At 40.0% G+C, this 144,179-nt stretch overlaps 1 protein-coding gene across 1 annotated transcript; it reads right to left on the bottom strand.

Annotated features, from left to right (window-relative positions):
• Positions 1-74,396: 74,396 nt before the first annotated feature.
• On the bottom strand, positions 74,397-143,125 carry calcrla (calcitonin receptor-like a). The gene is made up of 13 exons (XM_036577560.1): positions 142,986-143,125; positions 98,188-98,271; positions 95,194-95,347; positions 91,251-91,364; positions 88,912-89,024; positions 86,597-86,688; positions 86,371-86,497; positions 86,104-86,257; positions 85,139-85,199; positions 84,047-84,113; positions 83,426-83,644; positions 80,002-80,043; positions 74,397-77,431 (listed from the first exon to the last, which is right to left on the bottom strand). The coding sequence occupies exons 2-13, from the start codon at positions 98,251-98,253 to the stop codon at positions 77,213-77,215; spliced, it is 1,428 nt and encodes a 475-aa protein (XP_036433453.1). The 5' UTR covers positions 98,254-98,271; positions 142,986-143,125; the 3' UTR covers positions 74,397-77,212.
• Positions 143,126-144,179: the final 1,054 nt, after the last annotated feature.

Raw genomic sequence — 144,179 nt, 5'->3', positions numbered from 1 at the left:
AATGCATTATAAGTAGTGTCGATAACATGTTATACTGTCAGTGCCAAAGAAGTCAGTCCCAGCTTGGAGAGCGTAAAGTAAAGACAAATACCAAGCTAACGGTGGTGTACATTACCTTTCCCACATTGGGTAAAACACTGATGGCAGCACTAGTTTAAACTCTGACATTTGAAGCCTGTAATGAGCTTTATTGTGTGCGTTTTAGTGTTTCAGTAAATCCTTCAGTAAATACTTCAACTTGAAGCCTCACTCTTAACACTGGAGGAGGCTTTAGTACAGTACGCTTCACTTTAAATACGACTTATGAGCTCTTATAATTTGTTATGATCAGTACTTATAATGTATTATGTTAACAATTCATAATGCATAATAAGCATGGCTATAACGTGTAATGCATTTTTATAAATATTTATAGCCATGTTTATAAAGCCTTATGAATGCATTATAACACGTTATGAATGTGTTTATAGATGCTTACAAAGGTGACATTCATAGAAAGTGTTACCCAAACAATTGATTCCACCGGATTAGTGGACATGGAAACAGAACAGAAGATGGTTTATTAAGGAGACGTGCATCTCACACAGATCAGCAAGTTCAGTGAGTGCTGGAGTGTCAGGTTTAGATTTTTGGTTTTGGGATGAGGTTAAGGTTAAAGAGAGTGAGGTTTAGGTTTTGGGTTTAATGTTTGGATTAGAGTGAGAATTAGGTGTAGTTTTTTGGCTGAGGTTAAGGATAGAGAGAGAGTTAGATTTAGGTTTTAAGTTTAAGGTTTGCATTACAGTGAGTTAGGTTTTGGTTTTGGGTTTAAGGTTTGGGTTAGAATGACAGTTTAGGTTTAGGTGTTGGTTACAAGCTTAGGTTAGATTGAGAGTGGATTTGGGTTTAAGATTTGAGTTAGAGTGAGAGTTAGGTTTAGGTTTTGATTATAAGATTGGGTTAGATTGAGAGTGGATTTGGGTTTAAGATTTGGGTTAGAGTGAGAGTTTAGTTTAGGTTTTGTCTTGAGGTTAGGGTTAGAATAAGAGTTAGCGAGGATTTAAGTTTAGGTTTAGGTTTTGGGTTTAAGGTTTGGATTAGAATGAGAATTAGGTTTAGGTTTTGGGTTGGGGTAAAGTTAGAAAGAGAGTTAGGTTTAGGTTCTGAGGTTTTGGTAAGCCAGAGATTTACATGTATGTTTAGGTTTTGGCTTGAGGTTAAGGTCAGAGTGGGGGTTAGCTTTAGGTTTAAGGTTAAGGTTAGAGTGAGAGTTGTGTGTAGGTTTTGGCTTGAGGTTGGCTTGAGAGTGAGAGTCAGATTTAGGTTTTGGGTTTAAGGTTTGGGTTAGAGTGAAAATTAGATTAGGGTTTGGGTTTAAGGTTTGGATTAGAGTGAGAGTTAAGTTTGGGTATTGGCTTAGGGTTAGGGTTGGAGTGATGTTTAAGATTTGGGTATAAGGTTTGGGTTGGAGTGAGAATTAGGTTTAAGTTTTGGGTACAGATTAAAGTTAGAGTTTAGGTTTTGAGTTTAAACTTAAGGTTAGAGTGAGAGTTAGATTTATGTTTTAAGTTTTGGTTACAGGTTAGAGTGAGAGTTACATTTAGGTTTTGGGTTTCAGTTTTGGGTACAGGTTAGAGTGAGAGTTAAGTTTAAGTTTTGGGTTTAAGGTTAGGGTTAGAGTGAGAGTTAGGTTTAGGTGTTGGGTTGAGGTTTTGGTGATTTGGTAAGTGTTAAATTGGTTTCTGTGCAAGATATGAGGCCAAATCTAGCCCTTTATTGACCAGTAATTATGAATATGGTCAGTTTCTACTTCATGGAAATACAAAGTTGAATTATGACCTGATGTTGGACAGCTGGAATCAAGACAAAGGCAAATGTTCTAAACTCTGTCTGATCAAATGGTACATTATTATTTTAATGTGAAAAGTGTGCTGAATTTGATTCCTGTCAGAGCTAAAAGTGGTAATAAAGTATGCTTTCTGGCTGAGGAGTGGCTACAGTGGATTAAAATGTCTAAAACCCAACTGTTCTAGAGGTACAGCGGTAATGGCTGCATCTTTTAAAATTAATGCTGAAAGCTTTGTGACTTGTTTTTCTTTGCTTTCTACCCAGCTGATCTCAGCATGTTCAGCTGGAACTTTTGTGTTTTGATGGTGCAAGTATGTCAGCGGGAGGCTATGAGAGAGGGCTTAGCTTAGGCAATGTACCAGACCCTCCGACCCCCCCACAGCGAGACACACATTCATTACGATGAATCATCTCGCAACATTCGAAAAGATAAAAAAAATAAAATAAATGAATAAATAATTAAATAAACCCAGTAATGAACTGAAGTTCTGAAATAAATGAGAACTTTTATGCCTTGTATTTTCACACTGTGATCTACCTTTATATTCAATACCAATCTGTACTCATTTGCATTTTCCCCTGCATTTACAGAGGACTTCTACCAATTTTTCAACACTTTTACATAATTCATTTGCTGAGATGTAAACAAAGTCATTCAGAGTGGTTTGATGTGAAGTGGTTCATTGAAGAGACTCAGATTTCTTTACAGTGGTGGTGATAGGAACCAGGGGTCGCCATGTCTACAACACAAATATAGCTGATTTATTTACTATACATAAAGACCTGTGAACATACATGACTTTTGGTTATAAATATAATATTTATAACGGTAAAATACTGTTTAATTGGAAAAAATCAACCTTCCAAATATTGATGTTTTGTGGTGTAGATTTATGGTAGTGATGTAATGTTGGTAGAAGTGAAGGTAGGATAAATGGATAAACAGTGAAATCAGTCACTTTACTCAATAAAGATACAATCATATAAGAGCATGATACATTTGTTTTCCCCTCAGAAGTTTTCAAGCCTGGTAGACCTTCAGCATAATGTGTGTGTAGCGTCATTTTGTGTGTAACTAGTATTTCATTTGGCCATGAATTGAAGAAGCTGAGTTTTTTTAAGCTTCAATTTAGTTTTATTCTGTGTCATTCTCATGAATTTGCAGAGTTTACTTCACTGTATTTTGCTATGTAGTTTGCACACAGAAAAAGGCCTATTCTGTGTTCTCTGGGAAACACTGCAGCAGCCTGTGTGAAAGCTCTGACCTGTTAACATGAGCGCCAAAATGAAGAACAACAAGTTCCAAGTCACTAGAGGCTACCAGCACCGCTGCACACTGCCAGAGAGAGTGAGTGACACTCTGAATGAATTTGTTTACAACTTATTGAATTACTTATGTAGACATTTTGATAAAATCAGCAGAATTTCCTGTAATATGTGTGCTCAGTTTTGCTTTTTAAAAGAAAAAAGACTCTTACTACTCTATTCTTTATCATCTACTTTTATATTTATTTAACATTATATCATGCTACAGACCATATAGCTATGAATCTACAATTAGACTTTTATTGTCTAGGTCAGAGGTTGGCAATATGTAGCTCCGGAGCCGCATGCAGCTCTTCTACTGCCCTGTTGTGGCTCCACAGCAGAATTAGATTTGTAGGTAAAAATAAAATAATCCTCCTTTACAGTAAAATAAAGCTCTGCTGATCGTTCAACACAGTTTAACAATAAATGGTCTGAAACGCTGGAGTTAATGTAGAACTGCTAATTCACACTTTAACCCTGAAGGTTGGCACCTAGACTGCTGCTCACCATAGCAACGACAACAATCTGATCTAGCTAGTAGCTAACGAAACGGCAAAGAGAGATTTAAGATGAACATCGATAATTTGCCACTCCAGCTGGTTTCCTGATACGTTTAATCTGCAACGAGAAACTGTCAAACACTAAAAAGTCGTGAGGCTGAAGTTATCTTGTCTTTTTCCAGCTTCTCGTTTGAATTTTCCCATTCCACCCTAAATAGTGCAGCAGTTCTGGTGCCTCAGACACCATTTAAGGTGGAGCGGATAAATTCGAACAAGCAGCTGGCGAATGAGAAGCAACTTCAGCCTCGTAAAAAGTTGAGACATTTTACAAGAAACTGTTCTACTTTTGTGAAAAAGTTTCCTGCTGGAGATGCGAGAAAAGCAGCTATAGCTGAGCTAAAGCTTAAAGCAGAGCAAAGTAAGTCTGCGTTTTCATTTATATTATATTTTTATCCTGTACTAGTACTACTGAGACATATTTACAGCCAATATGGTAAAATGGACATAAAATGTTGTGGCTCCCAGGGTGGTTTGATTTTTGCTGAATGGACGAATTGGCTCTTCTCAACATTTGGGTTGCAACCCCTGGTCTAGATGAAAATTCTCAGGGTTCTTCATATTGTTTCAGCTTCTATTTTGCACTTTTTTCTAAGTCACTCTGAAAAAGAAGGTCAGCTAAATTAATAAATGTAAACAAAGACACACTTGTGAAAACTGATTTGATCCTGAGAAATAAACAGTGCATCTACATTAACTTCTAAATGCATAGATATGAACGTATCTGCACAGAAACTAGTTCAATCTATTTTAGTCTGTTTGCTCAAATTCATTCTCTGGAATAGCATCTGAAATACATGTTTGTGTGGTAAGGGTGAAAATGGAAAGGTATATTTAGCGCTGGTTTATGGAGGACACCGAGGTTAATGACCTTTCTGAGGTGTGTGTTCTCCGAGTGTACGGCGAAGTGTTAGCGGTCATGGCCCGAGTTTCCTCTGCTGCAGGCGGAGAAAGCTCTGGTATGCGGCCTTCTGTCTTCAACCTTGCTCTGGCACCATTGTGTGCCTGTCTCACTATGGCAACATTCTCCATCCTACAGGAAAAAGCATAGCAAGGGTTCATTCAGCACATGTTGAAAGGTCTGAAGTAGCTTTGACTGGAAACTCAGACGTTCATAAGCTCGCTGTCAACAACTCCCGGTATTTTATTTCAGGGTTTTTCTTAGTAAAGATAGCAGCCAAACCGAAGGTCTAGAGCAGTGTTTTGCAGCCCTGGTCCTGGAGGCCCACTGCCCTGCGCTCTTGAGTGTTTCCCCTGCTCCTCACACAACTGATCCAACAGATCAGCCCATTAACAGTCCATTATTAAGTTAAAGTGGGTGTGTAAAAGCCAGAAAAGTGTTAAAATGTGCAGGGCAGTGGGCCTCCAGGACCAGGGTTGAGAAATACTTGTCTAGAAGGTCCGGTTCTTACTAATGGGGGACTTGGACGGCCTTATAGGCCTTCAGAGAAGGCCTCATGATTTCTGGCAACTAAAAAAATACATGTCTGTAATTTTTAGCTCATTTTTCTTTAATAGAATCATCATGTCTTTTTATTTAAGTTCTGAATTTATTATATTAATACTCTAATTTCACTGTCAACTTTTGATTGCAAACAAAAGTGTCTAGATCTTGAGTCATCCAGAGGAAAATGATCCAATCAGGATTTGTTCCCTATGGTATCTATGTAGATACAGCCAAGCAAACTGCTCTCCCATTCAAAGGCTGGACTGAACATGTTAGATTAACAATCAGCATAACTAGGAACTGTGGAATCAACCAATCATGCTTTGGTGGGACCAAGTTTATTATAAAGAAACATCACCCTAGGCCTTCTGGATGTTCTAGATACATCCCTGACTGTGAATAAGCACCATAGTCTAACCAGGCTTCAGTCAGTTGTTAGCAATGGAAAACAGCAGCAGCTCTATGTCGGAGCTCTTTACTGAAAGAATCACTGTAAAACTGCTACAAATAGGTGAAATATATTTAAATCTGTTTATCTATTTTCAAATATGTTTAAATATATTTAAATGAATGTCTTTTACCAGCTTCAGCATACAGTGCTGTGAAAAAGTATTCATCCCCTTTCCAATTTCTTCTAATTTGGCATATTTGTGACGCTTGTTTCTGATCACAAAACTACTTTTAATATTACACAAAGGTAACCCAAGTAAACACAAAGGGCTGTTTTTAAATTATGATTTTATTTATTGAAGGCAAAATACTGTTCAGCTCCACCTGGCCGTATGTGAAAAAGTAATTGCACCCTTAGCTACTAAATCAACCGGTTAAACAAATTCAGTTGACTGTTGGGTTCAATTTCACTAACCACACCCATGATTACTGCCAGGCCTGTTGAATCTAAACCTCACTTAAATAGAACCTGTCTGGCAATGTGAAGCAGCTAGAAGGTCTCAAAAAGCAGCACATGATGCCATGTTCTGAAGAAATTCAAATACAGGTGGGTCATTCTACAGAAATGTCCATTTTTGTGTCCCTAACATTTACAGATATAATACACTTCAAAAACATGTTTTATACTTTAAATAAATAAAAATTTATTTATACTTTAAAATAAAACAATATGTTGTTTTAACAGTTGCACCTTCTTGAGCCTCAATTTAGCAATATTGTTTTTTAAATCAATTACATAGAATTCCAAGCACCATAGAAGTGATTGTCCCCACAGTCATGTGTAAAGGCTGAGGCCATATTTTGAGGAAAAAAACATGATTTTCTGCAATTTTAACTACAATAATCTATAAATGATTATGGAATATGTGAATTAACTGACATAAAGAAAACAAATGGCAAATAAATATTATAAAACATATAATGAAAGATCCCAGGAGTTGTGTCACTGGAGTTACAGTGTAACAAAAAATCTCTTATTTTGAAATAAAAGTCACACTGATGACATCACTTGACTTCCTTTTACCTGTTTTCTGAGGATCTATGAAGAGAAGCACATGGTGAGTCCACTGTGTCTTTTCAGTTATCAGAGATTTTCTCATTTAGCTCATGATTTCATATGAAGCTTTTACTGAAGTCACTGGTGTGACCGACTTTATTCTTAGGTAACTGTGCAAAAATAGAAAACAAATGGATTAAATTACATATTTTAGTGGATATTTAATGATTGACAACATTAAAAATGTCTCTGGTGTTACCCTTATTATGTGCAACACCAATGAGGATCACTAACACCAGTGACTCCTATGGAGAGATAGAAAACTGGACGTTTCTGTAAAATGACCCAGGTGCACATAAACATCGAGATGAAACACAGGTACTTGAAGCTTGTATATGACATTCCTTGCTCTATTTGACACTTGTAACAGACATTAACATATATTTTATCTAGTATGTTATCAGCTTCACAGTGACTCTTTCAGTAAAGAGTTCTTGTCATCAACTCCATTCCATTTTTAAGCACTGACTGAAACCTGGTAAGACTATGACTTGTATTCACAGTCAATAATGTGTCTAGGACTTCCAAAAGGTCTGGAGTGACGTTCTTCTCATTACATTTGTCCCACTCATTGAAAAACACGCCCTGATTGGTTCATTTGTATCAGTTCCTAACTATGACAGTTGTAAGTCTAACATATAAGGCCTTCAGTTCAGCTCCTGAAGTCCTAACCAATGGGAGAGCTCGTTTGGCTGTGTGATACCGCAGTGGGAAAAAAAATTGAATGACAGTTTTTTATTGGGCACCTTAAAATTTTAACCCTTTTTTCCTAATCAAACCTTAACAATGAAATGAGAGAGTTACGTCATCAGCTACAAAACTAGCACAATTCAAACACCTCAAGAATGACGATTCTATTAAATAAAAATGAACTTCAAATTAAAGCCCTGTATTTTTTTACTTCCCAGATATCATTAGGCCTTCACTGAAGCAGCGAGGGGGCTTTAACTGTAGTTTTGCTAATAGGAGCTCAAGCTGTTGGAAGGAATGAACGTATTGAGGAGATATAAAAGGATAATGACAGCTTTGTCACAGACATTGAGCAGAGCAAATTACAGAAGATATAATTATTCCTCCTCCAGCAGCTCAGATGTAGACCGAGAGCTTCTACCTGATTACTGAACCTAACCACTGCAATTACTGCCTAAAGAGCCAATGAGCTTTTTTTTTTTTTGCACAGGCAATTTCACCTATGCAAAGCAACTGATGCCTTTGATAGGTCTGCATTCATTTCTCATTTGTCAGGAACCATGTAAACAAATGAATTAATCTCTCTGTTTACCTCCTAAAACAAAGAAGCATTTTCTGAATTTGCATTTGCATTTGTGAGCTTGAGCTCTTCAGAACGTGATGATTGATTTTCAGGGTTTTTTTTAAGTAGCACTCTGCCAAGGACAAACAAATCTGTTTCCTCTCTGAATATTAAACTAGGCAACGTTCAGTACTTCAGCCTTGATCTGTTGTAGGTCACTGTATAAGCACAGCAAATCAGAGCGCAGGCATCTCGCTGAAGTCACCCAGGAGCTGCTCTCCAAAAAGGAAGTGGAATCATATATATATATGGAACATGAGAACAAAGGTGAGAAGAGAATTGCGTGACCCTTTCGGTTCTCGTCCTCCTGCTGCGTGAGAGAGAGCCAGATATCACCATGGTGATGAGAGGATGTCAGAACAGAGGAGCTCTGGTTCAGCTTCTGAACATTAAGCCCAGCTTTATCTTTGTTGCCACTTATTTATTTACTTTTGGATTTTTACCCAATTTTCCACCCCTATTTAGTCATTTCCAGTTCCACCTGTTAGGTATCCCCCCAATCACATGATGCTACTAAGCTGGGAGGGTGAAGGAAAGCACTGCTTCCTCTGAGACACATAACACAACGCCACTAACACGTCATTGGAGAGCTCAGCACACACAGAGGAGAATGCTAACTGCTAATGCTGTTAGATCAGATAACAGACGCCTGCCTTGGCTAGAATCACACTGTATAATGAGTGGGGATGGAGGATCGTGGCTGTAGCATCGCCAGGGGTCAAACTCGAGATCTCATTATTAACTGTTTATGCTTGTAAAATACCAACATTTCTCACAACAAATGATCAAATGTATTGTGACGTCTGGCGAAGAAGGAGACACAGAACACGTAGCACTCTTTTATTGATCCAGCACAGTGGAGCACTGCCGTCCAGCACTAACCCCAACACGAAACAGAGGCTGGGGGTGACGCAGGGGGATAGTAGACACACACAGACTCACACACACACCCCGCCGTCCCCAGAGCAATTTAAAGGGGAACTCCACCGATTTTGTAAAATGACTTAATCATTCAATGGTTTAGATGTAAAGGAATTCATTCAATGCTTTGGTGTGAAATGTGCCTTTCTAGAGAAATTTACAGAGCTAAAATTGTTCACCATTATAGTATTAGGAACCAGACATCATCGTGTCTACACTACAAATAGCACCGTTTTATTTGCTATCCTAAACGACCAGTGAACTTACATGTGTCTTTTTATATTAAGGTTTTATATGTCACACTGATAATGGTAAGAAAGTGCTAAACCCGAAAAATATGCTTTCTTTGGCATTATTTTGTAGCCCTGCATGTACCTCTCCACCCTGCACGCCTTGTGTGTTGTTTGGATAGGTGGTGTTGCGTCGCAATGTCAGAAAAACTCATAGCTTATGTGATCAACTTATTACTTGCTGCACTAGATCACAACTTGCTGGTTAGTTGTTCACAGTGGTGGCATTTTCGGTTGCCATTACAAGCACCAGAAATCCTGAAGTAACTTACTTATTGACACCATTAATGTCTGTTCGCCCTGGGTTGTTCTGCTTCGGTGCCGATGGGTTCTCTCTCTCTCTCTCTCTCTCTCTCTCTCTCTCTTCAAGCCGCTGCAACTCATCCGTGTTTTCTGGATCAGATCGATATGGCTCTACGACATTTTCGTAACAGACCTCCTCAAAGTCCTCTGCTTACTCTGCCATCTTCCAAAATAGGTAAGAAGACTGCAAAATTGAACTGTAAACAAAAGCTGTTGCAGCGTTAGCTGTGTTGAATGGCTGTAGGCTAATAACATCAAAAGCACATTAGCTTGTGTGCATTGATCTCAGTTGAGAATGCAGTTTTGAGAGGAAACATGAAAGTAAACCTGAAGTAATAGTTTATACTAAAATACATTTTAAGCCAAAACTTTATAACTAAACTACCACAAAACAATGTCTCAGGTATTAAGCAATGCATTCATAACCATTTTGTGTAATAACTGAACAGTATGTAGCTTTTAGAGCCATTAAATGCTTCGGACGTCTGGTTCCTAGTACTTTAATGGTAAACCATTTTGACTCTGTAAACTTCTCTAAAAAAACTCAACTCAGTATCAGCTATTTACAATAAAAAGCCTCTCTCACTGGGTGTCTGGCACTTTCCCAGAAGGTTCTGCGCATCCATGGCCAAACGAACCAATAGTAGTACAGTATTAATGAATGAATGTATGAATATATAATGTGTTTTTATGTGTTGTATGAACAAACTGCTATCAGGTTGTCATAGCAGTCTGGAGTCATATTGCTTGCATGCTTATTTACATAATATGGTTATATGGTTTGGCCTACATAGTGAAATAACTTTACATTCAATTTATGTTCTGTATGATAAGGTTTCAGTCAACTTCTACAACTACAAACATATAGCAAAAATGTAAAGGATGTTGTCTTCACATCAATGGTCACCAACCTTCCTTCTGGACATCGATTTTCCTGCAGAGTTCAGTTTCAACCAGCATCCAATATGCTGCGCAAAGCCACCCCCACGCCCTCCATTAATACTAATTTATACAATCCAGTGAATTAACCAGCTAATTGATTGGTGTGGTAGGTAGTAGTTGGAACCACATTCAGCAGGGAAGTACACTGTTAGAAATAAAGGTTCAGTGCAGGTACATTTTTCATTCATTAAGGTACAAACAATTTAAATGTTCCCTCAAAGGTACAACAGTGGTTTTAGGGTCCAGTTGTGAACCTTAAATAAGTTTTTCCAAGTGAAAAACTTTTCTTAACTTAATGTTTCAAAACAGAACAGTAAAATAAAAAGCCTGGAGACGAGATGGGGTGTGTGGAGTCAGTACAGCTTAGAAAATATCATTTCAGTGGATTATGGTACAGTTATGTTCCCTGACTAAAGGTACTGAGATGTAGCCTTGAGGGAACCACACCAGTGACAAGAGGGGTCCTGCCCCAGTGACTCTTTAGTCACCTTTTTCTCTGAGAGTATAGGTAGGATCTCCAGGACCAGCATTAGCGATCACTGATTTACTGATTTTCAGTGAGAAATAATCACACAAAATATTAGAAGAAACACTGTAAGGTGTTCCCACCACGGGAGACCTCCCAGAGTAAATGTCTGATTTTCTGCTTTACCGAACCCGTAATTGCTTATTCCGTATTAGAAGATGCCTCATTAGCCAGTCACACCGGTGGGCCTCATAAATGCCTTCGTCCAGCAGGCAGCAATGCTGGGTTGCTGCGGTGCTGGTTTGCTGACTTCATCCCTCATCAGAAAAATGACTGATGTCTTTGTTGTCTATTACTTTGGTGCGATTGTTCTTAAGTCTCAGCCCTTGATCTGCCTCTGTGTCACGAGCAGTTGGACTCTCTCATTATTGACCAGCGTGAACGTTTACGCCGCTCTTTCTCCTCAAACATCTGCACCCCAGAGTGAGCATCCATGATGCCTATGCTTCTTATTTTAGCGAATTAAATCTTATGCATATTATAACATGGGTTACTTTGGCTTGTTTTGTATAGAGAAAACAAATCGTGAATCATGGGGATTCGTTTAAAATGTGCTGAAACGGCTGGGTCATGTTTGAAGGGCCTCGCATTAATTGCCTCTTCGTTATGTAACTGTTGCATAGCAGATGGCAAACAGTTTGCCATCTCGCTCAACTTTTTGTTATGCAATTCACAAACTGTTTGCTTTCCGCTGTGAGCTGTGAGTCAGTACATATGTGCATGGCAATGTTCCTATAGTAGTGTTTAAGTACAAACATTTCATTCATACGTCTGTGTGTGTGGCAATGCTTTCGGTGAGACGGTCTATATTTATATATATATATATATGTATATATATATATATATTTATATATTTATATATATATATATATATATATATATATATATATATATATCAGTTTATTGCAAACCATTGGGGAACAGTTGATGAACAGAAACATTGTTAGATCTGTGAAGAAAAACCCCAAACAACAGTCAGGGCCTTGTTAAAAACCTCCACAGGGCAGAGATGAAAGTATCACAATCCACCGTTGGGAAAAGATTCTGAGAGTGGAAATATAGTCATAGCACAAAATGCAAACCACTCAGTAGCCATAAGAGTCAAAAGGCCAGATTAGAATTCACAAAGTTACACCCTACAGTATTAATGAATAAATGTTTGAACTTATAATGTCTTTTTTTGTGTTGTATAAACAAACTGCCATAAGGTTGTCATAGCAGTCTGGAGTTATTTGCTTACTTGTTTATCTAATATAATTAAATGGTTAGGCCTACATAGTAAATTCATTTGGAATTTAATTTTTTATATGTATCATAAAGTTTCAGTCAGCTTCAACAACTGACAAAACTGTGGCGTATGCCAACACCACCACCCCCCCCCAACCCCAGCCTAACAGTAATACATGTAAACCAGTGAATTACCCAGATAATTAATTAATTAGGAGTTTATAAAGAAGTACAAAGATGAGCCACAAATGTTCTGGAACAGTTTTATAGATTGATGAGACCAGAATTAACCTCTGTCAAAGTAATGGAGAGGCCAAAGTGAGGAGACAGAAAACACACAAGCTCATTGGTCAAACATGGTGGAGGTAGTGTCTTGGCACACATGGCTTCTTGTGGAACAGACTCACAGATCTGTATTGATGATGTTACTCAAGTTGGTATCAGCAGAATACATTCAGTGTCACCATCTTGATGAGATTATTGCAAAAAACTATATTAAGAGTATTTTTATTTACTTTCACTATCTGCTCCTATACTTTTGCTCATCTAAAAATTGGGTTATTTGCCAGCAAAGGTGTCATACACTAGGTTGTATAACACATCTAGATGTAAATATCGGGAAATAAAAGCTGAAATTCTGATCTGTCGTCTCATATTAATCTTTTGATCTCAAACTCAAATGTCTTCAGTGTATAGCAAAAACAAAATAATTGGCCTTGCTGTTCTAATACTTTCAGAGGTGACTGGTGGAGAGGGTGGTGGATCATTCTCAGCACTGCAGTGACATTGACGTGGTGGTGGTGTGTTAGTGTGTGTTGCGCTGGTCTGAGTGGATCAGACACAGCAGTGCTGCTGGAGTTTTTAAACACATCAGTGTCACTGCTGGACTGAGAATAGTCCACCAACCAAAAATATCCAGCCAACAGCGTCCTGTGGGCAGCGTCCTGTGACCACTGATGAAAGACTAGAGGATGACCAACACAAACTGTGCAGCAGCAGATGAGCTATCGTCTCTGACTTTACATCTACAAGGTGGACTGACAAGGTAGGAGTGTGTAATAGAGTGGACAGTGAGTGGACACAGTGTTTAAAAACACCAGCAGCACTGCTGTGTCTAATCCACTCAGACCAGCACAACACACACTAACACACCACCACCACGTCAGTATTACTGCAGTGCTGAGAATGATCCACCACCCAAATAGTACCTGCTCTGTGAGGGTCCATGGGGGTCCTGACCACTGAAGAACAGGGTAAAAGGGGGCTAACAAAGTATGCAGAGAAACAGATGGACTACAGTCTGTAACTGTAGAACTACAAAGTGCACCTATAGAGTAATGGTCATAATGTTATGCCTGATCGGTGTGTGTGTGTGTATATATATATATATATATATATATATATATATATATATATGCAAAAAATGACCAACCTTCATTTATTTAATTTCCACTCAAAATACATTTTATTCATTTTCATCAGGAAAACAACTTAAATTTAACAGAAAATCACAGAGAAACCTCAACAATGAAATATAATTTTTCATTTTTTATAATTTTTAAATTTTTCATTTTACATTTTTTCATTTTCTGCTTTTCACGATCAAAGTAATCCTAAACACATTCAGCAATGTTAAGGTGTGGACTCTGGGATTGCATTTTCTTTCTTTTTTTGTCTATTTTCAGCTGGCTTTGTTTGGGTCCACTTGTCCCATTTCAGGGAAGGGTCACTGCAAATCTTATAATGAAACAGTTCTATCCTGCAGGTCATCTTCCCTTCCAGGATGACGATTCCTCCATCCAAAGGCACAGGGGTCATTTGATTTGATGAACATTATGTAAATCGTATTAAAGGGCCTTCACAGCCCCAGATTTCAACCAGTTAGTGCTCTTCACCATCAACAAAACACCAACTGAGGAAATATCTTTTGGAAGAACGTGTTCATCCCTCCAGTACAGTTTCAGAGACTTGTCAAATCTATGTCAAGACGCATTGAAGCTGTTCTGATGTCTCATGGAGGCCCAACACCTTAATACGACTCTTTCTGTTGTTTTTTTCTTTTAAATTGTCACTTGTCTGTATATGGATGGGATGGAAAATGAAGTCCTTCTTGACCTTTCTTGTTTTTTAAGCTCTGATTAATCAGTGTCTGGCTTTTGGAAGGAACACTTGTGAGAAGCTTCCCCAGCAGTGAGGAAAGGCAGCTTTCAGTCCTCTTAGTCTGTCAGCCCTGCCGCAGCCGTTCTGCTTTGACAGCGTCTCCGTCTCTCCATTAACAATGCTGTTTGTTTGCTGATCTTCAAAGTTAGGAAAAGGCCCCTTTAGATGAAGCTGCTGACAGACGGTGTTTGGGGAGTCAGGAAAAGCCTCAACATTTCCTCCTCTTCTTCAGTTTCCTGGCTTTTTTCGACAATGTCCTCAGCACAGTGTGTGCATTGCCCTGGGCTGGGGGTGGGGGATGAGTGCCATTACGCTGCCCACACAAGGGAAACCACTAAGAGAACTGTTTGTCTCCTCATGTTTCTGTGTTTACCTCAGAGACGTGATGTTCATGCTGATTGTTGGTGGGTGGTGCAGCTTCCCGATTTCGTAACGTCCCGTTGTTCGCTCCTCCACACTGACGCCCAGGTAAAAGCGTGGGGCTCCACTTATGGCCAGAAGCGGCACTTCTGTGGAGCAGTGGAGAGGTTTATTTAGGTCATGTGTCTAAAGGCTTCTGTCTGCAGCCTGTCTGACCGCCGCTGGACACTTAGCCCGGCCTGACAGCAGATGCTGTCACTGCTGTGGATCTAGGCCACTCTTCCAAGCATAACTCACAGTAGTCTGAGCTTTGAATCTGCTTGATATCTTATAGTAAAACAGTGTGGATTTTTGTGAGGCTACATGGCTGCTTCAGTTATTTGTACTGATTTTTTCACTTCTATTGTTTGTATCTTTTAGAAGTCACTTCTATTTCTGGTACAAAAGCATTTTGTAATATTATATTAATTATTTATTATTTGTAGCTCTTTAAAACACTATTTGAATTTGATGAAAAGTTATTGTTGTTAGCAGTTTTGCTTTGTGGTTTTCTTTGTGGAAAGAATAACAATGTTTACATTTTTGCAGTGTTTGTCGTTTGTTAACATCAAAACATTAAAAAAGGTCTGATAAGCTGCTGATAAGGAACGGAAAGTGAATGCAGGGTGGTGACACTACAGGAACTACATGTGCATGAAACATTCATGGCATATTCATTAACAGTACAGTCACATTTCAATACAATTACATAATCATTTTGAAACATTCATTAAGTACATTCATTTATCAGTACAGAGCATGTAATGTAGTGGACTGAAACACATTCACAGTGTACACACAATAGAACACTACAGGGAGGGTGTTGTTGCACATAACATCATGGCTGTGATTCATTCGTAGGCATGAGCTGAAGGTGACTGTGGTAGATCATCACAGCCTTGATGTTATTCATGGTTACAGATGACCTTGAGTGATCTATTGCTTTTATACAACAAAGAAAAAAGTAAATTAAATTGATTTGATGATTGATTTGGCATTGTATCAAAAGTGCTTTAACACTGGAAAATCCCTTCCAAAAAAGTAGTACCCTTTTGGCGTCACACAGCGCCAAACTGTCGCAATATCAGGTTCAGTCCAGCTTTTTCAGCATTTCCCAGTTTGACTTGAATGTATATATATAAGAAGCCAGATGATGGTCCCTCTCCTCTTTAGCCTGGTGGACATAACGTCCATGATTTCCAAACAGAATATCAGATTTTGATTTGTGTGACCACAGGACACTTTTCCACTTTACCTCAGTCAATCTTAAATGATCTCGGGCCCAGAGAAGGCGGCAGCGTTTCTGGATTCTGTTTATATATATTTTTTTTCTTTGCATGGTGGAGTTTAACTTGTATTTGTGTATGCAGTGATGATCTGCGTTCACAGGTTTTCAGAAGTGTTCCTGAGCCTTTTCAGTGATTTCCACTACAGAATCGTGTCTGTTTTTAATGATATTATGTACAGTCGGTGATGACATCCCCAAGTTCTTTGCTACTGTATCTTGAGTTGTTGCACTGTTTTCCTGCACAGTCTTTCACAGAGTGGTGAACCCATCCCCCATCTTTACCTCTGAAAGACTCAGCTTTTCTGCTCTTTTTATACCCAGTCATGTTACTGACCTGTTGCCAGTTACTCAAATTAGTTTAGATGTTCCACCAGGTGTTTTTTAGCATTACACAACTTTATCAGTGTTTGCTGCCCTCTCCCAATTTTTTTATTAAATGCGTTGCTGGCACCAAATTCAAAATGGTCATATGTTTAGCAAAAAACAATACGTTTCAACATCCGATGTGCTGTCGTTGTACTATTTTCAAATAAATATAGGGTCTAAATAATTTGCACATCATTGCGTTTTGTTTTTATTTATAGTTTGCACAGCGTCCCAACTTGTAGAAATGATCTAATGTAACCATTTTCATTTTTCTACCGCTTTTGTAAGTCTTGAAAAGGAGCAGTAACGGATATAATGTGGACATCTTTTAAATGCCATGAACTCAACATTGTGTATGTTTCCTGAAAAGGTGGAATGTGCATATTTTTTATGATGATATATGACACTATGGGTTTTACACTATGTTGTTTACACTATGAGCATCATTGATTATGTTTTGATGCATATGTTATATGCTTGTTACTCATTAACGAACGTATGTAATGAATCTATGTAAATGATTATGTCATTGTAAGGTTACTGCACCATTCAAGAACATGTCATGAATACTTCGTGTGTTTGTAGTTCCTGAAAATTCCTGCCTGTGATTCATTACATAACTTGACACATTACAAAAGCAGCACGTAGCACGTAAAAAAAAGCATGTAGTTAGTCAAATATTTATGCAATCATGTCTAAATAATATAGCAAAACAGGGTTAAATTTGCATGTGCTCCTTCCACAGCAGCGTTTTTACAGACCTGAGCTCAGTCTGAGTCATTATACTCTGTAAAACATGGCATATGTTCTACTTTTGTGGGTTATATTTCACTGTGTTCCCAGAGTGGATGCACCTGTATGGATGCAGTAGCCAAGAGGAAGTGTGGTGAGAATGGAGTCAGTGATGATGCCAGCATCAGGTTTTACTGTCAAACACTGACTATTTCCTGCACAGAGACTGCTAAATTAAGCCAGGCCTGTTGTGAGTGCACCTGCATGTTTCAGTTGTGAGAAAAAAAGAAATAAATAAAGAGGAAAATAGTACAACTGGAAAATGATAAGTCAGTCACGGAAAAATAACTGCGTTTCCAAAGAGCTCTGCAGAACAGACATCACTGTGCTATAGCAGACTGTTTGTTTAGACCATCTCTCTGGGAATCACGCTCTCGGAGAGAACTGCCCTGTTCTAAAATCTAGAACCAACATCTATGCCTGAGCTCTGTGCATTGAAGAACAAAGCTGGCAAGCGTTGAAAATGAGGGAATTATTCACCCAGAAATGCTGATACGGCTAACAATGAATGACAGCCAATGGGGGCTAGTTAATACACTCAAATTTGCATATTGCTAATCATATTTATTCCTTGTTAGCAATGTTACAAGTGTTCTATAAGTGAAACTAAATAGGTTTTTCCACTGACTGACTAAAAAGGCTAAAAAACAGTCCAGATTTCTCATTTGGGCAAGACTACATTGGAAGCATACACTAAAAGCCAGTTTGGCCTCTTTAGCTCTTACATAACGTTTGAGTCAAATTTGACCCATTTTGGCTTTTAAAGAAAATGAGACCACAATAAGCAATTTTAATCATGATTTGATTATCTGTCCTAAAGTGACCCAAAACTGACAACAGTGGGAAAATTGTGCATAAAGTCAAGGACCACCCCTCATTTATGTCTGTAGTGGCCATTAAGGATGAATTATTAATTTTTCTGGAGATATTTCTGAGGGGTTTAGATATAAGACAATAAGAAAGGAGAAAGTCAAAGGAAGAAGTGATTACAAGAAAAGGAAAAAGAAGAAAACATGAAAAAAGAATAAATGTTGCAAATCAAACAAAGAAGCTGCTGGTGTTCTCAGAACAATGGACTGACCACCTCAGTGTCAACATCACTGAATGTGTTTGGATCATGAGCAACACGAAAAATGAAAAAACAGCTTCTAAGACTGAACTTGAGGTGTGGCTGCAAACTGAAAATGAGTCTCCTGAAAAGAATGGAAGCTGTAATAAAGGTAATGTTTAACATGTAACATGTTTAGTTGTTAATAATAATAATAATAATTTTTATTAATATAGCACTTTTCATGCCAGTGGCATAAGTATTAATTTAGAATCATATAAGAAAATGAAACAGATCAGATTTAAAGAAGACAGTTTTAATTAAATGCTAAATTAAAGAGATTCGTTTTTAGATGCTTCTTAAAAGTGAGCACTGAGCTTGACTGTCCAGTAAAAGGTGAACTGAGCTCCACAGTTTAGAAGCAGAATAACTGAATGAGTCTCTCCATGTTTTTTTACTGAAGGTGTTTACAGAAGGTCAGTATCTGCAGATCTAAGATTACGTGCTGGAATATAAACAGACAGACACTCTGTGATGTAAGCGGTGCCTTAATGTCTTTTAGAGCGTTAAAAACTAGTAGCAGAACTTTAAAATCTATCCTGAACGATACAGGCAGCCAGTGCAGTTCTTCTAAAACAGGAGTGATCTGACCTCTCTGTGTTGTTTTTTTTAGGATGCTGCTGTATTTTGTTAAAGTTGTAAAGGATGTATTGTTTTCTTAGGAAGTCCAGTAAGAAGATCATTACAGTGATCAACTCTGCTGTAACAAATGCGTGACCAAGTTTCTCTACGTCACTCTGAGAGAGAAAAGGCTGAACTTTAGTGATATTTCTCAGATGATAAAAAGCTACTTTAGTGACTGTGTTTACATGCAGATAAAACAGAGCTCAGAGTCTAAGATCACACCCAGGTTTCCTTCTTCAGGCTTGGTATATGAAACTAAAGAACCAAGTTTTTTGTACCAACGATCAGGGTTCTTTTTGTGATTTAATTGTAGAAAAGTTTGCGACATCCACGGAAAAATATCTGACACACAGCTGGTCAGTCTGTCTACAGAGTCTTCATCATCAGAAGGAATGGAAATGTATAACTGGGTGTCGTCAGCAATCATTATGTCATTATGAGTGAAAATAAAATAAATCATGGGTTGTCTCTGATGTTTGCACTGCTCTGTCTGTTCCTGGAAGAATGTTGTTTTGTTCCAGTATATATTTGTATCTGGTTGGAAGGACAAAGTTCTTCTTGATCTTGATATTAATATTTGAGCAATATGGATGCTGGACATCTGAAGCTTATTAATGCATTAATGCACTGAAGCATTGAACAGAATGAGATTTATAAGGGCTAAAGGATGGCTAACAAACGGATCATCAGCAGATGGACTACGGTCTAAAACTGTACACCAGCAAGAGGGCGGTTTCAAATAAAGTGACCAGGTCACTGTACAAAAGGGTGACAGGGTACGACTGATGTGATCATAATCATTACATTTGCACTAATTATTTAGCCTGATGAAGAAATAAACAAAGCTGTTGTTAACTGCAGCTCCCCTCCGCAACGCTCCATGAACAAAACAATCAGATTTCTCCTCCTCTGTTCTCATTAGAGCAAATTACGGCCCCTCATTATGAGCAGTGTAATTGTCCCCTCTCCTTGATAACATTCACCGCCCTGCTGAAGCTGCACATTCTAGAAATAGAGCTGGCAGCCTAATGAAGCTTGTACTACTCCTTTAGTCATCTCTGTTTCTTCCTCTCTTCCATTCTCTCTCTCTCTCTCTCTCTCTCTCTCGCTCGCTCTCTCTCTCTCTCTGCCATTTTCAACACAAACGTTGAGCTGTCAGTGCTCATTTGCAGACGGTGTCACAGCAGGGTTTCCATTATCCTCAGATACTGTGTCATGATCTCTTTGCTGTTGTGTGCTGAGTTCTATTTCTGCACCAAATATCAAAGATCAGCAACTTTTAATTTAAATAATCAGTGTTGAGACTTTTATTATGACACACTCAAAATGCATTTAATTTCTCACTTATAAACTGATGAATATATAACCAAAAACATAATGTATGTATGTAAAACATATATATATATATATATATACACACTGCTCAAAAAAATAAAGGGAACACTCAAATAACACATCCTAGATCTGAATGAATGAAATATTCTCATTGAATACATTGTTCTGTACAAAGTTGAATGTGCTGAGAACAAAATCACACAAAAATCATCAATGGAAATCAAATTTATTAACCAATGGAGGTCTGGATTTGGAGTCACACACAAAATTAAAGTGGAAAAACACACTACAGGCTGATCCAACTTTGATGTAATGTCCTTAAAACAAGTCAAAATGAGGCTCAGTATTGTGTGTGGCCTCCATGTGCCTGTATGACCTCCCTACAACGCCTGGGCATGCTCCTGATGAGGTGGCGGATGGTCTCCTGAGGGATCTCCTCCCAGACCTGGACTAAAGCATCCGCCAACTCCTGGACAGTCTGTGGTGCAACGTGACGTTGGTGGATGGAGCGAGACATGATGTCCCAGATGTGCTCAATCGGATTCAGGTCTGGGGAACGGGCGGGCCAGTCCATAGCTTCAATGCCTTCATCTTGTGCAGGAACTGCTGACACACTCCAGCCACATGAGGTCTAGCATTGTCCTGCGTTAGGAGGAACCCAGGGCCAACCGCACCAGCATATGGTCTCACAAGGGGTCTGAGGATCTCATCTCGGTACCTAATGGCAGTCAGGCTACCTCTGGCGAGCACTGACTCCCCACACCATTACTGACCCACTGCCAAACTGGTCATGCTGAAGGATGTTGCAGGCAGCAGATCGCTCTCCACAGCGTCTCCAGACTCTGTCACGTCTGTCACATGTGCTCAGTGTGAACCTGCTTTCATCTGTGAAGAGCACAGGGCGCCAGTGGCGAATTTGCCAATCCTGGTGTTCTCTAGCAAATGCCAAGCGTCCTGCACGGTGCTGGGCTGTGAGCACAACCCCCATCTGTAGACGTCGGGCCCTCATACCATCCTCATGGAGTCGGTTTCTAACCGTTTGTGCAGACACATGCACATTTGTGGCCTGCTGGAGATCATTTTGCAGGGTTCTGGCAGTGCTCCTCCTGTTCCTCCTTGCACAAAGGCGGAGGTAGCGGTCCTGCTGCTGGGTTGTTGCCCTCCTACGGCCTCCTCCACGTCTCCTGGTGTACTGGCCTGTCTCCTGGTAGCGCCTCCAGGCTCTGGACACTACGCTGACAGACACAGCAAACCTTCTTGCCACAGCTCGCATTGATGTGCCATCCTGGATGAGCTGCACTACCTGAGCCACTTGTGTGGGTTGTAGAGTCCGTCTCATGCTACCACGAGTGTGAAAGCACCACCAACATTCAAAAGTGACCAAAACATCAGCCAGAAAGCATAGGTACTGAGAAGTGGTCTGTGGTCCGCACCTGCAGAACCACTCCTTTATTGAGTGTGTCTTGCTAATCGCCAATGATTTCCACCTGTTGTCTATTCCATTTGCACAACAGCATGTGAAATTGATTGTCAATCAGTGTTGCTTCCTAAGTGGACAGTTTGATTTCACAGAAGTTTGATTTACTTGGAGTTATATTGTGTTGTTTAAGTGTTCCCTTTATTTTTTTGAGCAGTGTATATATATATATATATATATATATATATATATATATATATATATATATATGGCTCGCATTGCCATGTCGTGGACATGCTGGAGGCATGCTGTGTCCACTCACTGTCCACTCTATTAGACACTCCTACCTTGTCAGTCCACCTTGTAGATGTAAAGTCAGAGACGATAGCTCATCTGCTGCTGCACAGTTTGTGTTGGTCATCCTCTAGTCCTTCATCAGTGGTCACAGGACGCTGCCCACTGGACGCTGTTGGCTGGATGTTTTTGGTTGGTGGACTATTCTCAGTCCAGCAGTGACACTGAGGTGTTTAAAAACTCCAGCAGCACTGCTGGGTCTGATCCACTCAGACCAGCGCAACACACACTAAAACACACTGACCACCACGTCAGTGTTACTGCAGTGCTGAGAATGATCCACCACCCAAATAGTACCTGCTCTGTGAGGGTCCATGGGGGTCCTGACCACTGAAGAACAGGGTAAAAGGGGGCTAACAAAGTATGCAGAGATACAGATGGACTACAGTCTGTAACTGTAGAACTACAAAGTAAAAGTATGTAAAAGTTTGGTTTATTTTCTAAGTGAAAATAAGTCACATCCTCTACAGAGAACATCTTAAATATGAGATTTTACTGCAAATTTTAGTGATAATTTTCTATTAATTTGTTTAACAAAAAACCTAAACTATAAAATTATTATTTTGACTTTATTTGACTTTTTATTCATATACAAATTAAATTGATGAAAAGAATGACAGATAAACTCAGTTTCTGGTCTGTGATAGTGGAGCTTTGAGTCAACAATAATAATAATAATTATTAAAATTTATTATTATTATTATTATTATTATTATTATTATTATTATCAGTAGTAGTAGTAGTAGTAGTAATAGTAGCAGTAGAAGCAGTAGCAGTAGTAGTAGCAGTAGCAGTAGTAGTAGCAGTAGTAGCAGTAGCAGTAGCAGCAGCAGTAGTAGCAGTAGTAGTAGCAGTAGCAGCAGCAGTAGTAGTAGCAGTAGCAGTAGTAGTAGCAGTAGTAGCAGTAGAAGCAGTAGCAGTAGTAGTAGCAGTAGCAGTAGTAGTAGCAGTAGCAGTAGTAGCAGTAGAAGCAGTAGCAGTAGTAGTAGCAGTAGCAGTAGTAGCAGTAGTAGTAGCAGTAGTAGCAGTAGAAGCAGTAGCAGTAGTAGTAGCAGTAGCAGTAGTAGCAGCAGTAGTAGTAGCAGTAGCAGTAGTAGCAGCAGCAATAGTAGTAGCAGCAGCAGTAGTAGTAGCAGCAGCAGTAGTAGCAGTAGAAGCAGTAGCAGTAGTAGTAGCAGTAGCAGTAGTAGTAGCAGCAGTAGTAGTAGTAGCATTCCTATTATTATTTTCATACTATAAACGATTTTAGGCTATTATTCTTCAACTTTACTGATATTAATGTTTTGCTTTGAGGTAAACATGTTTGCTAGGAGAAGTCAGTGTTACTTCATCTCTCCCACATTTGAATGTAATCTTATGAGGAATCATTCTTCAGAGAAATTGTTAGAAGAAAACATGACCTGATGACTGGTCAACTTTTCATTTTTCCATTGTTGACTTTCCCCTTGACACATTCTTTTATTCTCCTGGCTTGTATACATTTCTGTTTGGTAACTGACCCTGGTCAGTAACTGAGCTCAGCTCAGCAGCAGTGTTTAAAGTTTGACACATGCAGTGCCAGTTCTCCAGTTCCCTCACTCCCCTGAGAGCTGCACCACACATACTTTGTGCAAGGCTAATCTGTACCCATGACATCTCTGCTGCCTCTGCTGAGGTTGTTGTTTTCTGCACTTATCTGACCTGAAAACGCTTTGCACTTTCTTTCTGCAGATTTCACTGTGGGTGGTACCGTCTCTGGACCGCATAAGCTGGTATGAGTGGTCTGCAGAGGTCTTCCTCAAATACACTGAAAAAGGAAGTGAGCAAGCAAGCAAAGGTTGAAATGCACATTCCCTGGCCAAGGCATCGTAAAGCATAACACAAACTGACATTTTAAGAAAAGGAGGGCAGTGAGTGGTCTTTTCCCAGCAAACACAGACAGATTAATTGCACCATGTGCAGGAAGTTTCCACGCTCTTCCCCTCTGCCCCTCTGGGATGCTCCATTGCAGTCATTTTTTTTTTCCCTCCAGCATGTGTTCTCCACCAGGAGAGGCAGAGGACGAGGCTGGAGACCGCTGCTTAGGATCGTATGCATTCCACTGGGCAGATGTTTGGTAAAACCGTGCAGTCCTCTGTGCCTGACTGTTGTACATGACATCTCTGATGGTGCCTCAATTATTCTCCCTGATGAGGCATTTTAGGCAATAGTTTGGAAAAGACTCAAATATGTAATTTTCCCAGCATTCATTTCTGAAAAACCTGAAATCTCACTGGATCCAGACTTTGCACAACAACATCGTTGTAGTTATGAAAACATTTAAAATGTTGAAATGTATTTATTGAGTCTCAAATTATGATTTCATTTACACTTCATAACAACAGTACAGTGCAATTTTTAATTTTTTTCCTGAAAATATAGGTTATGTTATGTACTTTATTGGTCCTACAAGGTAAGTCATTTTGCTCCCTAACTATGCCCAATCCAGGTGCAACACAGCGTCACCAGTATGACCTGGGGCAATGGGGAGGTTAGCCCAAGGGCACAACCAGGTATACCTGGTCAGTCATATGATTTAAACCCACAAGTCTGGTTGATAGCTCAACTCTCTTACTGCCAGGCTATCAGCCAAAGACCCGTGTGCACTCTGTTGCACTATCATGTTAGAGTTGCTGCTTGGTGACTTTGGTTTCCATGGCTACAGCATTAACATAGATTTATTACCAGTTACCATAGCTGTTCTTACAGCTGTCAATCTGTCTCTTCTTTCTGCAGGCCCCCTAGTGGCTGTTCCCCTGGCATAATGGAAATTCAGATAAGACCACCAGATTCCCCATAACTCTGTTACCAGATTAACTAGGACATTTTTGTCTCTGTGTGTGAAATGTTGTGACTGTGTTGAGCTGCTAGTGAGCAATGAGGGATGATAGGGGAGGGTGAGAAACCCCTACTGGGAAAAGTATTCGGACTACTCCACAAAGATGGCTGTGCAGAGCTAAAACAGACAACGGCATTAAAAATCTTGATGTTAAAAAATCGTATGCAACTGTCAAGCCTAGATCTCCCAAATGATTCTTATTATGGACATATTCTGAGAAGAAGCAATTCATTGAAAAGAAGACCTACTGGGAAGAGTTGAAGGTAAGAGAAGATGAGGATGACCAGCTGTAGGATGGATGGACACAATCAGAAAAATCATGAACATTCAGAAGACTAAAGACCCAAACAGAAGACAGGATATTCTGGAGAAGCACTAGCCATGTGTTGAAATGGACTTAACGGCACCCAATAATAATAATAATAATAATAATAATAATAATAATAATACTACAACTGCCACAACGAAAATAGCATTTGAACACAATGAGAAACACATTCATAATTGTTGCCATTCTCATATATGAGCATGAAAATTCAGATATGCCATCAACATTGAAGAAAATATGCTTAGTTCAACTGAGGGACCTCTAAAACAGGCAGAAACTGCATTTTACGGCTATTGTGAAAAAGGGTTAAACTCTCTGTTGTTCCCTCCTAGCGCTGGTGGTACTGTGTGACTGGGGGAGTCCTAACTAGTGGGTGAAATTGGATATGACTAAATTGGGGAGAAAATTACTCATGGCTGCTACTACTCTCATTATCTCTCATCATAGCTCTGTGATGTAAACTTGACTCCAACATAAACAGTAACTGAGAAACTCCTGATGTTTCCTCTTCTTTCCTGTCTGTCCTCCAAACTCACTGAAGTGGAGAGATGTGCTGATTTTTTGTTCACTTCGCCCCTTTTTGTGTAGAAGTTCACAGCCAAATAGCCATTCATCTTCCAAAGTGCAGTGGCCTTTCCACCCGGTTTTTGGCATTTCATTTGGGCCCCTGCCCATCCTTCCTACTTTTTCGTTTCAGAGCAGACGTTTGCGCTGTATTAGGCTGGAGCACCCAACAAAACGTATTTCTCAGTTCTGGTTTGCATGGCAGGATAGCGACATTCAAGTTGGTCCGTTTTGACAGTTATTGCACATTATTTGTCATTTAGATTTAATCATTTAATGTAAACTAGCCAACCTCTTCAGACGAAGAGTATAGCTCAACCCATGGCCTCTTGAATCATTGCCAAATTCTCTGACTGCTGGTTGACCCTCGTCTGATCAGAATAGAACTAAGGTTCTAGGCCTGGGAATTTATGCACTGCTCATTGTTTGTCTAACACAGCTGACTCCTCTCATAGCATTCTTAGCTATTAGCAGACAAGTTGAGTCAGTGAGTGCATTTACACGCACTCAATTATCATAATTGGATTTCTGCAGTTATTGGATTATTCAAATAGTCATGTAAACAGCGCGCTCTGATTTCTTAGATCGGAGTAAGAAAATTAAGAAATCTGATAAAGAGAGCTGGATTTTAGCTCAGTAATCAGATTTCTCAGTGCATGTAAACTCTTATTCTGATTTCTTGCACATTTCTCAGGCTGCGCATGTTCAAAAACAGAATGCGGTGCTTGAAATAAGCAAACTGCATAATGCAAGATCAGCTCCATGCAACTACATGCTTGACAAATTGAAGGATTTAAATATTCTTCATCTTCTAGATGGTGTATGTTCATATTTTCAGGTAAAGTGGCACGATGTTTAAAAAAAAGCTGTAGCATGTTTGAGTTTTACATTACGTTTATGTCACGTTGTCTTCTGTGAGTTTATTGGCTTGTTGCAAAGCAGAAATCTGATTACTGCCTGATTTATGTAGACCTGGAGTTTCCCATTATCTAATTACTCAAGTGTATGTAAACACATTGATCGTATTACTGACAAAATCTGATTTTCTTGCAGTTATTGGATTATTAAGTGCATGAAAACAGACTTAGTGTTAGATGATCAGTTTCCAGTCAGGGGAAACTATGTTCTGGATATTTTGTGAGGAGAAACGTCACTCTAGGCCATCTGGAAGTCCATCATGTCCACCATGTCACTGATTGCTAGTGTGAGTGAGAGTATGACCAAAGCATTTCATTTGTTATGAATTAAAAACAGTGGCGGCAGCTCTATGCCAGAACTCTTTGCTGAAAGAGTCACTGTTAAACTGCTACAAGGCAAAATATATGTTAATATCTGTTCAAAGCTTCAAATAAAACGTGTGGAATTTCTTTACAAACATCAAACGTGCGTTTAATCTAGAATTAGGCCCAAAAATGCTCCTGTGAAATCCCATCAGCTTGGTGTTAACATCCCTCAGGGTTGCCAGCAGAAATTAGTAGGGGTGCAACAACTAATCAACATGGATAACGTCAATAATAATATCGTTGGCAATGAATCTTGTTATCGATTAGTTGGCTTGATAATGGTTGCGCATCCCATTTACATCTGCTTTTCCCAAAAAAAATCTGCTTTTCAGCTGGTTATGTTCAGTTTAGCACAGGGATGGGGATTCCTGCAGAGTTTGGTGACTTTCCTGCTCAGGCACCCCTGATTCAACTGTGCTTAGCAGATAGAATCAGCAACACTGGCTGAAGGGATGGGCTGCATTTTGAAACTTCTGGTCTAAAGGAGTGTTACTCAACCCTGGTCTTGGAGGCCCACTGCCCTGCACATTTTAGGGCTTTTCCTGCTTTAGCACAGCCACTTTTATTCAGTAATGAGCAGATTAGTTGGATCAGGGAAAGCACTGAAAACGCAGGACAGAGGGAATCCAGGACCAGGGTTGAAAAGCTGGTCTAAACTGCTCAGCTAAACTATACAGTCATCAGGGCTGCTTGTGTGCACTGTTAGAAATAAAGGTTCTGTGCAGGTACATTTTTTGTTCACCAAGGTTCAAACAATGTAAATATTCCCTCAAAGGTAGAACAGTGGTTTTAAGATCCAGTTGTGAACCTTAAATACGTTTTTCCAGGTGAAAAGTTTGTATTTCATAACAGAATGTTTTAAATCAGAACAGTAAAATAAAAGCCTGGAGACGAGACGGGGTGTGTGGAGTCAGTACAGCTTAGAGAATATAATTTCAATGGATTATGGTTCAGTTATGACTGAAGGTACTGAGATGTACCCTTGAGGGTCCCACCCCAGTGACAAGAGGGGCACTGCCCCAGAGACAGTTTAGTACCTTTATTCCTGAGAATGTGCATATAAACTAAAAAGAGATTTTTTATTTTCAGAATCTCAGCGTGGAGCCAAACTGTCACTGGGGTGGGGTGGTACCCCTCTTGTCACTGAGGTGGTACCCCTCTTGTCACCCAGCTTTAGTTAGGGAACAGAATTGTACCATATAATGTTGCTGTTATATTATATGCTGTATTGACAGTACTGTGTTGACACACTTTGCCTCCAGGCTTTTTATTTTATTGTTCTGTTTTAAATCATTAGGTTATGAAGAGGTACATATGGACTATGTACCTTTCCCTCAGACACACGTATTTAATGTACACAGCTGGACCTTAAAATCATTGTTGTACCTTTGAGGATACATTTACATTGTTTGTATCCCGATGAAAGAAAAATGTACTGCACCTTTTTCAGATTGTTTAGACAAACAAACAGATAAAAACACACATTTGAAAAAACTGAATGGATATTGCTGTTTTATGTGTGATGAGCTGTTTATGTCTCTGAATCTGACACAGCTGATGACTGGACTGTTTGATCTGTAATATCAAATTTCATTACATGATGTTATCAACCACACAGAGGCCATTTAATTTACTTTTGCTTTATTGTTTTTGTTTTTAATTTGTTGAATGAAAACACTTTTGCCAGATTAATATCTACAGGTTGTAATTTCCCAACTGATCGATTAATCAGTCATAATAAACCAACTAATCAATCATGAAAACAGTTGTTTGTTGCAGCCCTAGAAACAGCAATACTGTAGAGGTGCTTTTTGACCTACACTCTCAAAAAGATGGTTCTTCAAGGGTTCTTTAGTAACGAAATTGGTTCTATACAGAAACATTAACACTCAAAGAACCCTTTGCATGAGTAAATTGTTCTTTGCATCAAACTGATGAAAAATGTGCATACATGTGCTGTAGACAGTTCTTTATAGAACCTTTTAGAGTAGAGTTCTTTATGGCACCAAAAAAGGTTTTTCTATTGTTGCAGTCTTGACATTGTAACAATAGAAGAACCCTTCTGGGTGCTATATAGAACCATTTTCAAAAGGGTTTTATATGGAACCATCTACAGCACATTCCATCAATCTGAATAACATGTTATGATGCAAACAACCCTTTAATCATGCAAAGGGTTCTTTGATTGTTCATGGTTCTATATAGAACCATTTTCTTTACTAAAAAAAAGTCTTTGAAGGGTTCTTAAGAGTGTAGCTCTTAACCACCACTGCAAAACCATGCATCTTCTTCTTTTTCTACAGCATTCGATCACAGCAGCTGGTCCTTCACAACATCAAGTCTTGTTAAATTAACTTACTTTAAAAGTTAATAACAGTTTTGACTCCTACTGTAAAGTTACCATTTGGCAATGATTAGATTAGCACAGCGACAAGGAGAAATCAGACGTATCGTCACTATTGTTGAGTCATTCGACCTAAAAAATATTGATAACACTAAATAAAAGCAAATGTTCTCAGCATTACCTCCTATTAGCCAGGTGACCTTTTGACCACGGAAGTGCGATTAGAGTCAATTCAAATAATGTGAGATCAGCTCCAAGCAGGGTTTAAGGCTTGTTTGTTAGCACCGCATGGCTAAACCGCTCCTCTGATTTACGCACCAACAGTGCCGCTCTGCCTCATCTGCTGTATGTTCACCGTAACGTCTTGCAGATGTCCCACTGACAGGCAGGAAGTGGTGCACTCTGTCTGCCTCTTCTCATACCTTTCACACATCCAGGGAGAACAATAACAGGAAGTGGGGAAGATGAAATTGTGCTCGTAGTGGACTCGTTTCTGTACAGACAGGCATTTTTAGAGTGAGCAAGCACTCTTCTTGAGCTCAAGTGGAAGGAAAGCAGTTGCATGGCCCTGGTCTTTAATTGACTGTGATGATAGTCGACCAGATGGTTGGGGATTCGGGTTTTTCCAGATGTTTCAGGTTAGCGGGTGCATGTTGTGTTGTATTAGCTGACTTGTCTGAGACTAGCAATACTTAATCAGTACTTAAATATTTCACATACTGGTCATGTCAGGTCATTACGTATGCGTGCGCGTGTGTGCGCGTTACGTTGTAAGTACGCTGATGCAGTATGGCTGCTGCTTCACAGCGGTTTTTCATTTGTTTTGTTTTGTATTGTTTTTGCGTATGTTTGAGGAGTTTGCCATCATTATAGCATCAAGATAGCAGCCACGAGTGATTTTCCACCTGTGGCTCAGAGGTTTCTTGGGCTGGCTGCTTGGATAAGGCTATATCACAGCTATAATGCAGTCTGGACCGGCCACTTGAGTGACACTGTATTGTGGCTACAAGGTTCTCTTGACTGGAGACCTGATCGACACTACATTGCAGCTACGTGGCCGCTGGATTGGCTGCTTGGATGACGCTGCACTGGAGCTGTGGGGCTGCCTGGACCGGTTGTGTTCGACTGCGTGAGCAGCGCTATGCCGCGGCTAGGAGGCCTATCGGACCGGCTGCCTAAGCAATGCTACATCGCAGATATGTGGCTGCCTGGGCCGGACACTTGGGTGATGCTGCACAGCAGCTATGAGGCTGGCTGGACTGGAAAATGCTCCTCCTTCATGGCTAAGGACATTTTCGGTCTTTGAGGCTTCCTAGGCTTCCTGTGTGACGCAACATAGTTGTGGAGTGAGACTTTCGCCACGGCTAAGGACTTTTTTCGGGGTAGCTCAGTGACTCTATACTGTGGTCATTGTAATCCCCCCTCGTTAGCCTTCAGAAATGTAGAGTTGTATGTCTGTAGGTTTGTGTGTGTTCTGTGTTTTATTTATTGTTGACCATGTTTTTTGTTATTTTCTGATCTTTTTGTAAAGCGTCCTTGGGTTTCAGAAAGGCGCTATATAAATTGAACTATTATTATTATTATTATTATTATTATTAATGTATATTTTACACTAGCTTTTAGTCATTTGCAGACAGTCTTTTACTGGTAGCTTTTATTGGCCAACAGTTGGACTGAAGTTACTTTAGAGCCTTGTTTTGTTTTTCGGAGATGTTGTTGACAGGTTGTAATTGCTCCCTTGACATTTCCTGTGTATTTCAAACATGTTAAGAGGAGTTACTGTGGACGTGTTTCCTCCAGAAAACACCACCCAGTGTTTTGAGTTCAATGACATGCGTTTAGCCTGAGAGGCATGCCAGAAACATTGTTTTAAAATGACTAATAGCGGCTCAGTCTGGGAAGGGAAATGTGCCCAGTGATTAGACATCTAACACAGCCAATGATTGTAATTAATATCATAAGTCTAGCATATAATTTCACAGCTCATTCCAATAATACTAGGATTACTGTCACATGCTGTAGACCTACCACTGAAAAACTCTTGCTTCAAGCTCCTGAGTTTCCAAGACTGAACCTGCTGACCTCAGATGATGTAATGGGAGGACTGAGAATTTATGGTCCCATGAATCAGTGCTGTTTGACGAGTCTGACACAGAGCACTTCCTGTCGAACCACCCAACTGCCAGTCGTCTACTGTATGCTCTTTGCAGGGCTGCTCCTGAGCACTCATCTCCCTCCAGAAATGATGGAGTGATTACACTTTTGTACTTCAGAGTGTTTGAGGTCCAGCCTCAGATTGTGAGGCACTTTCAGACGTCCACTACTCTCACCAGCTCTCAAGAGGGTCCTTGCTGCCATCTCAAAGGGCATTTAGAGGTTCATAATGGTCAAAGGAAGTTTTTACCAGCAGCCACTCAAAACCTTGATTAGACCGAAAGGAGGGAGTTTACAAAACTGTAGATGTCAAGTAGTTTCATGTCCCAAGCTGCAAATCCCTAAGGAGAAAATCTACTGGCATTGCAGAGATCACTTTATTTACTTAATTTCCAGTCGAAACGGCCATTAAGTACAAGTTATGCACTTTAAGTTAAAAAAAAATACATTCAAGAATGATTAAAATCTAGGGAGAAAATGGGGCTCCTAACAACCACCTGGAAGACCTGGTAGACACCAAACCTGCCCCCATCAGATAAACAGCACTTAAAGCTTTTGTCTCTGAGAGAGAGGAGAAAATCAAGCTGCTTCAGATCTGAAAACATCCACAGGTGTTTCTGTCCATCCTTCCACTGTGAGAAGACGACTCAGCGCTGTGGGTCTGAAAGGATGTGTAGCTGTTCAAGAAGAACCTCACTGAGAAAAGGAGACGGACACATCAAACAAAGAAGCTGAACAATGGACTGACCACCACAGAGTCCAGACCTCAACATCACTGAATGTGTTTGGAAGTAATTTCAGATAAGCAGAAAATGAAACCAACATCTAAGGCTGAACTTCAGAGATGTCGAAAAATATCTCTGTAGATTTCATTGATACTAAATACTGAATAATTAGATTAAGTTGTTTGGGCTTCTGTGTAATTGTCTGTTAAATATACAGTACTTGCATTATGTATGTTAGCTTATCTTACTTTGAGACAAGAGTGATCCGGTAGTTGCCTAGGTGTAGCTTGGCCGTAATCAAGTTTAATTAAAGATCTATTCAAATTGGATTAGTTTCGCACGAGGAGGTTGAGTAATGTATCTTTTCCTGTTGTTTCTCAGTGATCTTATTCCTGTCTGAATCCGCCACATTAGTCATTTTTACAAACTGTGCGCTCCTGCGTCAGAAAGATACAGTGACTTTTACCTGCTATAAAATGAACTGTAGAAACAATCACAGGTTACATTAATCTGTGTGAATTGCCTCTCAGTAAAAATGCTATTTATTTTGTGGAAAAGGAGTTTGGAAGCACTCAGAGAAGCATTTACTCTGTGTTCTCTCTGGCTCAAATCAGGCTGAAATGACTGTCCTACTTCAAGTATATGACTCAACATTAAAACATATTAAAAGTCAGGTGATGTTGACTATTGGCTGTAAATTCCCAAGCTAATAACAAATGTAGTTATGTTATAACTGAAGTTTGGGGGGAGGAACATGCCTGAAACCCCTCCCTCTTCCAATCTAACACCCTATAAATTCTATATCTATGTCTTGGCCTTCCGTTCCTGTGACAAAGTGTTCGCAATCCCCACTGCCACCCCATCTCCTTCATGTTCCTGAGGTCCTACATCAGTGCTAGTACAGCTATGAGGGGCATCTGGCCTTATAGCTGCCCAGAACTCCAGCCCAAGTTCTTAGAGTTCTCCCCCTTCCCTCAATCAGTCTTCCCTCATACTACCACCACCATGTTGAAAGCATGGTCTGAACTCACAAATACCAATAACACACTGCATTTAGTCAGGACAGCAAGATAGGGTAAACAAAATAAGGGCTAAACATATTAAAGCAGTGTGCAAATCAGGCAGCCATGGTAATTTATACAGAGATTTCCTGTAATAATCAATCATAAACATTACAGACGTCCTGTAGTAAAATTGCTTTGGCCCATGGAAACGAACCACCTCCAAATAGTACATATATTAGCCACCTGGCAGACAAACTGCTAGGGTGCCAGTCTTTTCCAAATCTATGTTTAAAAGTGTCTGAGGGGATTAGTCCACTCTATTTATAAACATACTGCACCCAGGAGTACCTTCTGCACTTGTGTTACATATATATGATGCACATACTAACTTAAGGGGGCTTTAATAGGAGGTCATAGAGAAAGGAAATAGAGCTGGGAGCAGGATTGACCAGGACTAGCGCTTATGAATGCATAATACTCCCTGCATTTTTTGTCTTTCATACTGTTCAACAGTACTTGGTCATCTTTGTGTTAGCACCAGCTTTTACTGTTCTTTAGCAGCATGCTAGCAGCGATCACACTCATACTCAGCGAGACCCCGTTGGCGTGGGAGCTGTGCTAACGTTAGCGCGCCGGGAAGGAGCTCAGTTCTCTTACGCATCCTATCTGCGTCATAGCCTAATGGAAATTATGTGATACTTGAGTAGGCTTGCCAAGTGCATGATCATTAATAATCCTCATAACATGGTTTTATGATCCCTGCATGCCACTGTGAAGGAAGTCGCAGACACAGGCTCGGTGATTAATTGCACATTGTCCCCTGTCAGCAGGTAAAGGTTCTGCGATGTGTGCTCATCAACCAGTGAAAGGAAAACCAGGCAACCAAATTGTGATGGACACAATTACAGTGCAACCATAGCTGGCATCTCCCTGCACTGGGTCTTTGGAGACTCTTTGGCCGCATTATTCCACAGTGAATTGTGGGAGAGCAGCATAAGGAGTCAAGATGGCCTAATTACGTATGCTGGGAAGCACTGGGGACTCATACGCGAATCGGGTCCAAGTGTAAACCGTCGTTTGCTAATTTTATTTGATGTGTTTGGCAGGATCAGTTATGCATGATGAAACCTGAAAATGCTGCAGGATGCAGTTTGCAAGCACTATTTTATTTGATTTCTGCCTTGCTGACCTTCCGCTTCAGGGAGCCAAGTGGTCTTTGGCAGCCACTGAAGTGAGAGCATGTGAGGTATTCTGCTCTCAGAGATGAAACTGCAGAGGTGATATTATAGTTTTTCTCAGTTGCTTTTGCTCAGAATTGAATTTCTCAAAATGGCTTGTCCAACCTCCACATCATCTAGTCACTTCTACACACCATAAAAGCCATTTCTCATTTCATTTTGAACAAATAGCAAAAGCTTTGGCCGAATCATGCAACCGATTTTGTACAATTATCTGCTGTTTCCTACATTATCAATTACTTTTGTCATGTCTATCAAAATGTATTATATTTGTTCTCTGTTGAAAAGTTCTGCACACGTAAAAGGGTTCTTCTATTGTTATAATGTCAAGCTTGTAATAATAGAAGAAGCCTTTTTGGTGCCATATAGAACCCTTTTCAAAAAGGTTCTATATAGAACTATGTACAACACATTCTCTATCAATCTGAAGAGCCATTTAACAATGCAAAGAACTTTTTCATCATGCAAAGGGTTCTTTGAGCGTCTGTGGTACCCCCAAAACATCCTAGCATTAGTTCACTGTATGCCTTTACATTCAAAAGTGCTAAACCAGTTGTCATAACCTGTGAAGCATATTTTATACACTTCTATTAGTGTTTTTTGGTAAATATCTCCTGAACTGATGATCAGCTCTCAGGTGAATCATGAGTTTCACTGATGAAGGGGAGTGTGTGAAGATTTAGATTAACCAACGATCAACCAGTTCTTTAAAATAGCTCAGAGATGCATCTCATGAACCCTCAATTGGCAAACATAAACTGACAGAGCACAACACAGTGTTACAACTTCTGACAATGGAGGAACGACAAGAAAATGACCAGCCAGAAAGAATAAGAGGTGTAAGGATGTGTGGTGGAAGGGTAAGGAGGCAAAACAGAGGAAGAGGTAGAGGAGGCCAAGGACGTGGCCACATTCCCGATGAAATAAGGTATCTATCATGGCCTTACAATGGCCAAGGCTAGTCAAAGCGGGTGAAGCCGAATGTTGGGAGAACAACTGTTTCTTCAAATCATTCAAACGTTTAAGAGAACAGGTGAAAACATTTGATGTAACTGTATCTTGTCCAGAATTAAGATACGTGCCATTCATAAAACTCATTTTGTATCTTCTGGGTTATAGAGTATAACGGAACTAGAATCAAGTGAACCACCTCATGAATTCATATACCTGGATGAGGATGGCTGTGGTTGAAATATCATCGGCCACAGAGCTACTGTTGATGTGCCAGGCCAACACTATGTGTGCAGCTGTTTCAGAGTATGTTGTGCTATCTTGTGCTTACATTATATGGCCATACAACACACAACATCTCCTCACCTTCTTAGACACACTCTACAGAGACCTCAGCCCCGATGATGAGAGGGGTCTGAATGGAGAGGGTTTACCAAAATATGTGGTATTTTGGGATAATGTGTGTTTCCATCACTCAAACACAATCAAGCAATGGTTTGTGACCCACTACAGGTTGCTGATGGAATTTCCCCCATCCTATTCCCCATTGCTTAACCCAATTGAGGAGTTTTGCTCTGCGTGGAGGTGGAAGGTTTATGATTGCCAGCCACATACTCGACTGACCCTGCTGGCTGCCATGGAGCCAGACACCTGCAGAGGCTGGATAAGACATTCCAAAAGATTCTTTCGTCGCTGCATTGCAAGAGAAAATATCCGTTGTGATGCGAATGAGAATTTGTGGCCCGGCAGAGAGGAACATCAGGAAGTGTAGAAAGACTGCTCTGCAATTCCCTATACAGTGCTGCATGTACAGTTCTGCCCAGAGGGTATTTCCTGTGTTTGCATTTCTGATTTTGTACTTTTTTCCTTTGTGCTATGGAGTGTTGTGAAACAGTCTAGTCTTTGTGTCTGTAGCGCCTTGACAGGGTCTGTCCACAAATTACAGTACAAACAGTAAAAGCATGAATGTGGATGCTGTCCAGTCTCCTGCAGTCTCCCACAAACAGTAATGAGTAGCTTTGAACTGTTGAGACTGACATGTGCCCACAGAAAAAGTGCAGCTTCAATCACTGTCATCAAAATCTTAGCCTTCAAAAATACTTACAGGGTATACTGATATATTGACAACATCTTGTTTGTAATCAATGATTCAGGGATTCATTCTAATGACACTGACATTTTCATTGACATACATACTTTGGTACATGAACTAAGGATTTTGAGCAAGTTACAGGCTATTTTCGCTGGTAATCCATTGTGTGGAACTGTTTGAATGAATTGTTCATGATGATTTGAGAAATGCACCAAAGCTATTGAGAAAAATTGTAAACTCTCTGCACAGTCAAGAGCACACTGTATTCCACAATGGCGTGGAATAGTTCTTACCCTGCCTTGATTGGGTGGCCACTGCTCGCCAGCCTTCTGGCCAGTTTGACCACCATGGAGCTTCTCGCTGTACAACGCTGTGCAAACCTCACCTGCATGAACTGACCCTTCTGATGATGCTGCTGCTGCATAAACTCAAACTATCTAATTAACCATTGCTCCACCTGTTTTTCCTGTTTTGTATTCTAATATTGTACACTAACGCTGTTTGCTATCCGGTGTCGACCAGAGGAGGATGGGTTCCGTTTTGGAGTCTCGGTTCCTCTCAAGGTTTCTTCCTCTTGCTCTTAGGGAGTTTTTCGTTGCCACTGTCTCCACTGGCGACGCTCATGGGGGCTCAAACCCAGATTTTTCTGTAAAGCAGCTTTGTGACAACACTAGTTGTAAAAAGCACTATATAAATAAACTTTGACTTCACATTGTTGATTCCTTCTAATGATGTAATGCAATTCCACTATTTATCCGTATCTGTTTAGTCCTCCAAATATCTGTATCTGTAACTGCAATCAGATTTGAACTGAAAGTGGGCGTGGCCTGAACCATAGTCCAATAAGTCAAATGCCCATATTATTTTCGGGTACAACTATCATTTAATAACAGTGAGGAACTATGAATATATTAATGTACATTGAACATATTAATATATAGATGAATATGTTTATTTTCTGAAGATATGCTGCCATGTGCACAGCTCAAAATCTGTGTGGGCCATATGATGGGAAATGATAGTGAGACATTAATTTTTTTAAATCATATTTTCACTAAGTGTATGATGAATATGTACCCACCCCCCACATATGAGCAAACCAGGTTTATAGTCCATCTTGAGGTCTCTTATGTAACTTGGTGTGGATCTAAACATGTTTTCTCCTACTGATCAAAAGAACAAATAAAGTAAAAAAGTCAGCACTTGTGGACATTATAATGCTTTTATAATGTGCTTATTAAGCCTTGACAAGCCAGCAGTTAGTCAGTAGCTGCCTGTTTATTATTACATTATTAAGTAATAATTGGGGTGAATTCAGCATTTTTCAGAGCACTTTTATTTGTGTATAACACATCAACATTTAGTGTCCATCATTATGCCTTTATTAAGCCTCATCAAACCAATAACTACAAATGAACTGGCTGCCCATTACTGCATTATTAATCAGGAACGAGGTTCAGTTAAGCATTTTCAAGAACACTCACAATGCTTTTATTGAGACATAGTCCACAAGCGGTCCACCAAGACCACAAGTGGTTCATTCTAGTTATTGCTGAATGATGTGGCAATAATCAGCCAATTCATTATGGACTACTGGATTGTTAAAGCTTGTACCTTGCACAAGTAACTGTAGCTTGTACAAGGACCATGTAATGACAGAGTTTTTAGTAAAGTTTTTCGTCTTAAGCTCAACAATAAAGAGCTGTTCTGAACGTGTGCTGTTTTTGTATTTTGTGCTCTCCAGGCTAAAGCCCTATTCATCCCTGCTAACACTGACACAGGCATCAAGTGGTTTGGCAGGCCTGCGGTGATTCATCCTCATCACGATTCAACACGCAGCCTGCTGCTGGATAACATGAGCAGGGATATGTGTGGGTCCCTGATTCAATCTCCCCTACACACACACACACACACACACACATCCGAACGCACACACATCGAACACCTACCTATGGGATGGAGATAAAATTTTAATGTCTCCATTCATAGGTTAAAGAGGAATGTGACTCTGTGAAGACAAACCGTTTGCAGTGTATCCACATGTGAGTGGCTGCAGGTGTGGTTTATATATGTGTTGTGCAAAGTTACATCTATCTATGAATTAATCGTTAGATGTTTAGAAAATAGCATCACTTCCTTTGAAATACTGAAGAACACACATTTTCTGATGTATCTACTTTATATTTTACCACTTCATGAGCTCCTACTATCTTATATGTCCACTATATGGTGCACAATTACAGATGGTAGTCTATCTGTTGCTGTAGTCTGTCAGCCCCCTTCTACTCATTATTGGTCAGTTTCTGACCACAGGTCTTGTGCTGTCTAGATATTATTTGGGTGGTGGACCATACTCAGCATAGCAGTGACACTGACATGGTAGCGGTGCGGTAGTTTGTGTTGCTGGTACAGGTGTCCATGTGTGTCACTCATATATTATATAACTGTATCACGGTTATGCTACATAACTAACCTGACTAATTTAGCAACTAATGTTTGCCATTTTTTCCAGATTCTGTAGAAATGACCAGTATAAACCCACCCGCCACTTTGTTGGGAACTAATACTAGGTAGGCCCATGCTTCTCTGAATTCTCCATGGCAAGAATTTAACAAAGTGCTGGAACCTTCCATAGAGATTCTGGTCCATGTTGACATGATTGCATGAAGTAATTTGTTAGCTGTACATTCATGCTGCGGATCTCCTGCTCTACCACATCTTAAAGTTGCTCTGTTGCATTCAGATCTGCTAAGTGAGGAAGTCATTGAACTTGTCATATTCATGTTTGAGACAAAGCTGGAAGCAACAATTAGAAATGGGTAATTGGGGTAACTGACTAGGATTAGGGTTCCCAATGTGTTCCCCATTCCCCACATCATTACACCACCACCACCAGCTTGAACTGTTGACACAAGGTAGGTTGGGACCATGGATTCACACTGTTTATGACAAAATGGCTGACCACGGCTGCAATTAGCTAAGAGGACTGATGTCTGGATTTCAGTAGCCGTGGAAGGTTTGTTTTTGTTTATCCATATACCTCCAACCGTGAAATTCAATGTGGTAACAGTATCAGCATTTTAATGTGTTGCCTATTGTAAGAATGAGATTATCAATTGCATTCCTATACAATTCAGTCAATAGTGATACAATTGAATTTCCCTTGACCACAAAGCAGCTGTGGTTTGCCCCTAGATTACTCAGAAATTTTATGATTTTTTTTATAAATATATACCCTTTTTTCAATTTGATGCTGGCAACATATTTCAAAAAAGCTCGGACTGGGGCAACAAAAGAATGCTAAATTTGTGTAATGCTAAAAAAACAGCTGGTGGAACATTTCATGACTAATTAGGTCAGTTGGAAACAGGTCAGTAACATGATTGTGGTACGGGATGGCAGGGAGGCGGACCCAAGTACAGAGAGCATGAACTTACTGAGGTGATTGAGTGTGAGTTGGGTCCGAGGAGTTAACGCTGAGCCACAGGGAAGCACAGGCGAATACATGAAAAACACCTCAATGAATGGGAAATAAAAAACGTCAGGAATAGGCAAACAAAGGGGGCGCTGAAAGCAGCGCTCAAACAAAGGCTGAACTAGAAAAGTGAAATAAAAGATAATCAGAAAACAAAAAACACTTCCTCTGTGATTATGAGAAGAAGGCAGACTTTATGTTTCACCTGTTTGCTCTTTGTGGAGCAAACACCTTCTGTATGGCTTGGAGCCGTTTCTTGTTTAAGCCTTTTTTTTGGCTTTTAAGTAGTTTTGGGGCAATTTCTCTCTTGTTTTCCCAGCCCTATTTTATTTTATTTTCTTTTCTTTTCTTTTCTTTTCCTTTAATTTAAATACGCACCTGGGCTAAGTACCATACCGGTCACCCCTCTACAAAGGTGTGACAAAGGGCTGTTGTTTGCCACAGCCTTAAGTAGATGAGTCCACAGGTGTTCCAGGTTGGGCCTAATCAGCCTGAGGACTTCTGGGAATTGGAGTTCCCTAAACTTGTGGCGCCTCGCCACCGTCGCCCTCTGCTGGCTGGGCCCTTACAGATTGGGTATAAAAAGAGCATCCCAGAGAGGGTGAGTCTTTGAGAAATAAAGATGACGAGGGGCTCACCACGCTGTGAAAGTCTGTGCAGGCAAATAATATTTCTCAACTTAAAATAGCAAAAATCTTGAGGATATCATCATCTACAGTACATAAGATCATTAAAGTATTAAGAGAATCCGGAGAAATCTGTGTATGCAAGAGACAAGGCTGACAATACTGGCTAGCCATGATTTTGAGGCATTCAGGCGGCACTACATTAAAAAAACAGACATGATTCTGTAGTGGAAATGGCTGCATGGGCTCAGGAACACTTCTGTTTGTGAGCACAGTTCATCACTGCATCCACAAATGCAAGTTAAAAGTCTACAATGCAAAGAATAAACCAAATATAAACAGGATCCAAAAACGTCACTTTTTTCTCTGGGCCCAAGCTCATTTAAGATGGACTGAGGCGAAGTGGAAAAGCGTCCCGTGGTCCAACAAATAAAATTTGAATTTTTTTTGGAAATCGTGGATGCTGTCCCCCGAGTTAAATGAACATATGGGCTATGAGGTGGGGGGGTTTCTAAAAAAGTGGCAATTAAATGTATATTCTTCAATGCATCCAATATCGTACATGTATTTTGTTAGAAGGGACAATAAGATCTCAAGAAGAAAACCCATTAGTACTGCGCCTGGCCTTTCAACTAGCCTCTTCTCCTTAGCCCCCACTTTCACATGCACTCTTGAAGACAAATGAACAGCCACAGGCACAATAAATATTGGTGCAGTCCAGAAGCATGGCCATGTCCCCGGAGCGCAGATTCATTCATAATAAGGTACTTTCTGACCAATGGGCGCATTTTGTTTATGTGAATGTATCTTGCATTCTGACCGCATTGTATAGACAGCTGTGCACTTTGCTCATCCCTGTACCCCGGGGAGCGCGGCAGGAGTAACGTGAGTTCATGAGTCTCCTCCCAGACAACATAATTAAAGCTTATGTATTAATTTCCTTTGATTTGTTTAGCAGATACTCACCAAATATAGTCTGTGGGTCCCTTTTGATGTAATATTTGTATGTTGTTATTGCAACAAGATTTCTTATGGGAAATTTGTCTGTATGAGAGGGAGTTGGATCTTGATGTGAACCCTATTCCCTCGTACACTGTTATACATGATAAGAGTAAAACATCCAAATATAGCCAAAACTGATCAGCCAAGACATATTAGGCGTCTAAAGTTCGCTTCTTTAGTTTTGCTGAACGGACAATACCGTGCAAAATTCCTTCATTTATTGAATTATTGTTTGTAAATTGGTCTATATATATATATTCTATCCCCTGTATACCCTGCTTCTCATTTATCTACCTCTAACTCACTAAATTCATATATGTAAATGTACAACTGTACATATCATACCTTCTATTTCATAACCAATATTACAGTTACATTGGGAATCGTGCAATACTGGTGTGTATTAAGAGTCTAATACATACATACATACATACACATATATATATATATATACATACATACACACACACATATATATATATATATATATATATATAAATATATATATATATATATATATATGTAAGCTTTGGAACTTAAGCACTGAAGTCTGTTTGTGTGTGCATCATTTAAAGAGAACAAATAGTCATGAACCCACACCAGCAGGAGCTAACCAATACACCTGCTTGCAGTTACATCTTTTATATTTAATACATGATTTCATTAAAAATGATCGTGAAAGATGAGAATGTTAAAAAAGGGCATGGAAAGCACAGAAAGTAAGTCTAAGTATGCATGTATGTATGTTTTCTTTCAACACAAAAGCATTATGCTAATAATTTTTAGACATAGTCCTGGTTTAGTCTTGTTGTCATTCATCCACTGAAGGCACTCGTTTTGTAGAACTTGCTTACACTACGAGTCATTGACCTAAATAACTCACATAGGTACCCTTAAGGGAAGCATTTTCCTCGGCCTTTATGTTTTATTTTACTAAAAAGTTTCCTCAGTTCACCATACATTTGGGCAGGGTCAGTGTGGGGTCTCTGAGTGTCTCAATCATTAGCAGCAAGGGAGAGAAGTTCCTTGTCGTTAGCTTTTGTACAATCACAGGAAGATCATGCCGAGCGCAGGCTTTTCTCACTGTTGCCTGACCTGCACTGAAACTTCCTTTTGCTGATAGCGGTGCGCCCCTGCAGCCTCTGTTTGGAGCTTGTCTCATTAGGCTTCTGGCTCGGCCACAGCCAAACACAGGGTTTCTGCAGCCTTGCCTGTGACTAATCTCCCCCAACTGCCTCTCCGCACGTTCCATTAGTGGACGGATGGCGTTGAGGATTGTTTGGTCTCAGCCAAGCTGAGGAGAAGGAGGAGACGTGCCTATATGATCAATTAGGTGGAAACAGATGATGCTAAGTGTTTCTTTCTTAAGGCCTGAAGAAATAATAAATTCTTGTAGCCCTGCACGTTTATCACAGCACATTAAGAGCGTCACTCACACGAATAATGAGGCGTTTTCAGAGCTCCGTTTCAAAAGTCATTTACTCCGTGGAAAGATGAGCTCCCTGAGACCCTCAACAGCCCTTGAATGAACTTGACTAACTGTCAAATTCTCAGTAATAAAAGGAACCCCACATGGATCTTGTTTTTTTTTTTGCTCCAGCACCCAGAGCCTTGTAGTTGCGAGGATACGGGAGATGGGATTGCAAAATTGGAACAAAAATAAATATTTCAAATGCTGTCAAGTTGGTAATGTCCTAACATTTTACAGCTATGCAGTGTCTCCTTTTTTGCATCAAGACTAATAAACCTAAGTTTCCCTCTTTTCCTTTAGGTAGGCATACATGTATTTATGTATTTAGCTTGTACCAGAGGGCCATTATTACCTCCTGGAAGGCTGTTGACAGGTTTAGTTTCGAGCTGTCAAAGATGCCATGCTGGAACTCGAGCTATTTTTAAGGACATTTACAGTGGAGTGTCAGGTTCCGCCTGTATCCATATCCCCAACAGTTGTTTTTACTACACCATAAGTATGGGGGGAGCTCAGGTTACACACACCCCACGCTATGTCCTACCTTTATCCCCCCGTTCACTCTTCCTGTTTGGGCCTCCGAGCATGATGCACCTGTCTTCACGCAGGGTCAGACACTTTCAGTCATCACTGAGTCCACTGGCTGACGCACGTTAGCTTCTGCAGTGGAATAGAAGCTGCATGCACCATAATGCATGGGCGCATAACTGTTGCTGCATCTGATTCATTCTCGCCAAACTGCAGGAAAGTCATTTGAGGAGTTTGAAGGATGTCACTGACGCTCACTTTAGCCCACTTTTTGCAGGTTTAGACAAAAATCTTGTCACTTTGAGTTGCCTGACTAGCCATTAACCCCATGAAACCAAACGCCTCACCAGCAATGGAGCTACTAGGCTAATTTAGCTTACAAGTAATGGTATCTTATAGCCCACCAGTTAGCATTGTGTAAACTAAATGGGGAAAATAATGTAACAATTTCCCTAAACTACTGCTTTAAAGTCTCAATTCCAATCAAATATTGCACATCAGTTGAGATTTACCTGTCTGGAAGAACAAATTCTGTTAATTTGGATGCAGGTAATGTTATGGAGCTTTTATGGAGCACAAGCATGGCTGAAAGTTTGTTCCTTGCAGTTCTGTATATGCATAACTGAACAACAATTTCAGTGGTCTGCCAAATAGTGCACCCCAAAAACGTTGTCAGGGTGTTCCCTGAGGCATTGCAGGAGCATTGGGCTGCTTTCCCTACAGCTGTAAATCCACATATGTGGGGGCCAGAGGGGAAGGCTGGCTCCACTCTCAGATATCAGCACCTGTCTCAGCTCTGTTCCCCTCATGGCCTCACACACAGGGGGCAGCGGAGAAGTGACCGTCGTTTCCCAGAACGCAGAGGTCAAGCGTCCCATTGCAGCATGTCCTCTATGTGTGTGTGTTGTGTTTATGTTCCTCAGGGATACAACTGACCTGCCAAACAGAGAAGGAAACTATACCATCACCATGACCCCCCTCTCCCACCCCCTTTAATCACAGTTTGACCATGATGCTTAAATGTAATTAATTACATAATGAGTTACTTAGTTTGTTACACAGTTAAGAATATTTGGTTACACATTCTACAAAGTCTGTATTCATACAGTACTAAGAATGCATGTATAACTTTTTGTATCTTGCTAAAAGTGTTCTGTAAACATGTTTATAAACTCTAAAAGTGCTTGTTAAGGTTCTAATTAATTCTTTGGTGACTTATAAACATGCAATATCACAAATGTCAGTATTTATTATAATAACTTTGAAATGGATAATGACCCAAGCATAATTATAAAGCACCTTTACATATGAACAATTATAAAACCTTTATAAACATTAAAAATGCCATGATGTTTTTTAGGAATGTAAATGTCTATTATAGGTGCTTTATAAAGATGTACAGGTCATTATCCATATGAAAGGCATATATCGTAATGGACATTGACACTTGTGTTACAAAATGTTTATAAGCCATCAAAGAATTAATTATAGTACATTATTATAGCCTTATGAGGCATTATTAGAGTTTATAAGTATGCTACAAGGCATTGCTACCAACTTACAAAGAGTCTATGTACATTAATGACAATTTGTGAAAATAGGCTTCATAGAAATTGTGGCCAAACATTTCCATTCAAGGTAGATTCTATATTTACATTAGGTGAATCTGCATTTATGTTCATTGTCATGTCAAATAATGAGCACATTACCATGCATGTAATGATTTGATAACTGCAGAAAATCAGATTTTGTCAGTAATTTGCATTTATATGCACTTGAGTAATCAGATAATGGGAAAACGGATAAGCGGATTTCTGCTTTGCAACCAGCCAATAAACTCACAGAAGAAGGTGCAACATAAATGTAGTGTACACTGAATCACTTTGCTGGACAGTATGAATATATCATGTAGAAGATGAAGAATATTAGTCATTTCATCAAGCATGTAGTTAGTTTCAGTATAGTTTTGTTGCCATCTCGTAGTTGCTGTGTTAAATGCTGCCTACTGTTTTAACGCATGCAGAATGAAAAAAAATGAAAGAAATCAGAGTAAGTGTACACATGCACTGAGAAACTTGATTACGGAGCTAAAATCCAGCTCTCTTTATTGGATTTCATAATTGGACTTGTAGGCCTCAAAACAGTCTCAGCAATTGAAGCATGCTGTTTACATGACCACTTGGATAATCAGATGACTGCAGAAATCCAGTTATGATTGGATTATTAAGTAATTACTCAGTGAAAACATGGCATAAATCAGGGATGAATTATGGTCTCAGAAGACCCCTGGGCACAAGCATCTTTCTTCACTTACTTTTTCTGTCTTTGATTTACTCTTGCACACACTGCTAGTCCAACATTTCTGATACATTATCAGTTCAGCTCTGCATGTTAAAAATGATCAGAAATCAACACACAGAGTCTCTGACTGGGCACTAAACACTAATAATTTTCAGAAATGCCTTATTGAGCTCTGCTACATTACATTGACATAACTATGCTGTAAACATGTCAATGCAGATGTTATATGCTATCATGAGTTGTGATGACAGATTTTGTTCAGTAATATAACAGTGTCATTTTACCATTGCTGGTAATTGTCATAACTGATGTCATGAAGTTTGATGTCATCACAGCTTATGTCACATGATCATTTTGCTGTGTACTCTAGTAAGCTGTCATGACATCAAACACTTAGACATCTGCCATGACAATTAACAGTAACAGTAACATCACACTGTATTACACCTTGTCCAGCAAGCAATGTGAGTGAGTGACAATGACAGAAACAAAACACTCCCAAAATAATCAGTGTAGGTCAGAGGTAGGGTTAGCAGCGGAATGCGATGCACCCTATTCCTATTTTTGACACGTTACATTGTGGTAGCTTTAACAGCAACTTTTGATCAGATTTAAATCATAATAATATGTTTCCTTTTCTACTAACAAACACAAACATGGTGTGGAAATTTAGAGTCGGCACTTTCAACAGAATTTCTCAGTTTATTTCAATGAACTACAAGTGAGAAATTATTCAAATGAAATTACACCAAGCTTTTGTTATCTCTTCTGTATGCGTACATTTGAAGTTGTTGGTGTGACGTTTCCTTTCATAAAGTGATCGGGTTCATTTCCCATAAATCAGGCCAAAAGATGGACGCTAAATTTGGTCATCCCTTCTCAGCACTGATGGAAAATATGGGTATCACAAATAAACGGTCTCCAGACATCAGTCTAATTTCATCCTTCGGTACGTCATGCTAACTTGTTCATGTCTGGCTGCATCACGCCATCTCGATCCACGCCAAGCATGTTGGGAATCTCTGCATAATCTCTAAGCTGCTTGCTTAAGCTGTCCGCAAAAGCTCTACTGTGTATAAAATGTTTATCTGTAGTAGGATGCAAAACAAGCCTTAGCGGGGAGGAATCGAATCGTGATCCCATTACAGATTAGCCATGCTTGAAAAGAGCTTAAACAAGGACTTACAAAGTGCACAACTTTTAAGGCGATAAGCTCATGTAGATGAGATGCGCTTCTCAGTCCTAGCTCTGAGGAGGAAAAGCACTGCACAGAACGGATTTGTGTTTTCTCTGCTCTGCCACACTCCAAATTGCTGATTATTAGCGTCAAGTGCTGAAAACATGGCAAAAGTGACTTGTAGCAATTAGAAGTGAGGCTTCCAACTTTAGCTCTTACAAATCGACAGAGCTGCATTTTTTTCTTTACCCTAAGTTACCCTAACCCCACCCCTCACTCACTGAGAGAACAAACATTTCACTTAAATTTTAATCTGTAATTTTGAATGACTTCAGTAATAATATAGTGTAATCTTTAAAAAAAGGTATTTTTGATAACTTGATTTGAAACTTACCTACTTTCTGTATTTGTATACCATTTTGTATTTTTGGCCTCCAGCCCACTACAAACATTACACTTTGGCCCACAAGTTTGGGCACCCCTGCTATAGACAAAGCAATTTTTGTTTCATAAAAAACTGGCATTGGGGTCTTTTTTTAAAGAAGCTTTTGTGAAACTGAGTTATAGTGTAACGGTTCTAAATAGAGTAAAAGTTTTTTTTTTCCTAGAAACTTATATCCAAGCTAAGAACCCTTCACATTTTCATACAGTTTACGATTCAAACAGTTGAATGAGAGTAAAATATGTAACATGGATGTGCTGATGTAACACATTCTAATCATGTGCACATCAGTTTATTTAAAAAGTACCGTTTTTCCAGCGTATAAAACTGGTCAAGAAGCTCTTACTGAGAAAAGGAAATCACACAACGAAGCTGCTGGTGTTTTTAGAACAATAGACTGACCGCCCCAGAGTCCAGACCTCAACATCACTGATTATTTGGATTATAAGAAGCAGAAAATGCAAGACCAACTTCTAAGACTGAACTTTGGAGGTGTGGAAAAATATCAAGCCAAGTCAAGTCAAAGTTTATTCATATAGTGCTTTTTATAATAGGTGTTGTCACAAAGCAGCTTTACAGAAAAAATTCCGGCCAAGCCCCCATGAGCGTCGCCAATGGCGACAGTGGCAAGGAAAAACTCCCTAAGAGTAAGAGGAAGAAACCTCGAGAGGAACCAAGACTCAAAAGAGGAACCCCATCCTCCTCTGGCCAACACCAGGTAGCAAACAAATATCCCTGCAGATTTCTGTGAGAAACTGAAAGTGAGTCTCCTGAAAAGAATGGAAGCTGTAATAAAGGGAAAGAGTGGACACTGGATACTGAACTTAGTGGGCATTATGACTAGAATTAAATACATAAAGACCGGCCTCTGACTTTTGCACAGTACTGTATATTTCTTCACATGCAATATAAGTCAATATACAGCCTTATGTGAAAGTTTTGGCACCCCTGGTCAAATTACATTTTATTTATTTTGTGACAACAAGCTTCATTTACATTTATGGCATTTGGCAGATGCTCTTATCCAGAGCAACTTACAATTGGATCATTTTACACAGGTAGGCGAAAGGTAGTGTTAGGAGTCTTGCCCAAGGACTATAGTGTAGCGTAGGGTGCTTGCACAGACAGGGATTGAACCCCAGTCTACAGGGCAGAAGGCAGAGCTGTTACCCACTACACTATCAACCACAAGTTAACACGCCCTCTACAGTAAACATAGTTGTGCACATTTTAGTACATAGTTCCAATTTATTTGTGTACAACACAGAATGTGGCATGTCACATTTTATACACTATAATCAACAAATATTTAGAAATTAGTATTGTTATGCTATTAAGAAAAATGCCACATTATGTCTGCTCCCTGTAGAGTATTTGTTTATGCATTTATTTACTTATTGTCGCTTAGAAAATGAACACACAATTTGACCAGGGGTGCCTGGATGTTTGCATAAGACTGTTTGTATTAACACTGAAATTCCAGTGCAGTTGGAGAGACAGAAGTTAAATCATTTTGGAAAACTTGCTTGTGTCTAATTTTGGAAGCTCTTGCCCTGATAAGAAAACTGCTATGCAGTGTCCAACTGACAGATATATGTTGTGGTTTTAAACTGTAGAACAGTTTTATATGTAAATATGAGTACAAATCATATAGACAGAAACTGCTTACAATATCTTACCACCATATCAAAAGTCCCCCATTTCCGTACCCCCCCCCCGGGTCATTCTGTCTGGGAACAGCGCAATTGTTGTTCCAACAATTTAAATCACTTGTTTACTCTGCTGATAAGCAAGATTTACTAAAAAACACAGACCCCCGTCCGGAACAGTCAGAGTCCCACTGAAAGCCCCTCTGGCACTCGGGGTACCCTCCTGGTAATTGTTGTTGTTGCTCCAAGACCCTCCCTTCTCCTCATTTCCTTAGCCATCATGGACGGGGCTGATGAGATAGGAAAAACATGCAGCTTTGGCGCCTTTGCATCCTGTCCAGTCTCTCTGGACCTGGGGGTCAAGGCCCAGTCGCATTCGTCGTGAGATCAAACACACTGCCCTGAACTGTGTCTTTAAACCTTACATGTTTTCTGACCTTTTCGGGTTTTTAATGGCTAGCCTTCGCCAAGTGTCCAGCAACATCAGCACCCACCACCCTGACCGCCAACCCTTCCAGTGGCTTCTGCTGAGTCAGTACATTTTAACATCAGAACTGTGTTGAAACTGAAAGTGACACTGATACATAGCTCTGTTTGACCCCAACCCACCCCTCCCTCCAGGCTCGGTAGGGTGTGCATGCTGTAGACCTTATGTTTTCAGACCAGGCCTTAGGATCCCATGGCTTTCCCACATTTGTGACCTCTTCCAGTTCCCAGCAGACCTCTGGCAGATTACCAAAGTCTGTAGAAGTCCAATGCTCATGTTGAGCATTAGGCTACATTCGCATTAGCATCGGTGGGTAGAGTAGCCTAAACCCACACTCAAGTAAAAGTGTTGTTCCTCCAATTAAATAATGACTCAAGCAGAAGGAAAAGTAGCCTAACCAAAAACAGCTTGTGTAGGAGTAAAAGATACCAGGTCAAAAATGCTGAGCTCCTTACACAACTGCAGTGGAACCTACACATCCGGCTAAAGTTTGTTTGACTCTATTCTTCTCTTTGTGATCCAAAATAAAATGCTAAAGCAAAAGAATTGCAGATTTGAGCTTTGACAGTCTCAGCACATCAGTCATCAGCAGAACAGAATGAAACTAAACCCAACCCCCAGAATGCATGAATGAACGTGAATGGCTAAAATGTAACTGAGTAGAAAGATCACTTCTCTCACAAATGTGTTTAACCTGCTTGTGGGCCATAGGGCCACGGGTGGTTATGAGCCTGACGGATCTAGCTAAAATCCACAAAATCAATTTAATGTAACATGACACAACTGAGTTCCCTCCCAAAGGATGTGGGTTACACCACATTTAGTAAGCATGGAAAGAAGTAGTCACATAGCTAACAAACAGCAGAACCGATGACTAACATTACCGCACACAAGACGACATGCAACACCCAAAACATTAAAACTTCAGTTTAAACGAAGGTACACAGCTCTGCTCTCTCTCTGACAGCCACTCATCATCTTACTACACTCTAAAAAAGGATATAGTAACTGAATGTGACTGGGGCAGTTCCCGTCTTGTCACTGGGGTGGGACCCTCAAGGGTACATCTCAGTACCTTTAGTCAGGGAACATAATTGCATCATAATCCATTGAAATTTTCTAAGTTGTACTGACTCCACACACCCCGTCTCGTCTCCAAGCTTTTTATTTAATTGTTCCGTTTTAAATCAATATGCTACAGATATGAACTTTTCACCTGGGAAAAAAAAACATATTTAAGGTTCACAATTGAATTCTTCACCAGGGTATATTTTGGTTTGTCCATCTGAATTTACATGACCAAATCATAAGGCAAATTATTCAGTAACTGAATGTAATCAATGTAAAGTTTTATTTTATTTATTTTTTTTCAGATTAACAGAACATGTGTTTTATGATCGCATACATACATACATACATACATCATCTAAACTGCTTATCCTTCTGGGTCGCGGTGGGGTGCTGGAGCCTATCCCAGCTGTCAATGGGCGGAAGGCAGGATACACCCTGGACAGGTCGCCAGTCCATCGCAGTGTTTTATGATCACACAAAGCTTAAAAAAATGCAAAAATCTTTGTAATTTTTATAAAAAATCATTTCTATAAAAAATAATTTTAAAATAAATTTCTGGAAAAATGGGTCGACTTTCAGTAGACAAAAAAAAACTGAGTTCAGCTTCTTTTATTATAAGGGTTTAAAACTACATTACTCATCTATTTGACTGGAAAGAAGACAGTTACAACTCTCATATGACCCCCACCTTTTGAATGTAGCTTATGAAATATGAAAGTTATGAAGAATATGACGAAGTGCGTTTTGGAACCACCGGTGGTCTCAAGGAGTTTGAAAGGTTACAACCACTGTCGTACCTCTGAGGACATATTTACGTTGTTTGCACCTCAATGAATGAAAAATGTACCTGCACAGAACCTTTATTTCTAACAGTGTAGCGTTAACAACAATCAAGGACTAGATTACAGAAAGTCATAGTAAATCATGTGGTTTGAAATTTACTCAGAGAAGGCTATCAGTCTATCGTGTGGTAGAGTGTATTCAGTACAGCCCTTAAGATCCCTAAAACAACCCACATCTACTGTAAGCTGTAGTCTATAGTGTGATCGTGTTATAACTCAGAGCAAAATGATCCCATTTTCTGATTAAAACACTACAGATTAGCTTACTGTTCTCTCTTTTGTCTCCTTTTCTTGGCTAAACAGTGTTTAATAACTTCCTTAAAAGTGCCTTTTTTTAAATTTCACCCTTGAACCACATCAGTTGCCGAGGAAGACAGCAGTCAGTTTAATGCTAATGCATCTTGGCTACAGGGGCAAATTGGTAGGCTAGCTGATGTTGATGCCTCAGATGGTAATGAACTAAAAATCCACTTATTTTGGGAGTCTTTTTTATCAAGTCTTGAGGTCATAACGATCGCATTGCAAGAGACTGCAAAATACCAATAACGTTAGCATTAGCTACCTATCTAGCTAGTGTCACCTTTCTTTACAAACTGATAAGTCTGAAAATAGTGATCATCACATGAACATACCACTATTATTTATACTTAGGGAATTTATGATCATGCAGTAGTTATTGCTGACTGTGTTCTATCCTGTAAGAAAGTTAAATAAATAAATAAATAATAAAATTAGTAAAATAAATAAGTAAAAAAGTCAGAGAGTTGTCTCATATTCTGTTTTATTTTTTTAATAAAGGTTATATGTATTTGTCTCAAGCCAAGTAATAAAAAAAGATTCACAGTCAGATTGCTGTGACGTAAACATGTGATGAACCAACTGTAAAAAATAATTAATATTAATTAATATTATCCCAACTTGTGCAACAATTCCTACATCTCTTCCCTGGTCCATGGATCTGATATTTGACAGATATTTGACTCAGATACATCTGGATCTGACATTTGACTGATACATATCAAATATACCATGTGACCATAACAAAATTATGTAATTGTTTATTTGTTTTATATTATCTAAATTTAAATGATAAGGTTTGTAATGTGAATCTGGCCATTATGTAGTCTGGTGGGGGGGTGGTTGGGGGGGGGGTCTTGAGGAACTGATGCTGCAGAAACTTGGTTGGTTGATCTGTGTGCGCATATCCCCTTCACTGATTGATTACAGGGCTGTTTCCCTGGCACCACTGGACTGCAGGAACATGACTTATCAAAGAGGGCAGCAGCAGTGGACTTTCTCATGATGTCATGTGTTTTACTTGGCCATATGTCACGATGTTAATGATTACCCTGCAACAGTGGAAAATTCTGTCGCTCATCAGTGACTCCAAAATCAGATTCAGGATCGCATTTATTGGCCAAGTATTTTGACATTTTTGACACAAGGTATTTGGTTCCAGCCTCTCTAGTATACAATATACAGACAATGTCTGGTTCCTCTCAAGGTTTCTTCCTCCTGTTGAGGGAGATTTTCCTTGCCGCTGTCGCCAAGGCTTGCTCACTCAGGGCGTGGACCCGGATTCTCTGTAAAGCTGCTTTGTGACAACATCTGCTGTAAAAGGCTCTATATAAATAAATTTGACTTGACTTGACTGCATATAATTTACAGACAATACACAATATACACATACATACATCTAAACCGCTTATCCTTCTGGGTTACGGTGGGGTGCTGGAGCCTATCCCAGCTGTCATTGGGCGGAAGGCAGGATACACCCGGGACAGGTCGCCAGTCCATCGCAGGGCAGACAGACAGACATACACATTCACACACACACACACACACACCTAGGGGCAATTTTAGCATGTCCAATTGGCCTGACTGCATGTTTTTGGACTGTGGGAGGAAACCGGAGTACCCGGAGGAAACCCACGCAGACACGGGGAGAACATGCAAACTCCTCAATATACACAGTATACAAGTAATATGTGGATTGTATAAGGACAAGCAATATACCAACAATGTATTCATTACTTACAGACAAGTCACAATATACAGTATATACACAGTGTATACAGAATTCTAGCAATATGCAGATTGTATAAGGCCAGGAAATATACAATGTACATATTATTTACAGACAAAACACAATATACAACCAACATATAGATTATACAGGGACAGGCAATATACATAAGTGTGTGTGGTAGTGCAAACAACAGGAGTGTACATCATGTATGGGAATGAAATCGTGGAGCACAACAGTATGGATAGAGTGTAATAACTATCTGGAGAAAACAGGAGTAGCTATGGCCCAGCAGATGATATTACTGGTCAGCTGTTTGTGAGAGTGATGACCTAAGAAAAGAAAACTCTCCTTTGTCTGGTAGGCTTTGTGTAAAGGGTTCTGTCGCGTCTGCTGGAGGGGAGGGGTTGAAAGAGGTTGTGTCCAGGATTCGAGGAATCTGTAAATGATTTTTCCTGCCATTTTTCTGGTTCTTGAAGATGACAAGCCCTGGAGGGTGGGCAGGGGAGCACCAGTGATTTTTTCAACTGTGTTTACTGTTCGTTGCAATCTGTTCCTGTTCTGTTTTGTGGCTGCTCCAAACCAGGCCGTGATGGATGTGCACGGGACGGATTTGATGACTGGAGTGTAGAACTGGCTCAAAGGCTCCTGTAGCAGGCCCATGTTTCTCATTTGCCACAGGAAGTATATCCTCTGCTGGGCTTTTCTGAGGATGGAGTTGATGTTAGTCTCCCACTTCAGGTCTTGGGAAGTAGTAGTTTCCAGAAACTTGAAGGTCTGACACTGGTCGACGGTTGACATGGGATGTTGGTGAGGGGAACCAGTGCTCCTAATGTCCACAGTTATCTCTAGAGTATTGAGCATATTCGGATCCAAGTGGTTCTGACTGCACCAGAGCACCAGCCATTCAACCACCTGTCCATATGCAGACTCATTACCATCCTGGATGAGTCCAGTGATCGTGGTGTTGTCTGCAAAGTTCAGGAGTTTAACGGATGGGTCCTTAGAGGTGCAGTCATTGGTGTAGAGGGAGAAGAGCAGTGGGGAGCGTGCACATCCTTGACAAGACTGTCTGTATACCAGTAGCCGCACCTGCTGTCTCCTGCCTGTGAGGAAGCTGGAGATCCACTGACAGATAGTGGCAGATACAGTGAGCCAGAAGAGTTTGGAGAGGATTTCCGGGATGATGGTGTTGAAAGCTGAGCTGAAGTCCATAAACAGGATCCTTGCATATGTCCTTGGGCAGTCAAAGTATTGCAGGTATAGTGCGGTCCCATGGTGACTGCATCATCCACTGACTTGTTTTCCTGGTAGGCAAACATGCAGGGGGTCCAGCAGGTGTCCTGTGAGATTCTTCAGGTGGGCCAACACCAGTTGTCCAAAGGACTTCATGACCTCAGATGTCAGAGCAATGGGCCTGAAGTCATTCGCTCCTGTGATGGATGGTTTCCTGGGAAGCGGGATGATGGTGGTGCATTGGAAGCAGGAGGGGACTTCACACATCTGTTAATTATCTGAGTGAAGATTGGAGCCAGTTGATCAGCACAGGCTGTAAGAAAGGAGGTGGAAACACCTTCTGGACCAGGTGCTTTCCTGGTCTTCTGTCTCTGGAAGAGCCACCTCACATCCACTTCACATATCTTAAGGGCAGCCTGAGTGTTGAGGGGGCGGGTAGGGGGATTGCCAGTGGTGTGATGGGGGCTGATGTCTTTGAGCTAGAGTGACTGAGGGGTGTGAATTAGTCCCTCTCAAACCTGCAATAGTCATTCAGGTCATCAGCCAGGTCTTGCCTCAGCAGGGGGGATGGTCTTCTGTAATGTGTGATGTCTTGAAGGCCTCATCACACTGATACAGGGTCATTGGCTGAAAACCTTTTTTTAGCTTTTCACTGTAGCTTATTTTAACCACTCTGATATCCTTTGTGAGTGAGCTTCTGGTCTGTTAGTGCTGTCTCTACTTCTGTAGGCATCAGCCTTTGCCTGATAAAGCTGCAACAGCGTTGCAGTTCCTGTTTTGTCTCTCTGGTTCATTCATTCACTGGTTTTATTACAGGTGTAGCAGATTTTAGTTTCTGCATGTAGGATGTAATAAGACGGACCAAGTAGTGATCAAAGTTGCCTGGAGAACAGAGCAATATGTGTCTTTAAGAATGGTTTAGCAGTGATCCAGTGTGTTATTATCCCTGGTAGGACAATTAATATGCTGCCTATGTTTTGGTAGTGTTATGGGACGGCAGGGAGGCAGACCCAAGTGCAGAAGGGAAAGTCTGTGAGAAAGGGTCTTAAATGAATTTATTGAGGCAATGGAGTGTGAATTTGGTGATTGTGCACGTTGGAGTTGAGGTGACCCAGAGCCAGGCTCAAACCACCAATGTACTGATAAGGGGTCCAAGGAGTTACCCCTGCGCCACCGGGAGACACAGGCGAGAACGGGAAAAACACCTCAACGAACGGGAAACGAAAAAGGTGGGAAAAAGGCAAACAAAGGGGCTGCTGAAAGCAGCGCTCAAACAAAGGCTGAACTAGAAAAGTGAAATAAAAGATAATCAGAAAACAAAAATGACTTCCTCTGTGATTATGAGAAGAAGGCAGACTTTATGTTTCACCTGTTTGCTCTTTGTGGAGCAAACACCTTCTGTATGGCTTGGAGCCGTTTCTTGTTTAAGCCTCCTTTTTTGGGCTTTTAAGTAGTTTTGGGGCAATTTCTCTCTTTTGTTTTTTCCAGCCCTCTTTCCTTTCCTTTTCTCTTTCTTTTCCTTTCTGTTTAAATACCCACCTGGGCTAAGTACCATACTGGTCACCCCTCTACAAAGGTGTGACAAAGGGCTGCTGTTTGCCACAGCCTTAAGTAGATGAGTCCACAGGTGTGCCAGGTTGGGCCTAATCAGCCAAAGGATTTCTGGGAATTGGAGTTCCCTGAACTTATGGCACCTCATTGCCGACACCCTCTGCTGGCGGCTGGCAGTGCAGGCTGGGCCCTTACAAGTAGTTCATGCTTTTTTTGCTCTGTTAAATGTAAGAATATGACTGTCAGGGCTTCCAAGCACTGTTTATGATGTAGCTCATACTGTGGTCCCCTTTTCAGTCCTGTGTCATAGGAAGTGTGTTGTTAAACCATATTAGCCCTATAAAAATAACCCATATTATATCTATGTTTGATTTCCTGCCATTTGTTGGTAAATTTGAAAACAAAGTGTTTGCACTGGGGTTCTTCTAGTTCTTCCAGTGCCCATCTATGGTTTCCAAGCATGCTTCATGAATGTAGCTCATATGGTGTTTTCCTTTTTGTTAATGTCCCATGTGCTTTAATATTGTGCTCATTTGATTACTATGGAAGTCTTATATGTGGTAAGCAAAGTAGTATTTTTAGGCAAGCAAAATTGGTAAGTTTTGGGACGAAGTGTTGGCTTTTTAGTGCCTGTCTATGGTTTAACTTCTTTTCCTAGTAGCATTTCTTTGCTCAGCCATTTCAACTCCAAATGGATATGAAGAAGCTCCTCCGCGAAGGAGAGAAATGGAGTGATCTTTATGACCCTTCCAGTAAATATTACATGGTTGTCAACAGAAGGATACACTGTGGAGAGAAACTGTCAAAATACTGGACCTTATAGGTAAACAAACACTATTTGTGTTGTCACTGATTGATACAACCGAGCCACCCAACACAGCTAGAACTCTCACCTATTTTATTTTAGTTGAAGTTTACATTTGTATTTGAGATGTGGACTTGATGTTTTCAGTGCAGACATTTTGAAGGCTTTGCAACACAATACTACATTTGAGAGCTCACTTGTTTTAGGACAAATGTTTTGTTATCCATCCATCTGCCTGTCTGTCTGTTAAGCTGCTTGTCCTGCTGGGTCACAGAGGTGCTGGAGCCTATTCCAGCGTTCATCGGCAGAAGGCAGGAAACAGGTTACCCATCCATCACACTGACATGCACATTCACACCTAGGGGCAATTAGCATCTCCAATTGGCCTGACTGCATGTCTTCAGACTTTGGGAAGAAACCCAGGCAAGCACAGGGATAACATGCAAACTCCACAGAGAAAGGATCCTGGTTGCCTGGCTGGGGAATCAAACCCAGGCCCTTTTTCGCTGTGAGGAGACTATTATGGTTGTAGAATCTTATTATATTGACAACTTTAAAATGTTAGGTTTGGATTTGTTTCAGTGCTTCTGCAACCCATCTTACTCCAATGCTCTTAAAGTTCTGCCTACAGAATTCACTTCTAGCCATAATGTAGCACAACTACCTAACCAAAGCCTTGAGCAGGCTATCAATATCACAGCCAGTCATTTTGAATTAGTGTTGGAACTGAACTGTGATGCAGCTAATTTATGATGTAGCTCATGAGGTCTTTCTCTTTTGACTCATGCATCATATGGTTTAATATTATGGCTTTAAAACCTTATTATCGTCTTACATGTGACTGTTTGCCATGAGTTTTTCATTTTTTACCAAGAAACATGTTGCCATTGGGTTTCTTCTAGCTCCTATTTTAGCCCTTAAGATCTGCCTGCAGAGTCTCCAGTCCTAATGTAGCACACATGATCCAGTTAATCAAGAACTTCAGCAGGATCTCAATATCAGTATTGTTAGCTTTTAATTGGTGCTGGAAATAAACTCTGCTGGGTAGTGAATCTGCAGGAGCACGTGTTGTTCTAGCAAGTTCTTCTTGAAAGCTCCACTCCAGCCATCACTTCATGCTGCTGTGAAGCATGTTCATTCGAATTTGAAGCTAAGTGCAGGTGACTGTGTGCCCCAGGCTTCCACGGTTCACTAATACATCACCCATCACTGTGTCCGGCCTGTTATTTAGGTCATTAGGAGCATGAGCAATCTGGCTGCAAGGACATTCAACATACATGCATTCCCACTTTTGATGAGATGGGACCAAACAAATGGAATTTGGTTGAAAAGAATGAGCCCATTTAAAAACGTGAGACGTTAAATTGAATACGTCTGTGATGTGAAAGGATGCAAACGTCTTCTTTGTCTTTCCAGCTGGCTCTTGAATTAAATATCATCTAATGTGTTTGCAAGTGGCGTAGGAGGGCGGCTGAGCCCTACTTTTTTTGTCCTGAAACCTACAAGAGAATCATTTCAAATTCCCTCAGTCAGCTTGAGGGAGTGCGGTGCAGGCGAGCATGGCTAATGTGGCAGCAGCATGGAAGAGCTCTAATTGGGGTGAGCACTGTGCGCAGTGGATTGTAGCAAAACACACACAGCAAACATAGGAAGCTGAGTTATTTTGTGTGTTTGTCTGATTTCTTCAGATTATGTCAACTTCGGCGTGATCCCGTCTGTATGTGAAACACATGAAGGCTTTTGAGTGGTCATTTGAGTTTTTGTTTGTAAACAGTGGTGGACAGGCTCGTGCTCAGTTAGACCCATGGGAGGCTTGAGATCCTGTCCTTTTACCCTCAGACTGCACAAGTGGTTTTATATAGAACCATGACTGCTCAAGAAACCCTTTGACTAAAGGGTTCTTTGCATCATGAAAGGGTTCTTCAGATTGAATGTGTTGTAGATGGTTCTAAATAGAACCTTTTGAAAAGAGTTCTACATAGCAGCAAAAGGGGTTCTTCTATTGTTACAAGCTTGACATTGTAACAACAGTACTAACATTTTTGGTGCTATAGAGAACCTTTTTAAAAAAGGTTCTATACAGAACCACCCACAGCACTTTCTCCATTAACGTGAAGAATCCCTTTGATCAAGCAAAGGTTTCTATGAGTGTTCGTGGTTCTACATAGAACCATTTTCTTTACCCTTGAAAAACCATCTTTTTTAAGAAGGTACCATGCTACTGGGGGGGGTGTCGGGGTGTAGGGGGTGTCGGGGTGTAGACAGTGTGTGGGGGGGGGGGGTTATTTATGCAGCTTTTGTGCCTTGTCCTGTGTTATTCCATAATCAAAAATAATCAAACGTTCAGTTTGCGATGGACTGGCGACCTGTCCAGGGTGTATCCTGCTTGTTAAGCTTCTCTAGAAGAGGGCGTTTCACACCAAACCACTCTGAGTGACTTTGTTCACATCTGAACTATTTCACTGTGCAGAAATGTGAAATCTTGGTGGAATTCCCCTTTGAAAAGACAGTGGTTTATTGGTGGGATTTCCAATGCTGTACTGATGCAGGGGAAGAAGATCATGACCCCAAGCCTGACCTCTAGCTCCGAACGAAGTCAAGCCGTTTGGAACTCACTGATAACGGATCTTGAACAAAGTCAGAAGTAAAATATAATCATTATACCTGCTGACCAAGAGGGCACTTGTACAGTCTGAGGGCAAAAGCAGAGGGGCTTCAGACCCCTAACCCCTCACATGCATTGTGTAGTAGCAGTGTCAAAGGGGAATTCCACCAATGTTCCAAAATTTCTGAACATATACATCTTTAAAATGTAAACAAAGTCATTCAGAGTGGTTTGATGTGAAACGCTCCATTCAAGAGAAACATACTGAGCCAGAGTTGTTCGCAGTGGTGGTGATGGTGGTGGAACCAGACGTCTGAAGAGTTTAATGCCTTAAAAAGCTAAATTACCAGAAACTTATTATACAAAGTGTTAACAGATATATTGCAAGATGACTGAAACAATGTTTTATAATAATTTTGTGACAAGCTTTTGACCAAAAACATACTTTTTCTGTTCTTTTGTGGCGGAGGGTGTTGCATGTTAAAATAGCACCAAATGAAAAGTTTTTTTTTTTTCAGATTTACTGCTGTTTTTCCAACATCAAAGATATCACCACCCCTGGTTCCTATCACCACCACCACTGTAAAGAAATCTGACTCAGCAATTTTCTCTACAATGAAGCATTTCCCATCAAATTACTCTGAATAACTTTGTCTACACCTTAACAACTGAATGATGCAGAATTTTTTGAAAAATTGGTTGAATTCCCCTGTAAGATACCACATAAATATGTTAACTGAGCGGCTGGCAGTGCTTGATGCATTATTTATTGTGGATTAAAAGAGGTTTTATGCAGTATGTGTTATCCTTTTCTACCATGCAGTCTGATGTCCTTTTAAAGGAAGTGTTTGATATTCCAAGCCTGTGCAGAGTGCAGTTAAAGGAACAGTGTTTTATCATCTATTCTGTTTGATTGGATTTGGTCTCATGGGCAGAACACAGGTTCAACACAATGTCCAGCACCTTGAACCTGTGTTCAGTCTTTGGTTCTGTTGTTTGATCCGAGTCTAAATGCACCGAACAATTATATAACACCATCCATCCATTAATGCACTTGGATAATAGAGTTTAAAGGTTCCACAACAATAAAACTATTATAAAATCATACAATCCAAGTTCCAATTCATTCTGCTCCACCCGAGGCCCAAAGCGAGAACCACGATACGATTAATAATTTGGCTAAATGAAAGAATAAGCCCATTTTGCTCAGTCATCTCTGCACAGTCATTATGGCTAATGAAAGTGTTTTGTGGTTCATCTGCTTCCCATCCTGCTTTGAGAAACATCAAATCATGCATAAAGCAGAAGGCAAGTCACAAAAACACTTGTTGCTGCTGAAGCATATTAATGTTTCCAATTCACAGCGTCTCCCTGCAGCCTGAATAAAACAGTGACCATGTTTCTTGTTGGGGTTCAGAGCCTTTTAATTCCAAACCAGGAATCTTGAGCTCACAGCTGTGAAAGAAAATTTCCTGTGTTTTCCAGCCTAATCTCTGTCTACCACATCTGCATTGTATGGACAATTAATTACAGTAGGTTTCACTGTACTTAGAACAGAAACCGTGTTGACTTCTATTAGCCATTGGACAGTCACTGAATTCTGAGAAGAAATGTGTGAAATTAGTGGGGAACCTTTAGGGCCTTTTAAGTCATGCTTGTATAAACTTTTCTCTTATTTCACTGTTAAGTCATGGTTGGAAAAAGGGGATAAACTCCTGAAATGCGCCACAGAAAATGGTCTGATCAGGATTTTTATCTGGCATGAAATCTACACTTGAAGAAATAAAGGTACTAAACTGTCACTGGGGCAGTGCCCCTCTTGTCACTGGGGTGGGACCCTCAAGCATACATCTCAGTACCTTTAGTCAGGGAACATAACTGTACCATAATCCACTGAAATTATATGTTCTAAGCTGTACTGACTCCACACACCCCGTCTCGTCTCCAGGCTTTTATTTTACTGTTCTGTTTTAAAACATTCGGTTATGAAAAAAACATAAATACGAACTTTTCACCTGGGAAAACTTATTTAAGGTTCACAATCAGACCTTAAAACCACTGTTGTATCTTTGAGGGAACATTTACATTGTTTGTATCTTGATGAATGAAAAATGCACCTGCACAGAACCTTTATTTCTAACAGTGTAGGTACATATAGCCAAGCTTGATTTCCCATTGGTTTAGGCCTCACATGTTAGAAAACTAACATAATTACAGAGTGGCTGTGGAATCAACCAATGGGATCAATTTTGAGAGAAAAGCATCATTCTAGGCCTTCTGGAAGTTACTGAGTGTGAATATGAGCCGTAGTCTGACCAGGTTTCACTCAGTTGTTAGAAATAGGAAACAGAAGCTCTACGTCAGAACTCTTCAACAAAAGCTGCTATACGGTTCATTCTACCAGACTAATTCAAACTGTAGCCCCACAGTAAAAAATAATTATTAAACAAAAAAAAAACAAGCATTCAGACTTTAGATGTTTGCAAAAATTATGTTAGCATGTATTTAAGCTCAAGGCATTAATAGAGACAGTAATGAGCTAAATATGTATAGAATCATCATTTAAAGCGCACTTTCTAATGTGAGGTGTCTGTCCCGAACCCTAACCCCTAAATTTGCATTTGTGGAAATAATACGTACAATTTTTTTTTCACTCTTTTTTTTCAAATATCTTTTTTATTCATTCAAAGTGAAGTTGAAATATTTAGATTTTATCATGAGTTTAATTTTAATTTATGTCACTACAGCATGCCCCTGCATTATAGAGCAGGAAGTGAGACTGCATCCCTGTCCCTCATGGCCACATGGTCAGCAGTTAGATCCCATTCATATGAAGTAAATGTGTCCCAAAGTCTGAAAATCAGTGTGGAACATTGAGAATCGTCACTACCAAAACACATATTTTCTGCAATAAAGTACTTTTTAAAATGTTTTAATGAATATATTATGATTTTATGTGTGTACAGCTGTTCAAAGCTGTGTGTGTTAGTCATACACTGGCTGCGTTTTTGAGTTCTGCTCAAAATGAGCCGAAATTGTCACTACTGACACAATCATCACTGAAACATTTGGTAGAGTTTGGGTAGTGTTATGATGCTTCATTACACTACCTACTGTGTGTTCTATGCAGAGGATTTGTTCACTTATTTTCACTTAGAGAATCAAGAGAATGAATCGTCTGACCAGGGGCGCCCAAACATTTACATAGAACTATGTAAAGTGTCTAAAAACCACGTGTTCACAAGTAAACACACGTAACATTATGTGAGCACGTGACGTTTTTCATGTGCATGTGAAAAATAACGTGAGGTGTCTACGAAACATTCTGTAAGATACACAGAAACACATAAATATCAGGTTGAAAAGCGCTGCAGTATTCCTTTACCATGCGTTGTTTCACTGCACTGGTTATTCGGGGCTTCCCCAGACTGTGAAAAAGCAGAGCGTCAGCCGTATGGTAAACAGGGGTGCTGTCAGCGAGGGGTAGTGTGTGTTAAAAAGGAGCTGTGCGCAAACTCTCATTCATGATGGTGCTTTAGGCCGTTTCCATGGCAAGAGATGAGAGTGCAGAAGGGAGTGGAACGGAATGTGTTCGGGCCATAGCAACACTGTTTGTTTATTAATTTATTTATTTACCACCTGCTTTATCTGAAGGGCTCAGTGATACAAAAGGGCCATGGGTAACATTAACATGAGTAATATTGACACTACTTTCTGACACAAACTTGCCGTGTTTTCAGAGAATCAGCTTCTCTGTAAATGTCGTCTCTCCTCTACCTGTCATAAACGTCTGGTCATGACTTTCATATCTCCGGCCAGACATCTCGGGTGGGTTTTGAAAGGCGGTGACGTACGCAGCTGTTGAAATGGCAGTGAAAGTCTTAGAAGAGAGCGCATGGTGAAGCGCAGGCATGCCGGGAGAGGGATAAGGGCTTATCTCCTGCTGAAGGATTCCGTCCGTCAGGCTTCTCTGCTCTGCAGTTTTGAAGAACCTTGAGCTTAAGATGGGAAACTTGGTGTGGTCTCACAGCAAAACAGCAAAAAAAACCCAAATGATCATGAACAAACAGAGTAAAACTAGCCGATTACACAACTTGTAATTTGATGAAATTACACAAAATGTATTCATCATTTTAATGATTCTGTTGTTAAACTGGATTGTATGATCCCAACAGTAAATTGGTTAATTATCCTTATCATTCTTTGCATTTGGTCACTCATTGGCCACTTTATTGGAAACCCCTTCTTTGCTCCCGAATGGTCTAAGAGTTTGCCCTATCTGACCGTCCCAAAGGACTGTCCACCCCAGAGTCTAGACCTCATCATAACTGAATTTGTTTGGGATTACTTGGATCTTAAAAAGCATAAATACAACCAACTACTAAGACTGAACTTTGGAGGTGTGGAAAAATATCCCTGCAGATTTCTTTAAAAATTTAAAGGCGAGTCTCCTGAAAATAATTGGTGGACCCACTAAATATGTCATATTCTGTTAAATATATATGGGTCACACTTCATTTGGATGGTCCCCAATAGACGATCTACAAATACTTTAATTGTTAACAAATTTTCTGGTGATTATCAACAACATTAAGGTTTAGGAGTTGGTGTAGGTTTTGCCTTGAGGTTAGGGTTAGGATTAGATTTAGGGTTAGGGGCAGATTTAATACAATCTTTCACACCCAACTTCAAGTTCAGTTGCATTTACAGTGGACCATCCAAATAAAGTGTTACCAATATGTGTTTTCCCTTTTTTTCCAATGCTGAAATCTCATACTTAATGGTCATTTTAACTGGAAATGAAATAAATGAAAGCTGGTGTCTGACTTTTGTACAGGACTTTATATGGTGGTCTTATAAGGGAGCTTATTAGGACCTCCAGTGAGGGGAAATACAACACAAGAGTTTATCATAAACTGAACATGAGTGTAAGTGTACAGAATTGTCTGTAAGCTTATATGTTTAAGTACATGCTGTGTTTTCTTCATAGTTATTCTGAAGTATTGCATTTTCATAACAAGCTGTCAGATACACAGCGACCCCCCTTTGGGTCAGTGCTTATGTAACTGACAGTATCTAGGCCATATTATCCTTTCAGAAAAATTATAAGCTTCCATCAACTGATACTGATGGATGAGGTCAGGTAGTTTCAGTGTGTCACAGTGATCACTGCAGGTGTGCTAGAAGGCAAGACTTTTGGACACGAGTCAGCAATTCACAGTGGACAGTGTCCATTTTCAGTTTGCGTTATAGTGCAGGGTTGCAGAGCTGTGTGTGGTGCCAGTTTGTGTGAAAAAAGTGCCGTCCCAGTATAAAACCATTCAGTCTCTGTGCTGTAGATGTAATAGATATAAACGGTGCTGAAGCGCCGTCACCATTAGCATGTTCATACCAGGTACTGAAGGGGAATTCCACTGATTTTTCAAAATTGCCACATGATTCAATATGATGTAAACAATATCATTAAGAGTCTAATGTGAAATGCTTCATTCTAGAGAAACTTATAGTCTTAACTTGGAATTACTCACAGTGGTGGTGATAGGAACCAGACGTCTACCTCTAAAACCTCCCTCACAGACAGTTTGAGATAAGAGCTCTGCCCTATTCATTATATAGTGCACTATTTTGGGGTTCCACCAATTTGTAGTGGTGTCCAAAACATAGTGCAGAAGATCTAGTTCACTTAAACAATCCCACAGTGTACCACAATAAGTAGTGTCTAACTGATGTACCCTAGTGGATAGAGAATACCCATAATGCACAGAGTTGGTTGGTTTTAAGATCCTTCTCTGAAGAGGACTAACGAGTCCAGCCACAATGGCAGCGTCTCCACAGACCTCTCTTTACACCTGTTACAGACGTTGTCAGCTCTTCTGATGTGTGCGGTCAGACTCAGTGGATATAGTGGAATGATGTTTATGGTGTTTATGCAACGGAATCAGCAGTAATGAACAAACCTGTTCGACACAGTGTCCTAAATAGTTTACCACCATCTAGTAGGTGTTCAATATAGTGATCCAGATTTTCAAATATAGGGTATTGTGATTAGGGGAGCAATTTGGACATGGGAGATTTCGGCCTAAAACATTTCTTTAATCCATTTATTACAGAGAGACACTTGCAGGGTGTTGTGTCACGATCCATGGTTAAATCCAGAGGACCAGGGGTCATGAACATGAGGCTGGTGTGGAAAGTGATAAGAGATTTTAAGCTGGAAAACCATCACATGTATTATACAATATTATACTAGGTAAACAGTCCAACAGTGACAAGCATACAAAGTTCCAACGTCAACCTTTCTAGAGACCAAGTTGGTGCTGCCCCAGGGAAACTGGCCACAGACGGCACCAAATAAAAAAAAAATAAAACCAAATAATCTAAACCTGACCTAAACAAAAATAGGATGGCCACCCTAACTGTAAAACAAAAACACATATGTGGCACCTGTGTGTTGTTTGTGTACAGGCGCACCCAAACTAGCCTGCACGGTTCCCTACCACCTGGACTGAACTTGCCATGTAGCCTTAATAAGATTAAGAAGGATTTTAAGTTCTTAGTTGTGTAAAATGTTCTAAAGCATTTTTTCTACAGCATCTCTGTTACAAACAAATTACAGCACATTACATGGCAAATGTACAAAAGGAAAGCAGCGAGCATAATTTCTATAAGTGTGTCTGAGAGCTTCTGAATAGCGAATGGCAAACCACCTGCCATCCTCTCTCTGCAGGTTCTTATAGCTGAAGCTCCTCCCCTTTCACTGATGTCATTCCTCCAGATTGGTCACCTGAGTAGAACTGAATCCACCAATGGGAAGGAAGCTGTGGCAGACTGTAGCAGAGACAACCATACAGCAGACAACCATACAAAATAGCACTAACATAAGGAAAAACAGTCCTGAAAGAACATATCTTTTTATATTTATCACTATTTTAACATTACGAATGTGTCACACTAAAACCTAAAATCTCCACTTTGGTTTTTGTTTTTTTACTATTCGGTAAAATTAAAAACCTTAAATTACTCTTTGCTTTGTGTTATGATTTTGTGATGAACTGACTAATAGAAATTGTCCAAAATGAAATAGAAATTTTTCTATAAAAAATATTATCAGATTAATTTGATGGCATTTTAGGGCCACTGTTGAAAAAAAAATAGATTTCGAAAATAAAGTCATAATATTTTGAGATAAAAAGTCATACACTATGATATTTTGAGATAAAATTGCAATATTTCAAGAATAAAGATGTAATATTTCAAAATAAAAAGTCATATGGTATGATATTTTATGAATAAAGTTGTAATATTTCAAGAATAAAGTTATAATATTTTGAGAAATAGGTTGTTTTTTTTTTAGAACAAAATCATAATATTTCAAGAATAAAGTCATAGAATTAAAGTGGCATTAATATCAGAAATAGTCACAATATTGTGGCTAAAGGGTTTGTGAAATGAAGGTAGCAACCTCCTTGTGTTAAAGTGAGAGGCGTTGAGTAGTTGGTGGAGTTATACTTTCATATCGCTTTCACCCTTTAAGATATACTCAGTCTGCCTGTCTCTCCTGCACATCAGCACCAGCCTGTTATTAGTATAAGAAATGGCTGAAACGGCTGAGCAGGAAACTGTAATTGTCTGTTTTGTTGAAGGAGAATCACAGGCAGGGTCGTCTACACGGCTATCGGTGATTACGTCTCTGTGCCATTCAAAGAGGACAATGCCAATGTGCCATTTCACAGCAGACAATGAGAATGACGATTAAAATGAACTCCAGCGCACTCGGCGCCTTTGTCTTCGCCAGAACAGCAACCGAGGACCCACCACATTATGGCTGCCCCCTACATTTAGCCCACTTCATCCTCCAAATATCTCGAGTTTAGTCTTGAACCTTTACCACTTTATCCTCGAAATATTACGCCCTCTAATCTCGAAGTCTATTATTATTTTTATTTTTAAACAGTGGCCCTAAAACACTGTTGTACATTAACTTTCATTATAAGCTAAGACTGTTTTTTTTTTTTTGTAAAATTACCATTTTGGAGGTTTTGTTCTAACAGTGACAATATTAAAACTCAGACACATGTAGGTTCACTGGTGGTTCTGGATAGTAAACAAAAAGGCTATATTAATGTTGTAGTCATGGTGACCTCTGGTTCCTATCACCGCCACTGTAAAGACATCTGAGTCAGTAAGATTCTCTACAATGAGCCATTTCACACCAAACCTCTCTGAATGACTAGGTTTACATCTCAACCACTGAATCATGCAGAATGCTTGAAAAATCAGCAGACCTCCCATTTAACAAACACCTCCAGTGAGCTCACAAGGTGTCGGAGAGACGATGTGTAATTGTTTACGACTGGCATTTCCATGTCTCTCCAGCGACCGCTTATGACTGTATTTTGTGAAGGGCAACAAATGTTTACTATATCAGTCTCTCCCTGTGTTCGTTGTTTGTGTAAATGTACGAGCTGTTACAAATGTTTAGACCGCATGGATTACAAACAGCTTAACAAACAGGAGAGGAGACGGAGGAAAGAGCTACACAGCTCCTTGCGTCTCTGCTGTGACGACACATTTGATTAAGGCAGTCGTCTGATGTTGTTGGGGACACAACAGGGTACTTTAGTTTCACATTTCAAATGCTATGAGGTTATATGTATCCCTCCCTGACCCCCACCGAAGGTGGTTAAAGTGGTCAGACCACAGTGCGTCTCCAGGGCACTTTGGGGCACCTGCATATTGCGCTGTCCACTTATGATTGGATCACCCTGGATGCTTGTTAATGCCCAGTTTGAATGGGAGCTTTGATGTTCTTCCACTTTTGTTATAAATGTTCTGCAGAGTGTAAATCAGAACCCAAATCACACACACTTTCTGAGCCGCTTATCCTTCTGGGTCGCAGGGGGAGCTGGACCCTATCCCAGTGGTCAATGGGCAGATGGCAGGAAACACCCTGGACAGGTCACTAGTCCATCACAGGGCAGACATCCACACTCACACCCAGGGGCAACTTAGCGTGTCCAATCAGCCTGACTGCATGTCTTTGGACTGTGGGAGGAAACCGGAGAACCCGGAGGAAACCAACGCAGACACGGGGAGAACATGCAGACTCCACACAGAAAGGACCCTGGTCGCCCGGCCAGGAGTCTGACCCGGGCCCTTCTTGTTGCGAGGCCACTGCGCCACCGTGCAGAACCCAAATCAATGACAGTGTATTTTGTAAAGGGTTCTATATGTAACAATAGCAGAACGCTTTTTGGTTCTATATATAACCCTTTTTAAAAAAAAGGCTCTATATAGAACCATCTACAGCACATCAATCTGAAGAACCCTTTCACAATGCAAAGAACCCTTAAATCATGAAAAGCGTTCTTTGAATGTTCATGATTCCATATAGAATCATTTCCTTTACTAAAGAACCCTTGAGGAACCATCATTTTTAAGTGTGTATGTGCATGTTAGGTGTGCTAGTTAGGCTTGATCGTCAGTCTGGGACATCTTGCCTTCTTTTGGGATTTGAATTTTCCCACTGTTACTTTTAGTGAAGTGAGGAAAACATTTGCAAATGTCTTGTTTAGGCAAAGCAGCTGTGCACAAATACTTTGGGAATATTTAGCTTCAACACTTTATATTCCTCCTTTATATGAAAAGCAGTTTTTGCCTGACAGTTTTCTTTTCCAGCATATTGTTAACTGCCAGTGGGGTAACTACACTGTAGGGGGGTGGTCCATTTTCGAGAACCAAAGAGTTAGAATTGTTCACAGTGATGGTAATAGGAAGCAGACGACTGAAGAGTTTAATGTGTCTTAAGCTTCCTCAGAGAAGGCTTTACAACATTGTTTTAAAATTGCTTTGAGATCAGGTTTTGTTGAGAAACAGTGGTGGTGATGGGAACCAGGGGTCACAATGTCTACCACACAAATATAGTCATTTTATTTACTATCCAAAACCACCAGTGAACACGTGTCTGAGTTTTATATGTGATGTTGATGATGGTAAAATAATGGAAAATCTAAGAATATAAGTGTAAATGTACCTCTTCACCATGAATGGATTTTGAAAAAATATACATCGCAACCCAAAAGCTTAAGTCAAAACTATCATAAAACAGTGTCTCAGACATCAGGCAGTGTATTCCTAACCATTTCATGTACTATCTTTCTGTGAGGGAGCTTTAAGAGGCATTAAACTCCTCAGACATCTGGTTCCTATCAGCACCACTGTGAACAATCCTGACCAAACCACTCTGACTGACTCTAAATGTTTACATCCTTTAATTTGGTAAATATGTGGTACAAACTCTACAGCACTGTGTAATTACTTTAGGTAACCTACTACCTGGTAGTTATATGACATAATAATGTTGTACACAAATACTGTACAAACAGTCTTACATAGTTTGTACCTGTTTATTATTAATGAAACTGAATTTGGGCTGTAAATGAAAGCAATAATGCTTATTGTGGTTTTTCTTGGTCCTGAATATTTACTTCATAAAAATATATGTTGTTTGGTTTATGTTCATTTGACTTTAGGCGGTGATTCTGAATAAGTTTTAGAGAATAAACGGCAGAGAAGAACCTCACCATCATTTGCATCCAAAAGTTACAGCAAGGTTGGATTCAACCTATAATGTAATAATAATTACTAATATTTTTGTAATATGTTATAAAATATAATGTTATTTATTATCATATATTGAATGATAATGAATGCTCTATCATGAACTACAGATAAATGTAATTTTTTTGCTATTCCTCTTTTTATTTTTAATCTCAATCTGGTTTTGGCCTTGTCTCCTGGTCTCGGTCTTGAGTCGGACTCGGCTGTAGTGATCTTGCCACACTAGGAGCAGGACACCTATGATCTACAGTGGACATGACATCTACAGTGACTTTAGGCGGTGATTCTGAATAAGTTTTAGAGCATAAAAGGCAGAGAAGAAACCTCACCATCATTTGCTTACGAACGTTACAGCAAGGTTGGACTAAGCCTATGACATTAAAGTAATTAACAATATTTTATAATATATTATAAAATATAATATTATTTATTATGACATGATGAATAATCATGAATGTAATAACTATCATGAACTACAAATTAATTACAAATTTCAGCTTTTTGCTTCTCTTCTTTTTATTTTCAGTTTGGCCTTGTCTCCTGGTCTTGGTCTTGAGTCGGACTCGGCTCTAGTGGTCTTGCCATACTAGGAGCAGGACACCTATGATCTACAGTGGACGTTTACATTATTCATTCAGCAGACACTCTTATCCTCAGGGGTGGATTTAGTGATTTTGAAGCTCTCGGCAAAAGACGGGACTTTGAGCTGCCTGGGTGAACGCTTATAAACAGGCACAACCATCTACACCAAAAGAAAAGTGAAATCATCTTAAATCTAACGTGTATTATTTATTAATTAATATTAATATTATTAATTATTTTTATAATTACATATGTATTATTTCTCATTTTGAGATTGTGGTAAGAATATGAAAGAATATGTAACCTATTTCTAGACATGGGGCCTCATTCACCAATAAGTTTTCTCTTAAACGTGTTCTTGAGAAAGGTCCTAAGAAAAAGTCTGTGTCAGATTCATGACGTGTTCTTAAAGTGCAGAACTGTTCACACCACTGTGCTCTTGAGTGTAGAGTCTAGAGTCTTTCTTACCTAAGAACAAATCCCAAGTAAGAAAACATTGATGAATGTCAGAATCTTTGTAAAAACTTAAGATTTTAAGAAGAAATATCTTCTTAAGAATGGTTGGTGAATGAGGCCCAATGTTTGTACTTGAGTCATTTTATTAAGTGAATATCTCACTGTATTGGCAGACAATTTTTTAAAGAAATAATCCTTGAAACAAGCAAAATATCTACCAATATAGTGAGATAATGTTTTACAGAATAAAGTAGAAATAAAGTAATAATGTAACTTTTTCCAGAAAGTATAAGGAACGTGATCCCATTTCAATTTAAAAGAAGTAATTAGTAACTCATGATGGATTACTTTTGAGTTATTACCCCGACACTGAAGCTATCTGTACTAATATTAACACCAGCATCATCTATAGTCTGTTGAGCCTGAATGAACAAAGTTAGCCTTGGGTTTCATTTCCTCTCTCTGTTTGCATTTCTCTGCTGCACCTGGAAAACTTGATGATTTTCCTGATCATCAAACTAAATAACTTCCTCTCTACAATGTAGATTATCTCTTAACTGCCTTGTTCACACCAGTCTGTCTTTATGCAGTTGTGTCATGACGTAACTACGTGGAATAGTCCATTATAAGCATGACCGGGGGTGGGGCTGCATTGAAATTACTGAAAAAAATGGCTTCAATCGCAAATAATAGCTATTTTTAAAATGCATATATACCTCAGAATAGGTTATTTAACATCAACACATTCAGTACATCTAATTTGCATTTTCACGGGGCCCTTGGCTCATGGGGGCCCAGGTGCAAAGAGCACCCCTGCTGATCCAGAGTGGCTTACAAAACCATGCAAAAAAAACAAAACGAAGTGAATCTGAAATGATTCATAACCCTAAAACAAGCATGTTCACTGCATGTGAAGGTCAGTCGGCTCGTTACGAGATTCAGACAGCAGGGCTTCTAAAGGAGACCCTGTTAGGGTGCTTTTAATTCTGTTCCTCAATTTCAAAGTCATGTTTCCTCTGCTGCCATTTTCCTATTAAAACACACCAGGTGCAGGGTCTGTTCGATGGCCGCTGTTTCTATGGCACTTGAATGACGCACGTCGTTCCGTGAACTGACGTCAAACAGGGACAGCAAATTACTGTAATTCCATCTGTATTTTGTGCTAATAGCTGGTGTCTTTGACAAAGTGTTCCCGCCTACACCGACACCCAGAAGAACTGCGTCCGATGAGTCAGACGTCAACACTCAACCAAGAAACTTATGCTAATTTCCTCTAATTAAATGACAGTATAGACACTGGACACCATGTTTTATGAGTTAATTGTTAACTGTTACACAAAGATGACCCCAGAGGGGGGGAAAAATACATTCATACAGCAGAAATAACCCACTTCGTGACTGGATTTCAGAACACTTGCAATATGTACAGTACATTATACATACAACACAGACATTGACTCTGAGAGAAGCTAGTTTTCTTGAACTGTAACCTCAAATGCAAATGCAACTATGCATATTTGTAAGTAAGAAACTGTCCTGCAGTGAACATCTTTACATAACAAACACAGAAACACACTCACGCACATGCAGCTTTACGAACAAAACAGACAGAGAACCACAGCTGAAGAGTTCGAACAACAGTGACTGGCACTACGGGGAGTTTTATGAAATTAAAGCTGAAATCCCCCCCCAAAATGTTAATGATTAAGGTGGGGAGCTGACCTACAATGATTTTCAGTAGCAATTCTCATGCTGGGAGGCTCTGATTCTACCACTTTAGGGCTCAGTAATAATTTAGCATTGTGAAATTGTGTGTAATGAATTCAGTCATTGGCACAGCGAAGCATAAAAATGAATATTTACACACTTCATTCACACAAACGCTTCCAAAAAACCTCTGGCAGTGAAGATTTACACGCATATTTACAGGATCTACATGAGCACGTTCTCTTTCCAGCATTTGGACAATTATATGCTCATAAAAATGCAAGTCCTTACAAAGACCAAGACAAACAATACATGTGTAATGTGTAACAGACATTAAATATGTTTGAGACCAGAGTTATGTACATTAGAGCTGAGGAATGTAAGAAATTTACAATCAGTTTGATTCAGTCCTTAGATTTCTAAGAGTGCTGTTCATAAGTCAGAGAGAGTTCATTTATTTTCCAGTCAAAACGGCCAATAAGTGCAAGTTCAAAGGAAAATATGTGAGTTTCCACAACTGGAATTCTTCTACAGAGAAAATGGGGCTCCTAACAACCACCTGGAAGACCTGGTAGACAGCAAAACTGCCCCCATCAGACAAACAGCACTTAAAGCTTTCGTCTCTGAGAGAGAGGAGAAAATCAAGCTGCTTCAGATCTGAAAACATCCACAGGTGTTTCTGTCCATCCTTCCACTGTGAGAAGACGACTCAGCGCTGTGGGTCTGAAAGGATGTGCAGCTGTTCAAGAAGAACCTCACTGAGAAAAGGAGACGGACACATCAAACAAAGAAGCTGAACAATGGACTGTCCAGACCTCAACAACTTTGGAGGTGTGGAAAAATATCCCTGCAGATTTCTTTGAAAAACTGAAAGCAAGTCTTCGGAAAGGAATGGAAGCTGTAATAAAGAGTCACAAACTAAACACTGAAATAATGCTGAAAAATGTATAATTTGTACTTAATGACCGTTTTGACTGGAAATAAAATAAATACACTGCACTGTAAATGAAGGTTGATTATTAGCTATTTAACATTATATTCTGTTATTGTGAAAGTTGAAATACTAGCAGGAGTGTATTGCAATGTTTAGGCTAAATAACGGTGCCTTAATATGAGGCTTATGAGTGCTAAGAAATATAGATTGATCAAATGTAATAGCCAATTAGCTCTGCATGTACATGTGGTGTTGAAAATAATAGAAAATACTTACGCTCATTGGCCATTTTGTCAGATACAGCTACCCTGTAGGTGCACTTTGTCAGTTTACAGTTACCGAGTGTAGCCCATCTATTGCTGCACACTATCACCCCCACTGTACCCCATCCTTGAACAGGAAAAGACCTCCATAGCAACACTGTTGACCAGATATTATTTGAGTGGTGACGCTGACATGGTAGTGGCGTGCCTGACACACTCATGGTATGACAGTAGCAGTGTTGCTGGAGTTTTGTGGACACTGGGAGAGGAGCCAAGACCGTCCTTGTCAAGTCCAAGATAAACCCAAGACTGTGACTAGTTAAGATCGAGTCAAGAGTCTTCCAGTCCAATATTACTTAATTTGAACTATGTAATTGTATACTTAAATAAACAGAAATGTAATGAACTACAATCCTTCAGCAAATGCAAATCATAATAAATGATCTCCACTCACAAACATAACTGTGGTATAGACTGACGGTTTAGAATACGGCTCTAATGGTCCTTTTCTAAATTTAGTCCGATTTTAGGGATGTTGTCTCAGTTTTTGAGAGGATGATCGTGCATCAGCTCCCTGAGTTTCCTGCCATTCAGTGCCTGCTTGGAATTAATCCAACCAGTGCCAATGCTAATCAGCTAAATCAAACACAAATAGATGCACTAATTTGGTGTTGGGCTGCTTGAGTGAGAGTCAGTGAGTCAGAGAAAAAAGAAAAACTAATAAGTATATCTTTGATTGTATTTAATTGAAATAGAAAAAAATCTCAAAAACTGGCTGTCACGCCTCAGGCGGACTCAGACTACATTTCCCACAATGCATTAGGAGATCATGTGACTGAGCAACGTCCCTCGGGCGCAGAGTCCAGAACGGACTCCATTGCCCACAATCCCTCGGGAGATCATATGACTTTGGATGGTCGTGCACGCACCTATCAGTGCTCACAATCACCTGAGTACTAAATACATGCACCTGTGTTTGTTGTCATATGACTCATCTAGGATAGTTTATAAGCCCAGGCTTTAGTCTTAGTCGTTGCGAGGTATTGTTTCTATTTGAACTTGCTGACCGTTTCTATGATCTATGATATGTTTAACTGACCTTGATTTTTGCCTGTCCCTTCTTGTACCTTTGCTGACTGTTTTTGGATCTGTGTTTTGACTTTCTGGCCTGGTTTTTGATGACGATATCTGATCACTCCCTTGGTTTTGTTTGCTTTTGGTTATGATCACTTCGGTGATATTTTGCTGCTTTCTGGTTACGACCCACGCATGTTTTTTGACCACGCCTTTGTCCAACGTGAATAAAGCCCTGTTTACATTTTTCATCCGCGAGCGTCTGAATTCTGTTGCATCGTCACACTGGCGTCAATCAAAACTGGTGGTAGACGGCCACCAAAAACGTGGGATGATTAAAGGAGAGCTTTGACTGTCGTTTTTATTTCATTTAAAAAACAAGGATGCAACTCTGTGTTCATCCTACATCAAAAGAGTACCAGACGAATTACATTTTGTAATATTTTCACTGCTGTTTTTGTGAGCAGTTAGAAATCTGTGGGGCAGTACGGCTGTTTTTGGTCGAGACCAGAGACTAAATTTGGTGAGACCAGTTGCCAAGACCAAGACGAGACTGATTACAATTACTACTTACAAGGCAAGTCCCAGACAGTTGACAACATGGACTCAAGTCCAAGACCAGACTCGACCACAACAGCACTGACTCATCTACTTTTTCCAGGCACAGATTGTTAGTCATCCTCTAGTCCTTCATCAGTTTCCTTCAGTTTCTGACCACAGGACCACTGCAGACCCACCAACTGAATTACACCTGCTCAGTGGTGGTCCTATGGTGGTCCTTTTCCAATGAAGAATGGGGTAGAGGGTCGTTAATACCAACAGATGGCCTACAGTCAGTAACTGTAAACCTGTATATTGCACCTATATGGCAAGTGTCTCTGATAAAATAGCCATTAAGTATTTTATATGATGTTTCCATTATTCTGTACACTTCCTGTATCTTCGTTGTCAAAAACAACAATATTGTGACTTCCATTAAGATCAACACTCAATTTTATATGCTTATATGTACAACTCAGCTATAGGTGTATGTTTGGTGTGGATGCTTCAACTGAACACATTCTGAAATGCTAGGACACATCATGTTAAAGATGTTAGCATCATTCACTGTTATTGAGATTTGAGTTGAATTGTTATCTTTGACTGTTTTGACTAAAAAGTACCACAGATCTGACATATGTACACTGTAAAATAACTCATAGAAGACAATAATGTAATTTACAGTACTATGCTGAACTCTGAACACAACATGACATTTTTTCTGTACAACAGATTCAATAAAAACGGAACATTTTGCATCGTTGTGTACAGCGCATGTCAGCATAGCATACTGTTGGCAGTAAAAATTCACAATTATCACAATCACCGATATTCCGACCTGGCAAATATCGAGTCATATTATCATAATTTCTTGATGCCCATTACCAAGTTATAAACGATTAAAATGTGTGCCTTGAATGTCTTTAAAAAGCAGCCAGGCGACTTCAAATACTGTACAGAGTCCAAATGAAGAGCACGTTTTTTTTTTTTTGTTCTGTTTTTTTACCTGTTGAGGGCCGTGGGGTGAGTAGGGGGGCACTGTGTCCACTTACTGGCGTCCGCTGTGTAAGGTAATAAGGTAGTTTTCAGTGTGATAACAAAGGAACACTTTTCTCTCCTTTCTTCCTCCAGAGTGCCTAGTAAACGTTGAAGTCTAGTCATGTGACACTCGCCATGGTAACGGTGTGGCCATGTTCAGGTGAAGGAGCTCTCTGATTTGCAGGCGGCGTTGTCGGCCTCGTGGTAGCTTTTGCCGTTTAAGTGTTCGCTGTGGCTGTCGATGCTGTAGCAGCCCTGCACTTCTGTGATGGAGGAGGCCGTGTAGGAGGCGGATCTCAGCGCCTCTGAATGGGAGAGTGCGCTGCCAAACTGGAGGCGGTACTGGTTCCAGTGCCTCCTCAACACACCCTGCACCTGCACCAGCAAAGGTTAGCGTCAGTTATCACTCTAGTTTACAAAAGAGCCACACAAAAATCAGTGTGCTTACATGCACTTAATAATCCGATAACTGCAGAAAGTCAGATTTTATCAGTAATCCGATCAACGCGTTTACATGCACTTGAGTAATCGGATAATGGGGAAACTCCGGGTCTACATGAGTCAGACAGTAATTGGCTTTCTGCCTTGTAACCAGCCAATAAACTCACAGCAGAAGACGTGACGTAAATGTAAAACTCAGACTTCATGCCGCGACTTTTTTTTTAAAACGTTGTGCCACTTTACCTGAAAATATGAACTTACATCATCTAGAAAATGAAGAATATTTAAATCTTTCATTGTGTCAAGCATGTGTTTGGTTTCAGAATCGCTTCAAAAGTGCTTTGCTGCATCTCACAGCGGCGCTGCTCGCTTATTTCCAGTACCGCCGTCTGTTACCACACATGCGCAGACAGAGACATCCGAAAGAAATCAGAGTAAGAGTTCACATACACTGAGAAATCTGATTACTGATCTAGAAATCAGAGTGCGCAGTTTACATGACCTTTTGAATATTCAGACAACTGAAGAAATCCTATTATGACTGGATTATTGAGTACATGTAAACACACTTTCATAGGGCCATAAAGATAACGTGTGGGGGGGGAGAAGGAGGGGCCATCCTACCCACCCAGAGAGAGCAAGGCCAACTGTGCTCTCTCGGACTCCCAGCTACGGATGGCTGTAGCATCACCAGGGATCGAACTCGCCATCTCCTGGTGATAGGGCCAACGCTTAGACGGTTGCGCCACTCGGGAGCCCCCGTCAGTGACATTCCTAAACCAATGAAATGTCTCGTGAAGGCAGAGCTCAAAGTAGGGGGGCAATGGTGTGCATGCCAGCATTGTCCAATGACCAACAAGCCTGTCGTTACTCCATGGATGTGATGGAAGTTAGCTTGGCTGAAAAAGCCCCCAAAACTCCAATTAAGCATGTAGATGTGCAGTAAAAATAAACATCATGTCTGATACAGGGGTGAGGGGGGGTCACCGTGTCCACTTACTGTCCAGTTACTTGTTTTTAGCTGCATGAAAAACCATTTAAAAGATGTCATACAGTGTCAGGAGCAGTGAAAAAGCAGACAACAAAGATGATTTGGCTGATGGGCTACATTTGGAGTAAGGAGGAAACTGTGTACATTTTCTATAAGGTAACTGCCGGTTAAACATGACCTATTTTCTTCAAGAATGGCCCATGTACTACAGCCCAACTGACATACTGTATGTCTGATATTAAGGTTTCCACATGAGTGGAAAACATAATGAAAAAGTCATTTTTAATGGTTAAATAGGTCATTTTAAACCATAAAACTGGCTAATTCTTTTTCGAGTACTGGATTTTTTAAGGGCTTCCAATTGACATAACTGTGCTTCAAAGTGGTGGTGTTATGAGGGAAGACTGATTGAGGGAGGGGGGGGCAACTCTGACAACTTGGGCTGGAGTTCTTTGCTGCTTCTGCCTGTAGCAAGAAGGCCAGACCCTCTCATAGCTGTAGTAGGACTGATGTAGGACTGAGAAACAGGGAGGAGATGGGGTGGCGGTGGGGATTGTGAACTCTTCGTCACAGTAATGGAAGGCGAGGTTGTGAATTTAGAGGGCTCTAGATTGGAAGAAGGATGGGTTTCAGGCATGTTCCTCTCCCCAAACTTCAGTTACAACATAACTGCATTAAAAGTTTGCGCTATCATAAGGAGATCACAAGTTCAAGTCCAAGTCATCTGTGGCTGAGAGTTCAAGACAGCATAATTGTCCTCTCTCTCTTTGCGTAGCCAGCTATATGGTTTCTAACACTGCATGCCATACTGTGATACAGTACTGTTATCTAGAAAAACTGACAAAAGTACAGACAAAATGTAGGCTTCACAGTGTTTTCTGCTTCTCTTTTCAGCTAAACAACATATTTTCTTCATAGATAACAGCATATCATGCAAAAAAAGCAAACTGCAGACACCAGACATGTCTTAGTTGATCAACTGCATTAAGGGTAAAAGGCAATTTGTGCAAATTTGATCTATTCCTTGAGGCTAATTGCTTCAGTCTAGCAGAATACAAAGACAAATCACACCATCATCTTCTTCCCACTCTTTAATGACATGCTCTCTCGCAACCCATCCGGCCTAACCAGCATTCCAGCTGTCACATATCCGCCTCGGCTCTGGTAATTAGTGTATTAACTCCTGACCCGGTGGCGTTTTCCAGGATGTATCTACTCAAGCCTTCATGCAGTGCTCATAAAGCAGCTACTTACAAAACCAAAGAGCTAATTTGGACTCGGTTCCTCAGCAGCACGATTCACAAATTTGTGTACGAGGACGTCAGCCAGCATCTTTAATTATCCAGAGCCTGAACTCAAGCCTGAAGGGAGGACTACGAGATGTACAAATGATACTCTGGGGACCTGATTCTGTGTCTGACCTTATGTTGGAAAGGGAAAGGATGCGGTACAGACTCTGGGTCTGCACAGATAAACAGGAAAGCTGCATTTTGCCGCAGTGAAGTAGGCTTACCTCTCCGTTGAAAAAGCAGAAGATAGTGGCCACCAGCAGCCCCTGAAACACAGGAAAAGCATGTCAGTTCCAAGAGAAAATAATCACATCAGAGTTTTACCCCCAGCACACTTCGTCTCCTCGCTAACCAGCTCCAGTCTTCTGATCTCTCCAACGTTTTCATGCGTATTGGCAGCGAGGCGCTTAATATGCATATCAAATCACTGCAGACAACAAGCTTGTTCTGTTGCATTATGCACTGAGTGGATTGAGCCTGGCCTGGCGGCACCTAACTGTCCAAAACATTCATGGCATTCTTCGCAATATACATCATGCTATAATTTCCTTCCTGCCAATCAGCCACGGGCTATAAAATACACCCCAGAGACACACTTTCCAAACATAACGACCTGAACTTAGTCAGGTCAAGCCTTCTCTCAGGCTGTGCATATTTGGAAGTGTTTTGCTCTCGCCCTTTGAACAAGCTGTGGAACGGACTGTAGGTGTTATTTTGACATTTACAGCAATTTACTGCCTTTAACCTGCTATTAAAGCAAAAATATGTTTTTTTTTCAGTTAACATGCATAAAGGTTCTTGGATAACTGAATTTTTCTTGCATACTATGTAGTAAAATAGTAAAACATACTATGCAAACACTGTTACAAAATGTACTGTTCACTCTCCAGGGGTGTCAAACTGAACCATTAAAAGGGCCATATTTGAAAATCTCAACAAATCTGTGTGCCAGAGAATGCCTGGGTTTTTATTTACAACCTCATTTCCAAAACAGTTAAGACTCTGTGCCAAATATAAAAAAAAAACAGAAATCAATGATGTACAAATAATTTAAACTCTACATTTAATTGAAAATAGTACAAAGATAATATATCAAATGTTAAAACTGAGAAATTTTCTTGTATTTTGAAAAAAAATATGCCCACTTTTTAATTTGATGCCAGCAACACATTTAAAAAAAGTTGGGAAGGGGCAACAAAAGACTGGAAAAGTTGTGTAATAATAATACAAACTGGTGGAGCATCTCACAAATAATTAGGTTAACGGGTAACAGGTCAGTAACATGACTGGGTATAAAAAGAGCATCTCAGAGAGGCTGAGTCTTTCAGAAGTAAAGATGAGGAGGGGTTCACCCCTCTCTGAAAGACTGCATGGGTAAATAGTGCAACAATTCAAGAACATGGTGATTTCATCATCTACAGTACATAATACCATTAAAAGATTCAGAGAATTCAGACAAATCTCTGTATGCAAGGGACAAGGCTGAAAACCAATATTGGCTGGCTGTGATCTTCAGGCCCTCAGTGGCAGCACTACATCAAAAACAAGACCTGCTTCTACAGTGGAAATCACTACATGAGCTCAGGAACACATCTTAAAATCACTGTCTGTGAACTCAGTTCATTGCTGCATCCACCAATGCAAGTTAAAACAAGATCCAGAAACACCACCTCCTTCTCTGGGCCCAAGCTCATTTAAAATGGACTGAGGTGAAGTGGAAAAGTGTCCCGTGGTCCGACAAATCAAAAATTGAAATTCGTTTTGGAAATCATGGACACTGCATCCTCCAGGCTAAAGAAGGGAGGGGAAACCCAGCTTGTCAGCACACAGTTCAAAGGCCAGCATCTGTAATGGTATAGGGGTGCATTAGTGCACTTGGCATGGGTGACTTGCGCATTTGTGAAGATACCATTAATGCTGAATGATATATACAGATTTTGGAGTGACATATGCTGCCATCCAGACGACGTCTTTTTCAGGGAAGGCCTTGATTATTTCAGCAAGACGATGCCAAACCACAGTTTGCATGTATTACAACAGCATGGCCCCACAGTAAAAGAGTCTGGGTGGTAAACTGGCCTGCCTGCAGTCCAGACCTGTCATCCATTGAAAACATGTGGCACATTATAAAATGAAAAATATGATAAAGGAGACCCTGAACCGTTGAGCAGCTGAAATCCTATATCAAGCAAGAATGGAAAAACATATCACTTTCTAAACTACAGCAGTGTCTCCTCAGTTCCCAAACGCTTACAGATCGTTGTTAAAAGAAGAGGTGATGAAACACAGTGGTAAACATGCACCCGTAACAACTTTTTTCAAATGTGTTGCTGACATCAAATTCAAAATGGGCGTATATTTTTCAAAAAACAATAAAATTTCAGTTTCAACATTTGTTATATTGTCTTTGTACTATTTTCAATCAAATTTAGTATTTAAATGATTTGAACATCGTTGCTTTCTGTTTTTATTTACAATTTGCCCTGTGTCCTAACTTTGGAAATGAAGTTTGAAATAATATTTTGCTATAACCTGAACTGGCCATTCAAAATACGCCAAAATGTCGACATCAAAATATAGGCACTTTCAGTAGACCATGTAATATTAAAATAATAATTAATGTAATAATAAAAAATCTAACAAAAGCACACAAATGTTTTGTACTTAACCGAACAAGGAAAGTTTGTCATCTTGCTAGCTAACTATGCCCAGCATAGCATCACCAGCAGAGCAGTGCCACCTGGGACAGTGGGGGAGTTAAAAGCACAACCTGGTATGTCCAGTCAGTCCCGGGATTCAAACCTGTGACCTTCCAGTTGCTGCCTCATCTCTCTTAACAACAGGCTACAGGCCACCCTAAATGCTATAAGTGGAAGCCTCTCTGTTGACGGCTGTGCTTCTTTGTTACTACTTCTTAATGTTACTTCGGTAACACTTTCTATGAATGTCACGTTTGTAAGCATCTATAAACACATTTATAACATGTTATAATGCATTCATAAGGCATTATAAACATGGTTATAAATATTTATAAAAAAGAATTACACTGAATAACATTTTATAGCCATATTTATTATACATTATGAACTGTTAATATAATGCAGTATAAATAGTGTTAATAACATGTTATAATGTCAGTGCCAAAGAAGTCAGTCCCAGCTTGGAGAGTGTAAAGCAAAGACAAATACCAAGCTAACGGTGGTGAACATTACCTTTCCCACACTGGGTAAAACACTGATGGCAGCACTAGTTTAAACTCTGACATTTGAAGCCTGTAATGTGCTTTATTGTGTATGTTTTAGTGTTTCAGTAAATTCTTCAGTAAATACTTCAACTTGAAGCCTCACTCTGAACACTGGAGGAGGCTTTAGTACAGTACGCTTCACTTTACTTAGAGTGGAAAAATATGACTTATGAGCTCTTATAATTTGTTATGAACAGTACTTATAATGTATTATGTTAACAATTCATAATGCAAAATAAACATGGCTATAATGTATAATGCATTTTTAAAAATATTTATAGCTATGTTTATAATGTCTTAGGCATGCATTATAACATGTTATGAATGCGTTTATAGATGCTTACAAAGGTGACATTCATAGAAAGTGTTACCGTTACTTTTTTATGTATGCACTTTACACTTACCTGATAATGCATTAAGATGTTCATGACGTAATCATATATCTCAGAGGTAATGCGTCCTCCGGGTTTATACGGCAGGAGAACGTATTGGATTCCCAGGAGGGGGACCAGAATGAGGGTGGCACGCACAGCCTTCATGTACAGACTGGACTCAGCCTGATGGGTCACTTTGAGCTTGGTGATGAGGACACGCACGATGTTCAGCAGGAAAAACAGATTCACCTGATGTGACAGGTGACAAAAGGAGGAAGTGAAGAACAGTGGCAGCTGTTAGTACCTTTAACTGGACTGGATAACACTGTAAGACCTCATTTGTCTCAATTTGTGACACTGTCACATATCAGGGAAGGCAACCAGTAAAAGTAATATCATGTTATACGTGATTTATTCGTACAAATAAAACTGATAAAGCAAACAAGGTCAATAACTCACATTCCTCATATTCACACAATTTGCCAAATATTACATTTAAATGGCAAAAATATAAGAAGGGTTCTTCTAAGGCTTATGATAAATGGATCTGACAGGCACCACAAGCATTCAAACATGGCTTTTTCTTGTTGTGCGCACAAAAGAATTAATGACAGGGAACAAACTAGAAAAAAGGGCTTCCAGATTGCTTACCACCAAAGCCGCGCAGATAGGGCCGTGAATAATGTACAGCAAAGACGTGTTTGAACTGATCCAGCAGCTACGTATTAAAGAGGGAAAAGATTAGCATTAGCAGGTCTTTTTTTAAGACACAAGTCTTTTTTACTAGTGTCATTATTTTAGGCAGTAATTAGTTTAATTCCATTGGATTATAGCAAGCTGCTTATTTCAGGAGAGCACAGGGAATCATTGGTTTATAAACTGTAGAGCTTTATAAGGGCTTTAAATCACAGAAAATGCAGTAAGTCAGGAAGTAAGAGCGCTGATCTAGGATGAGCTGTACCACATCCTTAACGTTGAGTGCTTTTACATGCACTGAATAATGCGATAACTGCAGAAAATCAGATTTTGTCTTTAATCCGATCAATGCATTTACATGCACTTGAGTAATCAGATTATGGGAAACTTCAGGTCTACATGAGTCAGGCAGTAATCAGATTTCTGCTTTGCAGCCGATAAACTCACAGAAGGGGGTGTGCCGTAAATGTAATGTAAAAGTCAAACTTCTGCTTTTTCTAAAAACGTCGCACCACTTTCCTATAAATATGAACATACATCATCTAGAAGATTAACAACATTTAAATCCTTCATTTTGTCAAGCAGTTGGTTTCACTCCAAAAGTGCTTTGCTGCGTCTTGCTGCGACGCTGCACGCTTATTTCCGGTACCGCCGTCTGTTTCGCACATGCTTAGACTGAGAAATCCGAAAGAAATCAGAGTAAGAGTTTACATGCACTGAGAAATCTGATTACTGAGCTAAAATCCAGCTCTCTTTATCAGATTTTTTAAATCAGATTTCTAGACCTAAGAAATCGCAGTGTGCTGTTAACATGACCATTTGAATAATCAGATAACTGCAGAAATCAGATTATGATGGGATTATTGACTACATGTAAACACACTCATTAATCTTATTAGAATATAAATAAGTGATTTTTCAACAGCAGTCTTATTGTGATCCATACGCTAGAGTTCATAAATTGTAATGATTTGAGCCTGTTCAGCTTGCTATTTTTGCATCTGTTTCAGAGAAGTGGAGTAGCTATAAACACTGAAGAATACTCACTTGTCGTTGTAGTAATAGCTTCTGGCTATGGCGTGTATTGTAGCTGGTATCAGTGGGAAACCTACACGAAACAAGATAATCAAAAGAAAAATGATTTCGAAAAGTCATATTAACCCTTAGACGTCGCAAAGTGCAGATCCTGATCTTTCATGATCTCTTCGTACCACATTTGTGTATTAATTACATTTGTCTTCTTTGATCTGATTTGACTTGTTCCATTTACAAGTAGTGCATTTTGTTATACCCATGTGAGTGGACAAAATAAGTCTTCAATAACTCAATAACATTATTTTCAAGTGAATGCAGAATATCATGATCTTACGCAAAGTGAACACAGTATCCACTATTTATCATTGACGTGCAGTGAGAGCAACAATGTCTGCATGTTCCAATCAATGAGTGTATATGTAGTATGTATATATATATATATATATATATATATATATATATATATATATATATATATATATATACACATACATACACATATCATACATACAGTCAATGGTTTAACTCCTCTCATTCATACAGCTTCTGGATTTTTGTTACAGTGGAGGCTCTGGAGCTCCACTTTACTGCAGCTGTTGTTAGTTTGCTGCTCGTTGATTTATCCCTAGGATGTCCAGTGTAGTCTGCTAAACTGCCAACTGTGTGTTTTGCTTATAAATTATATTTTAGACTTGATGTACTTTGGTGTTTATGGCACTGCAGTAGCTGGAAATGACTTTTATCAGTATAGCCATCAAGGAAACTTGCAATTTAAAAGCTATATTTGAATAAGAGGGCTACAATTGCAGAGTCATGGCAGCTAGGTTCCAGCCTGCGCTGTTAGGGAATCAAACTAAGAAAATTTATCAATGGCATTAGGAAATTGTGGCATTAATAAGGCAACATTAACTTTGACAGCACTAAATTTAGTAATAAAAAATCTAATAATAGTAATAATAATAATAATAAGAACCTACCCCATCCCAGAAGATAGTACCACATTAAATGCTGCTTCTCTGCAAACACAGCCACAACGATGAGGGTATGCAAGTAGATCCCCTCACACAGCATCCAGAAATAGTTGCATCCAAACAGATACAGATGGATGAACTGCGAAACTTTACAGCTGGTCTGAATGGGAAAAGATTTCCAAAAGAGAGCTGTCAACACATTTCTTATGACGCAAACCCCAGCTCAAGTTCACTTGTAGACTGAGCGAAGGCATTAGGCCCGTATGTTCTTACTGGATTCCGCTGCACTAACTCCTGGTTGTTTGCCACGGCCGTCAACCAGATGATGGTGATAATGGAGTTCAAGACGAAAGAGAAAAAAAGGTTTTTGTGCAGGGTTATCCTCTGGCAGCTCAGACTCCTGCGGGGAATAGGTAGAGTTGTAATAAACGTCAACAGGACATCAGTTCTGAAGTTACAGTTTGCTCTTCTGCTGATTTTAAGAGGGCTTAGCACTTACTTAAAATGGAAGAATATCCCGAGTGAAATAAACAAGGAGATCAGGGACAGTCCGTGTCCTATTAAGGCCAAGTAGAGCTGGTTCATTGCAGTCTGTAAGAGAGAGGTAGAAAAAAAAACAAAAAAAAAACGGATGTTTACTCATGTTATAAACAATTTCCTCTGTGCTTTCATGTGACTACTGCTTCACGTAAACAGCCGCTCAGACAACTGCTGTTACGAGCATGATTTTTATCACAGATTCAGCTCAGAAATGAACTGTAAGCAAGCAAAGCTGTAATGTCTTTTTTGGAGATTTTGGATGTGGCGTGGCACAGTGCATCTATTTATTTATTTGTTTGTTTATTTATTTATTTGTTTAAACAGAGCAGCAGCTTATTTCTACACACTAAAAAGATGTGTGTCTGGGTTCCACATGAATAAAATATAGTACACTGACACAGTTGAAGTCTTTCATTTATATTTGGTGATAACTATACTATATTTTATTAATGCAGAACCAATGTATACATACTAATGTTAACATTAATTATTTTTCAGTGCACCACAAATGTTTTTCATCCACTCAAAACAGTATGAAAAATGTGCGACACTGAAACATTCTGCATAATGTTGGTTGAGCTTTCACTGTAGACCAGGGGTCGGCAACATGCAGCTCTTTAACTGCCCTGTTGTGGCTCCACAGCAGAATTAGATTTGTAGGTAAAAATAAAATAATCCTCCTTTACAGTAAAATAAAGCTCTGCTGATCGTTCAACTCAGTTTAACAATAAATGGTCTTAAACACTGGAGTTAATGTAGAACTGCTAATTCACACTTTAACCCTGAAGGTTGGTGCAAAGACTGCTGGTCACCATAGCAACACAGACAACAATCTCGCCTAGCTAGTAGCTAACAAAAAAGCAAAGAGAAAGATTTAAGATGAACATCGATGATTTAGAGACTAATGGGCTTATTTGCATTTATAATCACTCCAGCTGGTTTCCTGACACGTTTAATCTGCAACGAGAAACTGACAAACACTAAAAAGTCTCCAAGCTGAATTCGTTTTGTTCGCCAGCTTCCTGTTCAAATTTTCCGGTTCCACCTTTAATTGTGCAGCAGTTACATTCCGGCACCTCAGGCACCATTTAAGGTGGAACGGGAAGATTCGAACAAGAAGCTGCGAATGAGAATTGACTTCAGCCTCGTGAAAAGCTGAACAGTGACAGACATTTTACAAGAAAATATTCTACTTTTGTGGAAAAGTTTCCTGCCAGAGATGAGAGAAAAGTAAGTCTGCATTTTTGTTTTTAGCCTATATTAGCACATTCGCATGTACTGAGACATATTTACAGCCCAGATGGTAAAACATTACTTCAATAAAATGGACATAAATATTGTGGCTCCCAAGGTGGTTAGATTTTTGTTGAAAGGACAAGATGGGTCTTCTTAACATTTGGGCAGACGCTCTATAGATATGTGCCTTGTGTTTAACTACACTACCATTCAAAATGACAGCTTTCAATAATTATAAAACCAATTTGTTGCAGGTGCATGTATCGAATGATTCTATTATGATGGTACTACTTCATAGGCTTCAACTAATTTGCAGGAAGTTGTAGAAAAATTAAGATATTTTATATCCGGAATGATGAGAAGAGCTTTATATGATTGTAAAAAAGCTGTTTAACATCAAAAATTAGGTCACATTAAAATCCAGAATGCCTTGCACTTTAAAGTGGTGATTAAATGTCAAGTACAAAAAATATATCGAGGAATTAGTGGAAATAGATAATTACAACAAATTAAAAAAAAAAAGAAATACTGAATGTCATAAAAACACGTCTGATAGTAATTCATCCTCGACTGTCCTGAATAAAATAACAGCAGTTATTAACATGATAATTGATTGCAAACTCTCGACAACACTTCAACATTTAACTATCTATTAAATGCAACTGAATTGACTAAGCCTAATCTTAACTTCAACCCAAAACCTACACCTAATCCTAAACCTGAGCCTAACCGTAAGACTAATAATCAGCTGAATTTCACCAGATAGTCTGTTAACAAAATAAACTGTGGCCCTTTATTCTCCTCCACTTGTTCCAACATATTGGTTGTTCTGTTCATGAGCGAGTTTATGAGTTTATGTATTGCCTCAATAGAAGCAAGTACTGATGGGATGTGAGGCCAAATGTATTACCAATGTGAATATTTTATTTACTAAAATCTATCAAAGCAAATAAGCCAAATTTATCTTTAGAGGCACTCTATGTGATTCAGATGTATTCTTAATAGCCCTGCGGGTCTTGTTGCTGTTGCTGGACGTACCATTCTGCCTTCATTAGTGCGCTCGTTACATCTGGTGTAATTCGTCCATGTCCGGTTGCTCTCAGGATGCAAAAACCACTGGCCATTCTCCATGCAGATCTTAGTGACCATCTCTGTTAAAAGAATGAACAGTGAATGCAAACCCTTTTATACAGCCTCTCCTTTAATGACGTGATTTCTCAATGCGTTTGTTGCACTTTAATATGTAAAGAACACATTTTTGTGTTTTTTGAGCTTGAAAATATTTGAATATGAGGACACTTTCCCAGTTCAGTCACCTCTGATTATTGCCCTGATGAAACAAATCACAGAGCACTTTATTAGGATCACCTCTTTCTATCTACTCTCACTGTCTATTTTATCAGCTCTGCATACTTTGTTGCCCTGTTTTTCAATGGTCAGGACCCCACAGGACCACCACAGAGGTGGTATTATTTAGGTGGTGGATAATTCTCAGCATTGCAGTGACACTGATGTGGTGGTGGTGTGTTAGTGTGTGTTGCACTGGTAGAAGTGGATCAGACATGTCAGTGTCATTGCAGTGCTGAGAATGATCCACCACCCAAATAGTACCTGCTCTGTGGTGGTCCTGTTCTGGCCATTGAAGAAGGGTAAAAGGGGGGTAATAAAGTATGCAGAGAAACAGATGGACTACAGTCTGTAACTGTAGAACTACAAAGTGCTCCTATATGGTAAGTGGAGCTGATAAAATGGACAATGAGTGTAGAAACAAGGAGGTATTCTTTATAACGTACCTGGTTACTGTGTGTATATAAATAAAACCTCACAAAAGTTATAATGGGTTAGGCAGTTAGGCAATTAGGTATTAACTCTGACAGGCCACATTACTTTTAATGGCTTGCATTCAGGAACCAGTTGCGATGGCTTTTTGAAGAGCTGGAGCTTTTGCTTTTATCATTGTGAGGGATGTGAGCTGGAATGATAGGTCCTCTCCCACTTTCTCACTTGCTCGCTTTGAAAAAGCGCTATATGTGTAGCATTACGGACTCCAACAATAACTATTCTTTGGTTTCTTTTAGCCAGAGGTCAAAATTAAATTACGAATCCCACTTGAGCTAATCTTCAAAGTCAGGCATTTCATTTCCTTTTACTTAAAAACTCTTTTTTTAATCTCTTCTGCGTGAAACTGAGACAGAATGTCTTTTATCAAAAGCTTTAAAGCTATTTAGCCTTTAGCCATCACGGAGTTTGACAGAGAGAGTGAGAGAGAGAGAGAAAAAATGGAACGGGACGCTCCTGATTATATTATATGTTAAAAAATGCAAAGGTTTTGTTAGTATTAAGGAAATACGTATATATATATATATATATATTTGGGTGCATTTATCTTCAACACTCTGCTTAATCCAAGTGTCATCCGTGGTATGAAGAGCAGGTTTTGCCTAAATAATGAGTTGATAGTCTTCATTTCCCAAACTACTGATAAAAGCTTATACTGAAATTAGGCTAAGGCAATATCTTAAAATAACCAGCACTCTTCTTGTTTCTTCTTGTTGAAAAAGTAGGATTATCAATTATATTGACCCCTCCCCCTTGAACATATGCATACACACAGTCCATTACAGCTATTTTTCCACCTACTTTTTGATATCTTTGGATTATATGATTTTTTTTTGTTTTTCAATTTGACATTTTATCAGTGCTGTTTCTTTTCTTTACGTGGTGCACTCAAAGTTTTGTGCCAAGAGCTCCCCCTTGTGGAGAAATCAAACTGCTAAATGCGCTTGAGTAAATATGTGAGTTCCTCCACCACATCCACAACCTTTACATATAAAAAAAAAAACAAGCTATTTTGCTTTGTTGTAGATTTTTCACTTCAGAATTATGCCATAGATGACTGTTGAAAACCATTAAGTATGGTATAACTCATCTGAACCATTTGGACACTTAAGCTATACGGAAAGTACAGAGAATTTTTCTCAAATGGTGTCTCAGAGACGCTGGAAAATTTACTGTACCATAACCCAATGGCTTATTAATGGCCCATAAGAATCCATTGAGAATAAGACATTCATTACTTGTACATGTTATTTAATTAACCTAGCAAGCTGTGTAAAATTAGTTCATCATCAATGATGTCCGATTACATTAATCACCCATGCCCTATTTGAACTGTTTTGGTCCAAAGATGGTTTATTCCCAATGCAGCACTGCAAATATCGTCAAATATTTACACATGTAACAGTGTTTTCCTCAAAATAAACATGCATAATATTTGACACCATAAGTTCTTGCAAACCAACAACGAAAACCTGTTCATTCCTATTAAAAACTAGGATAAATCTAGGTGTGCCTAAAGCTACGTGTTGAATTTTCACCTGAAGGGTCAAAGTCGTGGAAGTAGTCTGGACAGTGCTGCTGAGTGGTGAACCCAGCATCCGTGTCATCCCAACACAGCCAGCCATCCCATGTCCTGTTGCACATTGGTCCAACTGGCAACCAGAAAAAAACAAATAGGCATTAGTGTAATTTAAGACAAATGGAGACCAATCCATTTCCTAACCCCCACCTGCACATTTTCTGTATTAGTAAGGAATCACAATGTAGAAGACCTCATCAGAGCAGTAATATCATCTTTCCATCACTTACTTAAGTTCACAAACCCCATTAATGACTGATTCATACAGTTGTTCTCATTACCTGCTTTACAATTAGTTGCATCTGGCTTGTGCACCTTTGAACCACTTAGTAATTCAGTTATCAATTGTAAGACTTAACATTCAGCAAACTACTATATATACATATATATATATATATATACACATTAGTTTGCAGAATGTTTAGAAAAGAAGCAGTATTCATATTCATATATGTATTCATATATATTCAAGCAGTATTAAAGCATTGAGGTCTATACATATATGTATAGAATATTATATTTTTCTCTACCTAAAAGGGTAAAAACTTGTCTCTGGAATCTATTTGGTGCTAAGTAAACACAGAATCGCTGTTTTCTTTCGCTCAACAACAACAAGGTTACAGCTACACTACTTCTAGCTTGGTCTACAGAAAAGTGGCTAAGGTATAAGCCAGGATTGGTTGACACCACGGGGATTTCCTGTGCAATGCATGTTGGTTATTGTAGTGAGAGAACACTGACAAACAAAAACATGAAAACTGATGATGCTAAGGCCACAGAATACTGTCTAACACAACAAACAGTTTAGGCTGGAACTTAAACCTAACCCTATGTTTCAGCAAATAATTAACAATTTGAGCATTTGTAGTTTAGCTATAGGGATTAGCATCAAAGTAAAGTGCAAGAAACTGTCGACTTGAGTTAGATTGACGTTCTAATTCAGCCTGTTATCTGAAAGACGCAGGAGCTAGGAAAGCTTTTCAAATACACCATGTTATTGCAGTCACAACTAGACTGTTTAAAAGCTCAGTTAAAACGTGGTGCACTTAAGAGAGGGACTTTCAAAAAGCAACTTTAGAAACAAGAGCTATGAATGTCAGTTATTCTGATGTAGTGATTCCAGCTGATTTGTTTTGACCTTCTCAGGCTTTAGGAACATAAGAACACCCCCCCCACACACACACATCCACCCACCGCGCTTTTAATCATCACTATCCACAAATGCTCTCTCCATCATTTTTGAAGAGTTTGAGTAAATTTCACTAGAGTCGGCGCTGAGCATCACTTTCCCTGGCACGATCCGCTCACCGCACCCGAGGCTTTTAATTTCACTGTGTACTCGCCGCGTTAATTACGTGAGACAACGTGAATTAATGTCACGATTTGCATATATATACGAGAAGCTCGCCGAACACCTCAGTGCTGCTTCTTTTCTGCTGCTTGACACCTCTGCCTCATAGCACTCGACCTATAATGATGCCAACACACTCAATCCCCCGAAGCCGAGACTCTGCTGTGCGTTAGAGACAAACGTTTTTCTTGCTTTTCTTATTGGGCCACATTAATTAAATATTTTCGCAAAAAATCTAATTTACTCAGTGTTCCCTTTAAAGCCCCTGTCTACTCATCTTTACGTTTTTTCTATGATCTACAGTTTTTGTGATATTTCTATTGGTATTTTCTGTTGTTTTGTAAATGACTTTTTTCTGCTGTTTTCTTCAGTTCAACTTGAGTTGGGTGTTGCTATATTTGGCGCAGGTGACATCAGATCTGCCAAAGTACCAATCAGAGCTAGCAACATGTATACGTCAGCTACTCGCACTCATCTCCCTCGCTTAAAGTGACTGATCTCCAGCTGCTCCGAGTCTCAGCCAAAACTCCCAGCAAGCAGGTTTTTTAAGCCTTTCTAAATTTGTTTGTAGAGTGCAACTGATTGACCAGGGTCCTTTCTGTTTGGAGTTTGCATGTTCTCCTCTGGGTACTAGACATGGGGTCAGGCCATCTGGACACACTAAACTGCCCCTAGGTGTGAAGGTGTGTGTGATTGTATATGACTGTTTGTCAGCTCTGCGATGGACTGGCAACCTGTCCAGGGTGTTTCCTGCCTTCCCACCCGATGAGCACTGGGATGGGCTCCAGCACCCTCCACGACCCAGAAGGATAAGTGGCTTCGATAATGTGTGTGTGAGTGCAATTGAAACTGGTCCACCTTAAAAGTAGGAATAAAACCCAAGTTGGACCATGACGACTTACGATGGGAGCTTGTGTGACCTTCGCTTGAGGAGCATGGCCCAGCAGTTAGCCAGCTAGCTTTAGGTTACTGATATAACATAAGTTCTGGGTGCTCAAATATCGGACACAGTATGTCTGTGATATATCCATCAGAAAATGAAAGGCTAAGGTCTTCAATATTATCATATACATGTAATATCCTGCAGATACATGCATCCTGCCTTCCGCCCAATGACAGCTGGGATAGGCTCCAGCACCCCACTGCAACCCAGAAGGATAAGCGGTTTAGATTATGGATGGATGGATGGATGTAATTAGATCTCTAAAATGACTATTAGACAGCTTGCTCTCAATTTTGCACTTGTTACTACCCAGTCAGAGAGCAGCTGAGGAGAGCCTAGTTTTTCTACAGAGGGGCTCAAATGTGCAGGGCTGAACCACACGACTGGCGGTGTCCCTCACTTTGTATGATTAAAGGGTTCTTTGCATTATGAAAGGGTTCTTCAGATTGATGGAAAACGTGCATGAACACGCTACAGACGGTTCTATATAGAACCTTCTTAAAAAGGTTTTTAAAAAACTCTTCTATTCTTACAGGCTTGACAGGCTTGTGTCTGTGTTCGGGACTCAGACACAGCCTCCATCTTTAAGTCTAGGCTAAAAACTTACCTGTTTAGTCGAGCCTTTGGTTAATTTGTTTTCCTAACTATCTGTCTGATTTGTGCTTATTTAGTTCAGCACTAGAGCTACAAGGCTAATGTAGCTAATAATAATGGAACCGCTTGACCACCAATTAGCATTGGGGCAACTTGCATGACTAAATCATTGCACTTACCTCATCACTCTGTTCTAGAAAAACTTGCAGCGTTGTCAACAGTGCTGGTGATAGGAACCAGACATCCACCTCTAAAAGCTCCTTCACTGTTATTATGTGAAATTATGAATATGCTGCCTGATGTCTGAGACACTGTTTTACGATAGTTTTGAGAGAAGAGTTTGGGCTAAAACTTCTTTTTTAAAAGCCATTCTTGGCTACAAGTAGTCTAAGACATGATAGTCTTTAAGACAATTGATTTTTTCAGATTAATCAATATTTTCACATATCAACAATATTTTCACATTATCAACATTACATATTAAAATTAAGAAGATACATATACGATCACGGAGTTTTCATGTTCTCCCCGTGTCTGCGTGGGTTTCCTCCGGGTACTCCGGTTTCCTCCCACGGTCCAAAGACATGCAGTCAGGCTGATTGGAATTGCTGAATTGCCCCTAGGTGTGAGTGTGAATGTGTATGTCTGTCTGTCTGCCCTGCGATGGACTGGCTACCTGTCCAGGGTGTATCCTGCCTTCCGCCCAATGACAGCTGGGATAGGCTCCAGCACCCCACCGCGACCCAGAAGGATAAGCGGTTTAGATGATGTATGTATGTATGTATGTATGTATGTATATACGATCACTGGTCAATCTGGATAGTAAATAAAATGGCTTTGTGTTTGTGTTGTAGACGTTACGAGCCCTGGTTCCTGTCATCTCTACAATGAACCATTTCACATCAAACCACTCTGAATGATTTATATCCCAGTGATTCAATTCTGCACTGATAAAATTCCCATTTAATTCCCAGCATTTACTACATAGCATTTACTTGCTTTAGTCTTTCATACCTTTTCCCACATTGTTATTGTCCTTCATAATCTTCTGATAGCATTCAAACTGTGCAGTCACTATCTTGTTCCTGGTGAAGCCAATGTCGTGGTACACATTCTGAGGGGTCTGCTGTTGGCTGTCGTTTACTTCAGGGCTGGCCAACACAGTGACCTACATAGAGACCACACAGACACACGCACACAACATGAAGACTCTTTACATTCCAGCTTAGATTATGTTGCATTAAGCCTTGGTGACTTGAAAGGCTATCAGCAGTAGAAAGAAAATAGAAGTCATACAAACGAAATGGTGCAAAGCAGTCGAGCGTACATATGGTTTGCCTGCGTATTCGTTTTAACAATGCAAGTCATAGAGGATCATAAAAAGAGCACGTTCAGTTTTCTGATGATTCCTAAACGTGACAAAAAAATCACTTTGCACTAGACTGAAGGAGAATGAGCAAGCAGCCAGGCTGCTATCAACTCCTGACCCTCAATGCACTGCAGAGTAACAGATTATGACACAATAGATCAGCATCATTTAGGCCTTTCCTCAACAGCGCTCTCCTGGCCTGTTTCACACTTACTGACTTAAACACAGATTTTTAAACATGCAGTTACAACACTGAACAACAGAACACTGAGACAGGATTTCTAAACATGTTTTACTAGAACAGTGGGCAGCACGGTGAAGGGCCAGGGTTCAATTCCCCGGGCGGGTGACCAGGGTCCCTCTGGAATGGAGTCTGCATGTTCTCCCTGTATCTGTGTGGTTTTCCTCTGGGTGCTCTGGTTTCCTTACACAGTCCAAAGACATGCAGTCAGGCAAACTGGAGATGCTAAATTGCCCCTAGGTGTGAATGTACATGTCTACGGCAGCCTGTCCAGGGTATATCCTGCCTTCCGTCCAATCACTGCTGGTTACAGGCTCCAGCAACCCCCATGATCCAGGAGGATAAGCGGCTTATGTAATATGTGTGTGTGTGAGAGTGAGTTCTCCAGTCCTGCTCTTGTTTAGATTGTTGAAGACCCTGTTAGAAAAGTCTCCAGCAAAACCTGCATATGGTGTGTTTTGAATGCTGGTATGCTGGTCAACCAACATGACCACGCTGGGTGACCAGCTAAACCAGCAGAGCATGGAATTCATGCTTGTTTGTGCTGTTTCTTTTCAGCAGGGTAGACAGTTCTGCCAAAATAAGTGTCCCAAAGTTATGATCAGCCAAGACATACTTTATGTCTGACGTTAGTTTTGCGCTGGAGCAACAAGGCTAATGTAGCTAACAAGTAAAGGAAGCTTATGCGCACCAGTTAGCATCACGTAAACTGCAAGCCTGAATCACTGCACACTTGACTTCAACCCAGTTGTTAAACTGACACTGTGACCAAAACTGTTGTAAATATGCCTCACCTCAGTAGTACCACAACAGTCTCTAGAGGCAGTTTAAAGACCAGGAAAACCCCTTCTGATGATGCATCTTGAAGGTGGGAGGAACTTTGGATTGGATACAAAGATTTTCCCATGCTAGCTGGCTAATGCAGGAGGAAGTCAGACAGCTAATGTTACGGCTAGGAATACTGCGCAACCTCACATCTGTGTTTATTAGCCTTTACATGTGTGTAGACGCTAACAGTGAGGAGTGAAGTTCTTTATTGCTATGAGGGACATTCCTAAGGGCTGTAAGACTTAAGTGGACACACTGGCCAAAATGAAAAATGTAACGGAACCCTGCTTGTGACATCCCTTATAAATAAAAATAATACATGGCCACGACTTAGTAAGGAATGGGAACAAGATAATTCAGTCGTCGCCACAACTTAGTAAGGCATGGGTGGATGGTGGATCCTAATGTGTGGCCACGAGATAAATGAGCGAGATAAATACAGCTTAATAAGGCATGATCTTGTTAAGCTGTGGTCGAGGCTTAACTATCTCATTGCCACACCTTACTAAGACATGGCCATGCATTAGGATCTCGTTCCCACACCTTACTAATTTGTGGACATGACTTAATTATCTTGCTCCCGTTCCTTACTAAGTCGTGGCCATGCATTATTTTTATTTATAAGGGATGTCAAATTCGTTTTTGCAGCCGTGTAACTGTAGTAACTGTCTTCAATAACAGAATAACAGAAACGACTCATCAGACCAGGCGGACAACAGACTACAGACTACAGTTAGTAAGGTACCTAGCTATGTACTTACCTTGTCTACGTTTGGCTACGTGCCCTGGCTGTAAAGGGTAAAAAACTTGTCTCTGGTGTCCATTTTGTGCTAAATAAAGATTAAATTGCTGTATAATTTTGTTCAACAACTGAGAAAAGAGATACACTAATTTTAGCTTGTTCGTATTTCTCAGCCTACAGCTCTGTGGCTAGATTAGCAATTAGAATTGGTTGACACCAAAGGGATTCCCAGTGGTCATAAGATGCATGTGCGCAATGCATGCTGGGTATCATAGTGAGAGAACATTGATAGATGAAACACAAAAGGGATACAAAATTGTGAATTCCAACCAATCTATGAAGCTGAGGGATACAATAGTGCACTACAGAATGTTACGTAACATGACCAACAACATTAAATCCTAGTTTTAGGCTGGAGCGTCCCATTAGGTAATCTTAAATTAACTTGCTTATGTGGTTTCTAACACTGTAAGACATACTATCATTGTCAAAAGCAGCTTATATTTTGTCCATAATATTTCCATTTTGTTAGCTAAATTAACCCACTTGCTCCATCACAAAACTAAAACTGGCCACAAAACGTGTCTTGTCTGATGTACCACCTTTGGGATAAGAAGAAAATTGTGTACATTTGATTTCACGCCAAACTACTGATTAAAGCTGATGAGTTAATTCTGGAATATCAGGAAGGAACAGAAGGAAAACAAATAGGAAAGTAGCAAGGGAATAGCATGGGATAGGAAGTGAAGAGCCCTGCTTTAAAATCACCAATTGATTCAGTCAGAAAGGACAATGTCTGTTAGTGGAAATGAAGATGGAAAGTTTTACCTGGGCTACAGCCGACAGCAGAAACAGAGGGACTGTCCAGCACCATTCAATCTTCTTTTTCAGCATCTCTAGTCTGCTATTGACCTGTAAGAGACAGGATGGCCAATAAATCACTTTGCTCTCAGCTAGTTAGAACAAACAACATTAGGCCTCTAGTCAGGCAGGAGGGAACACCCCCGCCCCCAAACACATACTGAGCAGGAACTCCACGACGATCCTGAAGGCAAACCCTTCATTCCTCCCACACTCACCTCGCTGCACATCGCTCTGTTCGCACAACACAGTGGTGGCTGGCTCTGTGCCATCACAGCACATTAAATAACCGAGACAGGCGACGCGTACACTTCAGCCTGCATTACTGAACCCGCCTCAGCACTGCCGGGATAGAGTGTGTGCCACGCTACCAAGTAGCAAATCGACTCTTAGCATGAATGTAGGACGTGTTGGCACCAGACTAGCAGTGTTGTATGGAAGTTAACATACGAATTATTCAGTAACTGCATGAAATGAATGCAAATTGTTTTTATTTTTTATTTTTTTTGGTAAAAGCTCCTTTCAAATTAAGTGAAAATGTGTTTTATGATCACACATATTGCTATATGCTTACAATTTACTGCTGAAAGCCAAAAATCTTAGACGCTCTTTGTATTATTTTATAAAAATAATTTTTACAGAGCAGATCACTGAAGAGACGCCATCTGTTTATAGTTTATAGCCCAGATTTGTGGAAAAATGGGTCGACTTTCAGTAGAAAAAAAAAAATTGAGTTCAGCTTCTTTTATTATAAGGGATTAAAATTACATCACCCATCTATTTGACTGGAAAGAAGACAGTTACAGCTCTCATATGACCCCCACCTTTTTAATGTAGCTTATGAAATATGAAAGTTATGAAGAATATGACGAAGTGTGTTTTGGAACCACCGGTGGTCTCAAGGAGCATAAGAGGTTAAACATTTTACCATTTAGCAGGTCCACAGTGTTGTGAAACTGTTGTGGAAATGCTTTAAAGAACTCTTACAAAATATGTTCATGTTGTTCATGTTGGATGGCTAAATTTTTAGCATTTCTATTAAGGCTACCACACTCCGCTAGCATCGCGTACCGTAGTGTCGTGTCGCAGACAGTGGACAGTGCAGCTGGAATGCGTTGCAGTGAGGCGCCGATAATCATAAAGCTGAAGTTAATTTTACACTTAACTTGTGGAATAAAACTTAACACAACCAACTGAATTTATCACATTTGGTATCAGCTAACTACTTCCACACAAACTGTTTTCGAGCAAAAAGATATGAGGTCAAGTTACAATGCGACTAGGCTCACTAGCTGAGGTAACAAACGATTAGCATTTGTCTGTTTGTCTGTTCTTAAAGATTTCAAATTGAGTGACTTTCTCTGTGTAAATTTCAACCATATAGTCAACTTTCAGTCTCGTTCTGAGTTTAATGCAATGCAGTAATGGGAAATGAGTGCCAAGCCATGGAAACTGAGCAGTGCTGGAAGCTGCTAAGTGGTGAGGCGCACTGACGCCAAATGTTGGAGCACTTTCATTAAAAACAAGTTACTTTATTTACTTCCAAACCTTTGTGACTTGTTTTAAGTCATTTTTCAGGTAAAATTATCTCACTATACTGACAGCCTGCTTTAAGAAATGCATTTGTCAATCTTGGAATACTCTCACAATCCCAATATAAAAATGAGCAATGTTAAAAATATTGGCTAGATTTAAGATTTAGATTTGCCAAACTATATTTTCCTGCAGTGTATCATGAAATGGCACTCACTCACACTGTGTGATGTCATGTTGTTAGCTTTCTCTTTCTGCCTGTGAGGTAGTCGTTTGGGTCCAAGTAGTTGAATGAAACATTCTTTCCTATCTGCTTTTCTCTAATTCTGCCTGATTTCTATCCCATGGCCTCACTAAATACACCGGCAGAACTGAGTAGCATGTCGATCCACATGGCTACCAGATCAGGCAAAAACAAGGAAGTCATACAGGAAAGGACATTTCATTCAGCTATTCACACGCAGCCACAGAGCATTTGGGTAGTTTCAGCATGATAGTCTACTTTTAGATGCTCACCTAGAGTGAAGCGCTTCAGTTAAAAAATTCTCATTTTAAAGCTTAGCAGCTTTTAAAGAACAAATATTGCCTTGGTATTGGCCAATACTCACGGTTTCAGTATCGGTATTGGAATGTTACTATATACTATATATATGATATGTTACTATAATGCAGTGTGTCTAGTTTAACCCTTTCAGACAGATGCAAAAAATGTGAATATTCCTATTTAAGTGGCTTTTGTCACTTAATAACTTGATTTTTTTTATCTAATTGATATGGAAAGAATGTGATATCAGAAATCCAAAAATCTGTAGATCTTTATTTGGTTTGTCTCAAACTATTTTTGAACAAGAAAACACTCATTTCGAAATATAAGTCACACATTTGTTGTCTTTTATGTATTGATAGTCACGGTGTGAAATACAGGAGGTCCTGAGAGGTCCTTCTAAACCACCTGAATGTCTCAACATCAAAATTCTGGTGGGTCGCCGAAAATAAACGCATTATAACATTATGTTGGCCATTAGGGAAAAATAGCCATTCAAATACAAATTCAGGGAAATTCATTGTTTAGCTGGTTCAGCAACATTTGGTGAGCGTCTATCTTTAGTATTCTTAACTAACTAGCGCTGCAGCACTGGTCTGCTTGAGGGTGGCGCTGCAGCAAATTGCTTCAATGAGCTGGTCCTTTATAACCTAGCAACTATAACTACGCTTGGAACACCTCTAAAAAACTTTACAATGTGCCATAACATAGTAGTGAATCTGAAAATCTGCCCAGATTCCCAAGAGTCAGGTAGAAAGATTCAACTGTTAGCCATTTCTCAAACTGAAGACCGAAGAAGAGCTGTGTAAGATCTCAATTAATGTGTGGATGAGCACATTACCAAACTAGAACTTCTCTGGCCTCCTGTAGCTGCACGCATCAGATTTAAAACCCTGATGTCTACAAAGCCAAAAAAGCACCAGCCCCTCCCTCCCTAATGGCAATGATCAAAACTAGAACTGTACCTCGAGCCCTTTGAGCTTCAAGTACAGCTCGGCTTGACCTGCCATGGAAGACAAGCTTCACGACTCTTCTCTGTCCTGGAGCCCAGGTGGTGGAACAAAATCCCACTGGCTGTCCAAACAGCAGAGTCTCTTGCGGTCTTTAAACGCAGACTGAAGACACATCTCTTTTTACAGCACTTAAGTGAGCACTGAGTTAAGTACTTTTTACTCTAACCTGTTTGTAACTAGCAAAGAGACTTTCTCTGAGTAGACGACAAAGCACTTTTCTAAGTTGCTCTGGATAAGAGTGTCTGCTAAATGCTGTAAATGTAAAGGTAAATGTAATAGCCAGTCAACATGGGACCCCCCATATACCAGGGGGAGGGGGATTATTACACACACTGGCGATTTTACAGAGGCCAATGTGGACATTCACACTTCGTAGCTCCTCTGGTGACAGTTTAAGGGCCACTGCCAAGGTCTCTACACAGATATGGTTAAAGTGCTTCTGGACAACATTGTTATAGCTAATCAACTAAATTACAGCAACACAGAACTTTTTAGCAAACAAATTTTAGCTCGACCACCTGACAGAAACACCACATCTAATCTGTCCTAACAGTGTGACCTTCACATGCGTACAAAATAAACATTAACTGAAATTGCAATTGTAGATATTTTGACTAAAGCTGAGCTGTTCGCCACAGTTTTGAGGGATATTGTTATCGGTCTCTGTTCAATGTCACGGCAAAATTTCCTCATCGGGACAAGAAGTTAGTACTACCACTACTGGTAATGTGGGCTTTGAGGATCTTAATGGAAAGAAGCCCTCTGCGCTGCATCTTCACTGCACTTAAGCGGATACAACCCCAGTATGGATTATTTAATAAATCAAACCAGCTGTCCAGCTTAGAATAATACAACAGCTTAGCACTTTCGACTCAGCGTTTGTGACAAGAAGTATCCTCGAACCTCTCACTTGAGCAAATAAGCTGAGCAGATAAATCACTGTGTGGTCCCAGGACCACTCGGCAGGGGAGCTGTAGTGTGAGCCTGCGACACTAGGGGGTATGGCCTGGGCCCAAGCCTGTTTAGAATTAAATCTGCCTGCGCTCACATCTCACTTTGGGGGAGCAGGAACCGATGTTGTAAAATATTATGACATTCTGGCTAATTGGAAACAGGCAGGACACATCAGCTGGGTTTCTACATGGCCAAATCTCAGGCTGTGTCGGCAGAGATCCAGGCACACCGACAGAGCGACTTGGAGCTGCATGTCGACGAAAGAGGTGAAACTTCAGAGCAGGATGTGCCACAATGGTCGGCAGTGATTTTGGAAGAAACGTGCTTGGTGTGCTGTACTTAAGAAGATGTGCCAAGTCACGTGCAGGTGTTTGGACAAGCTGTGAGAGGTTTGGCTTTCACCATTTAAAAGGGTATTCTACTGATTTTTCAACACTGCTGCATAATTCAGTGGTTTACATGTAGACAAAGTCATTCAGGGTGGTTTGGTATGAAATGGTTGATTGTAGAGACTCAGATTTCTTTACAGGGGTGGTGATAGGAACCAGGGGTCGCAACGTATATGTAAATACGCAAACATGACCATTAGATACTATCAAAAATGACCAGTGAACGTTTTATGTATGTATGTATGTAATGTTGATGGTCAAATGGGGACAATGTTGCTGTACAATGCCCTGCATGTACCACTTCAACATGAATGTATTGTAACTCCTTATCTGTCCAGGACCCATGGGCAGCTCCAAGATTAGTAACACTGTATTTAGAGTGGTCTTTGTAGATGATTATTAAACTCCTAACAGATTATCAGTAACACATCATCAACATATCAGTGAAGCAGCAGTAGTGAAGCATCTGAATACACTGAAGTAAATATCTTGTAGATGTTCTGTTGATACATTACTCACATTAAGTAGATGTGTTGTTAATATGTTACTTCCATTATGCAAAACCTAACCTTACCAAACCTAACCCTCACCCTGGCCCTAATCCTAACCCTAACCTTAACCTCAACCCAAACCCAAATCCTAACCCTCATATGTTTTTGACATGTTACAGAGAATCCATTGAGTGTTTGTTTGATCTAAAAGGTCCCCTCAGAATAAAGTGTCACCCCAAAGTTTTACTCTGCACTTTTATAACCTAAGAATAATTTAGCACTGTAGTCCCTGTAGTTACTGGATAGTAAGCATTAGTATGTAATAAGTCTGGGATTTATAAGGGGATAAAAATATGATCACATCAAAACTTTGTCTTGTATTTATATCCATAAACATCAGGCGGTGTATTCATAAGCATTTCATGTAATAACTTTCTGTAAGGGAGCTTTTAGAGGCATTAAACTCTTCAGACGCCTGGTTCCTACCACCACCACTGTGAACAATTCTGACTCTGTAAGTTTCTCTAGAATAGCCCCTTTCAGGAATGTTGAAAAATTGGTGGAATTCCCATTTACCAACACATCTGCCTAAGGTTCTTAAGAATGACTTCTTAGTGCATGCAGGCCCTCAGGATCCTATTTATGTATTTATTTATTAATTTATTTTATTTCTTTTTTATTATTTTTACAGAATGGCTGGTCATGCTCTTCTAGAGGTTTGACTTGAGTTTTTACACACAAGGAAATCACAGAATGACTGTAATGATGAAATCATACCACACAAGAATCATTCATCCCCAGAAGTTCCAGTTATTGGCTACAATAACAAAAAAAGCATGGCATAATTTTATATTAATCACTTATTACTTGTTGCTTATTGAAATAACCAGACAAACTCTATTGAAAGTGCAGATTCTAAACTTCCAATCCATATAAAGTTTGTGTTTATAGCAGAACAGAAGATGATGATTATTATGATTTGAACTTGATGAAAAGTTATTGTTGTATCAGTCTCCTTTTATGGAAAGAATGAAATATTCTTTACATTTTTGCAATGTTTTTGTCATTTGTTGACATCGAAACAAGCGGAAAAACGTCATTACGTCATTCATTACATATCTAAAATATTAAAATGATCAAAACGACAACAGTAACTCATCTTTAAAGGTGGGATGTAACTTGATGGTTCTACCCTTATTATTAATTTAGCTCATTATATAATAAAGACTATTATAAAAACTGTAAATATTCCTGATGTAATGATGCATCTCCTCATCACACGTTCCAGAATAATCTCCATCCTGTCACAATTATGGATTTGCAAAGTAATTTTTCCTCAAATGACCCCTAATATCCCTCTGTTCGTGGAGGATAACACTATTCAGACGCTTCAAATGCTTAGTGCTTTCCTCAGTCGCTGTTGTAACAGCCCCAGAGCCCCGGCCTCTGGGGGATCACGGACCTGTGAGGGGTCTTCTGCTGCTTGGTGCTGCGATCTAAGCATCTGTGGCACTTTGAAACTTCCACCGGGTGCTTCTGTGTGTGCAAATTTGCATGTGCTGACAAAAGAGGTAGTGCCTGCAGAAAGCTGGAAGGGTGATCTTCCACGCTGCTGTTTTAGCAGCGGTTCACTTCGGGAAAAAGGCTAAAAATGGCTCCTTGTTTTATTGAGGCTGATTAAGATCGTGCAAATTCAGCATCACTGACTGGGATTTTTATAAGATATCTATATTATAAGTGGGGTCTAAAAGTGTGAGACCACAGTGAAAATCTGTGAATTATTTTTTTTAAATCTACCCTTTAAAAAAAAGATGGTTCTTTAATGTTTTTTAGTAAAGAAATGGTTCTATGTAGAACCATGAACACTCAACAAACCCTTTGCTTGGTTCTTTGTATTATGAAAGCGTTCATCAGATCGATGGAGAATGTGTTCTCTATAGAACCTTTGTGAAAAGAGTTTTGTATAGCACCAAAAAGGGTTCTGCTATTGTTATAATGTCTAGCCTGTAACAATAGAAGAACCTTTTTCAAAAAGGTTCTATATAGAACAGTATAAAACACATTTTCCATCAGTCTGAAATGCCATTTCATAGTGCAAACAACCATGCAAAGGATTCTTTGAGTTTTCATGATTCTATATAGAACCATTTTCTTTACTAAAGAACCCTTGAAGAACCATCTTATGTGTAGAGAAATAAACAACAGAATTTTAATTCTTTGAGTTTTGTCTCTTCCATTGAAGCTCATGTTCTGCTGTCTCTCAGGAGGATCTGATCCAGATGGTCTTAAACGCTGGAGTTAATGTACAGCTGCTAATTCACCCTTTAACCCTGAAGGTTGGTCCGCAGACTACTGGTCACTATAGCAACACAGACACTAATCTCGTCCAGCTAGTAGCTACTAAAAAGGCAAAGAGAAGTTTTAAGATGAACATCGATCATTTGGAGACAAATGGATTTATTTGCATCTATAATGACTCCAGCTGGTTTCCTGATATGTTTAATCTGCAGCGAGAAACTGTCAAACACTTAAAAGTCACAAGGCTGGAGTCGCTTCTCATTCGTCAGTTTGTCATTGTAATTTTCCAGTTCCACCTTAAACAGTGCCTGCTGCAAATTTCTGAAAATTCGAACAAGAAGCTGGTGAATGAGAAGCTGACTTGAGCCTCCTAAGAAGTTGAATGCTGAGAGACATTTTACAAGAAACGATTCTACTTTTGGAAAAGTTTCCTGCTGGAGATGCGAGAAAAGCAGCTATAGCTGAGCTAAAGCTTAAAGCAGAGCAAAGCAGGTCTGCGTTTTCATTTATATTACACTTGTTAGCCTATACTAACACATCAGCACATACTGAGACATACTTACAGCGAAGATGTTAAAATGGACAAAACGTTGTGGCTCCCAAGGTGGTTTGATTTTGGCTGAAAGGCCAAAATAGCTCTTCTTAACATTTGGGTTGCCGACCCCTGGACTAGTACATGCAACAGTATTGTTGCATTGCACAGCCCTGAGAGTACCTTTATTTTCTGACAATGCAAAGGAGCAAAACTGTGTAAATCTGGTCTCTCACTGGCTATTCCCTTAAATACGAGCAGTCAGCCAGCATTTTAATGGTAGGGCCTGTTTGTACAGCAAACCCCCCAGTCCAGAGCTGGAGTCCACCTTATAAGTACCCAGACATACTGCAGGGACAGCTGGAAGATGGAGGGCACATTAATAATTCACTGTGTTTGAACAGTTTGTCAGTATTCGCAAGTCCTTGCTAAAGAGGAAGACATGGGACATCCTCGCGTCAGCACCAAACCCTCCCTACAGACGCCTCTGTTTCTCCTACACGCTCTCAGGTTTTAACTAACTGTGGGAAATCTTACACCTCCGAAGAAGCAAAACGCTAACATTTCAGTGCTGCCTGACGGGAGCGCGCTCTCAATGGGCTATGAATACGCCGCCGCTTCACAGGGCCCGGAGATGAGAATCAATTTGCTGTTGACGCGCAGCAAAACAAAAGAGGGGCCTCTGGGAATATAAATCTCCTTTGGTGAATGATCGATTGCTCAGTGTTGTGATTTAACTGTCAGTCTTTAAGGAAATGAATGAATTTCCCCTTTGCCTGCTTCAGCTCTGCCCTGCATCAGGAGGGCAATAATTCCAGCAATTAAAAACAAATCATAGCAGGGTGAGTTTGGCTCCTTTGGGTAGTGCCCACCCATCTCCTCCCTCTGCCCTCGGAATGGAAATACAGCAATACTCCCGTCCGTCATGGTCCACTCCGCACTCTGCCTGTTATTTATGATGGAAATGGACATGATTTCCTCGTCTGCAGCCTCATGCAATATGAAAAACGTTGGAGCGCTTCACGGCCTTGTGGTCAGATTTGTGAGCTCTTACAGCTGAAAAGCAGTGACAAGTTTCTCAGCATAATCACAGACACTTACATTGTGAATGTCGCCATTAAAAGGCCATTAAAGCCTAAAACTAGAGGTTTATATCTGTAGTTTTACAGGTTTGCAGTACGATGTAGGGCACCACCGCATCAATCACTGGATTGACATAATTCACAATTTTATATCATAAATATAATATATATTCGGCTTCCTACACACTTAAAAAAGATAAAGGTAAAGAAAATGGTTCTATATAGAGCCATGAACGGTCAAAGAACCCTTTGCATGATTATGGTTCTTTGTATTGTTAAAGGATCTTCAGATTGACAGAGAATGTGTTTTATATGGTTCTATATAGAACCTTTTTTAAAAGGGTTATATATAGCACCAAAATGGGCTGTTCTATAGTTACAATGTCAAGTCTCTAGAAATAGAAGAACCCCTTTTGGTGCTATATAAAAAGATTCTATATGGAACCATTTACATACATTCTCCATAGATATAAAGAACGATCTCATGATGCAAACAACCTTTTAATCATGCAGATGGTCCTATGATTTTTCATGGTTCTATATAGAACCATTTTCTTTACTAAAGAACCCTTGAAGAACCATCTTTTTTAAGTTTGTAGGTTCTATATAGACCCTTTTTTAGCACCATAAAGGGTTCTTCCATTGTTACAAGCTTGGCATCGTAACAATAGAAGAACGCTTTTTGGTGAAATATAGAACCCTTTTCAAAACGGTTCTGTATAGAACCATACACAAGACATTCTCCATCAGTCTAAAGAACCATTTCACTTTGCATAGAACCATCTAAGGGTTCTTTGAGTGTTCATTCTTCCATATAGAACCATTTTCTTTATTAAAGAACCCTTGAATAACCATCTTTTTAAGAGTGTAGCAGTAACATTAGCTATCAGCTTTCCTTCGACATTCTCTAAATAAATAAATAAATAAATAAATAAATAAATAAATAAAGTGATTAAAATGTCAAAAGAGCCCGCCTTCAAAATCCACCCCAAAGCACTTCTAGCCTTTAAAAGTTTCTCCCACCTTCATCATCAGAAGGTTGCTTTCCTAGTCTTTAAACCAGAAAATCTCTCTCTATACTGCTGCAGCACTGCAGACATAGGGATCATTAAACTTTTCATTTTGGCTGAAGTGTCCCTTTATGATTTCAACATCTGTTGTGGCTTTAACCCTCAGAAGTGTACAGTTAGTGTTTATTGCTGTACTATTCATATGTAGTTACATAATTGCACATTAATTGCAGTTACTTGATGACTTACATTTACATTTGATTTGCATTCTGTATCGACGCTTTCAAGTGGTGCACTTGTGACTTTTCCCTCTTTGTCAAAATGACAGAAACATGGCAAAAATGTAAAGAACAAAGTTCCGTTCTGCAAACAAGACAGCAGCTTTTCATCAAGTTCATAATCACAATAAAATAACGCTAAAATACACTGTATTAGCCCCGCCTATTCACACTGAAATTAAAAGAAGTGTTTTAGCCTGGACTGCTTTCTAAATGAGGCACAACACCGGGCAGCCAGCGAGAACAGAGGTCATTTACATATAGCAGTCTGAAAAGCTCAATAAATAAATAAATAAATAAATAAATAAATAGTTTGTAAGATATGAAAAGAGGCTGGAAAATGGCCATGAGAAATGACTGTTTTTGGTACATAACACACATAAAAAAATACATTTTCTAAGTGGACCTCTGGGAAAACATGAAAATACAAGAAATATGTCAGATATGGGTCCGTTAAGGCAACAAAACCAACAAAAATAGAAAACAGCTCCAAAACTTTTTTCTAGTCACTGTATAATTCCACATTACATATTTAATAGCCTGGGTGCCCTCACTCTTATTCTAAAATGTGGAAAATAGTAAAAATAATTAGGGATGCATGACTGTAACTGTCCAGGGTGTATCCTGCCTTCCACCCAATGACAGCTGGGATAGGCTCCAGCACCCCACCGCGACCCAGAAGGATAAGCGGTTTAGATGATGTATGTATGTATGTATGTATGTATGATTGTAACTGGCCAAGATCGAAATCGGTGGATGCTTGCTCCACTTTATTATGTTCTATTTGGTTCTATCTTATCTGTTGTAGTTTTATGAGGTAAATAAGGTAAAAATGTACTTGTGCTGCACTTAAATGCTGATATTACACCTCTAAAAATACTGTAGCATAATTATACTTGATCAATTGTGCTAAACAGCCAATCACTTCTTACTTTAATATAGCTCTTTGCTTGTTATGTTATTTAAATAAGCAACAGATTTTTCAATAACAAAATTAAAATGTCAGTTTATTATAGAGTAAATAAATGTTATTTGTATGGTACACTGGGCTAAAAGTACTGGAAATGTGCTAGTGTGTTTCATTTGTTTATTCAGCCCACACAGTGTGACCTTCAGGTTTAAAAAAAGGCTACAAAATATGGCTGTAAAAATTCATGCATCTCGAAAAATCATCAGTAGGAGTGTCTAAACTTTGCACTGCTACTGTATGTAATGTAAATTGTTGAGAGCAATTCAACAGGCCTGACTTGATGACCATACCAAAAATATACCATAACAAAATATTCCTGAGCACGCAGCTCCAGCTAATCAGGTCCCATTGTTTTGTTTTTTTTTCCTCATTGAATGCAGCTCGACATCCTCCAGTGACCACAGGATGTTTGTACCCTGTCCTTTCCAAGTGACTTTCCTCAGCGTTCAGTAATGCCTCTTCCTATTTCCACAGCCCTCTGAGATCCTTCGGCCTTCTCACAATGTGATCCGCTGCGATTAGGCTTATCGTTTGGCTCCAAGGCCTCTGCAGGCCAGAGCTACGGGTATCAATGTAAATATCCTCCAGATACCATGTAGTGTTATTTTATTATTCTCTTATTTTTAATATTGCCACTGTGCAGTCAAGATAAGGGCTGCACACTGTGGACCGCAAACACAGCCAGCTATGGTGATATGTGGTTTGGTGATCTTGGATAGTTAAATAAAGAAGCTGGTAATGCTTTTCAATGCTTGACGATTACGAAGGAATACGATTAAATATGCACTGGGTATGAGCATAGAAATTTAATATATGAACACCTGAACTCATTTTAGTATTTGTTTACTTAATATGTGAGTAAAAAGCCCAAACGTTTGTAGATACCAGCTCTTCTGGTGTTTCTTCTGAAATGAAGGGTATTAATAGGGAGTTTGTCCCTCTTTGCTGCAGCAACAGCCTCAATTCTTCTGGAAAGGCTTTACCCTAGATGTTGGAACATTGCAGTGAGGATCTGATTGCATTCAGCCACAAGAGCATTAGTGAGGTCCGGTACTGATGGTGGATAATCAGCTCTGGACACTCCAACTCATCCCAAAGGTATTGGACGGAGCTCAATCACTCCACACAACACCGTTCCACTGCTCCACAGCCCAATGCTGGGGGGCTTTAGACCCCTCTAGCTGATGCTTGGCATTAGACATAGTGGCCTTGGGCTCATGTACAGCTGCTCCAGAGTGTCTCTTTCTATTGAGCAATGCTTTTCTATGTAGATTACACACTTTATGTGTGTGCCATTGAGCACCTGTGCCAGCAATGGGTGCCCACTTTGCTCACTAGCAGCTCAACAGACACATCACATTTCACACACAGAGTGTCAACAGTGTCCTTGCTAACCTGAAAGAGTTACAGAGATTTTTTTCATTATATTAATTAAAAATATCCAAGTCAATTTCCTTTCTGTGTGCAGAATGGCCACTAGGGGGCCTGCAGAAGCAGGTTAAGCAAAATGGCAATGGAAGTATATGTGGAAATATTTGAATAAAAGAGGATGACATTTTTGTACACTGTAAGATAAATCCCTACATTTTTTGTATATACTAATGAAAATATTTTCTCATTGGAATATTTAAATACTGTTTGTTTAAAAACATGGATATTCATCAGCAATAATGGTTAAATTAAATATATAATGCCCATCTCTAGTCAGCAATGACACCCTTGACCCTCTGCCGTGTACAGAGTTGAAATATTTACTCACTGGTCACTCCAGGCACTTTTTTAGTTACACAGCTCCACTTACTATATAGGAGCACTTTGTAGTTCTACAGTTACAGACCGTAGTCCATCTGTTTCTCTGCATACTTTGTTGGCCCCCTTTTACCCTGTTCTTCAATGGTCAGGACCCCCCACAGGACCACCACAGAGCAGGTATTATTTGGGTGATGGCTCATTCTCAGCACTACAGTGACACTGACATGGCAGATACGTGTTATTGTGTGTTGTGCTGATACAAGTGGATCAGACACGGCAGTATACCCTCACTGTCCACTCCTACGGGGGACCCAAGAGTCCAAAAAAAAAGAAAACGCTGGTGAAAATGCTTCTTTTTTTAATTTTTTTTCTACTATAATGTATGTGGGCAACTGAACACCTGTATCAGCAAAGGCTGCGCCTTAAACCCTCCAAGGCTTATTAAATCCAAGGCTTATTACATACTAAGCCTTATTGTTCAGTAATTACAGGGACTTCAATGCAAACTGCTGGAGCTATTCTTAGGTTATAGAAGTGTGTAATAAAACTTTGGTCCTGGCCATGTAAGGGGTTAAAGTAGCTGATTACACAAATTAGAAGGAGTGTCTGGAAATATTTTGACATATAGTGTAAGTGGACCAAATAAATCGGACAGTGAGTGTAGACCTGACGTAGGTGTACCTAATAAAGTTACCGGTGAGCGCAAAGTAAGACACGGTATACTGAATCACTTCACATGCTGCTAGCAATCACCCCTAATGCTGTAGGTGCTGTGCTGACGAATCATGAATCACTTCATTCACTCACAACAACAAGGACTCCTTCTTGGTGTAAGTGCCACGTCAACAAGCAGTAAACAGATTAATAGAAAAAGCAGATAAATAAACAACATGAACAAGAATGACCCCTCATCTGTCCATCAACCTGAACAAGACACGTACCTGACTCAGTCCTTCACATCTACCTCTCCATTATTAAACTGTTAAAATATTTAGGCCCGTCACTCCCACATTAAATGTTTAATCACTGTGCACGATGCAGCCTTTTTCCGCCTCCACAGGTTAAATATAGAATAAGCAAATACTAATTCTTCAACACCATAATGTTGAAATTATCTATTCAAAACAAAATAAACTTCTACTCAACAAATGTCCAATCATCTCAATACTTCTTAGACAAATTTTGTTTGCACTTCCAATTTGAACCAAATAACCAGGAATAACAATGTGTGCTATTTTTCTGTAATCAAAATGACATGTTGAGGAAATATGACTTTAAAGGAATAGTTTGTCAAAATATAAATTTTATATAATTTTGTTCTCTCAAAAGTGTAGTCAGACAAGGCATGTTTGGTGTCGCAGGTCGCCCGAACCATTAATGCACTTGCCTGCTAAGTAAATCTCAAACAAACCTGCTTATTTGGTTTCTAACACACACTCTGGTTTCTAACACACACACTGTTATCTACAGTACTGTGCAAAAGTCCAACACCACCCTTCATTTACATGATGTCCAGCCAAAACAGCCATAAAGTACAAGTTTATCAGGTGCTTCTGAGGATGTTTGATATGGGATAATGCATAAGGAAGGAGAAGGTCAAAAGAAAACAAGTGGAACGACAGCAGTTAAACGGGACTCCTAACAACCACGCAAGACCTGATAGACCCCAAAACTGCCCCCATCAGATAAACAGCACTTAAAGCTTCCATCTTTGAGAGAGAGGAGAAAATCAAGCTGCTTCAGATCTGAAAACATCCACAGGTGTTTCTGTCCATCCTTCCACTGTGACAAGACGACTCAGCACTATGGGTCTGAAAGGATGTGTAGCTGTCAAGAAGAACCTCACTGAGAAAAGGAGAGGGACACATCAAACAAAGAAGCTGAACAATGGACTGACCACCCCAGAGTCCAGACCTTAACTTCACTGAATGTGTTTGCAGTAAAGATGAGGAGGGGTTCACCACTCTGTGGAAGATTGCACAAGCAAATAGTGCAACAACTCAAGAATAATGCTTCTCAATCCAAAATCTCTGTATGCAAGGGACAAGGCCGAAAACCAGTACTGGCTGGCCGTGATCTCTGGGCCCTCAGGTGGCACTGCATTAAAAACAGACACGATTCTGTAGTGGGAATCACTGCGTGAGCTCAGGAACACTTTTAAAAACCACTGTCTGTGAACACAGTTGATCACTGCATCCTCAGATGCAAGTTAAAACTCTACCATGCAAAGAAGAAATCATATATAAAAAGGATACAGAAACACCGCCGCCTTCTCTGGGCCTGAGCTTGTTTAAGGCGGACTGAGGCGAAGTGGAAATGTGACCAGTGGACCAGCGAATCAAAATTAGAAATTCTTTTTGGAAATCATGGACGCCGCATCATCAAGGCTAAAGAGGAGAGGGACCATCCAGCTCGTTATCAGTTCAAAAGCCATTAGTGCACACAGCATGGCTGACTTGCACATCTGTGAAGGCACCACTAATGCTGAATGATATATACATGTTTTGGCAACATATGCTGCCGTCCAGACAACCTTTTTCAGGGAAGCCCTCGTTTATTTCAGCAAGACAATGAAAATCACATTCTGCACATATTACAGCATCATGGCTCCATAGTAAAGAAGCCCAGGTGCTAAACTGAGCGGTAAACATGCCACTTTTTTTAAAACATGTTGACGACATGAAATGAAATGAGAATATATTAAATCTCATTTTGATATGTTGTTTTTTTTACTATTTTCCATTAAATATGGTGTTTAAGTGATCTGCACATCTTTGCAATTGTTTTTATTTACATTTTGCATAGTGTCCCAACTTTTTGGAAACAGAGTGAACTACAGGTTTGGAGAAATATTGCAGATTTCTATGAAAATTGAAGGCGAATCTCCCAAATCTAAATATATGTTTTTATGTTTATTTTCCTGATACTGAAAATTGAATGAATTATACATAATAGCCATTTTATCTGGAAATGAAAGCCTCTTTTGCAGAGCAGTATATAAAATGGATGGCTGCTACAGCTGTGTATAGACATCTGATGCACTTTTGTCCTTTTTATGTTCTTTTAAAGATTATCCAAGATCTTATGTGTGTTGGGACTTAGTATGTGTAAACAGTTTGAAGTTCTGCCTTTCACAGCTCAGCTGCTGCCCAGGTGAGCAGGTTCCTCACAGCTCTGCCAGTGTCCCAGGGCTTTAGGTATAACTGACCAAGGCCTTCATTCCCCAAGGCAAGTGTACCAGTGCAGAGAACACAATGAACTACTGCAGTGATGTCAGCCTCTCAGATGTTGATACACATGCATCAGTTTATGCTCTCTAAAACATCCTTAATGAATTCCAAATGGGAACCTTGTTTTTGCAGCCAAAAACAATGGCCTCTCAGCAATTTACTTCACTGACTGTACTTCAGGGCCATGAGACATTAGTTAATTACCAGATGAAAGAAATCAGATAGCAGGGAAGATGCAAAACCAGCAGTATTGTTTCCAGTTGGAACATCTAACTGGTTTCTGAAAGTTTTAATCCTGCCTTGCACTCATAGGGAAATTCTTCTCCTCCACATTCTCATGTTTATCATCCTGTATGGTCTCCATCACATTCTCATATCTACCATTCTGTATAGGTTCCACCATGTTCCCAGATCTACCATTATATATAGGTTCCACTATGTTCTCATATCTACCATCCTATATAGGTTCCACTGTGTTCTCATAAGCGCCATACTGTATCAGTTAAACCATGTTCTCATATCTACCATCCGGTATGTGTCCCATCACATTCGCATATCTACCATTCTGTACAGGTTCCACCATGTTCTCATATCTACCATTCTGTACAGGTTCCACCATGTTCTCATATCTACCATTCTGTATAGGTTCCACTATGTTCTCATATCTACCATTTTGTATGCATCTCATCCTGTAGGGCTCCACTATGTTCTCATATCTACCATACTTAAGTTGTCCTAACTGCACCAACCAGTGCAGCTCACAGGAGGATGGGTTCCTCTTTTGAGTCTTGATTCCTCTCTGTTTCTTCTTCATGGTCTTGAAGGAATAGTTTGTTGAAAAACACAAGCTATGAGGCTAGTGTTGCTAACAAGCACCAGAATTCAATAGTCACCCAAAGAGTCCAAATCATTTCGGTAAAAATACATCCCCCAAAAATTTTTTCAAACCGCATCCAGGCCTGGTTTAGAGCATAGCATGACTTGAAAATGAACAAAACTTCACCGTTTGGGCAGACATTTCAGACAACACCATGGCTAGCATTCTCAAAGCTGGACTTATCTCGGAATCAGCAGACACAGCTGTATGCAAAAGCTCAGACGCCCTTAGTCAAACTATGCTTTGTTGATTTTCTAAGTGAAAATAAGTTATAATAAGCACACTTTAATGCCCAGTTACTGTTTATTTGCAAGCCTGTGAAAAAAGGTTTGGAGTTATATTTCAGTAGATAATTGAAATTGTGCTCTAAATTAGCAGGAAAATGCCATGTTTAAGGTGTGTTAGTGTTCTGTCTGTAGAGCATGTACTTTTTGTCACTAAGAAAATCAACAAAACATGCAATTTTTTTCAAACTATTGCATATGACAGTCTATAGATGAAAAATTTCAGATACTGGCATCAGTACACAATTCTCATATAGAGGCAATCCTAGTCATAAAGCATTGCTTGATGCATTAGACATTGTTTTATGGTAGTTTTAAGATAGGATTTTTGTCTGAAATGTATTTTTAAAAGGCAATCATTGCAGACAAGTACAGCCCCATTTCCAAAAAAGTTGGGGCGCTGTGCAAAAATTTTAATAAAAACGAAATGCCGGAGAAATCTCTGTACGCAAAGGACAAGGCCAAAAACCAGTATTAGCTGGCTGTGATCTTTGGGCCTTCAGGCAGCATTAAAAACAGACATGTTTCTGTAGTGGCTCAGAAACACTTCTGATAACCACTGTGTGAACACAGTTCACTGCCGCATCCACAAATGCAAGTTAAAACTCTAAAATGCAAAGAAGAAACCAAATATAAACAGGATCCAGAAATGCTGCCACCTTCTCTGGGCAGAAGCTCATTTAAAATGAACTGAGGGGAAGTGGAAAAGTGTCCTGTGGTCTGACGAATCAACATTTGAAATTCTTTTTGGAAATCATGGACACTGTGTCCTCCGGGCTAAACACCACTCAGGTTGTTATCAGTTCAAAAGCCAGTGTTCATGATGGTTTAGGGATGCATTAGTGCACATGGCATGGGGGACTGGCACATCTGTGAAGGCACCATTAATGCTGAATGAATAAATACAGGTTTTGGCAACATATGCTGCCATCCAGATGACGTCTTTTTCAGGGAAGGCCTTGATTATTTCAGCAAGACTACGTCAAACCACATTCTGCATGTATTACAACAGCATTGCTCCGTATTAAAAGAGTCTGGATGCTAAACTGGCCTGCCTGCAGTCCAGACCTGTCACCACTGAAAACATCTGGCGCATTATGAAATGAAAAATACGACAAAGGAGACCCTGAGCTGTTGAGCAGCTGAAATCCTATATCAAACAAGAATGGGAAAACATTTCACTTTCAAAACTACAGAATCCGGTCTCCTCGGTTTCCTAAACGCTTACAGAGTGTTTTTAAAAGAAGAGGTGATGAAACACAGTGGTAAACCGGCCCCCGTCCCAAATTTTTTGGAACGTGTTGTTGGCATCAAAATACAATGGCTGTATTTGCGTTGTAGACATTACAACTCCTGGATCCTACCACCACCACTGTAAGGAAAACTTAACACGTTTCTCTACCATTTCACATCAAATCCACTCTGAATGACTATTTACATGCCAACGATTGATTTATGTAGATATTCTGAAAAATAGCTGGAATTTCCCCTTTAATCACTCAGTGTCTCATTCCATGCATCTGCCTGCATTTGCTCATGTTACTCATGTACCATATACTCACTTCAAAGGTCCACAGCCTACAGCAGTGCAGTGACGTGGCTGCTGTGTTATGCCTGGTATTAAAGCTCTAGTGACTGATATGGCGCGCTCTAGATTGTGCTAATTTTACCACTCTGTCAATGTCCACCTATGCCATAAACCTCAAAGCCCTCACCTGATCCCAGTGTGATGTATTTTTTTTGGCTCTGTTTGCTGGGCAGCTGATATGCATTAGCTGGACATGAGGCCCAAGCCCATGTTGGCTTACACTGAGCCCCGGGCATGAGCAGATGTGGAGATTTATAAGAAAAACGAAAACAGACACACACAGATGTTTGAGAACAAGACTGATGATGCAAGGAGAGAGAGAGAAAGAGAGAGAGAGAGAGAGAGAGCTCTGAGTAGCTGGGTGGGTGGCTGATGATACAACACATGAGAGAAGCTCAATGAACCCTCCACATGCCAAGCCTTTGTTTTCTCCTTCACTCCCACACCCTTCTATGCCACTGCCAACGTCAGACACCATAGCGTGCAAGCTCCAAAGAACACACGCACACTCCATCCATTGTTCTGTGGGTACAGACTGGAGAGAAGCAACGATTTTAACTTTTACACTGCACAGGATGGATGCAGGCGCTAAGAACGATTCCCATGGCAGTTGAGGATATGGAGTAATGTGCTTTTCTTTAACGTGCAGTGGTGGGCCGAGTGGTGTAGGGTATATCCTGTTTTCAAGAACATTGCTGGACTTTGTAAGGCGGCGAGGAGCTGCAGGCCCAATATACCAACATATACCAACATATAGTACTGTACAAAAGTGAGTTCGTTTATGTAAATTCCAGTCAAAAAGAACATGAAGTACAAGGTATTCATTATTCATTAGGTTCCACTTGCATAAGGACAGAGAAAGTCAAAGGAAAATAAGTGAAGGGAATGAGAGTCCAAAACTGGAGTTCACCAACTGATTATAAAAGCTACAGAGAACATGTGGCTCCTAACAACCACCTGGAAGACCTGGTAGACAGCAACACTGCCCCCATCAGATAAACAGCACTTAAAGCTTTCATCTCTGAGAGAGAGGAGAAAATCAAGCTGCTTTAGATCTGAAAACATCCACAGGTGTTTCTGTCCATCCTTCCACTGTGAGAAGACGACTCAGCGCTGTGGGTCTGAAAGGATGTGTGGCTGTCAAGAAGAACCTCACTGAGAAAAGGAGACGGACACATCAAACAAAGAAGCTGAACAGTGGACTGACCACCCCAGAGTCCAGACCTCAACATCACTGAATGTGTTTGGGATTACTTCAAAAAATGATCAACCAATTTCTAAGACTAAACACAGTTTGAGGCTGCAGCCCATCTGTTGATGCACATTTGTGTCAAATTTATATTGGGTCAAATATAAACAGCTGACAATGACTTTAAATGTGATACTGTCATAGGATGCCACCTTTGCCACAAGTCAGTTCGTGGACTTTCTGACCTGCTAGATCTGCCCCAGTCAACTGTAAGTGCTATTATTGTGAAATGGAGGCCTCTAATAGCAACACCAGCTCAGCCACAAAGTGGTAGACCATGCAAACTCACACAGCAAGGCTGCTGAGTGCTGAATGATGAGCTGGGATGTTGACTGCAAGCCAGGCCTTCTCATCCATCATCAGTACCTGACCTTACAAATGCTATTTTGACTGAATGGGCACAGATTCCCACAGAAACACGTCGAAGTCTTGTGGAAAGCTTTCCAGAAGAGTGGAGGCTGTTACAGCTGCAAAAGGGGGCGCATCACCATATTAATCCCCACTGTTTGGGAATGAGATGTGTAAGAAGCTCATATAGTTGTGATGGTGAGGTGTCCACATACTTTGGGCAGTAAAGTGTATACAATGGAGCTGAAGCTCATAAAGTGGCCAATGAGTGGAAGCGTAAAATGTGCAATACTTACAAAGTGAATGCAGAGAGTGCATTTATTAACAGTATATCATGTTATTCTGAGTAATATATCACCTCCTTCGTACAGTAAAGAAGGTGCGGAACAATAAAGCTGATGTAAGCACCTTGTATTTGTTTAGTTTAAGACTAAACTTTGGAGGTGTGGAAAAACATCCCTGCAGATTTTTTTGGAATATCATTAAAACATATGTTTTACGCTCTTTTCCTGGCACTTATAAGTGAATAACTTAAGTACTGACTGAATATTAAATAAATAAAAGGTGGTCTCTGACTTTTGCACAGTACTGCACAATAAAAAGAGACGTGACCAAGGCTTTGGATGAACACAGAGAACTTAGGGCTGGATTTCTCACAGAACGTTCTGATTCAAGTGCCGAAGGGCTTCGTGGCAGCAGATAAGCTCAATGTAGGGAAATATGGGTGGCCAGTATGGAAAACATTTTCACAATACACAGGGCCAGAGGTGTACTGCCCACTGGGAAAGCATCTGGATTTGCATACAGCCACTTAAAAATGCATAATGATACATATTTGGACAATGATACTACAGTACAGAAAGGTTTTCTGTCCCCAGGCTGGTTATTTGAGGCATCAAGGGCATCAATGGCCCATTAGAGTCTCGATGTTCACAGTAAAATGAAAGTTCAGCAGACACTCTTTCCTATTCGCACTGCAGCAGTACGAACACGTCTAAGTGAGAAAGTTGTGTTTGCAGACTTGCATGTTAACATTAACGTCTGTGACCTATGAGGTCATCCATGTGTTCTCAGGACCCTTTATTTGCTCAACAAAATGTCCAAGATGTTTTCAGTGCCCCATGTTCCCCAGGCTCAGCATTCCCTCTCTGTATTTTAGAAAAAGCCCTGTTTTTCTAGTAGCCTATATTTCTAAGGCCCTATGTTCTGGGAAACAAGTCTGTGTTCCCACATTTCAGCACCATGTTTTCACAACGATGTTCACTCAACATGAAAATTACATTAGTTGATGCCTGGTTTATTTACAAACATACATATTCTGATGTTATATGTTCAGTAAATAAAATATTAAATAGTGTTTATAGACATAATTTCAAACAGATTCTCTCAATAAACAGACTGTGGGGTACATTTCAGTGAGAATCTATGCAATGACAGGTAAAATCTTTCTACTTATCCTTTTATTTGAACTTGTGTTAGTGTTTGGAACCTTTGATGACCCCATGAGCCTAACCATGACCACAGGAACTCTCTTGTAGGTTTCCTTAACATATTTTATTCAGGTATGATGTATCATAAAAAGATCTAAGGGAACACAGAGCCCTGGGAGTGTAGGTTCACTCCCTGACCCACTGCTATTTTAAGAAGCCTTGGTTGTAACTACGAATACCACATAACTGAAACTTCTCAATGTTAGAAATATACAAATAAAAATCAGGATCATATCTGATATGAAATTATACAATGATTTTTGAGAGATTTCTGCATAATAAAATGACGTAAACTAAAGTAAACTTATTTTGTCATGGTGAAGAGGTACATGCAGGTCATTGTACAGCAACATAGTCCTCAAATAAAACTTATTTTTTGCTTTTTACCACTATCAACATTCCATATTCAAACATGTGCAGGAATGCTGGTCATTTTGGAAGGTAAATTAAATGGCTATATTAAAGCTGCATACACTGTGACCCCTGGTTCTCTGATCGACTTTGTTTACATCTCAACCACTGAGCTGTGCAGAAATTTTTAAATTCCCCTTTAACAGGTTAGGTTGGTATGTGCTACTCAGGCTAGTCCTGCTAACTGCTAGTCACAGTCTACTCACTGCTTCGGATAAGACTTGGCCACAGCACAATATGCAATATTGATCACTGGAACAGAAACAGTGTAGCAATAGTTTAAAACGGCACTTTTTATAGCCATTGTGTTTCACAAACGCACTGCAATATAACCTATTAAGAATGCCAGTAATGCTTTCTTGAACTCACAGTAGTGGTAGGATTCAACGTCGTGATTTCCACACAATAGGGCAAAACTTGAAGCTGCAGTGCAGGGGTGCTCGGGGATTAGGACCGGGCAACTAATTCAGTGATGCATTGTCCTTCTAAACTCACCATGCACTTTATTAGCCACTTTATTACCAACCTACCTTGTAGCTAAACCTTGCTGGTGCACAGTTTAAGACTGCAGCCCACCTGCTGATGCACATTTGTGTCAAATTTGGGTCTAAAACTCACAATGACTTTAAATGTGATACTATCATAGGATGCCACCTTTGCCACAAGTCAGTTTGTGGACTGAAGATCTGCCCCAGTCAACTGTAAGTGCTATTATTGTGAAATGGAGGCCTCTAATAGCAACACCAGCTCAGCCACAAAGTGGTAGACCATGCAAACTCACACAGCAGGGCTGCTGAGTGCTGAATGATGAGCTGGGATGTTGACTGCAAGCCAGGCCTTCTCATCCATCATCAGTACCTGACCTTACAAATGCTATTTTGACTGAATGGGCACAGATTCCCACAGAAACATTCCTAAATCTTGTGGAAAGCTTTCCAGAACAGTGGAGGCTGTTACAGCTGCAAAAGTGGGGGCATCACCATATTAATGCCCACTGTTTGGGAATGAGATGTCTAAGGAGCTCATATGGGTGTGATGGTGAGGTGTCCACATACTTTGGGCAGTACAGTGTATACAGTGGAGCTGAAGCTCATAAAGTGGGCAATAAGTTGAAGCATAAGGTGTGCGATACTAATAAAGTGCAGGCTCAGAGTATATTTATTACCAGTATATCATGCTATTCTGAGTAATATATCACCTCCTTCGTACAGTAAAGGAGGTGTGGAACAATACAGCTGATGTAAGCACCTTGTATTTGTTCAGTATGATCCCTGCAGTGAAGCGGCTCATTCTTGGCTTAAGGCCACGCCAGTGAGTTTTAAATGTCACTGCTGTAGTGACTGGAAATTCTGGTTTATCTATACTGCAGTGTAACGCTGAAAAATGAAACCAATGGAGTGAGTTCATTCTCTGCAACATGACCTATTCTGTTTTGAATAACAGTGAGAACAGGGTGACCTGTTCTCGTCTGAGGACTGCAGTTTAAATTTGGTCAATCTAGCGACCTTCTCACATGATGCAACCGATTAACCCGATCAGCTTTTTTGTCTGTTTAATGCGAGCACTATGTACAACTACAATGACAAACAGTGCTTTCATTAGTTTACACTCTCAATGATATTCCTTGGCATGGATGTATGGCTTTTTACATTTATTGATCTTTTTTACAGAATTTACATAAATGATAACCCTTGTCGGATCCTTTTCTTTTAAGGGTGTACCAAAATTATTGTGCGTTTGGTTTTTGAGAGTGAGATTTTCCATTTTAAAGACTAGCAAAGCCCCTTCTGATGATGTATCTTGGAGGAATATGTGAAAAAATATACCTGCTTTGGGGAAACCGAATATCACATCTCTACTTACTAGCTTCTACATCAGTGGCTGGGCTAGGAGTTAGGATTATTTTTTACTGCCATAGAGCAGGGGTGTCCAATCTTATTCACAAAGAGCCGGTGTGGCTGCAGTTTTTCACTCCAACAAAGGAGGAGCACACACAATCAGTTGTTTGAAGCCTGAGCCATTGATTACACAAGTGGAATCAGGTGTGTTCCTGCTCATTTGGAATGAAAACCTGCAGCCACACTGGCCCTTTGTAGATAAAATTGGACTCCACTGCCATAGAGATTCCCAACGGTTGTATGAAGTATTTGTGTAACGCATGCTGGGTACTGTAGTGAGAGGTGATGGGCATTCATTTGTGTTTTTCGGCCTTTACACACAGAGATTTAGGTGAAATACCTTAGTGGCGAGCCTCTATGAGCGAGGATGGGTAAGAGACCAGGCCTTTCCTGGATGCTCCTTTTATATCTAAGCATGATTGCATAACCTGTTTAAGACATTTTTGCAGATTTCACAGTGAATGCATTCACATGCACTTAATAATCCGATAACTGCACATTGCGCCACTTTACCTGAAAATATGAACTTACATATCTAGAAGATGAAGAATATTTAAATTCTTCATTTCGTCAAGCATGTAGTTTCAGCGTCGCTTTAAAAGTGATTTGCTGAAGTGCAACGCTGCACGCTTATTTCTGGTACCGCGGTCTGTTTTCGCACATGCACAGACTGAGAAATCTGAAAGAAATCAGAGTAAGAGTTTACCTGCACTGAGAAATCTGATTACTGAGCTAAAATCCAGCTCTCTTTATCAGATTTCTCAATCGGATTTCTAGACCTTACTCTGATCAAAGAAATCAGAGTGTGCTGTTCACATGACCATTTGAAAAATCAGATAACTGCAGAAACGCACTCAACGTTTAAACTTTTTTGGAACATGTTACAGGCATCAATTTCAGAATTAATGTATATGTACAAAAAAACAATGAAGTTGACAAGGTAGCTCAGTTGTTTGACACTGTTGTATATCTGCACTGTGTAGTCCTGTGTAATGTGCTGCTGTTTTGTGTTGCATCATGGGGCCTGAAGAACGACATTTCAATCCAATGTAAATAAGTTATATTGAGGAATGACAATAAAGACCACTTGACTAAAACATTATGTATTTTGTCTTTGTACTGTTTTCATTCAAATACAGAACAAAGTACATTTATAAATCACTGCTTTCTGTCTTTATGTATATTTTACCTACTGTCCCCTTTTGTGGAATTAGGTTTCTAAATATCTTATTGCAGCTGCATATCTTCATCATTACAATGGAGAGAATGGATTAGTCTAATGACGGAAATGACTTGTCAGATAAGCAAGACAACAAGCTAAAAGCTAAAGTTAGCAAGGTAGCTACTTAGCTATCTAGAAAGCGTAGCTCAGTTTGGCTCCTTTTCTGGAGCTGAAAATGTAAAAACTTGTCTCTGGTGTCCATTTTGCACCAAATAAAGATAGAATCGCTGTCTTACTGAGGTAAGAGCTACACTAATGCTAGCTTGGCTGTGTTTATTAGTCTGCAGATCAGTGGCTAGGCTAACAGTCATGATTGATACCACAGGGATTACCAAGGGTCTTCATTTTATATTTTACCTACTGTAACTTTTTTGATATTGGGTTTCTAAATATCTTATTGCAGCTGTATATCTTCATCATTACAATAGAAAAGAATGGATTACTCAAATAAACAAAATGACTTGTCAGATGAGCAAGACAGCGAGCTAAAAGCTAAAGTTAGCAAGGTAGCTACTTAGCTATCTAGAAAGCTTAGCTCAGTATGGCCTCTTTTTGGAGGCTGAAAGGGTAAAAACTTGTCTCTGGTGTCCATTTTGCGCCAAATAAAGATAGAATCGCTGTCTTACTGAGGTAAGAGCTACAGTAATGCTAGCTTGGCTGTGTTTATTAGTCTGCAGATCAGTGGCTAGGCTAACAGTAATGATTGTTTGATACCACAAGGATTATCACTGGTTATATGAGGCATTTTAAGGCTAGACATTGTAGTGAGAGGATACCGTTAAATGAAAACATGAAAATGCTATAAAATCATACATTGTGTCAAACCAATGAGGCTGAGGAATCTACAGCTGTGCTACAGAATTCTATAGGACACAACAAACAGCACATTCAACTCTGGTTTTAGGTCAGAATGCCTGTTTAATTTTACTGGAAACAATCTTTAAACACTAAAGCTCAGCGTGTAATGCAGTGATTTGTAGCACCTTTGCTTTCTAACCCCTGCAGGCCCACAGGTGTCAGCCCATGGCCTTTTTTTCACCCTGCATTATGCGAAGTGTTTGAGTCAGCGACGGAAACACGTGAACTGCCCCAGCAACTGGCTGATCCAGCCTGTTTTTCATACACACACAAAAAGCAAAGCTTCACAGAACTGATGGTCAGGTGAGCAAAAAGTAAACAAGTATTTTGGCTGGAGTTAAAGAATATTCTAGATGTCACTGGCATTCAGATCCTAACCTGGTTCTGCAGTCCTGATGCTTAAAACTGCCTCACAGTTTCTGTACATTTTCAGCCATGATACTGCAGTAATCAAGCAGCTGTCCTCCTGAATGCAGGATGGATTGGTTGAAATTTTATTCCAAATTTTAATTTGCTGCCTTAGTTATATATTGAATTTCATCTTAGTCAACATATTGACAAATAACCTTCTGCACAGCCCAAATAAGTGCTTACGTATAAAGCAACAATGAGAAGGGTGCAGGTATTTCTGGTTTCTGTCAACAAAGAGTGCATGAAGTGGCATTTTAGGAAGACATACAATGAAACTTAAACACAACACTCATTCTAACCTTAAATGCAATCTCAACCCGAAACCTTAATGCTAAACCTAACACTCACTCTAACACTAACCTTAATCTCAACCAAAACTAAACCTAAACCCACCACTCACTTTAACCCTAACCTTAATCTTAACCAAAAATAACCTAAACCCAACATCTAATCCTAACAGTAATATCAACCCAAACCTAAATCCAAGACTCACTCTCACCTTAATCTCAACCAAAACCTAAGCCTTAACACACCACACACTCGAACCCTAACCTTAATCACAACCCAAAACCTAATCCTAAACCCAAAATTCACTCTAACCTTATTCTCAACCAAAACCAAAACCTAAACCCACCACTCACTCTAACCCTGATCTTAATTTCAACCCTAAAACCTAAACTTAAACCCAACACTCACTCTAACCCCTTAATCTCAACCCTAAAACCTGAACTTAAACCCAACACTCACTCTAACCCCTTAATCTCAACCCAAAACCTAAACTTAAACCCAACTCTTACTCTAACTCTAACCTTAATCTCAACCCAAAACCTAAACCCAACACTCACTCTAACTCTAACCTTAATCTCAACCAAAAACCAATACCTAAACCCACCACTCACTCTTACTCTAACTCTAATCTCAACCCAAAACCTAAACCCAACACTCAGTCAAACTCTAACCTTAATCCTAACCAAAACCTAAACCTGTCATAACATTATTAGAGTTGTCATTCAGCCTAATGATGATGTGTTTCACCAGATAGTTTGTTAAAGAGCCTGAGTGCTTGTAGATCATCTACAGCGCACTTTTAAAAGGACGCACGACCAGTTTCACTGAAGGTTGTAGAGACCCAAACCATCTGGACAGCAGTGTGCGCTGTATTCCGCACGTCAGTAAAACGGTCATTTCTCTAAAACAGCACCCCCCCCCCTCTTTTCTCATGACTTTCCCTGGCACTATATAAACAGAGGACAGCAAATGTGGTTCTATATGGCCACAGAAAGGAATTCTTCGTCCCAAGTCGAGCTTGTCTGAGCCTAAATTTAACTTGTCACAGAACCCATCTGACGGCAGGGCCTCCTCACAAACTCGCAAATGGATTCCTTTCTAATAAAACTTGGATGATTGTAAAAAATACCCAGAGGTGCACAAATGCTCCCCTAACAGAGAGCCCTATATCTCTTAAAGCCCCTGTTTTCACAGAGTGAGACGGACAGATGGTGCTCGAAGTCTGCTTCTTCAAAACGGCACTGAACGAGGCACAATTCAGGGTGGCCAATCAGAACAGAGACCATTTACATACATCAATCTTAAAGGTACAACAACAAAAAGACTGTTTAATTGTAAGGGATAGAGAGAGGTTGGAATATGGTGATAAATAAATTGTGACTGTTTTTGGCACTTAAATCCATGCATATGTCATAAGTGGACCTCAGGGGAAAGGTTAAATGCGTGAAAAAGTAAGAAAAGGAGCTTTTAAAGGGGAGCTCCACCAAACTTCAAAAATGTCAGCATAATTAAATCATTAAGATGTAAACAAGGCCAATCAAAGTGTTGATGTGAAATGCTCTGTTCTAGAGAAACTTAACGAGTCTGAGTTGTTCAGAGAGATGGTGATAGGAACCAGACATCGCTTGTAATAGCTACCTCACAGAAAGTTATTACATGAAACGGTATCAAATACATTGTATGATGCCTGAGAAAACGTTTTACAGTAATTTTACACTACGTTTTACCTATATAGTAAGTGGAGCTGATAAAATGGACAATGAGCATAGAAATAAGGAGGTGGTCATAATGTTATGCCTGATCTGTGTCTATTATTGTATATAATTAAATGTATATACATACATACACACATATATATTTATTTATACACACACACATATTTATTTATACACACACACACACACACACACACATATATATATATATATATATATATATATATATAACCACTGTTTTACCATTATCAGCATAATAAAAATTCAAAAGACGTGTAGGTTCACTGGTGATTTTGGATAGTAAATAAAATGGCTACATTTGTGTTGCAGACATCACAACCCCTGGTTGCTATAACTACCACTACAAGGAAATCTGAGTCAGCAAGTTGCTCTAGAATGAGCATTTCACATCAAACCACTCTGAATGACTTTGTTCGTATCTCAGCCACTGAATGATGCTGAAATTTTGAAAAATCGGTGAAATTCCCCTTTAAGTAACAGACTTGCTTATGTGGTTTCTGAGACTGTATGACATACTGGTATCTATAAAAATGGACAAAACTCATTCATCATGCACGATGCTAACTGGTGGGTTAGACGCTTCCATTAATTGTTAGCTATATTAGCTCCGTAGCTTCAGTGTAAAATTACCAAAGCAAACTGCACACCACCTGGTCTGTGCCCAGGGCTGTAGGGTCACCCTCTTATCCCACAAACCCCTGTTCTGTATGCAACTGCTGTTTTCCCCCAGCTTGCCCTGCAGCTATGAAAATAACCCCTGCAGTCAGATCACATTTACTGCTGTTTTTAGACCTGAGAAATGAGCACACAGCACATGAAAGGGCCAGAGACTCTCAGCAGCAGACGAAAGGCCTAAACGCCTGTATCCGTGTTTACATCATTTATCCTGCTGTTGTCTGTGTGGGCAGGACGCCCTGCTGCAGTGCCGGAACAGCACAATGCTTTATGCAAATCGAACCTCACTCTTAAACCGCTCTGTGTGGGATACACACAAAGGACGCTGACCTGTGCTGGGCCTTCATAACACAGGGCAGGAGGTTACTGTAGATTTAGAAACCATGTGTGCTTCACCTTTTCCTTCTGTTTTTCAGTGAAGGCATTTCATCACACACTTTCTTTCATCCTAAGAGCAACATTTGGCAGATATATGACAACACTAAAGTGATAGTTTGTCAAAAATTCAATTGATAGTCAAAAATGAGTGGAAAAACACCTCTACGGTCATGCTAATGTGAACTGGGATTCTAGTTTTGGATGTTCTAGATAAAACATGAACATTTGAGGCTTGTAAAAGACATTCTGTGCTTTCTAATAGACATTAATGTATCGCTGCTGTTAGAACAAAACCTCATATCTGGGTCATTCTACAGAAACGTCCACTTTTTTATCTATCCTTAGGAGTCACTGGTGTTACTGATCATCATTGGTGTTATGCATAATAAAGGTAACACCAGAGACATTTTTAATGAAAAATGCATTTTACAAAATGGCTGCTACAGAGCATCAAACCACATGTTGTCAATCATTAAATATCCACTAAAATATGTAATTTAATTCATTTGTTTTCTATTTTTTCAGTTACCTAAGAATAAAGTCGGTCACACCAGTGACTTGAGCTAAAAGCTTCATATGAAATCATGAGGTAAATGAGAAAATCTCTGATAACTGAAAGACACAGTGGACTCACCATGTGCTTTTCTTCTCAGAAAACAGGTAAAAGGAAGTCAAGTGATGTCATCAGTGTGATTTTTACTTCAAAATAAGAGATTTTTAGTTACGCAGTAACACCAGTGACACGACTCCTGGGGACCACAACTTTCAGTATATATTTTATAATATTTATTTGGCATTTGTTTTCTTTATGTCATTTAAATAATATATCTCATAGTCATTTATAGATTATTGTAGTTAAAATTGCAGAAAAACATGTTTTTACCTCAAAATATGGCCTCAGCCTTCACACATGACTGTGAGGACGAGCTCCTCTGTGGTGTTTGGAATTCGATTAAAATTGATTAAAAAAACAATATTGCTAAATTGAGGCTCAAGAAGGTGCAATTGTTAAAATAACTTATTGTTTTATTTTAAAATATAAATAAACTGTGATCTTAACATGTTTTTCAAGTGTAATATATCTGTAAACACTAGGGACACAAAAATGGACGTTTCCATTGAATGACTCATCACGATTTTTGTCGTTTTTCAGTTTTTGACATAGTTTGAAAATGCCTGCTGCTCTTTACATTGTGTGTAAATTTCATGATGAATGGACCAAAAGAAACGGCCCAGAATTACTTGTAAAAACGTCTGGTTCCATTGACTTAAATTAAAAGTAAAGTATGTTTTTTCCTTCTCCTGTAAAGTTATGATTTCATAAAGAACCCTGACGTAGAACTGCCACCACTGTTTTCCATTTCAAATGACTGACTGAAACAAGGTTTGACTGTGACTATGTCCCACACACTGCAAATCACAAAGTGATTCTCCTGCCAGTTCCTAATTATGTTAGTGGTCAACCTGACACATTCAGCCTTGAGTTCAGATCCTAAGTCATAACCAGTGGGAAAGACTGCTTGGCATCATGTACCTAAAACCACGGGGGAAAAAAAGAATTTCAAGAATTTAAAGCAGCATTATTTGAGAATTATTTAATTTTTTTTGTTGTTGTTGCTCTTGGGGTCCCCCTACAGTTACGGAGTGTATTTCACTTTTGTGCCACTTTCACGTAAATATGAAACACACTTTGAGCCTCCCTCAAACATAGCTGTACATTTGTTGCCGAGCTGAAGGACACAGGATCCAACTTCCCTTTGTGGGCACGCACGTCACGCTGGCATAGAGACGCTACAGATTGCACTTGTGATTTCGTTTGTTTCTATGTGTAAAAAAACTGAAATCGTGAGTGTAATCTGTAGCACGCAGAGGGGAGTCGGATTCTGCCATGGAGTCTAAATTTGGCACAACACCAGCAAAAAGAACATCAGAAGAGAAAGAACCATGTCGACTTACAGAGAGGCAGAACAGCATTTCAGGATTTTATTACCTGAGGTTGCAAACTTTCAAGGTGTATTTGGCAAAGACTGACCAAACGTTCTGGCATGAGATGCATTTATTTCTTTGCATGCTAGCCTAAAACGGGCCTGAGGCTAGGATGAGAAAAAGGACAGATGAGACAGATGGGGTTACAGCCCTACACATGCACACTCTGCTATCGGGCTTCCATTGATTTCTAATTAGCCGTGAGTCTGTCTTGCATCATTTTATCTTTTAGCTCTCGCCAACTAGTACAAGTTACATAGCGCTACAGCAGGTGTTTCGGGCCTGGAGAGGCAATGACAGAAATGCCATTCTCACTATTATATGTCAGTGTACCATCAAAAACATTCTGAAACTGTGTTTTTTTTTTCGCCAAATCTGTCATCTAGCATGTCACTATTCCGAAGCATGGTGCCTGTCTCATAACACTAGCCACGTTTACATGCAGCCTGATAATCTATCAATAATCCAAGTAGTAGCTCAATCCATCCATGTATACACCTCAATCAGAATAAACTAGTCCGATTGAGACCATTCAGAATGCAGTTTCTATCTGAACGAGGTGGGTTATCCAGTAAATAATCCATTAAATATTAGAATAATATCAGTGTAAACGCCTGTATCTGATTACATTCCCTATCAGAAAGTTTAAGTCCGTTCTGATCATGTGCGTCGTGTCATAGTGAAAGTTTATACCGTTTATGCTCTGATCTTTAAAAGACGGCGGTGGGACGGACGTCTAGCTTACGTGTCTCAGAACACGACGTCTTCCTCTCGGCCTTCTTTAATAAGGACAGGTGAAGGACGTTTTCCTGAGTCTGACATCATTTTAAAGGAATTAAAAACACGAGCGCTGCTCACTGCTGCTCATCTCTCTCTGACTGGACTCACATGATGCTTGTTGTCATGGTAACGTCTACATTAAGTGGTTCTCTATGCATGTGATTACTAGTAATGAGCATGTAAATGGAGATTTTCCATCAGATGGTTGAGTAGAGTGAGAATATAAACAGTCTTCATCTATAATCTGAATGTGTTCAATCAAATTGGCAAAAATCTTTGCATGTAAACAAACTGATGTGAACATTCGCTCAATGATGTTTTGATCCTGGCTGTCTGGGGTGAATTGGGGAAATTACACAGGCACTTTAATCCATACAAATCAGCCAGTCAAATCAGACACAGATTACATGATCAGACCTTCTCTGGCAAAATGAATCCACCTCAAATAGGGCTGCACTTGTCTATAAAAATGGACAAAAGTATGAACAAAATTCAAGATGCTTCAAAAGAGCTGCTACTGCTGACTACTGAAGTGGCACTTTTTTCCTGTTTTGGAGGGAGTGTGGGGGGTTCAGACACTTCATATCGTGGCAGAATGCATTTGACTTTCGGAGAGAAACGTGACTCAGCTTTAGGTATGATGCTAATTGGTGTACGTAACCATCCATTAACTGATAGCTAAATCAGCCTTGTAGCTCCAATTAAAGAAGCAAACCTCAGTGACAAATAAGTCTTACCTTATTGACTACTTTTGGAGTAAACTGTGTAAATTAACCAAGCTATTGCTTTAGGCCTCACTTCACTGGGCTGGAACAGATCCAGAGCACTGCACGTTCCTCGAAAGCCCTTCTCTCCAAGCGATGGAAGAAACCAGGGAATCTTCTAGCCTGCGTTAGTTTGCTTTTCTCATAACACCACGGATGCGTTGGTTCTAAAAGCTGCGCTCATTTTCCACTGTCCAGCATCCCACACAGAGCAATTCATCTCCAAGCACTCCCTTTCAGAAATACTTCAGTTCCTACTCACTCTGTGTCATCACAGCCATCTGTTGCACCGCCTGGTCCTAATGCTAACCTCGCTACAAATAACCACAGGAACAGGCTCTTACCGAGCTCACAGGAATAAACTCTTACACAATCACCAAACAAAACTGACGTCTAGTCTTAAACACACTTTCACCAACTTGAGGCTCACTGCCAGCCAGAAAACAGAGCTAATAAATCTAATTTATCTGACTAATGCTTACTTTCATAACAAGGCAGTTTATAACTTTGGGTAGTCTTGATGTAAACTGCCTGTTCCTAGAAGATCAACTTAAGGTGCTGCATGTGAATGTGAAAGGATTCCTCCAGGGTCCTGGAGGATAATAAGCCATCTAAAAATGGAATAATAAGACTGGAGTGTAAGAGGTTGATGTTTAAAGATACAGTAAATGCACACTCTAAAAATAAAGGTGCCAAAAAGGTGCAATGGCAGTGAAGAGGAGTCCATAAAGGACCCATATCATGGAAACCTAAAATCTCCCTGCTTTTCTTGAAGTAAGAGTTTGATGTTATATAAAAACATACAATTCACCCACACCGTACACTGTTTTTGTGATGTCAACACATTTACATTTACATCTGCCTATTCATTCTACACCAGTTTAGCCCCGTCCACTCACACTGAAGTTATTAGGAGTGTTGGCAGAATGAGGCGAAACACAGGGCAGCCAATCAGAACAGAGGTCATTTCCATATATCAGTCTTAAAGGTAACAGTAACAATACACACATAACCTCATATCTTCATTTTTGTCATTTTTCAGTTTTGGAGATAATTCATTTTTACAAATTTACATTGTGTGTAAATTTCATGATGAATGGACCAAGAGAAATGCCCCCAAATTACTTGGAAAAAAGTCTGGATCCACTGAATTACTTTGACATTAAAGTATGTTTTTTTCCTTCTCCTGTAAAGTTATCATTTTGGAGATATGAGTTTTTTTTCCGACAGCAGCGAAATACACCGATCAGAGTGGATCAGACACAGCAGTGCTGCTGGAGTTTTTAAACACTGTGTCCACTCACTGTTCACTCTATTAGACACTCCTACCTTGTCAGTCCACCTTGTAGATGTAAAGTCAGAGACGATAGCTCATCTGCTGCTGCACAGTTTGTGTTGGTCATCCTCTAGTCCTTCATCAGTGGTCACAGGACGCTGCCCACAGGACGCTGCTGGCTGGATGTTTTTGGTTGGTGGACTATTCTCAGTCCAGCAGTGACCCTGAGGTGTTTAAAAGCTCCAGCAGCACTGCTGTGTCTGATCCACTCGTACCAACACAACACACACTGACACACCACCACCACGTCAGTGTTACTGCAGTGCTGAGAATGATCCACTTCCCAAATAGTACCTGCTCTGTGAGGGTCCATGGGGGTCCTGACCACTGAAGAACAGGGTAAAAGGGGGCTAACAAAGTATGCAGAGGAACAGATGGACTACAGTCTGAAACTGTGGAACTACAAAGTGCACCTATATAGTAAGTGGAGCTGATAAAATGGACAATGAGCGTAGAAACAAGGAGGTGGTTATAATGTTATGCCTGATCGCTGATCGGTACATATATATATATATATATATATATATATATATATAGAGAGAGAGAGAGAGAGAGAGATATCAGGTGGCCTCTCTCTCTCACACATTGTGATAAAGTTGCCTGTTTTGGGCTTATTTTCTTGAGCCAAGTCGCTTCTTTTGCTTGTTTCCATAAACCTGGTTGCTTGTCTCTCTCGTGAGACCTGGCAACACTGCTGGAAACACCAGATCCTGGCATTCTGTTTCAAAGAAAGGCTGAACGGTCCAAAGCCAGAAGTGCTGATGCCTGGACAGCATTCAGTCACATTCAGACTAAATTTATCAAGCTTTACTGTAAAGATAATTGTTATTTCTGATCTACAGTTTGCTTCATGTTTTATTAGTGTCATTGTGCATCGCTGCAACCTCACCAGACGGCACACTGACTAATTAATGAATGATCATATCAGCGCTGAACCTAGAGCTACTGCTCTTTTCAGCATTTACCTGCCAGGACAGATCTCAATATGGACTCTCATCAACGTGTATGTGTATTCGTGCACAGGAGAACATAAAGAAATGATTCGTTAGGCCTTATTCCATATGGTTTAGTGCTGGAAGTGGGTTCCAGCCGTGCATGTGTTTGAAAGGGTGACGAATACAGTTTCAGCATCTTTGTTGGTGATGTAATGTGATAGCTGCAGCGGCGAGCGAAACGGAGATGATGAGAGCAGACGCTGTTCTCTGGATGGTAGGACAAAATAAAAGGCCCTGCACACAGAAATGAACGACGAGAAATAAAATCTGCAGAGAGAAAGCGATACAGTACAGTTAGACTGACTCTGGCTCAGAGAACAAGGAGGAGGGGAGGCAGGATGATGATATATTATCAGTATTGGGGTTAATGACATCACAATACTTTTTTCATGGGTATCATCAGCACTTCTGAACACTGAGGAACTGCATATGTCATTAGGAAAGACAGATTTAGATCATCTCACAAAACATGAGATGAAGCCACGAGAGGCTGTGCGTTCCTGCGGTTTTATCACAAGAAGGGTGTTCTTAGGCACAGCGCGAACCGTTCCCTGTGATAAAATCGCAGGAACACACGTTCTCAAGTGGCTTACTGCTTTTATAAAACGGCGGCCCACATAAAATATGATAAAATACACAATTTTCAGAAAGTAATATGTTATTATTATTAATAATCGACATAAACAAGTATTTCGCCAAAAAATGTAGTTCCCTTAGAGTATGGTGCTGCAAAGCACCCATGAACCGCTGACCGTTCGGGCGTCCATGGCTGTATTCTGCGGTCATTTCATGATTTTGTAAACTTTCTGTCGTATAACAGTGAGCATATGACAACACAGCGCTGTTTAATGTTAAACTTTCACTTTATAAGTACTTTTTGGTCACCAAATTACCACCGAGTCTTATTTAGCACCAATCCAGTGGCGCTGGGGCTGAATCTCAAATGGCTCTCTGCTCCCTACATAGTGCACTACGTAGGACTTTAAATACTGGATCCTGCAGCCCAACAGAGCAAAACAGCTAAGAAACAGCTAAGGTTCAGTCATTTGGGACACATTGACACTCGATAAATGATGCACTGTTTGGCTGTAGAGGCTCGAATTCCTAAACTTTCATAGCTAGAACACTATTTAGGGAGTCGTTTGGGATTCAGCCTGGGTTTGACGCGACTTCTGACTGAAACACGAACATTTGGAGTCTGTAAAACATTCAAGTGACATTTTTAGACTTTTATACTGCAGTTTTACAGTTAATCATACTGTAAGTGCTTTATTTCAAGCCTGTGATATTAATGATGGAGTTGTTCTTTTAGCTTGTTAGCTAGCTGACCAGCCCAGTTCTAGTTAAGAACATAAGTTGTCAGCCCCTTCAGTTTAAACAAAAACTGGTTCTTACTTCATCAGTGCACTCGATGGTCCATGTGAGCAGCATGAGAGTCAGAGATTATTCTATTAACAGCACAGGATTTGTATGTGCTGTGGCGCAGTAATACCCAGTTCAGCTGTTGTGAGGCGGTCATAGGTGTGTGTATATTGCGTATTTTACAACAGCTTCGAACGCAGCTCGGCCAATCATTGGCAGTTAACAACTTTCTCTGTTAACTCATGTTTGGATGCTCACAATGTGATTGATGTTTGTGCAAACATACACGAAAGAGAGACGTTTATGATGAACCAGCCAATCACGTGAAGCATGAGGAAGAGCTTGTTTTTGAAAAAATTAATAGATATCACACTGTGTAAATATGCAGGAAGTAAAGCAACACTGTCTCCACTCCCACTGTGTTAATGCTTATTGGAGTAATAACTGTATGATTGTATGACTGTATAATTGTCTCTTCTGCTGAAACGCAATATTTTTCACGTAACTGATGCCACAAATATGATGAAGAAGAAACAAAAATGAGCCGATAAGGACCGGATGTGTTCACCACCATCAGAAGGCTCCAAGAGCCGTTTATGATCCGAAATCCCAAACCTAGCCTGGAGCGGGTTGGGAGCCGGTTAGGCATGCAGCATAAGTTGCCACGGCAATGTAACCTGCTAAACAGTGTTCCACCATCATAAGACAGTCTAGAGAGTCTGTAAACAACAAAAACCAGCATATAGTACATGCAAAAACTGCAACAAGTAGCTGATTGGATGTCAGTACATTATACTGCTGTCTTTTTATTCATTTATGTTTACTAATTATTTATTTTTTCCTCTTCCCTTTTAAAGTTTCTTTTTGTAAACATTTTAAAAAAACAATCGTAGTAGTTGCTTCAGAGCCATGTTAGCTCCATAAACCCCTTTCATAGACTTTCTTAAGCCCCTAAACTATAAGGTCCTATATTTGGTTAACAAATAACCCACAGCAATTACTGAGTATCAAGTACTAAGATTAATATCTGAATAACAACCTAGAGTGCAATAGGTTAAATGTGGTGCTGCTATTTTGCTGCCACATTTGTCTTGTTCCAACTTATCTGCAAATAAATATAATACATCTTGTGCTTGGTGGACATACAGTACAGTGCAGAAGCCAGAGACCAGTCCAAATTGTCATTACTTAAGTGAGTTATTCATTTTTTAGGTTATTTCTGAGGAGATTAGATATAAGATAATACACTTGCACAAGGAGGTGGAAAAATAAGTGAAAAAACATGATTTTCCAAAACTGGAGTTCAAAAAATGATTAAAGCTACAGAGAAAATGGGGCTCCTAACAACCACCTGGAAGACCTGGTAGACACCAAAACTGCCCCCATCAGATAAGCAGCACTTAAAGCTTTCATCTCTGAGAGAGAGGAGAAAATCAAGCTGCTTCAGATCTGAAAACATCCACAGGTGTTTCTGTCCAACCTTCCACTGTGAGAAGACGACTCAGCGCTGTGGGTCTGAAAGGATGTGTAGCTGTTCAAGAAGAACCTCACTGAGAAAAGGAGACGGACACATCAAACAAAGAAGCTGAACAATGGACTGACCACCCCAGAGTCCAGACCTCAACATCAACCAGCTTCTAAGACTGAACTTTGGAGGTGTGTCTGCAGATTCTTTGAGGAACTGAAAGTGAGTCTCCTGAGAAGAATGGAAGCTGGAATAAAGGTAAAGAGTGACTCAATAAATATGGAAAAACGTGATACTGTATTTAGTTGTTGAAGCTTCTGTGGAATTTCCGACACTGAAAGTTAAAGGCTTGTTCGTAATGGCCATTTTGACTGGCAATTAAATAAATGAGGGGTGGTCTCTGATTTTTGCCCAGCACAGTATGTTCAAGTATTGTATTTATTTCCTGTGTCGCTCAGCCTCACTGAGAGGGTGAGGGAAGAGCCCTGTAACACAGTCACAGCTGAGTGCGGCCTGTGAGAGCTGTGTGTTTGTAGACTGGTGTTTAGTTAATGTGGAGTGATGAGTTTTCTCATGGACACGGGCGCTGCAGATTGCACAGACGCTCTCTGGACGCTCGCCGTGATCCCACAACGTCACTTTTGTCGCCGAGGCACAAAACTTCCATCACTGGGGACCACAATAAACATTTTCTTTGTAAACAACTGCGAGCGTCTGAGCGGCACGCACAACTCCCACTGCACACTCCTCTGATTACTTAATTACTGCACACAGATTCTATCAGAACAAGCACTGAGGCGGGGGGAGGGAGAGAGAGAGAGGGAGGGAGAGAGAGAGAGAGAGAGAGAGAGAGAGAGAGAGGGAAGGGGAGAGAGGGGTTGAGAGAGATCGAGAGAAGGAGGAGGGAGAGGGAGGGAGAGAGAAAGAGGTAGACAGATAGAGAGAAGGGAGGGGAGAGAGAGAGCGAGATAGAGAGAGAGAGAGAGAGGAGGGAGAGAGAAAAAGAGGTAGACAGAGAGGGGAGGGGAGAGAGAGAGGGGGAGGGAGTGAGAAAGAGAGAGATAGAGGGAGGGGGAGAGAGGGCAGGGAGAGAGAAAGAGGGGAGGGAGAAAGAGGTAGAGAGAAAGAGAGACGGGAGGGAGAGGGAGGGAGAGAGAAAAAGAGGTAGACAGAGAGGGGAGGGGAGAGAAGGAGGGAGGAAGAGAAAGAGAGAGATAGAGGGAGGGGGAGGGGGGGGTGAGGGAGATAGAGAGAGAGGAGGGAGAGGGAGGGAGAGAGAAAGAGGGGAGGGAGAAAGAGGTAGACCGATAGTGAGAGGGGAGAGGAGAGAGAGAGACAGGGGAGGGAGAGGGAGGGAGAGGGAAAAAGAGGTAGACAGAGAGAGGAGGGGAGAAAGAGAGCGAGATAGATAGAGAGAGACAGAGAGAGAGGAGAGAGAGAGAGAGAGACAGGGGAGAAAGAGGGAGGGAGAGAGAAAAAGAGGTAGACAGAGAGGGGAGGGGAGAGAGAGAGGGAGGGAGAGAGAGGGGGTGAGGGAGATAGAGAGAGAGGAGGGAGAGGGAGGGAGAGAGGGGAGGGCGAGAGAAAGAGGGGAGGGAGAAAGACGTAGAGAGAGAGAGAAAGGAGGGAGAGAGAGAGACAGGGGAGGGAGAGGGAAAAAGAGGTAGACAGAGAAAGGAGGGGAGAGAGAGAGAGAGGGAGGGAGAGAGAGGTGGTGAGGGAGATACAGAGAGAGGAGGGAGAGGGAGGGAGAGAGGGCATGGAGAGAGAAAGAGGAAGGAGAGAGAGACAGGGGAGGGAGAGGAAGGGAGAGGGAGGGAGAGAGAAAAAGAGGTAGACAGAGAGGGGAGGGGAGAGAGAGGGGGAAGGAGGGAGAGAGAGAGAGAGAGAGAGAGGCATAGAGGAAGAGAGTGAGAGAGCATAAGAGAGAAGGGAGGGAGAGAGGGGGAGAAAGAGAGAGAGAATGAAAGAGAGAGACACTGCATCTTCAATTTATCTTTCCAACACTGCACACCCGTCTCTCTGATCTCACCAAACAGGTGTCCCTCTTTGGTTAAAGGAGCAGTTTGTCAAAAGCTCTAATTTAGCCCTCTTACCCCAAATACAGTTAATCAGCCAAGACATGTTTGGTGTCTGAAGTCTGCTGTCCACAATTTCACACTGGTCAGCTGATCTTCAGCCTCTTCCTTCAGCATCAAACTTCACCTAATTGAACTTATCATTCACTGATTACCCTAAAAGTAGTTTAGTAGTTTGGTGAAAAATCATATTTGCACAATTTTTCATTTACACCAGAAAAACTGCGGATGTAATGTAGCGTCCACTGAGAGTCAGGTTCTGCAGGGGAGGTGGAATTAGGCACAGCACACCTAAAATCACTGCACTGAGTAACACTGTGGAGGTCTGTTCACTTTCAAAGCTCACAGTAGGTTCTAATGTGTCCTGAGCAACGAAAACCTGGTTTGAGCTGGTGGAGAGAGGATTTAGGGATGTACGCTTTGTTTGTGGACACCTGCTCCTCCAGCGTTTCTTCTGAAATGAAGGGTATTAATAGGGAGTTTGCCCCCCTTTGCTGCAGTAACAGCCTCTACTCTTCGGGGAAGGCTTTACACTAGATGTTGGAACACTGCTGTGAGGATTTGATTGAGAATCAGTGAGGTCAGGTACTAATGGTGGATGGTCAGTTCTGGATTCCAAGCTCATCCCAAGCTCATCCCAAAGGTGTTGGATGGAGCTCCGTCCTCTTTTCTCAACACCTTCACTGTCCTTTGGAATTCTGTTGACTTTCATTATTATTATTTGATTATTTATTTTTGTATTAATTTGACTGTTGTTTAATGCTTTTGCTGTGGGGCAATTTTGTAGTTATAGTTATTGCGTATGTTTCACATTGCTTCTGTAAAAGTGACCTGAGTATAGGAAAGACTCAGTATGAATTAAAGTATAATAATAATAATAATAATAATAATAATAATAATATTTTGTTGTTGTTATAAAATAATAATGGTATTGATAATAATAATTTATATTACTATTTTGTCCATATAATTTCACATAATCATTGTGGTTATTATTATTATTAGTAGTAGTAGTATTAGTAGTATTAGTGTTGTTATTATTATTAATAAAATAACTCATTATTATTTCTACTACTACTAGTGTTGTTGTAAAAGTCTTATTGTTACTGGGACATTGTGGGTGAAGTGGGGTATTTGCTATGGTGATGGTAATAATAATAGTAATAATAATAGTGAAATAATAATAATTGTATTAATAATAATAATTCAGATTATTATTATTTTATCCATATAATTTAATATAACCATTGTTTTCATTATTATTACTAGTATTGTTGTTGTTGTTGTTGTTGTTGTAAAACTCTTATTTTTACTGGGACACTGTGGGTGAAGTGGGGTATTCACTATGGTGATGGTACAGTCGCTGGTTGCAATGCCACCCAGGCAGGGGGGTCACCGTCTTCCCTCCTGGGCACAAACACACAACCCTGGAGTTCCTCCAAACACTGAGGCCTAATGAACAGTTCCATTTAAACATAATCTATGCCCTGAAACTGGTTTGCAGTGATTTACTTGGCTCTTCAAGATTTCATAACAAATCCCTCTCTCATTAGTGCCCCCTGCCAGCTGGCATCGCCACAAACAAGCCAAAGAGCCGAAAGAAGAAGCTGTTTTTCCTCTTTGACATCTTCGGGCTATGAAGCCAACCACTGACAGCATCCTCAGTAAACCGCACCAAGGAAAAAAGTACAAAAAATCCCAGCCGATGTTTCCTTCAGCACTCCCAGCGCAGTAAAAACACCAAAGGGCACTAAACCAACAGGAGGAGAAAATTCAGTCAAAGAATGTAGATCTTCAATCAGTTAAACAGGCTGATTTGTTAAACGCTCAGAAATGGAGCTCACAAACACGAAGCGGCGCTTTGATTCAGCTGTTTGATCATCGTCTCATTAGCTACATTACTCATTCAATGGATAATGTTAAAGGGGAATTCCACCCATTTCTCAAAATTTCGACATAATGCAATGGCTAAGACGTAAACAGAGTCAACCAGAGCGGTTTGGTGTGAAATGGTTCCTTTGGAGAGACTCCTTCTTTACAGTGGTGGTGACTGGAACCAGGGGTCATTATCACTACAACACAAATACAGCCATTTTATTTACTATCCAAAACAACCAGTGAACCTGCACGGGTCTTCTGCGCTTTTATAAGCAATGTTGTTGATGGTAAAATAGCAATAAATCTGAAAAACAACAGTCCTTTCTGTACTATTTTGCCATGCAACACCCTGCATGTACCTCTCTGCCCAATATTTATGGATTTTAGATCTTCAAAACGAGCATAGAACAAGGCCCCAGGCATCAGGTATCATATTCATACATTTCATTTCATGTAATAATTGACTGCAAGGAGCTTTTTCAGTGATTAAACTCTTCAGACGTCTGGTTCCTATCACCACCACTGTGAACAATTCTGACTCAGGACGTTTCTCTAAAAGGCATGTTTCACACCAAATCAGCCTAAATGACTTTGTTTACATTAACCATTTAATTATGCAGAAATTTTTCAAATTCAGTGGCATTCCCCTGTTTAATATTTATAGCTTTATCACATGCATGCTTTCATGATCTGAACCAATGTTGATAACATTATGCTGCACTGTGCATCAAATGCGAAAGGCCCACAACTGAATATAAATGCAGCAGATACGTATCAATTTTGCATGGAAAAATGGCTTATTTGCTGTTTATTACCGTTAAGCCTGAGCATGAATGTGAAATGACCTGCGCTAGCAATAGTGCTGCCACTGCTGCCCGTCCAGCAGAGAGAATGTGCCCGGCTAAATGTGACAGAATCATCTCCACGACGCTTCCCCTCCTGCTGCCCTAAAACATTTCATGTGCAATCTGCTGCTTATGTAACCATGCTGCTAAAATCGTACTCATCCGAGGGCTACGTGGTCCCACTTCTTAATCAGGGGGTCAGTCAGGGCCCTCCTGCTCTTTGGGGTGTCAGCGGCCACTGCTGTTTTCCTGACCTCATTATGCTGGCGTCCTGTCTCCTCTGTTCATGCGGATGTCGGCGGCTTTTTCTTTGAACTGTAATCCTGAGTGAGATTATTATTTACAGGATGTTTTGTGTTGCTGTTGTTATGCAGTGCAGAAGTGTCATCAGGTGCGATGAGTCGGAGAGCTATTGTTGTTTGTTTGTTGGTATAACTGGACGCAAATGGACTGCATATCAATCCAGCTCACACAAAGGGCCTCACAGTTCCATTACATTGGGACAGTGAGTTGAATAAAGAGGAATTTCGGGCTGATTCAACAGCTGAGATGTAAATAAAGTCTGTCAGAGTGGTTTGATGTGAAATGGTTCATTGCAGAGAAACGTATAGGCTCAGATGTCTATACAGTGGTGGTGATAGGAACCAGAGGTCTGACGTCTAAAACTATATATATGCAAAGATTTATGTATATTTTTAAATATTTACTATAAACACCCAGCAGTGATTTTTCATTTATAGTTTTTATTTTTACAGGGTAAAATAGTAGTGGAAATCAGCAAAAATAGGGTTCCTTGGGAACTATTTTTGCCGCACAACGCCCTGCATGTACTCCTCCGCCATGAATGAATGTAAAAAATAGGTCAAAACCATCACAACACTAGCATAAAACAATGTCCCAAGCATCAGGCACCGCATTCATAATCGCCTCATGTAGTAACTTTGTGTGGGGGAGCTTTTAATGGTGGATGTCTGGTTCCTATCACCACCACTATAAATAATTCTGTCTCAGTAAGTTTCTGTACAACAGAGAATTTCAAACCAAGCCACTCTGAATGACTATGTTTACATTTTAACCTCATAATTAAGTACCCATTTTGAAAAATTGGTGGAGTTCCCCTTTAAGACACCCTCCCACAGAAGTGCTCACACGTTCATAGTACAATATCCCAATTAAACAAGCTACACGCTCCTAGTATGATAGGATATGAGGTGTTTCTTTCAGTGCACCCCCCGTGTAATCTCATTATTCCTAAGCTTGTGTGGACAGTAATGCCATATCTTTGCATAAATCCACTGGACAAACACTAAAACATGAGCTTTCCTCAAATCTAGCCTGGGTCAAACATCATTCCACTGCTGGATCATTGAAGACTACTTGCTCAGCCACGTTCAGCACCCAAACAAGCTGCTCTCAATCAGCAGGTAAACAAATGCAGCAGCAGCCCAGTCGAGTCTGTCATTAAGGCTGACAGCCGAGTGTCTTACCTCGCTGTAAAGTCCGCGGTTAAGCCGGCCGGAGTGTTTCAGAGCCGCTGTTTGAGCGCTTTCTCTCCGCTCTCTGATCAACAGCCGCTCTCCCTTCAAACGCCGCAGCCAAATATCCAGCGCACTGACGGAGATGCCCGCCGCACTTCCCCCCCACCGGAGCTGCGCTTTTCCCCACCCGTATTCATACAAGCCACGCCCCCTACGCTGGGATTGGCCGGGGGTATCCCCGCCTCCTGCGCAGGGATTGGCTGATGGAGTCTCAGTTGTAGTAACTGGCTCCATTTACTCACCTCTGTGCAGCATTGACAAAACACGATGGTTCTTCATTGGTTCTTCAGTAAAGGAAATGGTTCTATATAGAACCATGAACACTCAGATAACTTTTGCATGATGTAAGAGTTCTTTGCGTTATGAAAGGGTTCTTCAGAAATGTGCTGTAGATGGTTCTATAGATATATATAGATCTTTTTTGAAATGCGTTCTATATAGCACCAAAAAGGGTTCCTCTGTTTTTACATGCCTGACATCGTAACAGTAGAAGAACCATCTACAGCAAATTTTCCATCAGTCTGAAGAACCCTTTCATGATGCAAAGAACCCTTTAATCATACAAAGGGTTCTTTCAGTGTTCATGTTTCTATATAGAACCACTTTCTTTACTAAAGAACCCTTGAAGAACCACCTTTGTAAGCGTGTAGAATGAAGAATTAGAGTCAGAGTCAGAGGAGCTAAACAGATAACAAATAGCTCTTTAATGGTTCTTAAGTAAAGACATTGGTTCTATATAGAACCATAAACACTCAAAGAACCCTTTGCATGATTTAAGAGTTCTTTGCATCATGAAAGTGTTCTTCAGAATGTGCAACAGATGGTTCTATCTAGAATATTTTTGAAAATGGTTCTATATAGCACCAAAAGGTGTTCTTCTACTGTTATGATGTCAACCTTGTAACAATAGAAGAACGCTTTTCAAAAAGGTCCTATATAGAACCACCTACAGCACATTCTCTATCAATCTGAAGAACCATTTCATGATGCAAAGAGCCCTTTAATCATGCAAAGGGTTTTCATGGTTCTATACAGAACCATTTTCTTTACTAAAGAACCCTTGAGGAAGCATCTTTTTTAAGTGTGTAGAATAAAGAATAAGATGTGTGAATATCTGTACATATGCAGGTCTGGGTAGACATG

Source organism: Colossoma macropomum, unplaced genomic scaffold (genome assembly GCF_904425465.1).
Source record: "Colossoma macropomum unplaced genomic scaffold, Colossoma_macropomum, whole genome shotgun sequence".
In the NCBI taxonomy this organism is placed as follows: Eukaryota; Metazoa; Chordata; class Actinopteri; order Characiformes; family Serrasalmidae; genus Colossoma; species Colossoma macropomum.
Note: the sequence above shows the minus strand (reverse complement) of the source record. Positions and strands in the feature narration are given on the sequence as shown.

What these genes read in the sequence shown, in the direction of transcription:
- calcrla (XM_036577560.1), bottom strand. Translation starts at nt 98,253, where the DNA reads ATGCTGAAAAAGAAGATTGAATGGTGCTGGACAGTCCCTCTGTTTCTG. An exon ending in CAATAACAATGTGGGAAAAG is followed by an intron (nt 91,365 to 95,193) that starts GTATGAAAGACT and finishes TCTGGTTGCCAG; the next exon opens with TTGGACCAATGTGCAACAGG. An exon ending in CCACGACTTTGACCCTTCAG is followed by an intron (nt 89,025 to 91,250) that starts GTGAAAATTCAA and finishes TTCTTTTAACAG; the next exon opens with AGATGGTCACTAAGATCTGC.